The following is a 137,044-nucleotide window of genomic DNA, read 5'->3' as shown; positions in this document are numbered from 1 at the left end:
TTGCAGTAATGTGTATCACAATAGGTCGGTTAATCGGGTCGGATTCGATTAATTAGAGGGTAAAACTTGTATCAGTTCCGCAAAACCTAAAATCGCCCACAAATAATAAGCATAAACAATGTATAATCAATATCGTTATTTTTCACATGAGTAGTCCCCGATTTGCGTGTCATGATATTTTAACAAAACTGAATGATAAAATTCAGCAAAATATGATTTATGACAGCTAACAAACAATAAAGTTTATAAGTTCTAATGAATTTTAAGTCAGCTGCCGGAATTACCTAGATAAGGTCGACTTGCGACCGATTAACCGGTTCGATTTATGTAAGTCATTACCAGGTTTCAAAATTTTGAGAGCGTCCAAACTAAAGTATGAAAAAATCAGCATTTAAATCTCAATTTGAATTTTGTTAAAAGCATAAATACTAATAGAAACGACACAAAATTTTTTTTTTTCAATGTTTCATCTAATAAAAAGTATGTTTTATGCAAAAAGGAAATAAATTAATAGTATATGAACAATACATGTTTTTGTGTATTAACGTCTGCATAAACACAGAGGAACATTTATGGCCGAGACCGAAGGTCGAGGTCACAAACATTTCCCAAGTCCTTCTGTAGACGTTACTGCACAAAACACACTTGTGTTTTCGCTATTCTTGCATAAAAATTATGAGATAAAGACTAATTTTATCATTTTCATATGTGATGACTTTACGATTCCGAAACAATTTTGAATTAATATTCTGTTGTTCTTAGAAACGGACGGTTAACATGTTTTTTTAATACCCATAACCGGGGCCCACAAATCAACAAGACCAACAACACTACCAAACGCATGTAAGGGTTTTTATACGATTTTTTTTTATTTCTCATTATTACAAACATGATATTAGCTGTAATTCTGCATATAACTTAAATATTCGGTAAACAGGAACACAATTTCAAGAATAATTACATTACGTTCGACTTATTATGAGTACGAACACATTTTGAGTACGGATGAGTACTGATTTAGTAGTAATACATGAATTCTACGAAAATTAGATAAAAACATACCAGCTGATACTTTCCAAAATCATTTATATGATTCATAAAAGCAAACAATTACACATGTTACACGCGTTTCAATACACTTTACAAGGGTATCCGTCGCTGAATTAAAAATGGGAGTAAACAGATGGAGAAGCGAGTAAGTACTTTCTCATGACCATTCGATGCTATAAGTCATTGGAACCAGATAGTAATATTAGTGCATAGTATATATAAATTGAGGCTACAAGATGCCAACTCGTAATTACATTATAGTTACTCGCGGTAATATGATAATTAGTTTTCGGGCGGTCACAAAATGCTACATTGCAACAACGAGTTAACAAAGCACGGCAACTAGTAATTATATCGTTCTCTCAGTTTAGTATTTCCTAGCCACGAGTTTATATATTCGTGGGGACAATATGCATTCTCGTGACTAAGTGTAGAATTTTTGTGTAATCACGAGAATAACCACAAGAAATGAAACGCAAACTCGTTCCCTTACAGCTTCACCTTGTGTCAGGATACGAGTTATATGACCCAGGGAAGTACCTACGCCCTTAGTATCTTGAAAAATGAAATTGGTATAATCGCTAAGGTGACTATGTCTAAGACTATCTGACAAACGAAAAGAATGTCCTTTGTTAAAACGTATAGCTGGTGAGACCAAATACCTCGTATATAAATTTTCCTCTGGCTACCTTGCCTAAATGATTCGTGTACCAATGATTCGTAAATGATTTCAATTAGGAGCTAGATGATTTCAGGGGTCAGGCAAATCACTAAATGTTTCAAAGTAACACTTTTCAATTAATAATAAATATCCCAAACTCCTTTATGCTGGAGTCTCTATACTGGACTGGTCTTTTTGTTTCCGTCAATCTTTTTGAATCAACAACATACATTGTACGAGTCCTATCGCATAGATGCTCGGCCTATGTCCTCTTTATTTAAGTTACAACTCTATACGATTGCCCCGACTCTTGGATGCTCAGCGCCTATATGGTATCATATGTAGCATTTAACTACCATACAGGTATATCCCCGATGCCTTGATTGTATTTCACCAATAACGCTGAACCGTCTACAAGCTGGAACTCTCCTACTATCTCAGTAGATTACCAATCTCTGGGTCTGTGTCTCAGCTTTCCGATGCTCAACCTATATTTGTTATCGTCTATAGCATTCAACTACCATGAAGGTAAAACTCCTATGCGTTTTGCCCTATGGATCGAAACCTGCTTGAAATTCTGCAATTCTTCTTTAGTTAATGAACTTTAAACGTCTTCATTTGGGTAATTTATCCGCCCATACAGGGTTATTTGCAACAGCTTCCTTATCAAGGTACTGGGTTGAATTATTAATTGAATCCTCGATGCGTATTTTTCAGTCGCTGGATACAGAATGATCTCCCTGTCATCCATCTGCCTATTTATACCATGCAGACGTGAGCTTTGATTGGTGTATTTATAGAACTTGTTTTTGATTAGTCCAAATTAGTACATACTATTATCATAGGAGGACCTGTTTCATTGACTGACCAGTTTCAGTGAGCTTCTGAAAATCTGCTGCCATTTTCAAGTGCAATAATTAAGGCAACTAATTATAGTAGGTTTGTTAAAAGTTCAGCTTTCGATACGCTCAAAGAAAATGTTGTGCTGACAATGACAGTTTAATGGTATTGTTATTTCCATGGTAACCCCAATTATGAGACATTTTTCTTATTACTTTTTTATGCTCTCAAATTCTGATCTAGCTCTTAAGTAATAAGGAACAGTTTGATTTATTTTCTTTTTTGATGCAAATGTTATCTTATTTTCTTCAGATTTTTATGCAGATCGAACAATCCACCAATTACTTTTAGCAAAATATACAGCTTGGAAATCCATGATTGGCTTATATATCTGAAAAATGACAACTAACTTTTGTTTCTGATACTGTTGACATTAGGTGGCCAGCGTTTCTGTATTTTATCAAATGAGATAACAGCATCTTGTTTAATACAACACAAATGTGCATATAATACCAAGTCTTTGAACCCCACCCCCTTATAATTTATAGAATTTTTATGCCGCAAAACCAGTATAACTGTTTTGCTCTGTACTTTTTTATGAATAAGGTCTAACATTTTTTTTACTTGGTTTGTTGTTCAGTTTGTGTAAGTGAACATTGACGAAAGGCCTAATACTGGCTAACTTGACTAGTTTAGAAATAAGGTAGGGTTCACTGAAACAGGTCCCACAGAAAATCTGTAAGGCAGATCAGGGTTGGTTGTGATAAACAGTACCAAATATTTTTGCTAAAAGATTTTCCGCTCTATTTTGCATACTCTGAAGTGGGGAAAGGCTACACTATAGTAATCCATAAATACAATGTAACACTAGTTCTTCTCCAAGAATTTATCTAATTCTGCCAGTGGTATTCTTAGGGTCACTGAAACTGGTACATCGAGGATAGTATTTTATAATGGGTACTTGTTTTAACAAATAATTGGTTCCGTTTGACTATTGTATATGATATAATGTGTGATGCTATGATTCAACTATCACTGTAATTAAACGTAATCGTCCATAAATGACCCAGATCCTATCATTTGCAACAATTCAAATATTATTATAGCAATGATAGCATGAAAAGGGAGTCGAGCACTATTTGTACTTATATGCGTTACGTTATCAATATATCAAATACATGTATACAAATTATTCTGACACCCTGTACATAAATGATACCTTAAATTTAGTAATTTGCAACTGCTTCTATGACTGCATTAAGTATTAAACAGTTAAAATGTGCATGACTGTTATTTAAATAAATGCTCAACTGTGCATGTAAAAGTGACCGAAAACTGATTTTGTGAATTATAATAATCTGTTCAATAATACACGGACGGGGTATGCAAGTCGTAGAAAACCACGGTCGTCCTAATCACACAAAAATAGATAATATAGTATCTTTAACAAACTTAGTATTTCATTTTACATAATAGATCTATCTTAGAGCAACCCCTTTATAAACACTGTGGTATAACACAGAACAGATAAAACCAGGAAGAAGAGTGTGCAAACAAAATTTATCACTATTATTAAAACTCAGTATGGGGTATACCAAATATAGTTGATGAATTAATAATACATCACATTCGCCTCAAATCTATTACATTATCAGGGATAGATTGATCTGAAGTGTGCAATTTACAAGTTTCTTGCTGGGACAGAAATTTAAGTTTTGTATGATAAACACTGAAATGTAAATTCATCTCGCTGATTTTTAAATAGAAGTACCTTCCTTGACTGGAATACATCAATGTCAGGAGGGGTACCTATATCTTCCTCTTCCATTAAAATCTAGAAAAGTCTAAATTTGATTTCAGTTTAATCGGTGATACTCTAAACCCAACAAAAAGGAAAGAACATATTAAGCAATAGTTATACAATAAAATTAACAAAATATTAACAAAATTCAACATGGATCATTTAAAATAATATTTCAAAATTTGCTACCGATCTCTTCAAATCTTTAAGGATTATTTCTAACAGTTTTCATAACATTATGTAAAAATTTGCACAATCTTATTAATTCAAATTTGTTTCCACTGTTCAAAAGCTGAGACAATTTTATTATATTGGGTTTTTTTTTATAATTATACTGTTTTATCAATTGCTTCCTCTGTTCTGAAAATATCTGAATCTCCTAGTTCAGTTTGTTCACATTCACATAGGTTACATTTTCTCTCTGCCAATGATAATCCTGTCCACCTACCAACATCAACTGGGAGTCTGTGGTTTCTAGTGCGTAAAGCTGTTAAATTTTTACAAAATAGTTTGGTAATAAGAAGAAATATTTATTTATTCTGAAATTGTCCTTAAATAATTTATAATTAAAACTGCTTGTTGATTTTGATATTATATCATTCCATTCTTGTAATTATTGATCATTTATTTTTTGTTTGAAAGCCTTTGGAAACCATTTTCTATTCATTTCTGTCTGTTACTTAAATTCCTGTAAAAACATAAATAGGAAAAAATGTAATAGTACTTAACATACACATATTCCTGTAAAATTAATTACACATTCAACAATGTTGTTGTTTTGTTTTTAATTAAGTCCCTCTGGATTTAGTGTTTTAACTTCTGAATCTAGAATGTTTCCTTAATTTGATTATATACCACATCAATTGGCATAATGTGAATATTTTAATACATACAATAAAATAAAAATAGGAAAGTGTAGCTATCTCGGAAGTACAGGTCACCAACAACACAGCCTAATAATAGTATAATTATTATTATTATTATATATGATAAAAAATATATATATTGTTTTGTTACAACCTTTAGATATTATTTTATATCAATCATGAAGCGATTGTTAGATGTTAAATACAAAACTAAGCTAACAATCTTTGTTACTATAAACAAATCTTTGTACAAGCATATGTACACAATATCCAACCTGCCATTTTCAATGCTATATTTATTTCACAGGATGTCTATGTCCTTTGTGTTCACCAAAATGATTTGGATTTGTTTGAAGTTGTAATCACAACAGTGAGTGTAATTTGCAGGACACGATTACGTAAAATAGTACATAAAATCATTTTGTTAAAATGACATGTCAGTTATGCACTAGGACAGTGATAATGGAATTTTAACATTTTGATTGTAAGTCGTCCATTTTTCGTCTACCATCTTAAACAAATATCATTAAATCTGAAGTGGAATTGTCGTGTACTTTATATAAGGCTAATTATAATAAAAGTCTTCTCCTTTCGTTAACATGGAGTCATTCATTGATGTGTAATCATCATTTCTTTTAAATACTTACCAACAAAATCATTTGTGCCCCTCTAAGAGAAATTTTCAATATTACATGGAAACAGGATTTTTCCAGGAAAGAAGTAATAGTTATCACCATATCGAAAGCCTGGAAAGATAACACAAACAATAATACGACCGCCCATACCACTTTATATAAAACACCTGAACGTATGATTAATTGTAGATAATTTGGTTTCTAGAATCTCGGCGTTTCATTACAAATTCTAAAAGCGTTTTCTTTTGCAACCAGCGTGGAACATCTGATTATCTTGTTCGACTGGAAACAATCTTTATTCGCAAAGCAATTGTTAAACGTCTTTAACGATTTTTAAAAAGCTTATGATACTACTTTGAAATACGGTATTATGAATACCTTGGTAGCTTTGTTTTGAAAGGTTGTGTTCCGGTATTCATATCTCAATTTTTATCCGATATAAATTGGTTGTGCCCTTTCTTGCACTTTTGAGCAGGAACAGGGCGTCCGCTAAGTGCTGGTTTATCTGTTATCATCGTTAGCGTTAAGATATAGTAAAATGTCTGTACAAGGGTGATGTATTATAAGCTGGAGATTTATGATATATTATCGTTATAAATATGCGTACAATCGAACGAAATTACAAGGTTGACTTGAATAAAAATTCAAACTTCAACAACAGAAACAAAACTGAATTTACCAATTCAAAAACTCACTTTTCACTTTTTTCAATTATGAAAACGACATTGCGACACTCAGCTTTAAAATTTTCTAGATGGTAAAAATACTTGTTCTGGACGAAGCAAAGCTTCTTGAAATTATATTTGATAGAAAAAAACTCTAATCTTTTGTACCACATAAAATATCTGAAAGCCAAATGCTTGAAGTCTTTAAATCCATTAAATGTAATTTGAAAAACTGATTGGGAAGGCAATCGCAAAACATTAATTAATATTGAGATTCTACATGCAGTGCTTTGATAATAGTAAAGCTAGAATACGGTTGCATTGTTAATGTTTCATCGAGAAAGTTTTATTAACAATGTTCGATACTATTCATAATCAAGAATGACAATGTTTTGTGTTATCCTATCTGCAATTCAAACATTGCCATATAATCGACGCCCCAGAATAAGAAGGGCGTAAGTGTTAGTTACGCCCTTTTATGAACCATACATTTTGAAACTACACACCAAGGGGCATAATTATGTAAAAGAATTGTCACAAACTACTGTGTTTACCAAATTCACCAATAATAAAAGAGCGTACGTGAAAAGTTTTTTTCAGTATTTCAGTAATAGAAGAGCGTATCTGCACTTAATTGTTGTACCAGAAAATTCCACTTACGCCCTTAGAATTAGAAGGGCGTATCTGTCATTAATTTTTTTTTTCATTTTGCCGAAAACTAGGATTTTCCATTTACGCCCTTCTAATTCCGAGGCGTCGAATTTTGGAAACTTGCATATTCATATGTATATAGAAGCAAATGAACCCTCTCATTACATACTCCTAGAAACACTTTTATATCAATAGTGTTACGTTTAGGAGACAACAAACACTTTTTATCCTGCTCTTAAAATCATTTTCAAACCCTTTTCTTCAGAATACCCAGATTCTTATGGGAAAGATACAAAAACTCAAACTGTTTGGTTTCCGCATTAAAACTTCTTTGAATGAATGCCTTAGTTCGAAAGTATATTAGAAAATTCACATCCGGCGGATACACAGTCATGGATCCTTAGCTGCCTGACAGTTCTTTCTAATATGAACACAATTCATACCTAACATAACAAATATATTAAGAATATATAATGACATCTATTTGAGAGACAAGTGTTAATCTCCAACTTTAGGGTCGATCATTGGTTGGGGGTTGAGGTCTTGATTTGTTTTAATATTCTGGCTTCAAAATATTGGACAAAAAAGATTACTAGTCTCCCACTTCCTGGTTCGCAACTTTGAAAAAAAAAAACTCCTACACCCGGATAAATGTACAAACATATACATAATACTTTGTAGACACTACATTGCCTATAAGGCACCCATCACACTATTGTTCCTGAAACAAATTCGAACATGCATTTTTGAAAGACTAGAATTCAGTACTCAGAGCATTTGTCTCCTCGGTTTGCTCGTAAACCTGGTATCAGTAGTATTACATCAAGCTGAAGTCCAGGAGAAACCAGAAAGCAGACCCACCGTATCTTAGTTATTCACGAGATTTACATCGTCTCCCTTTTTCCACCGATCAGACTGCTTGGTCCTTTCAATATGTCTAGACAGTCATTACCGTTGCTTTACCTAAATGCAATTGTTATTCAAATCATCGGTGAACTTTATCAGACATGTTTGCTTGAATTCACGTCAGATAAGCCAAACGGGTGAGTATAGGGTAAGCACTAGCATAAGGGCTGGGCATTCGTCTGATTTTCACAGGTATGATGTAAAATTTTAAAGTAAAAATCGAAATATGTGTGTGTGTGTGTGCGTATGTGTGTGTGTGGGGGGGGTGTGTGTGTGTGTGTGCATGTGTGTGCATGTGTGTGTGTGTGTGCGTGTGTGTGTGGAAGGGGAGATTTTATCTCCGAATGTACATCAAAATGCTGCGTAGCTGTTCTACAGTTCAAAATTTGTTTTAGGGGGAGCATGCCCCGAACCCCTCTTTTTTGTCCATTTACATCTAGTTTTGGCTTACTCGTTTAATTTTATCGTTTAGATATCAATCCTATATTTAATATGTATACAAATTTTCTGTATTATTTAAATGTGCATTAATAGCAGATGTTTAACCATTTATGCTTGCAGAAGTATACGACTCTGCGTCTTACTTTAGACTTTGATCAAAGAGACTTACATTAAGCTATTTCATGAGTTCTTATTTAACGTATTGGACCCCTAATAGTAATGTTTAAAAAATGGCATTTGCTTGGTATATTCTTAAAGTTGACCATGTTTCGCACTGTATTGCAAATTTTAAACAACTTTTACCGTGCCGTTTTTTGTAAATTTTGTATAATTTATGGTATATCCTCAAGCTCAAGTAGAGACAAATTTCAGTGTGATGGCCAATATCTAAAACGTTTGCAGAGAATTCATTACAGCATTAATTTTGATAAAAGAAACATAAAACTATTGTTAAACAATTATAAAACACAAAATAAAACTGTAAATATCATTTCTTACTAGGGTGCCTCAAGTAAACAGATTTAATGAGACAGAATTCTAACTCCAACATTGAAAAATTAAGGTCGAATCCTGTGGATCTGTTTTGAATTTTGCTCACTTCATTCAAAAATAACCTTGGGGCAGAAGTAAAACCTACCTGCATTTCTTCCACAATATGTAGTCTAAAGAATGAAGGCAAAATAGAGAACTTTTACCGCATGTAACTCAGTATTTTTAAAGATGTCTAACTCTACCCCTCCTGATTCAGAGGTAAATTCACCTAGAACAGCAAGAAAGCGCTTATAAAATGAAAATTTTCCACTTTTGTACAATACATCTATAATAAGTCTTGAAAGAAGTAAAAACTTACTAGAAAAAAAGGAAAATATGGAAAAAAAAATTTGGTCCCAGTGGGGCTTGAACCTACGCACCCCTGAAAATTGCAGTCAAAGTAAGTTTATGGTAGGAATTGAATACTCTTCAAAATGGAGGTGCTCTATTACGGGTCCAGTACCTTAACAAGTGACCGAGTATTGCAGTGGCAATACTGAAGTCCACTACCGGTGGAACACTTTTAAGTGGTCGTCACTGTGGTTGTTGCAATAGTGTTAATCAACTGCTGTAACACTCGAGTCGTATGCTTGGAAACTGGAACATGTGTGGATGGACCTACCGAATCTGCACCAAAGGTGCACGGTTTTAAGAGTCCACCACTCACCACTGAGTCAATCAGGGCTAGGAAATTTTCTGTGTAATAAATAAAAAATTCTCAATGCAATTAAAGCTTTATATTTCACCCCTTCAAAGGTAACTTTGACACATTTATTAAAGCTATGGAGACAATTTTACTTGACTTAATAGTGACATTAACCTATGACCTACAAACATAAGTATCTACGTGCATAATAAACATACTGCCCTTTATTCATATACTACGTTGTATGAACTTGAATCTTTTTGGGGTAATTGCAGGATCCAGATTTGCGGATGAACAGATGAACAGAAGGAGGGCAATCAACCGGTAGAAGACTAATATCCAAATTACTCAATACAGAATGTTTATCTTCATCCTGTATATAAGCTTTTTTTGAATATCAAAATTATACCAAAATTAGTTTTTTAATAACTTATTGTCTGTTTACTGAGAAATAAATACTCTGGCCTTCAAGTTCTAAAAAAATATTCTGACTTCATTAAAAGCTAAAACATTATCTTAGCTCCAAGTAATAGTTCAGCATTCCCACTACCAAAAAGGTTGAAAAAACCAACAAACAATTTAAAGTTAGGCTCTTCTGCCGTCTGCCGCCTTCATTTATCAATGGTACGTTTGCCAAATAATGATATAATATCTGTTTTGCAGACAACCTGGAAATCCTTTCATTCAAAATATTCTATTTACGGTTCTTGCATCTTTAAAAAAAGTCATGTCAAGTAAGTTGGAAACGAGGATGGATGCTAATATTACAGCAAAGAAAACCATCCTTTTAATTGCAAGAGTCTAATTCAAACTTCTACATACTAATATTTATATCAAATGTAAAACATATTCTAAAATTTTACCATGGACATGTTTCGTTCAATAGACTTCGTTATATCCATTTTAGATAAACGGAATCATGAGAATGATCTGATCGCAGAGAGGAAGTTGTTTTTTCGCGTTATCGAATTGGTGTTATCTATGTTCTAAAGATAAAAAGATCAGCCTGAATATGTATGTCAAGAACTAACTACTATCAAACTTACTTTAATTGATTGCATAGATTTCCCTGCATAACACATTTTGATCATTTTAACGCTGATGTTTTTACATTTTCTGTCGACATTATAATATCCTTTGTATAACAGATAGGCGCCCATTATAAAATCTGAACACATATATTTACGTTTACTGCGAAATTGCTATTTTTGCAAACAGAAAATTTGCATAAATGATTTTTAACAAAATCTTTTTTTTACGTTTTCAAATTCAACTTAATATTCTCGTGATTTGTGTAACGGTAAGCCGTGAAATTCACTTACAGGTCTCACTCATTCACTCAGGCACGGAAAACATTATTTATTTCATCGTGTTTGGCAGAAAAGTGTGTGATAAATAACATTTAGATCACCATGCCAACGTGACGGTAACGATTTTGGACATTACGATTGGTAATGAATAGGCTTTCGTAACAAATATCTGAAAAGACACTAGAAATATATGTTCAAAATATTACGTTATGTTCTGAGTGACCGTATTGGACAGAACCATTCTGAACGGCTACTAGTGCTGTTGCCATACATTGATACTTGGAAATGCCGAAATACTGGTTAAAGTATTGAAACGTACACGGGGTCTGCTAGTCCGCACACACTTCAGTATCCAAACGTGGGTTCTTTTCAAACACACGTGGGGGGAAATAGGGAGATAATAGGGAGTAAATTACACGGACACCTGAAATAAACTTAAAACACAATGATTTATTTATATGTCATTTCACAAACAATATAATCGGATATGGTTTATCTGTATAATGGCCCTGGTTCCTCATCTACCTGTGGTCGGGAATGTTTGTCTGTTCGTCTGTGCCAAGTAGAAGTTCCTCATCTAGATGTAGTTCAGAAAATTCTGAAGAGTATACAGGCTTGACAAAAACAGTGTCACGTCTTGCCTTGGTAATATTTGAGGCTTGACAAAAACGGTGTCACGTCTTGCCTTGGTAATATTTGAGGCTTGACAAAAAACAGTGTCACGTCTTGCCTTGGTAATATTTGAGGCTTGACAAAAGTAGTATAAGAATTACAGGAATTAGCGCAGCTTGACCTTATTTAACCTATTATCCTTGGTCAGGACTGACCAATGCCGGACAATTTAAAACCCACAGGTTTTAAACCCAGTAAAAAGTTTTAAACACATATGATATAGATGAGTTTACAGAATAAAATATATTGTTTGAAAGAAAGAAGATTTACTGATAATATAAACCCTCATTATGCTACAGCAAAAAACGGGAGAAAAATGATAATGGCTACCTGTTCATCTTGTGGAAAAATGAAATCAAAGTTTGTTAAAAGTACTATCACAGCAGGTAAATTAGATATTCTTAAAGCAATGTTACCTTTATTACCTAAGAAAGGTTTAACACTCCCAGGATATAACTATTGTGGGCCAGTAAATCCTTTAGATAACGGACCCCCTGTTAACGAACTAGACGCAGTATGTATGGACCATGACTTTTGCTACGACAACGGTGTAAAAAAAAGTACATGTGACAAACAAATGCTTTCCAACTTAAATAACACTAAATCAAAAACATTTGGAGAAAAGATTGCAAAACATTTAGTTGTAAAACCAGCAATTAAAACGAAATACAAACTTGGTCTCGTACAAAAACGAAAGTCAAAAAACGGGAAAAGTGGGTAGAGTATACCCCCGAAATAACTGCACCAAGCTACCGCTGGAGCGATGAATTAGCAGAAGAATTACACAAACCAATTAAAAGAAAATTTAGGAAACGAAGAGTGGTTGTCCATGACATTGATGATACTTGGTCTGCTGATTTAGTTGATATGCAAGTCTTTTCAAAATATAATAAAGGAGTAAAGTACTTGTTACCCGTTATTGATATATTCAGTAAATATGCTTGGGTTATTCTATTAAAGAATAAAACTGGAAAATCTGTTACTGAAGCATTTGAAAAAATAATTTTAAAAGGTAGAACACCAACAAATTTATGGGTAGATGAAGGAAAAGTATTTTATAATAAAACGTTTGAATCATTTTTGAATAAAAATAAGATGAATATGTATCATACATTTAATGAAGGAAAAGCTGTCGTAATCGAAAGAATTAATAAAAGATTAAAAAGAATAATGTGGAAATATTTTACAGCAAATAATACTTATACTTATTTAGATAATTTACAGGAAATGGTTGATAAATAAAACAAAACAAAACACTCTAGTATAAAAATGACATCAACCAAAGCCAGTAAAAACTTAAATAAAGGTACTGTTTACTTTAATTTATATGGTGATTTAAAGATACCAAAGAGTAAACCGAAGTTTAAAATTGGTGATCGAGTTCGCTTAAGCAAACTTAAACGACATTTTGAAAAAGGATACACACCAAACTGGACAGAGGAAATATTTATAATTTATAAAATTAATAATACAAATCCCAGAACATACACTATTTAAGATTTAAATGATCAAATAATTCAGGGTTCAGTTTGTGAACAAGAACTTTTACCTACTACGCAAGAAGTTTTTAGAATAGATAGAGAATATTAGGTTACTGTCTTATAAATTTAAATTTATTAAGTGAGTCGGAGAAAATATAAAAGTCGAGGCTCTGCCGAGACTTTTATTTTTTCGTAGACGAACTTAATAAATTTAAATTTATAAGACAGTAACCTAATGTTCTATTTATCTTACCTTCTGATCTTAAATCATTCTTTAATTAAAATTCAAAATTTACCACCAACTAGATCTGAGTCTGTCTTGCACAGAAATTAATACGCCCCACCATTACACAAACAGGTCTTTAAAATAAAAATATTATAAAATTAGAGCCGAAAAACAAAGGCTAACCTTGTTCTGCTTTGTGTCTGACTTCTCTGTTCTGCTGAACATTAAAGAATAATTTTAATTTGCTGCCAAGTGAAGTTTTGTCCGAAGTTCAGTTGAATGTCGGATTGCCCATCCTCACCAAGCAAACGATTGACGAGACTTATATACACGCCATATCGCCGCTTGACAAAACGAATAGGCAAACCGTTTCCTCGATGATTTTATTCAATAACACTCCATTACAGATGCAATATATTCCTAGATTGACGAGTAGAAAGCTAAAATTCTGAACAAACGCTATACATGAGTCACTTTCCGTTTCTCCGAGCGTTTCCGTAATAAAAACTTTTTGTAGTAATTGCAAGTACGGTATGCATACACTATACATTTGTGATGGTCTCACATACCTAATAAAAGCGCGTTTATGAAAATAATTGCATAAATATGTCTTTTAGCAGTTATTCTCAAAAACAAGATGGCGTCGTTTTAAAAAAAATCCAAAAAGTAGTCCGCCAAGCTTTATTTAGTCACTGACCAGATAAAGCAAAATTTATCTGACCCCTTGATTTTTGCCTTTATTTTGCATGAAGGTAGGATAAAAAAAAGTTATTAGACGAGACTATAAGCAAAAACAAGCTTTAGTAAAATGGAAAGGTTACAATGAAAAATTTAATAGTTGGGTTCCGTTTAGTGAATTGGAAGAAATTTAAATTAAAAATATATTATATAAATGAGTAATAAAAATCTAATTTCTAATAATGGAATAGAAACAATAGATCAATTTATTATTCACTTAACTAAACTAGCTGCTGCTTACAGAAAAAGTTATAAGTTTTGTGGAAGAGTAAATACAGGATTACAGATTACAGCAGGTATTTTTGGTTGCTCGGCTGCATTAGCACTTGTTCCAGCTATTCCTTTATGTGTAGCAGTTGCTGGCGCTGTTCCATCAATAATTATTATATTTATTAATAGACTAAAAGTTGAAAACAAAAGGCTATTTCAAAATTGCACCACCACAAAATAAAACAACTAATAAGAAAAGCACGGATTGGAAAAATAAGCAAAGAAGATCCAAATAAAGTTATTCAGGATATTTTTACAATACTATTAGGAATGCAGGAAGAAAAAAACTATTCAATGCCTCTTGAAATGCACATGAAGGAATTTAAACTTAACGGATATAAAAGTAAAAAAGACGAAGAGCTGTATTAAATTTTACGTGCGTTTTTAGAGATTTTTTTCTATAAGTATATTATACATAAATGGTTAATAGAAAAGTAGATAGAATGATTATGCCAAAATTATCTAGCATTTTAGAAGAAATAATGAATCCAGACAATAATTCATATAAAAAAGTACTCAAAAGAAGAAACGTTATTAAATGAAAACTTGATCAAATAGTTAGCGATGAATATAAAAATCATGTCATTGATAAATTACAAAATGTTATAGATCCTTATTTATTAGAAAAGAATTTATTTGAATGGGACTGTGGTTGTCTATTAACTGAAGAAGAAAATGTCGAAAGATTATGTGATTGTCCCAGACCAAATAATATTCGAAACAATCCTAAAAACGTTATTGCAACCGATATACACCACTGGCTGCTTCAAGTTATTTAGAGTTACCAAAACCGTTACAACATCCAATGAAAGGATTAATAAATGTAAAGAATGATGATAATGAATGTTTTAGATGGTGTCATTTAGCCTACAAATTTCCTACAACAAAATATCCCCAAAGAGTTTCAAAATATAAAAAACATATAGAAAAACTTAATTATAAAGGAATAAAGTTTCCTGTTACATTAAATCAAATACCTAAAATAGAAGTTTTAAATGATATTTCATTTAATATATTCGGTTATGAAGAACCTACGGGCGTTTATCCATTGTAAATATCAAAATATCAATACGAAGAACACTGTGACATGTTGCTAATTAATAATAACGAAATAACACAGCGACAACATTATGTTTGGATAAAAGACTTTAATAGATTAATGTGTAACGTAACCAAAGATCGGCATAAAAAACATTTTTGTAAATGCTGCCTGCACCATTTTTTTCAAGAAAGAATATTAAATGAACACATACCAAATTGTTTAGCTATTAATGCTGTTCAAGCTGTAAAAATGCCAAAAGAGGGAAGTAAAGTACAATTTAAAAGTTATCATAAAGGTTTAGCAGTACCTTTTGTAATTTATGCTGATTTTGAATCAATAACTAAGAAAGTTTTAATTGCTTTACCATCACCTGAATCTTCATTTACTGAACCATATCAAAATCATATAGATTGTGGTTACGGCTATAAAGTTGTTTGTTGTTATGATAACAGTTATACTAAACCAACCCAGATTTATAGAGGCCCTAATGCAATTTATAAATTTATTGAAAAAATGCTTGAGGAAGAGGAATATTGTAAAGAAATATTTAAAGAGCACTTTAACAAAGAATTAAGAATGTCTAAAAAAGACGAAATTGAATTTAAAAAACAAAAGTTTTGTCATATCTGTGAAAAAGAATATATAGAAGATTCAATCAAAGTACGTGATCACTGTCATATAACAGGAGAATTCAGAGGAAGTGGTCACTCAGAATGTAATATTAATTTTAGACTAACACACAAAATTCCTGTTATTTGTCATAATTTAAGAGGTTATGACGGTCATTTTATTATGCAACAAATAGGAAAATTTAAAAAAGAAATTAATGCTATTCCTAACAATATGGAAAGATATATGGCATTTATGATTTCCGACTTGGTCTTTATTGATTCATTCCAATTTATGTCTCAATCATTGGATAACTTAGTAAAAAATATTCCAGAATTTAAATATTTATCTCAAGAATTTGATAAAAATATAGAATCATTAAAAACAAAAGGCGTTTATCCATATGATTACATGGATTCATTAAAAAAATTCAAAGAAACAAAATTACATCCTAAAATAGAGTTTTATTCAATTTTAAATGAAACACTCATATCTAATGAAGACGATGAACATGCTATAAATGTTTGGAATAAATTTAAAATTAAAACAATGGGAGAATATCATGATCTATATTTAAAAACTGACGTATTACTTTTAGCTAATGTATTCGAAAATTTTAGAAAACTATGTTTAGAGTACTACAAATTGGACCCTTGTCATTATTTTAGTAGTCCTGGTTTAGCTTGGGATGCAATGTTAAAAATGACTGGAATTCAGTTAGATTTAATAACTGATATTGATATGTATCTTTTTATTAAAAAGGGACTGAGAGGAGGAATAAGTTATATTTCAAACAGATACAGTAAAGCAAACAATAAATATATGAAAGATTATGATCCTAAATTATAATTTAAATACATTATATACCTCGACGCCAATAATCTTTACGGTTGGGCCATGTGCCGACCTTTACCATCTGGAAACTTTAAATTTATATCCGAAAAAAAAATTCAAGAAATTAATTGCAAAAGATAAAACTAACTTTATAGTTGAATGTGATCTTGAATATCCAAAAGAATTACATACTGTACATAATGATTATCCTTTGGCTCCTGAAAAAATCAAAATACCAGACGAATGGCTTTCAAATTATAGTAAAAATATTAAAACAGAATTTAAAATAGGAAAAAGTAATGTAAAAAAATTAGTTCCAACTTTAATGAAAAAACAAAATTATGTAGTTCATTATAAAAATCTTGAACTATATACACAATTAGGGTTAAAAGTAACAAAAATACATAGAATATTAACTTTTGACGAATGTCCTTGGTTAAAAATGTATATTGATTTTAATACTAAAAAAAGATCTAAAGCAAAAAATTCATTTGAAAAAGACTTTTTTAAGTTAATGAACAACTCTGTATTCGGTAAGACGATGGAGAATTTACGCAAGAGGGTTAATATTAAATTAACTCATGATGAAAACCTTTTATTAAAATATATTGCCAAACCTTCATTTGTTAGTTCAACGATGTTTAACAAGAATTTGTTTGGTATTCATAGAATAAAAGAAAGCTTGTTATTAAACAGACCTTGTTATGTTGGAATGTGCATTCTAGATTTATCAAAATATTTAATGTATGATTTTCATTATAATTACATTAAGGAAAAGTATGGAAGCTCAGCAAAGCTTTTATTCACTGACACTGATTCATTATGTTATGAAATAAAAACCAAAGATGTATATGAGGATTTTTATAAGGACAAATATTTATTTGATAATAGTGATTATGATAGTAATTCAAAAATTTATTTCGACAATAATAAAAAAGTAATTGGAAAATTCAAAGATGAAGCTGCTGGCATTCCCACTGTTGAATTTGTTGGATTAAGAAGTAAAATGTATTCATATTTACTAGAAAACGAAAATAATATTAAAAAATGTAAAGGAATTAAAAAACATGTTGTTAACAAAACAATAGTTCATAAAAATTACAAAGATACTTTGTTTAATTCAACCCAAAGTAATCATACCATTAAAGTTATTCGTTCTGATAAGCATAATCTTTCCAGTTATGCTATAAATAAAACATCTTTATCATGTTATGGCGATAAAAGATATATTCTTGATAATGGTATTGATACATTAGCTTATTCTTAAATTATAGAACCATAAATTGTTAACTGAATATTCATAACGTTTAAGAAATTAATATAAATAACATCATTCATTTTAAATTCATTTGCATAATTAATAGAAATAGATTCATTTTTTCTGTTATTTTTTACATCGTAACTTTGAAGAATTACATTTTCTTTATTTTTTAGTTGTAATTTAGCTTCTCCTTTATCTAATTTAATTGCATCAACAAGAATAATTAAAATGCAATTAAAATTAATTGCTACATTATTACCATTTTGAACTAAACCAGGACTAGCATTTACAGTTTTCCATTGAAATAGTCCACTATCGGTATCTTGAGTATAACATGTTAAAAACAATGGAGGTTTTCTTATTATTTGTTTTTCTATTTTATTTACTTTTTCATTAATATTATTGAATATTCCCATTATATTAATTATTCCAGTTAAATAAAAACACAGTAATTAATTAAAACTTTAAATAAAGTTTTAATTCAAAATTTTACTTTCTTTATAATTTATATATTCCTCCAATATGTAGAATTTGACATAACTACCTGGCAAAAGAAAAAATCCTGTATCGAAGGATGTTGGATCGTCGTTATAAGGATTAATGTGAAACATTGTCTTTTCTGTTAGATAAATTTTGATTTTTTTCTCATACACAGATACTGACGGATTGTTACCGAACATATATACTATATCAGCGTCACTGAGGTCACTGATGTTACTGATGTCACTAACCACGGGTGTTATATTTACACTCCCGGAGGGAAATTCACCAATAAAACCCTCTCGCCACCACCTAAAAACTAAATGTGATATTGGGCATGTTGCTTCCCCCTTTCATTTGGCCTTAAATAAAACCTAGTATCTATTATATAAATTCCGGCTTTTTTGACTGAAAACACATTTTTTAAAGGTACATCCGGTACAACTAGTTTATATTCTTGGTTTATGTTTATAAAATCTTTATAATCTACGATATTTCCAGATTCCAAATAAAATAAATCAAAATAGCCCACATTAACCAGGCCTTTCCCTTCAATATAATCCAAATCCAACAAAGTATATAACGATAATATCCAAACACCATGGCTATCATAATACTTTCTCATTAATATTGATATGCGAAAATATCTTTTAAGACCGTCGCGTGATATTTTATAATCATCTTTACTTTTGTATTCAAAAAGAAACACTTCGCGTCTTACTTTTTCCAGTTCAGATTTATATTCTGCAAATTTATTTTCATGTTCGAGAATTACTTCAGCTAAATCGTCAACTCGTTTTGTTGTAGCAACTTCAGAAGCAGACAAATTGTCAACAACACCCTTTGTTCTGGCTAATTTTTAAGAAAACATTTTTTACTTTTGTAATTTCTTCTGCATTAGTGGTAATTACTTGGGTATTAGCAGTAATTGATTCTCCTTGTTTAGCTGATATTTCAACTACAGAGTCCAGATCATTTATTATTTTTTTAATTTTATCATTAAATTCGTTGATATCTTTTTGTAATATTTCTGTAAGTGTACTTAATTCCGCGTACTTTAAATTGTGACGTGTGTCAACAGTACTAATCAAGATCCGAAGTTTCTTCTTAAAATTTTCTAGCTGATCATTAATTATATTAATTGCTTTAACATTAGCAGTAATTGATTCTCCTTGTTTAACTGATTTTTCAACTACAAAGTCCAGTTCATTTTAATGTTTTTCAACTTTAGCATTAAGCTGCGTCATATCTTTTTGTAGTAAACCTGTAAGTGTATTTAAGTCTGCATACTTTAAATTGTGACGTGTGTCAACAGTACTAATCCAAATTCGAAGTTGTTTCTTAAAATTTTCTATTTTAGAATTAAGCTCTTTTTTAAGGTTATCTAATGCTGTGTCATGGTCATCACCTCTTTGTGAAGCTGCCTTTTCCAGTTCAGATTTATATTCTGCAAATTTATTTGAAAATATATCGAGTAAATCTTGGTGTTTTTTTGTAAAGTCAGTATTTAGTTTATTTATTTCTGTTCTGATTTCTAACTTATACATATTTTGTAACTTTTTCTCAGCTTCAATAATCTTGTCTTTTAGTTCTTCGTGTTTAATCATACTATCTTTATTATTCAATCTTGAATTTGAGTGAATAAAATGTTTAAGTTGACCCGAAATACTTCTTTTATGTTTTCATCTGACAAATCAGATTTCTCTTCAAGTTCTTTAATAGAATCAACCATAGCTTTCATTTCTTCTTCAATTTTATCTTGTAATTCAACTATTAATAATGAATTATTTTTAAAATCTTTTGTTAAATCTTCAATATTCTTTACTTCTGCTTCTAGTGTCTGTTTTATACTTTTAATATCTTCAAGATTATAGTCATCTATTACACTTTAAACTTTTTTAAACACAAATCGTCTTGAAACTGCATCGTTGGGTTTATCTGGATCTCCTAGGTTGATTATTTCATTACCTCCCATATCTAATGCTCTGTTCATTGTGTTATCAAGTTCCTTATTTCTGTGAACATACGATTCCGTTTCCTTTTTAAGTTTTTAAAATTGTTTTTTAGTAGCATAATCACTTAAATCATTATCAAATTTAACTTTACTTATACTGTCAGGTTCACTTATTTGTTTTACATCATTAAAAACTCCCATCTATATAATTCCTGTAAAGTTTTTTCTTAAAAACTTCCTTGGTTTGTCAATATATAAGAAATCATATTTTTGTTTTGTTGCATTAGCAAAAGAGTTAGGGTTATATTTTGTTCATTACAAATCATATCATTTTCCCGTTTACTTGGACTTTCAATAAAATATAATGTGAACAGTTAATCCGAATATCTTTTGGTGCTTTATAGTAAGACTGACTTAAATAAATAACACAACAGTTTTTGTGACGTCCTTGAATAAAGTACTTTGTTATTTCATTCTGAACCTTTTTATCTTCACATACAAAATCATCAAATATTACTACTTTTTGTTTTTCTGATTCAAGATTCTCACAGGGTTCAATTTGGTTGGGATCAGCTGAATATTCAAGTATTTCATTTGGATCTACTTTAATTTTTCTTTTTCTTTTTGCAATTTGACTTAAGTCATTTATTAAATCCTGATATTTAGATTGTTCTAGGTTTTTAGCATATAGGTATAATTTATCATAATATATAAGAGGTTTTCGTATCATATGCATTAATGTATTTGTTTTTCCAGATCCAGAAGATCCACATATTAACATTCTAAAACATGAATCTGGCATAAAAGGATAATGTTGTTTAAAGTTATTGTGCTTGGCATTACTTTTTGTATCATAATTTGGAATTTCCATTATATAATTATATTACATTATCTTACAATATCTTACATTATCTTACATTATATATATAAGCAATCAAAACTTAATGAAATGAGAATAAGAAAAAACTCAGTCGGGCAAAAGATGAGAACTCTTAGAGAAGAAATAATGAGAGAAAAAATTAAAAAAGCTACAAATCGGGATATGTATAATGAAATTTATAGGCCAATTTCTGAAGGAATAGAAAGTCAAAAAGAAAAATTATCAAGTCAGTTAAAAGCATTACCTGGAATTAAGGAGCAATTAGTGTTACTAGGTGATGAAATGAAAGACATACAAACATACCAGGGTTTACCACAGCTATTCCAAGAACCACTACCATTATTACCACCAAAAGATCATATGGGTTTGGATATGGATACGGATGGTGATAAGTTTGAAGATACTAAAGAATTTCCTGAAGAATTTCAGCCAGGGTCAGAATTGGAGGCAATGGTAATGTCAAAAAAAATTCGGGATGAATTAGGAGAAGATTTAAAAGAAATAGTAGAATCATATAAATCAGAAGAAGAATTGGGAGCAAGACCAAAAGAATTTACAGTTGATCTTAATAAAGACATTGATTTAAAATTTTTAGATAGAGAAAAATATAACACACCACAAGAAGTGTTTGAACTTTTTCATAGCAAATCTAAAAATTCTGATGAAAGAATGACTGAGGAAGAATTAGATAATATCATAAAAAGAACATCAAAGGATATAAGAAAATTGGGTAATGACTCTGGTGCAATAACCAGAAAGAAAAATCCCACAGATCTTGATCTAAAGCAAAAGAAAACAATAATAGCTAAGTCGAATAATTTTTAAAAAAATATAGAGAAACAATCTATGGTATTCTTAGCCAAGGAAAATATATGGGAAAAGGAATAAAACATCACAATCCGTAAAGTTTCACCAAATGGACATTATGGTAATTTAATTATTGATCTTAATAAACTTTATGGCCAAAACAAATTAATTTCAAAGGATCAAAGAACTGGAAAAGAAGTAATTAATACTAAAGTAGATAATGATTTGATTGATTTGATTAATAAAAGATATAATAATAAAAAACATTCAATTCATTCTAGAAAAATATTTAAAGAATTAACAGAAAAATCAGGATTACCTATCAATAAAAGATCTATGAAATTTAAAAAAGTAATTAGGGGTGATTCCATCAATGCCTCCGGCAGTCAAGGTTATGACGTTTGTTCATGTAATCCAGAAGAATTGGTTAAAGACTTGGAATTAATTTGTGGTTCAATTGATGCTGGAAATAATAATGAAGAACTAAAAAATGAAGGTATTAGTATAATTGATGAATTATAAAAATGAATGAATTGTTACCAAAAGAACACGAACTTTTTTATAAAAAATATTTTTCTTGAATTTAAATTTTAATGATATATAAAATGGAACAAAAATAGTATTAAGTTCTGAAACAGTTAAAGATAATACAAATACTCCAAGTGATTTTACAATTAGATTTAGTCGTTCTTTAATTTTAGATAAAAATAAAACTTATGCTGTTGGTTTGGATAGTATTAACACTATGACCTACTCTTGGCATAATATTAGTGACGAATATGACAATAAAAGAATTCGTTACAATAATGGTAAAGAATGGAAAGAAATTATATATATTTACAAATGGTTCTTACAGTTACACAGATATTAATAATTATATAAGGGAAACATTAATAAGTAATGATGATTCTGAATTTGATAAATCAGACATTGCTCCAATAAGTTTGGAATTTGATTTAAGTAGTTTTAAGATTTTGATTTCAATTAAAGATAAATTTATGTTGGATTTAAGAATGTCAAATTTTCATACATTGCTTGGATTTGAGAAAAAAGCATTGAGAAATACTGAATGGGGAACTACAACACCAAATATAACTAACTCTGTGGATACAATTTACATTCATTGTGATCTTATTGATAATCCACTTGCTGATGATAATTTTAGTGATATTATCTATGCTTTAAGTACTGCAGATTTAACAAGAGCTTATCCATTTACAAAAGAACCACAAAGAGTTGGATATTCTGAAATTAATAAATTAATAAATATATTATAAATTCAACAAGAATATATATTACAGACATATTTGGTAGATTAATTAATTTTAATGGGGTTGAAACAAGTTTTACACTAATTTTAAAAGAAATATGAAATTATAAATTTTAGTTTTATATAATGTACAAGAAAGTTTATGACTAAAATAAAGGAATATTTATTTAAGTTGATACTCAAACGGGAGAAGAAAATATACATGGCTCAGGTATCTTTGACACTTTAACGAAATTGTTTTCAAGTGGAGTTGCATCTTCAATTAGCAAGGCTGGAAAAAAGGCTCTGGAAACAGCAGGAAAAGCAGCACTTGAAAGTGGAACAAAAAAGATTGGGGTGGAAGTTGGAAATTTAGCTGCTAATAAAATTGTTGAAAAACTTAAAAAGAAACCTTCTCCGGCAGTTGGTAATTTAATTGCTAAGGAATTACAAAAAACAAATTCAAATAATGAGGAAGAGGATATTAATATAAGATTAAATAGATTATTGTCAGGATCGGGAGCGAACTTTGGTTCCCTATCGCCTGCGGCAGCTTCAGCTCGACGTAAACGTATTAACAGATTAATTTATAAAAACGGATATCACTTTACAATTAATGATAGAAGTTCATATTTTGATTGGTTTAATGGTTATTTTGAAGTAAGTTTTATAGTTAATAAACTTGCTAATGGTAATAATTATGCTGACGGAGATCAAATTGCTTTAATTAATAATGCAGCTTCATTATTTGATCAGTTAGTGGTTAAACAAAATGGAAAAATTGTTTATGATTGTAACAATTTATATAAGGTAGTAAATGTAAAGAATCTGGTTGAATTGTCTGAAGATTATGCAGAATCAACTTGAACAAATGAATTTATTTATTTAGATACTACTGCTACTGCTGTTACTGATGATAATAAAGGTTTTGCTTTTAGAAAAGGATTAATCCAGGGTGGTAAAGAGGTAAATGCTAAAATTCCATTAAATAATTATTCATTTTTTCAGGGTTTAGAAACTAATATTATACCTCCAAGTCAAATTCAAATAACATTGCAGCTGACGGATGATGATGAACTAATTTTGAGAGCTAATGCTGCTGATGCTGGTAGAGTAATTGTAACAAAATTAATTCTATGGGTTCCGCGTTTAATTTTCAATGAATTTGGACTTAATCTAATTGCTGAAAGATTTACAAAAGCAAGATGGTCATACCTTCGGGATATGGTGGAACAATCAACTGATATACAACAAAATAATATAACCTTTAGAATAACAGCTGGTATAACAAAACCACAACATGTATTTGTTTATTTACAACGACCTGACAAAAGTTAAATATTCCACCAGCAGCTAATAATCGTGTTTACGCAATTGTATTGTGTGAGGAAACAGTTGAAATAAATACTATTGGAAATGAACTTGATATTGTTTAAATAAAATTAAATTAAAATAAAGTAAAAATTAAAATAAATATAAACTATATAATGGCATCAAATTATATTGAATATAAAGTTAATCTTACAGATGGACAGAAAAAAAAATTTAGCACAAGCTTATAATAATAAAATTCCACATACGTTTAGATTAAAACATGAACAATTACGTGGAAACTTCCCTTTACTTTTAACAAAAACACAAATTAATCAAATTGAAAAGTCTATTAGAAATAATAAGGGATTAGAAATTACAATTTCGAAAAGACAAATGTCCAGTCAAGGTCAAAATGGTGGATTTTTAGGAGCTTTAGCTGGTTTGTTAGGAAAAACACTACTTCCAATGGCAGCAAAAATAGTTCCAAAAATATTAGCTCCTCTAGGCATCGGCGCTTTGTCTGGGCTTGCCAGTACTGGTGTAAGTAAAATACTTGGAAATGGTATGATTTCAGTAGCTAATGATAAGAAAAATATTATATCGCCATATCTTACACCTAATCAAAGAAAGCAACTAGTAGGATCTGGAGTGATTAAATTAACACAAAAACAAAAACAAGACGGCGGGTTATGGAAGTATGCTGGCTGCTAGTCTAGGGATACCTTTGATTACATCTTTGTTAAGTGGAAAAGGACTACAGATTGATTCTCAGAGGAGGCCTTAAAGACGAATTCCTATAGTAAAAAAAAAAAATTATAAACAAACCTATTTCTAACTTTGAAATTGAACAATGGGTTAAACAATTGAAAATTAAAAACTTTAGGGGTGTATTTAGTAGAAATAATTTACCAAAAACAAAAGCAAAGGACGAGTGCGGAATTATAAATTTGGACGACTCTGTTGGACCTGGAACACATTGAGTTTGTTATGTAAATAACATGTACTTTGACCCATTTGGACTTCCTCCACCAAAAGAAGTAATTAAATATATACCCGGAGTCAAGTATAACAACATACAATATCAAGACAAAACAAGTACACTCTGTGGTTACTATTGTTTATTTTTCATAAAAATGTTACAACATGGTATAAACATTTATGATTTATTGTATAAAATGTTAAAAGTTAACAATGTAAAACATAATGAACAAACAATTATAAATTATTTTAATAAAAAGAGTTAAAATGTATCAAGAACATAATATTCTTTACTACTAACAAAAATGTACCATAAACGTTATATTCCATACTACTCCCAAAAGCGTATATTCAATCATGCGTATGCCTATGCCATATTCAAATGGTTGAGTGATTCTCACAACGTGGAAGTATTATAATGTTCAACCATGCGTATGATTATGGCATAAGTATACGGTTGAGTGATTCTTACAACGTGAAAGTATTATAATGTTCAATCATGCGTAGGATTATGGCATAAGTATACGGTTGAGTGATTCTCACAAGATGGAAGTATTATAATGTTCAGTCATACATGTGATTGTTCTACAATCCTACGGTTGAATAACTACTGTAAAATAAAGTTTCATTCCTTCAATTCTACCGTTGTATGGTTTTTATACTAGCAAAGAAAGTCCTAGTGTGTCGTCTGATTCAATATGGCAAAATGTTCTGGGTGTGTATGGTACTAAATCCTTTCTTTTCATTTTTCAATAATATTTTCACATATCCTTTGTTATTAGAGTCTAAAATCATATCCTTTTTATTCGATTTTATTAATTGGTCGATTGTTTTTTCAAGTTTAATATATTTGTAAACAGTTAGCAGTTCGCTGGGTGTAAGTTCCGTTCTTGTAATTTATCCGAATTCCAGCCATGTTGTTTAGTAAGTTCGTAATATTTGTCACAGTATAACGAATTCCAGCCATGTTGTTAAGTAAGTTCGTAATATTTGTCACAGTATAACGAATTCCATTCTTGCATCATACGGTTGTATCCGTCCCCTCTAAATATACAGTTAAAACTAAAGGTATCTTTGTAGAAATCTCGAATAATCATATCTTTGTAGTGTTCTTATAAGTCCTTTCTTTAATTATTTAACTTTATAAGACATATCCTTTGTTATAACTGTTTAAAATAGCATTCCTAAGTTGATAAATATTCGATGTATAATACAACGCCATATTGAAAAGAATAATCTAGCAATGCGGAAGTTCTCTCGACTGGATAAATTTGTATGGGGATTCAGGAACTGTCTTATTTACTACCTGATTAAGCGTGGTAGTCTACCTGCGTTAACCTGCTGTGGGTTATAAAATAGGCTGATTGTTTTTTTCAGTATGGGTTTTAAAGTTTCTTATGGCTTTTTAATGAAATATATTTTATATAAAATATATGTTTTTTTGGTTTGTTAATACCTGTGGAAGTTAAATCAGAGGTTTTTACAAAGTTTAGTAAAAACCTGTGGTTTTTGAATTGTCCGGCATTGGTCAGTCCCTACCAAGGACTATAGGTTAAATAAGGTCAAGCTGCGCTAATTCCTGTAATTCTTATACTACTGACAAAAACACTGTCACGTCTTGCCTTGGTAATATTTGAGGCTTGACAAAAACGGTGTCACGTCTTGCCTAAAGGTCTTGTCAGGATATCCAGTTGATGATTCTGGCTCTCAAAGGATGGATAGAGTAAAGCTATGTAGTTGAAAGAAATCTGTGTTAAGTCTAAATAATGGTAGTCCTGTATTGGTATTATAGTAAATCAGTTTAATTCAGGGTCCCAGGTGTATTGGGAAATAAGAAATAGTATTTTATTCTTGGCTTGTAAATGTCATGTTATATCTGGTCAGGAGATACGTAATTTATTAAAGGAATTATTATAGTTTCATAGCTGGGAAGGTATCCGTTTCAGCCAAACTCTGCCAATTATATGTGGCTTTATTGTACTATCTAGGTAGCTGGAAAACATTCATAAGGCATTTTGGCATACTTGGATGTGTGATGTAACCAAGTGGTCACTGTGAATTCTTACCAGGTACTGACAAAACTGCCAAGGTCTGCCAAGTATTTATAGTCTTGGATTGGCAAACTGTGCCTAGCTTGGCGGGGTTGTCATGGAATCACCATATGGTAGATGACATCATCATCAAGTCTGGCTATATTGGCATACGGTGCCTAGCATGGCATGGTTGTCTTAGCAGAGTTGCCATCTTGTAAATGGCGTCATTGCCAAGTTCGTAAATGAAAAGTGTAGCCCTTGCTAGAAATGGCATTGATGGCAGGGCAACAGATAGTATGTGTATTTCAATGACTCTAGCATGGTGTATGTATTATAGATATCATAAGCATAAAAATACGCGGAAGAAAGTCTAAATTTCCATGCAAACCGGTATCGGACTAGGAATATATTATGCGTGAATTTATAGCTTACTACATTCTGCATGTATTTATATCTGGAGTTAAAATGATAAGGCTAGATCGTTACAGTATATAGGGCGACCAAATAAGCACTTACGTTTAGGTTGCTCGATTAATAATAAATGCAACAATAAATACAGAAAGCATTGTATCAACATAAAAAGTATCCATCAGCCAATGGCATCACTATCCCGCCTGAGGAGTAATTCACACACGGTAATGATACAACCACATATTTGAAAGTTTCTTTGTAAAGACATTTTATTTTCGATATGAAGCTTGGTATATCTCCTAATGGATATTTTCATTACTTGAACGTAGTTTGAATAGTTGATTTCACGAAATGACATGTAGTGCGATCATATTTTTATTTAATATATAAACTACACGATCATTGTTTGCATTGTTCGCCACCATACTGAGGAGCTGGACATGTGCAGGTTGAGCGTATATGAGCAGAACCATCAAGTAGAAAGTATCGATCGAAGCCAAGAAAGGTAGCGCATGTCGTTCCGCTTTCAAAACACCAACCACCATTGACTACAATGAAAATAAACAGAATTATGAGATGTTAAATTGAAATCAATAGAAAAAATGCACAAACTTATATTTCAGCGGTCATAGTAAGAAAAATGAACTCTTTTCTGTTTAAAAAAGGAAAATACACCGGGTATATAATAATACACATCTGAATTCGAAACAATGATTTTATTGGAGAGCAAATCACTGTTTAGATATTTTATTTCGATTGTAACAACCTCCGCAAACGAATATTGTCAAACAATCACCCAGCCTCCAAGCAAATCACGGGACGATAATAAAACCATGTGATTCTAAAATGGCGATACGCTTGACAACGCTTGGTAAATCAAATGCTTGTCATAATATACAGGCAAATTGACATTTATGTCACAAGTTTTGAGAACATCATGAAAGCATTTTGAGAATATCATGAAAGTATTCAATGTATTTACATTTTGCATTATGTAAGTTGTCAAATTCTTTGACTGTTGTCAAAATAATGTCAAATAATATCATTCTTTTACAGTTTAGCAGGTGCACGTTACAGTAAAAAAAACAACACTTTTTTGACGTTCTGTGATATGCAGACTCCATAATCTCAGATCCCCTCTAGATCTAGTTGTTCTCGTTTAGGTTATTATGTTAACTGTAGATTCATGTACACCGCCACATGAACACATCTGCAGATGTCTCAAAATTGTATTTTGCTACATGTAGCATGAGCAAATGCCGCGTTCTGCTTAGAGGATAAAGGGCTTTGACGAATGCAAGCATTTCAATTACCGTCCACGAGCAGGCTCTATTAAAACTAGGCTGTGAATTTACATATTAAAAGAGTTTTGCGGCCTATTGGTGCCCACGCTTCTTACCAATGGGGCGATATTTACAGTCGTAAGATTTGTAGTCATTGAAAGTTTCTTTTTTTTAATAATAGCATCATATTATAAGATTTTGATATCCGACGTTTTTGATGCTGCGACTCCATGAGAAATTCATTTAATTCTAAATTAAAGAGTAAATCGTCTTTCTCACTATGACCTACAGACCAATTGTACAGTTCAGATCTTTAAATTTTCATTTTTACCTTGGACTGCTGTCCACTTGATTTTAACTCACAGCCACTTTGAAAACAACAGTATGTAGGTTGAACATGTGCACCCCCCCACCTACGAAACATGTTGTCTTTTTTAACACATTTAGATGCAAATTCTTTTTTCTATGTCCTCGCGAGAGGTATGACTAAATGGTGATAAAGACTAAGATAAATCATATTTGAGAGTATCAGACCGAAAATGTACAGTAGACTTGTTTTAATTACGAATTTGTAAAAGTCAACTAGAACTGGATTTAAAATGTATCCTACTATAAAATAGTATATCGGTTACTTGGACAAGGTTGTTTTGAACATTCCTCAATTTCCAAGCTATCACCCGTGCAATTCATACCACCGAATTTGGGCTAAGGATTGTCACAGCTTCTGTGACGTGTTTTTGTTCCGATTTCACAAGACTCTGAGCAGTCACTCCATTTTCCCCAATCAGACCACTGACCATGGACTGAAAAAAAATTCAGATATTAAATAACAAATAACTCAACAAAAAGAAATGTGTCATGAACCGCTGAAATTTACACAGTCTCATCTATCGTTAAAAGATAACATATAAAAATAATTGACTACATTCATTACTACATCTTAACAAATTTACGGTTGCAACTTACGGAGGCTTTTCACACGCCCGCGCGGGACTCAACATTTTTATAGAAGAACAATTTACTAACTATCTCTCTAGATATACACGTTCTAAATAAATGTACATTCCTATTGAATTTATTGATTTAAATATTAAAGGACATTAAGCGGGATGTTTTTCTAAATCTTGAAGAAAAATGAAAACAGCATCGCCTTAAGTATTCCTCCTTTGGGAAAATTAAATATTGAATATTTCAGATATTGTTTTCTGGAATTTTATCTCACTTGAAATAAGTCTTATAAAGATAGTACATATAATTTAGTTTGTTTCTATATACACTCGAAAGATAGGCAAATTTGTCTATTGAAAACGTTCAAAAGTTTTGAGAATTATCAGTATGACTGCCAACATAACCCTTTATTATAGTAACTGTATAAATTTGAAAGAAGATAATAAGTCCGTAACGTTTAGCATTTATTGATTGATCATTTTTATTATTGCTACTTTTCTTATTTCTGTTATTGTAATCATTGCAAAACAAGGTCAAGATCGTAATTATTAGTTAAATTTACCACTTAAATGTCTTTTTAATACTATTATCATTTTTTCAAATCATTGTTATTTGTTACAGTCTGTTGATGCTGTTGTCTTTTCTCTAAGGTTCTTTTTTATAATTAGTATATCAAAACCACTGCGATTTAATATTAATACTAAGTTATTATTTGAGGTACATGATAGGACTACCAACCAATGCAAATTAATGGTTTTGAGGGAGAAAAGTTACCTGAGCAAGGCTCAGCATTACAAGTTTTTGTAGCATTCGCAGGTCCGGTACATGTCTTGTTTATTGCAACATCGATTTGATGTTCACAAAGTCTGTTTCTGGTTGATATACCAGAACCGCACGACAGGGAGCACGTAGACCATTCTTCCCAATGCGTCCAGCCATAATGTCCTGTGTGAGTATGTGGACAACACACCTTTTATTTTCCCTGTGCTTTTTAAATTCGATGCGTATGAATAAATAATTTAATTCTTAGCTGAACTGCTTAAATGTTAAATCGAGAATGCCAAATGGTATCATAGCTTCATTGAAATATGTAAATTCTACGTTATTCTAAAACAGACGAGGAGCTAGGCGCGGCTTTAAACTACGCTTTATCCTGGTTACACTACGTATAGTAGGCCACGCCTTAAAGGAACAGAAGAAATGTTCCAATACTGTTACCAATTTTATTTGAAATACGCTTTATCAGACAGAAATAATAAAGTACTAAATTCCACTGAATTCACAAGTATTTGGAGACTTTTATTGATTTTGATCAGTTTTTATTATTTTATTAATAGTATGAAACTACCAGCAGAACTTTTTTCTGTTTTTTTTTATTAGAGTTACGGCCCGTATTTTAGCTATTGCACAACAGTGTTTTTCTACTATTACCTTCTTTTCTAGATCTTTTACCGAATAGAAAACAGACAACGTTTCACAATAATTAGCACTGCAGTTAAAGACGACAGGGCACGAAACTTTGAGTTTAAAATTGGCAGAATCTATACCTGTAAACTTATAGAATAATGGTATATCACATAAACCCATAACACTAATAAACTAGAAAGGTGTCCATCGGACACGGATGCCCACACATACTGTACCATCTGTAAATAGCAAAACATCTTCACATGAAGGATGTTCAACTATAAGTTTGAAGCAAATTGTGTTTAGATACGGTTGTGCAACTTTGAATTCATTCCTTCACACGTCAAATTTCTTCACTGAGGCATATATTTTGAAATTACGACAGTTACATTCTAGAAAGTGTAGCCACAGAAAAAAACTCTATTATTTGAGGTCATCTTTCGATGAAGGTCCTTCATCTGTAAACCTATCAAGCGGATCCTTTCAATAGTTTTAGAGCTAGGAGTTAGACACACAAGACTTTTCTCTATATTCTATCAAGCAAAACTATCAAAGGGACAAAAGCTGCTGTTTAAATAAACACAGGAAAAGGTCTTTCCTTTATGGCCATTTGGACATCAAGCTTGTTTATCTGTGAGAGTTTGAAGCAAATCAGACTAATGGTGTAGGAGGAGTTGGCAAAACAAGATTTCCCCCTATATTCTATATAGCAAAACAAACATAGGGCCATAACTGCAGTAAAAATAGTCACAGAAAAAATCCTTCGTTTATGGTCATCTGCATATGTCCATTCCTTTCAATTTGTAAACAAGATTTATATTATAAATTGCAAATATTTTGTTGAATTTAACATTAAAATCAGCTTCCCGGAGTCGTAACAACTGCGACGTCGTCGAAGGCCAAGGAACTTTCTCCCTGACTATACCCGGACATCGTGACGATGTGTGAAATTTATAATATAATCTTGTTTACAAATTGAAAGAAAATATAATGTAAATATAAGATTTTTACTGAAATAAAACTTTCTTTTCGATATTCATGCGAACTGAACGACAGAATAGGACTGGCAAATTAAACATGAATTGCTATCGCGATTCATGGATTTGCCGATTCTTTTCTGTCGTTTATTTCGCATCAACACCGAAAAAATGTTTCATTTCTTAATTAAACTGTGTCAAAAACTTAAAAGAGCTAATGATAAATGAATGAATGTAAAACTAATAACAAATCTTGGGATTAAATATAAAAATGTTGACATTAATAACCTTTAACAATATACACCATCTCATTAGCTTAAAGGCATTGACCTCCAGATTTGGCTAACAAAATCATCTTTCTTTCAAATTGAAGTTTGGTCATATTATGAACATTAGAAGATGAACTTTTGTTTTTAAAATATTTAAAAAATCTCAAATCAAGGAAATAAGATGGCCGCGTCGGGAATCGAATCCCGGACCGCCGCGGCAATAAAGATATTTTCCCGTCGTCGTAACCGATAGCGCTATAGCTGAAGTAGTGAATTATGACTTCAAAATATAGATATTTATAATCGAGACAGTTTACCTGGAGTAAAAGCTTTACAAACGCTTTTTTCTATTTTCATCGTAAAATGTAGTAAAAACAGCAAATTCTCATGTGCTTCTGTAACATATAGTTTGTCAGTAATTAAGTTTTAAAGCCTCCTTATAAAGAAATATAGCATTTATTTCCAGATATCTAAAACAAATGTTGTTGAACGATCTGGAGGCCAGTCCCTTTAAAACATCAAAATAATAAAAATTTTGACTTCTTTAACAGCAACTCATACATCCACTGCTTCAAAAATACCATTGGTATGGTGTATACTAGTATTAAAGGTCTTCTTCAAATATATATATAAGACCAAGCAATATGGTATTTCCCAAATAATGGGACGCGGATTATTCAAATAATAATCGGATACACTGGGTACCCTGATACTATTTAGAAAAATGGAAGAGGCTGACCCGAATAATTAGAGTACTCTCTTCCGCCCATAGTCTTTTTATTACTTACCGCACATTCCGCACGATTCAGGACAAAGACTGTCCACATTAGCCATTACTTTACAGGCTTCGGGATCAAGGTTGCCAAAGGTAGCACAGGCCGTCGGATTGAAATCGAAACATATTTGGTGATCACCAAGGAGTTGTAGATTGTATGTTCGATCATCTGACATAGATACTGTTAAAAGAAGATATTTCGAAAGCATGAAGTACTACGCAATAATCTCACAACTTGAATTTATAAAATAGATTTAATTTAATGGTTCCGGCCACATAATTATTATTATATTCTAAAGTAAAGTGGCAATGCTTTTGCTGCTAAAACAACAATTCCAGGAACATTAACATCCTAGTCATTGGGCATACAGACACTTAATAGGAGAATGGCACGAAAACAATAAATTGTAGTCGCATAATGGCGGATACAAATAGTCCTCAGTTTCTTTTTGCTCTGTAGAGCTATTTTCCTTGCATTTTTTGTTTTGTTAAATTCACATGACAGATCTATAATTGACATGTACGTAGCATTTTCATAATGAAATAAAAACATGACAGAATTTTTCATGGAAACTTAGATCATACACCACCACCTTTAGGTCTAATATTTAGCTGATTTTGCAGTTTGTGTGTTTGACTGAAAATCTTTTTCTTGCATCAAACATGACCCCCACTTTTCATTTTGATTTTTTATTCAGCACTGACAATACTCTTCAAGAAAATGTAAGTTACAGACATTTAAAATGGGCGCTGATGTGTGCTGCGGCCATTGGAAATATGTCAATTTATATAGAATATAGCCCGCCCGCATAGCTTAATAGGAAGAGCGCAGATCTACGGATATCGGGGTCGTGAGTCCGAGCCCTGGGCGAGACGTATGTTCTCCTTGATGATTTGATAAAAGACATTGTGTCTGAAATCATTCGTCCCCGACCTCTGATTCATGTTGGGAAGTTGGCAGTTATTTGCGGAGAACAGATCTGTACTGGTACAAAATCCAGGACAACTGCCCCCGTTACACAACTGAAATACTGTTGAAAAACGGCGTTAAACCCAAAACAAACAAACAAACAAATATATAGAATAAAGAAGAACAGCTATTTAGTGTGTTGTAACCTGTAAGGTGACATTGGTAAAACTTGAAATCTGGCCAGATGAGGATGGAAATGGGCTACTTTGCTTAAAATTAGATAGAAAATTACATTTTTTTTGCATTTTCGTTGTAAATGAGGATAAAACCCAACAGTATTACATTTTCACTGTTTTGTGTGTATTTTTCAAAAACTCAGATTTATAGCCTAAAGATTTCTCATTTCTGGCAATCAAAGGTAAAAATGAACATATGTGTAATTTGTATGCAGATCAAAGTAGAAAATGACAAAACAGGGCAAAACAAGGCTACAGTTAGGGTAACTGCTTGAAAATTATGTCGCGACAGCTATTTTTTGGCAAAATCTGAGGCGTTGTCTTATGTTACTGAAAATATCATAATACCTTAGAAACTGTTGATATCAAGCTAAAAGCTTGTTTTTTTTTCCCATGCATTTAGGTTGCTTGTACATTTCAAATATGAAACTGGCATAATGTCAGAGAAAAGGGTTTTTCTTATATGCATACAGACACTAAATAGGAAAATGACGCGAAAATAAATGGTAGATACAAATAATCCTCAGTGTTTTTGTTCTGCAGAGCTATTTTCCTTATTTTCTTTGCATTTTTTTTTTGCTAAAATCACATCACATATCTATGATTGACATGTATGTAGCATTTTCATAATGAAATAACAACATGACAGAAGTCTTCATGAAAACTTAGATCATACACCACCATTACAAGTTGTGGTGTATTTTTTAGCTGATTTTGCAGTTTGTGTGTTTGACTGAAAATATTTTCTTGCATCAAACATGACCCCTACTTTTCTTTTGATTTTTATTCAGCACTGACAATATTCTTCAAGAAAATGTAAGTTACATACATTTAAAATGGGTCCTGATGTGTGCTGCGGCCATTGGGTATTTGTCAATTTTACATAGAAGAAGAACAGCTGTTTAGTGTGTTGTAACCATAAAAGAGTTCTGCATTCTTTCAGTATTGCCGAATCGGTAGTACAAACACATATAAAGTAAATCGAATTGAAAGTAATGATTAAATGAAAACTTTTATCTATACAGTAATTAACTAATTTTCCATGCGGATTTTAAAATCGAAAGATCATAACTTGATACAAATTATTAGCATTTGTTTGCAGTGTTTCGAAGGGAAAAACAAATGAAACCATTCCAAGCATTTGTTTTCATACATCAAATATCAACAGACAAAAATGACACTATATTACTCCGTCTAGGAAGGTTTTTATGATATTGACACTATATTAATATATCTAGGAAGATCTTTATTCATAATAACACTTACATGAAGTTTGCTGTTGGCCGCAAACTTTCGCATTACAATGATCCTTTGAACAACACAAGGAACATGAATCTGGTGGATCAGAACGCTTTCCAACAATTGCTGACGATACATGGTGGTCGGTCGATACCCCCAAACAGTGCTTTTTTATAGAAAAATGTAAGACAATTTCTGGGTAAAATCAGTCACTGTGAATCTGGAAGGGATTTGAATTATTCCTCTAACCGACGTTTTAGTGTTACGTTTGTAAAACAAATGCATACTTAAAAATGAAACAGTATCAAAACCGTAGCGGACAGACTCTTGGTCATATGGCGAAAGTTATGATGTTAGATGAAGACCACATATGCCCCTCCAGGCAATGGTCGAGTGAAACTCGATAGAGAGGAGGCGTTTGAACCACGTGACAGTAAGATTTAGTTCCATACTTAATAAGATATATTCTAAATTGTGCGTTGCAACAATTTTTGAGCGGGTTATTATGTTAGCTAAATGACAGAAGTCATCGACAGCATGAAATTGTAAATGAAAGCTTGACGCAGTTGTTTCTATATGCGAGTTTTGTCACCTGAACCATAGACGGAATCATTTCAGTCTATTACTTCTTTTTCATTACAGGGAATGTTGAGCATATGAAACGAAACGATTAATAAACATATTCCTGAAAATAATACGCGATATATTTGGACACGAACACATTCTAGAAACGAAACCACATTCCTTCAGATAAGACGAACGGATACATGGCTGCTTTATACAGAATACTGTTAAATTACAAAATAGTCACAGATACCTTATTATTCATACATCCCAAGCGGTATCGTGCATTTCCATAGGTGGTAACTTTTCGCACGAAACACATCTGTAAAACAAGATTATTTTATTAATTTACAGCCTAATTCCTTCCTGGAGTAGTGCTTACCCTAAGATTTAGATTTTATGAAACTTTTCAGCGGAAACTTTTAACAAACAATACTGCAAGGAAACATTTTTTTATAATGACGACCGTCTATCTCGGTAACGTGAGCTTGCTAAACTGTTCGCGCTGATTTAAAATCCAACTCCGGAAAATAAAAAATATTATTTGCTAGTTAACTAAAAACAACACATTGTTCAATGATATACCTCGTCTTTTTTGCATTGTATAAGATTGCTGCATTGACCTGGGTCACTTATCAAATCACAGGATAAGCATCTCGGTGGTTTTGTTATATTGCATCTCGGAGATACTGAAATGCACGCCCATTATTTGTGAATTTCTGAAGGCAGATTTTGTATTTCTCTGACATAGCATTTACTTTTTATCAGGTTAAATTCTATGATGCAATAATCTGTCACGGTGTAAAGGTTATTTACGTAGCAAATACCTGATTTTTTTCAGGTCATGCGTTGTTCAAATATGTTTACACCAAAAAACTGATATCAAGCGTATTTCGTTTCTTTCTTTCAATTAGTTTTTTAAGGATAACATGGTATAATAGCCATATGTCATATCTTGTAAGTGGATGGTAATATTTAAATGAAATTTGGTCACTTTAAAGACATTCAAAATTAAAAACTTTTCACCGAGTGATTTTTCAAATTTTATCATTTTTTGGGGGGAGATAATCGGTATTGAAGTTAACATTGATGCCTATGGGAAATATATAATTTCTGTGATTATGAGAATCTGAACTTGAGTTTCGGGAAAATTTTGCGGTAGAAAGCTGCATTATATGATTCTCATACAAATATCAAAAGGAAATCTAAAATTCCCCGTAGGGAAAAGGAAAAACTCATGTTTTTCTAGTTTTCAGGGGAGATAACTCGTGAAAAACTAAAATTATCAGGGGAGGTAATCTAAAGGCAATTTTTGAGAACTTGTCACTATATAACTTGTCAATATGCACCTTATTTCTATCGTTTGACATTTTTAAAGCTTACATTATCAAGTTGTATGTACACTTTTGGTGAAATTGAGGCCTATTACACCATGTTATCCTTAATATGAAATAAGGCACTGCCTCAATCGGGAATCGATCCGACTTCAATTCATCCCATAACATTTGAAAAGAACTGACTAATAACACATTACGGATGGACACATTTTTAATTCGAAAGTAAATATCTAATTCAGAATATGCAAACTACGTGTATATATATTTGTACTGATGTGCAAGACGTTGCGGTTCAGACAAGTTATGTGGACGCTTGTTAGGCACAAGGAAAAGGCGTATTCTTCCAAAAAATCCGAAGTCAAGCGCTCAGTGCACGTGCCGAAAGTATACATTTTTCAATTCGATAGTATAGATCTCAATCGGTATATTGCATGTTTTACAGTAGAGGGATCGGTAAGTTCGTTTCCTTATTATTTTTCATAGTTTAACAAACACAAGATGACTTCCTATGTCTTGAATTACTATGAATGACACAATAATCAGTATATAAATACGTTATTTTATCAGCGAAGGTCTGCATACCTTCGAAGAGAACATTTTAGAATTTACCTCCCTTGTTGATAAAAAAGTTTAATCCAAAGTTATCTGAATAAAAATGAAAAACAGAAATATGTAAACAAACCTATTGTTCATCTTATAAATTTTTATATTCTAGCCATGTTGGCGTCCGTGGAATGGAAGTTCTCGCTTGGATTGTAGAATTTTCCATATGGATTTACGGAAAGTAGGTGTATTAGGTTCTAGTCCGTGTCCGAAAAACTACCCGAAGGGGCACCTGTGGTCTTCCTCTACCATCTAAAGCTGGAGAAGTCGCTATATTCGGGCGTGACCCGACAAAAAGGAGCACGCCAGTTCCGGATAAGTGTTACAGAAAAAGGGAAATATTTGTCTTACATGTTTCATTGTTAACAGTAATATTGATACCTTTTGTAATAGAATTTAAAATATTTCCGGTCAGTATACCTAGCGCCAAATTAAACGTTTTCCATACTTTTTTAGAGACACCATGCGCACTAATGTTTTATTTGGCTTAAAAAATCAAGTACGAACAGATACAATAGATACCTGGAAGCTGACATTTGTCTAGATTACACAAGTTTTCACCACACACTTGGGAACAAAACGTTCCGTTTGCAACAGTCGGCACCTGTAAGACAAATGCATTACTATATACATTTTAAATTTATACGTTTAATAATATGCCATTATCAAACAGCGTAAAGTGTGTACTCATTACAAGCGAGTTACTATCATGTATATTGGTCTGTTGTGCGTCTTCACGTCTGTTAAGCAGTAAATTCTATAAAATTCACATGAACGTGTCTGTGGAAAGCCAATGTTAAGAAATACACTCTTGAGTGACTGTCGGAAATGTTGCGAAGCGGGTCAGAAATTATCAAACTTACCATGTCGTATGTACATCCTACAGTATACTGGACACTACCATTTGTAAATGCATCTGCCCTCGTGAAACACTTCTGAATTAGAAATTCTAAAGCATTTTTTTTCTATTGTAACTATGGCAGTTTTACACATTATATAATAAAATTATAGGACAAACACGATCCTATTTTTCACGATTTGAACATGTGAGCAATATGAGTGGTCAAGTTATGGGCCTCTGGTTTTCTACCCACATTCCCGCGCTTTCCTAACGCAATGTCTGGATGGGCACCAAGATTTCCATACACCATCAAAAGCTAGAAAAGTCGTTACGATCTTAACAGGCCGTGTCACAATTACTCCAAAACTGAAAAAAAGAAACATTTCCTGCCTTGAGAATCATATCTTCTCGGCTCACTGTGGGCTATGATGGAAATAATTTGTACTTTTTGCAGTTCAGTGGAGCTTGAATCAAGATCAAGAAACAGTATTAAGATCCAGCAAGATGATCTTAACTTGTTCGGAAGCTGTGTAAATGTTCATCCTATAGGTGATATCGGACAGTGGCAGGAAGCTACACATCAAGCTCCTTGACAGCATTAGCACAAACCCGGCAACATTATCTACCGGCTTTATCTAAGTTATACAAAGCGTTAATCTCAGTGCTAATTTCAGGACTGACAAAGACAATAAATGTGAAACGTACTCGCGGACTGCATATGTTTTATTGTCGAAATGTAAAAAGTAAAATTTCCGTTAACAGAGAACTTTTGTAAATGGCGAACAGACATAAACAACCGTGAGTTGCCATAGTGAAAATAAAAGTCAACCCGCACTAGAAAACCAGACAAATGCTAAAAAAGTCCTTGAAACTCGCGAGGGTGCTTTTTGTGGTTCGCAAAAATATATTTAATGTTATTTCAACCCATTTCCTTACTTTATATAGTTCAAACTGAAATTGGGGTCCAAAGTGAAAAGAGACAAACTCTACAAATTAGTAGACCTTTCAAAGTCTGAAACTTAGACTTACATATTCAAATGGCCATAAAACTGTACATGTATAACATATAATATAATTATACTGTGTAGCAGCATGAAATATTTTCATGCAAAGTTTAGTTTCAGTTTTAGTTTGCTCATCTACAAATGAGAGAATAAAAAGAAAGTTTACCTTATCGAAGACGGGTCAAAGTAAAACACAAACAAACCTCTCTTCCAGTACATTCAATTACGTTCATGCAATCCTCTCTTGAGTTTATGTTACTACACGAATAACATAGCAGTCAGCTAGCACCTGTGATAAACATATTATTAGCTAAAAAGTTATTCCACCGCACACACACAAAAAAAAAAATCTTTCGCATTTCTCAGAAAATGTATTGTCTAATAAAAAAACACAAGATGCTTTATCTCCATTTCAACTGGCCAACACACAAAGTAGAGCATTTTATATTGATATTGCAGTAAAACTATTGTATTTGTGTATTAATGCATTGACACGGTGTGATTTATATCGTTGCGACAAAGAAAGAGCGCTACTATATTTTTACTATTGTTTTAGAGGAAGGACATATTAGAATCGAAATAACGTATAGAAAATCGTGTTTTACTTAAATTGATACATTTAAAATCGTTATACGTCGGCAGAATAATTCACTCGGGCTACGCCCTCGTGAAAGCCATCACGAAATTATTCCACGGACGTAAAACCTCTTTTCATGTATTAATAACGTTAAAACACTGTTTTTCTATATATTATATTTTAATTAAAGTTATACTTTATCTTAAATGGCAATGCGCAGTGTCAGTTTGGAATAGGCCTGTGCCGTGTTACTGCTTTGTAGCGAATCGTTTCTGCAGAACTTTAGCATAACAAATACACATCAGCTGTAAACAAACCTTGACTAATCCCAAAATATAGCACTATGATTTGTATAACTGTCCCTAGAAAAGAAACAAAAATGTATATATATACGTACAAAGAGTTGAAACAATAAGGTTGATCGTTAAGAAATATTGTAAGGTAATTGTATTTTCTTAATCATGCAACTACATGTATAAAGTGTTGTTCACTTACTATTTCCGCTTTTATAATAGTTAATATATATAATTGCCTTTGAACAAAAGCACTAGGTAAACAGAAACATAAAACATATAAACTACGCAATTGTCTTTAATGAACTTTTACATGACCACGTTTTATTAGAAACGAAAGAATGTAGTGTCTAATTTGACAATATAAACGTCAATCTGGACAAAGTAACTTATTGGTATGTAGACGCATCTCAAGAAAATGTCTCAAGAATTAGTTCAATGATGAAATATGGTAACTTTGCTTCACAAAGGAACTCCAGTCCCGGTCAGCAAACAATGATATGCGCACTAAATTACATATCTAGTCTGCTACAAAGAGATAAGAGCTGATAGGCACAATGCCTAAAGTTTATCTGCCAATTTTACATGTAGGTGTCACTTGCTAAAGTATTCCAAAAGTCGTTATCTTTCTCAATAAATTTTGCATACACTAATGTTTAACACGTTAACTGCTTTATCAAAGAAAAAATACAAAATAAATAAGGCGTGTTTTTATGCAAATGTGACTTTGGTTCAAGCTTCAGATACTACACAACGTTAGTTTGAAAGTTATGGTCATTTTAGCAATCATGGACTCCATTAAAATAATTATTATAATTAATTAATTAATTATTATTAGTTCCGCTTTAGACGGTGTTAGAATGCATGGGAAAGTTAGTATTTCCTGAGTTCCCACTAACATAATGATATACAGTCTAACCGAATCTGCTGTAATTATATGTACTAAACTTGGTTGCGCTCTGTGCTTCCAGAGAATCATATATTACCTTCAAAATATCATTTATTAAGTATGGCGAGGTTGCTTTTTAAAAAGTCGTCCTGTGCTAGAACTTAGAGCGGTAATCATTGCCTGTCCTCTTGGACCATGCTACCTTGTAAATAAGTATTGCTTGGGCCAACTTTGTTCTTTCAGACTTCAAAAGTTTTTTTTTTTTTTTTCACAAATATGATCGACGCAACATGCTTCTGATATCCATCAACTAGTCGAAAATGACATTTGTGGTATCGGACAGGTAAATAGATCTAACTTTTGCGTGAAACAAATAAAGATGCTATGTATATCTCAGATTAAAGAGAAGTTCAGTGTTTAAATATGTCGTGTCCAGATTTTACGCCAAGTTTCAGGTGGCCTTTAACTCTTAATGAAGTTTCATTCACTAAAATCTTCGGACTGCTAGAGTTGTGGCCAAAAATCATAAAAGTTGATTAATCAAGGGCCATAGCTCTGCTGAAAATCATCAAACCGAAAAATGCAGATAATACGCACCACGAGGATTGGCACTGATTACTCTTGTAAGGTTTGGTGGAAATCTGCTTAATGATAATAGGAGAAGTGGCCAAAATATGAATCAAGCGCCGTAAGTCTGCTGAAATCATTAAACTTGAAAATGCTGACGATAATATTATGCGCTACTAGGATTGGCAATGTTAGGTGTAAATCCGTCCTGTGGTGATGGAGGAGTTACATGGACAAACTTTGTGACAGACAGACAGGCAAACAGACAACACTAAATCAATATGTCTCCGCCACAACATTGAGAGACATAATGATTTGTAGTTACGTCTTTTAGCCTAGTGGCATCCTCACGGATTAAAGTTCTCTATGCAGTGGTAAATATTTTCCTTTTAATAACATAATCTCTCGATAAACATTGTGTGTTTGAAAAAAAAAGAGACTGCCAACAGCGAGGAGCAAACCCCCGGCCCTGAGGAAAATATTGCAGCATTCTAAACCACCGCCTTTGACCTCTCCGCCATCAGTGAAGTTGACTTGAATGTGGGTATTTCTATTATGACCATAGACGACATCGTATGTGTCCCGACCCTGTTGGTATATTTGACTGCGCAACACCAACCAACTTCGGATCAATTCTTGCATTTCTTGAATAATAAATTGTGTTGAAACGTTCGTAGTAATTACGTTTACGTTTCATGGCATTAAAGCCGCTATAAAGGTCCGGAATAAGATTTATATTCTCCCCCAATACACGCCATATGTTGTCAAATACATGTGTCGATAATTTTAATAATTATTGCGCGTAAGTGTACTGAATTAAATCATTTTAAATAGGGATATACTAATGTCAAATTATTCAGTCTGATGTTTACTTCAAAACTGACCTTCCCACTGCATGTCAGATCACCACAGTGAACAAGTGTGTGAAGTTTCAATCCATTCTCATAAGTGGGTTCTGAGGTACCAGTTTGCTTACAAAAACCAAAAGGCACTGACCTCCAGATTTTGGCTGAAATGATCTTTCTTTAGAATTGACCATATTATGAACATTAGTCTTAGAATATGAGTTTTTACTTCTAAACTATCTTAAAAATGCTAAATCGAGAAGAAAAGAAAAGATGCCCGAGTCAAAAATAGAACCGGGCCGCAACGGCAGCTGTCTTTACTAATACACAACAGAGGAATATGTATCTAACGTCGTTAGATATAATATGGTTATTATAATAGTAGCTCGATCTGGGATGCTGTATTCGACTCGAGTGGATTTTTGCCAGGCACGCAAGCTACTGTTATAATGACCCTTTTATTATATACCTCCAACTTTTTGTTTGTTGTTTTGTTATTGAACGAAATCTTCAATGTTTATCGATGTTAAAATTAACTTTAGTCCAGTTTTTATGTGTTCTATTTATTGAACTGTGTGCAGCATACAATACAAAAGGTACAATACGGAATTTTTTCTGTCTGTTCATATTTACTTGTCAAATACAAGCCGATTTTTTTATAGAATTTATATAGGTATATAATAAAGATGCAGTTTACTTAGAGTAAAAGCTTACAAACCCTTTTTTAATTTTCAATATTTCAATATTTCTACTAATAACTAATTTTCATGTGTCTCCATAACATATTTATATATATATAAAGAATGAAATATATATCTAATTTTCAAAGGTTTTTTTTTAAGAAATATAGCATTAATTTCCTGATACTTAAGATATTTTTTCTCTCCTTTTTGTTGTCGAACGATCTGGAGGCCAGTGTCTTTAAAACAAAATTGCTACGTCGAAAAACGGGCATAATTTTGATTAAAGGCAAAATAAAGTTATGGAACCTGTGTAAGATAGTTTATAAATAATTTGAAAGTGAATCAGTGTGTGAAGTTTCAATCCATTCAGAATGAGTCCACCTTATTTGTCGAGTTTTTGTGTCTTCGTTTTTATGTGTTGGCGGGACGAAAGCAAGAAAACACGACACATTCTACGAGAAAACTTGGCGTTTGTAAGGCGTCGGCACGTCACATTTATCTGTCGAGTTTTCGTGTTGGCGCCCTTTATTTGTTGTGTTGTCATGACTTTGCCCTGCCTTATTTGTCGATTTTTTTAATTATGCTTTTATTCTTGCCCGACGACACGAAAACAAGAAAATATCTTATTTGTCTAGTTTTGTTTTTTTTCGTGTTTGCGTTTTGTGTCTGCCGATTGACATACGCAGAAATCAGCCACCAAAGGTGACCACGTGTGCATAGTAGCAGTTGAAATCATAACACTCAACGGGAAAGACAATGTTGTTGTAATATTATTCTGATAGGATTTCTAAAATCATTTAAAGAAGTGAAAATATTTACAAAATCGATTTAAACATGATAAACCCAGACCCCGCGCATTAACCCCCTCACTCTATCGCTCCCCATACTCCAAAAAATTACTTGTTTACTATTTGTAGGATTTGTGTCTTAGATATATTTGTCAATATTCACCCCCTTTCCCAGCCTTACACTCCTTCCCCAACCCACACCCACAAACACACAATGTCATTACCAACCTGTATTTGAAACTGACCCGCACGCTTAGCTCAATAGGGAGAGATCGCGGGGTCGCGAGTTCGATTCTCGGGTGGGCCGTATGTTCTCCGTGACGTTTTGATAAAAGGCATTGTGTCTGAAATCATTTGTCCTTCACCTCTAATTCATGTGGGGAAGTTGGTAGTTACTTGCAGAGAACAGGTTTGTACTGGTAAAGAATCCAGGAACACTGGTTAGGTTAACTGCCCGCCGTTACGTAACTGAAATACTGTTAAAAACGGCGTTAAACTCAACACAGATAACCAAAAAGAATGTATTTGAAACTTTAAAATCTTCCTGTCAGAAAACACTGGCCCTATTTCAAAGTAATTTGTAATCTTTGTCAAAACTGTCCAAGCAAGCTGTAAAAGTAAGATGAGCGATCTAGGGTCATCAAGGCCAGCTTGTTTCTACATACTCCAGCAATTAGTATAAAGATGATTGTTCGTACAACGTTAACATGTTGACAACCCTTAAGAAAGTATACAACATTGTATGAGTTTGATTTCTGTCGGGCTTAAAGCTAACACCATTTTACTACTTTATTATAAATTGCTGATATGTTTTAGTTTTAGACAGGCAGTGTATTGCGGCTTATAATGGTGTACAATTTCCTGCGACATTTAGCGTTAAATGTGCAGCATATAGCGGCAGATGATTTTGCGACAGTTAGCGGTGGTTGCGACATTTAACGTCAACCTTGCGACATTAAAGGGCGGTTGTGACATTTAGTGGTGGTGCGACATTTAACCGTGCCACGTCCAGTACCTTGATAATTCCTCTTTGTTCCTATAGTATATTTCTCGATTTTAAAAATCCGTAAGTTTATAAAAATTACATAACGTCACGCTGCAAATGATAAAACAAACCCGAAACTAAACATTGTTATTTGTCTTTGAAACGACATGACGTCTTTCCTGTTTACGGTGTGTTTAAATACGCTGCTGTAACAAAATAGTTCTAAAAAGAAAATCGTTCGTTTGATTTTATTTTTACTATTGTTTCTCCAACATAGTATGCAAGAAAAAGATTCTATCACAGGATGTACTAGTATGCGCAGATGGAAATATCCGTCTCTCGGGTAACTGTTTATGCGGTAACTCCGTTACAGCCTTAAACACCTACCCCCGAGGCCGAATATTCCCATCTGCATCTACAACCAGTGAAAGAATGTTAAAATCCACCATATTCAAGAAGTCTGGAGGGACGGGGATACCTATCGGATTCCAGAGCATATCTGTCAGGTGTAAAACTTTCCTATACAGAACTCTCATTCAAATGTTGGTAGTTTTAGATGGAGAAGCTGGCTCTCGAGCGCAGGATCGCTTTACGTTCGTGGACCTACGTCAACAATTGAAGGACTTGTGTAACGCGTGTATTTTGGACGCAACTTTGGAAATATATATTATAAATTGATTGACGTGGGCTTGATAAAGTTTTAAAAGTGTTGTATTTTTTATATTGTTCGTCATTCAAAATGTAATGATTAGTTTCGCATGTTTCATTTCGTTTCATATTTCTTGTTTCGTAAAGAAAAAGCAAGGAAAATGTTGTACATTGTCTGGAAATATTCAAAGAATAACATATTTCAGTACTTACCTCACCTTGATACAGGAAGACGCAATGATTGTTGTTTTGTTATCACCATGTTTTTTCCTTTGTGAAGAACTTCTGATGATTAAAACAGGAATATATCACTGACACTTACATTTGGAAATTTGTAAATTTCAGTACAATGGCACATTTTTACATACCTTACGAAATGTGGTCAGTAGCATATCGAGTTTTCACTTGATCTCAGTAAGATCGTTTCTCATTATTTTGAAACTATGATATATATCGGACCTTGCATATACCTACCGATCTTATACCAAAGTATTGTGTTACCGTATTTTTGTCGTATTTAAAAAAAAAAGAAATCAATGTGTTAAAGTAAATAATAATTTTTGAACGCATTGTAAGATTTTAACAAACGCATCGTGCTACACTTATAACCTTATAACTCCTTTTAAAGGTAATGTAAATATCAGTTGTAACAATGGATTCATTCGAAGAGCAGTATAACAGTTCAGTCGTATGTGGTATGTTTATATAATAGGATTATAAGTACCGCACAGTATTATGACGTTTTTATTTTTAGCAACAGGTAAATAAACAATAAAAAAATTAGCAATCTCTTTTAAAATAAAAGATATAAGAATGAATTCAAAAGTTGGCTTGATGGCGCAGTAGGCTGAGTGGATATATAGACATATTATCATTTTGTAGTGATAGTTTTGATGGTTCGAACCTTGCATCCGTCCATTTTTTTTTTTTTTTTTTTTTTCATTTTACATTTTAATTTACATTCTTTGTGTAAGTTTGTTTTCCTCTGGTTTCGAATTCATTCACAAAATCTTCAATTGTTAAATCATATAAAAGATGAAGCGTATTTAAACATAATTACGTGTTAACCGTGACGTTTATATAAGTAAGTGAATAAGTTACTACTAGATTAACCAACTCGTGTTGTTTTAGTTGAATCGCATTAAAAATAATAGAAATTAAATACGATTTAAAAAAAAAATACGGGTCGGTCTGGGAATCAAACCGTTACCGCTCGGCCAACGAGGAATTACTGTTTGCATCGTAAACGTAGTGTATTGACTTAAATTTAAGCTATCGTTTTGTTTGTTTACATTTCAAAGCGCCTTATTACTGTGCGATACCTATAGTGGCTATTGTTACGGTGTTTTGACACACCTGAACTGTGTAGATATAATAACCTGTTCTGTATTCACATACTTTTATCTGCTACGCGAATTACAGTATGATCCGTATGTCTGCACTCAATGTAAATAATTACTGTTTAAACGCATTTATAAATCCACATTACCCTGTCTCTCTTTACGTAATACGTAAAGACTATGTATTATTTCTGCTGTTATATATTTCCTAGTACATGCATTTTTTATCATATATATAGTCCGTTCAATCCGGTCTGTTCTCTTATCATATTTTGGGCCATATTCATAGTCGTCCCTCAAACTCACACTTGACTCAAACTTGGGTAAGTATCACTCAAGTGGGCATTGAGTAGACCTTGCAGGAGTGTGAGTGAAATTCTAATGTCATATTCATAAATCTCACTCAATCTTAACTTTCGGAAGGGCAATTCAAGTATTGATTTCATTGAACACAACGGATTTAGCGGATTATAACGGTATATATGACAATAACATTGAAGGTATGCAAAAGGGTTGATCATTATTTTGTACATAATGTTATATTTGCAAAGTCGGAAGTTGTCATCTTATTGCCTGTCTGTATGTTTTTCCGTCTGTCCATTTGTTTTATAATACGTTCATCCGTCTGTCTATTCATCTGTATTAGTAGACCGAGTAATTTGCCTGTATATCTGTTTTGAAGTAGTTTGCATCAATTTACTGTCCTTTAACTTTTTTGCCTTTTCGTCGTCTTCTACCAAATACATTAAAAAAAAACAACATTCCGTTGCCCCCACCCCCCACCCCCCTCCATCCCCGAAAAAAATACTTTTACAAATCTGTACTTTTGCCTGAAATACATATATATACACACGACACGGTTATCATACCTTCAAATGAATTAAAGATCGTAAATTTATCATCTAAACATGCATTTTGATATTTGAGAAACACCCAAGTGTCTCAAGGACCTCCCTTAACAATCACTCACACTCGGGAGTTGACTCGACTGTCACTCACCTTTATGAATACAAATTGAATCTTTCTTGAGTAAAGGCGTGACCGTTAGGCAGTTTATTTGAGTGTACTCAATGAGTGAAGTTGGAGAATGGTCTATGAATATAGCCCTACGTCTGTTTCTTCATGATATCTCGTCTGTTCTGTCATTGCAGCTCGTCTGTTCTATCATTATATCGCGCCTGTTTTTATCATTATATCCCGTTTGTTCCACACATCCTGTCTGTTTTATCATTACGTCGCCTCTGTTTCTCCATTACATCCCGTCTGTTTAATCATTATATCCTATCTGCTCTTTCCGCCACGTGCTTCTTTATCGTAACTATATATAGACTATCCTTCTGTTTCTTATTAAATCATTGAATATGTTGGTATTTCTGACTTCTTATAATGACGTACAAGGCAAGGCCGGATATGTTGTGTGTTTCTGTGTTTGTACATGGTTTAGAGTCGTTTTCCACAGTATTTAAGTTAGGAAATGACGGGCAGTTGACCTTACAAGTGTTCCTGGATTCTATACCGGTACTAATCTGTTTTCCACAAGTAAAAAACAACTTCTCCACATCAATCAAACGTAGAGGACGAGTGATCGAAGAAACAATTGTTTTTTTATCAAATCGTCACAGAGTACATCGAAGTCTCGAACAGCACATATCTACGAATCGAGAGGTCGTGAGTTCTATTATGTTTTCTGTGCCGCTTTGATAAAACACATTATGTCTGGGAATCATTCTTCTTCCACACCTATTACTTAATTATAACCAGTTTGTTCAATAATTCATTGAGTTAGTTCTTCCCGCAATAATCCAGGTATAATTGGGGGTTGAATATTGACCTAGGACTATCTGCAAGAGGGGATACATGGAAATGAAATAATAAGTTTAAGAGAATCTGAAACAACATGCTTCAACATGATCAAATCAAGACTTATATATCATACTCCGTCTTAAGGTGGTATCACGTTTTGAATTTCCGGTGAATAATAAATATTAACGAATAAGTTTCCTTTGTCCACCACAAAGGAACAATTCTTATATCTTAATATTGAGGTTTGGTACCTTTATTACAGACAATAAACTAAATCAATAGAAATTCTTACGTGACTTCAGTGTGCTCAACAAACCAATTTCAAGCACAAATATTAATATGGAATGTAAAGTAAGTTACACACTACAATCAAAACAATGCCCTACCAAGATACTTACAAAACAATGCATATGCAGAATGGAGAGATAAAAATAATTTTGACATTTCGTGAAAATTAATGATAATTTTTGACAGGTGTATGATGACTCATGACCTAATTAAATTTTTTGTGTTATTTCTACCTTCCAGTTTGATTTTCTTAAAATGGATCTTCTATATTGCAGTTTACAACTCATAAATTAAAACAATAAATCACGTAAGAATTCCTATTGTTTCAGACATTTGTCACTAATTAGAGCAAATCACAGTGTTGCAGTCATACAAAACACATCCCTTATTTTCACATAGATATTGAGGATTTACCTAATGAACACATGTATTGGAAGATGAATTTTAATATCGATTGTGTATTGCAATACTCAGCCGTGACGTGACCTTAATTGTTATATTTACAACAATAAAAGTTATTTTTTTAATTGCTTTTCATAATTTAAAAATTTAGGTACTATCTCTAAATAGTCATAATTGCAATGAAGTACCTAACATATTAGTATGATCAGTTGAGTCATTGCAGATGTATACAGCTTTTGACTTTGAAAAAAAATGTGTGTATACAGCATAATGAGTGAATAAATGTTTTTGTGCGAGAATTACTTTTACTGTAAAGTGTGGGTTCAAATGTAACTGCATAGACATTATCTCACAAAAAAGTAAAATAAGAATACAGGGTATATTGTTTTAAGTTATGTCTTAATTGATATCTTAATACCTGACAAAGCCTCATTGCAGTGGTATTAATCTAATTTAGTGATAGCCCTTGTATTTTCAAATAGTTAAAACAAAACAATAGTCCCGATGAATCAGCGGAATACTGGTATGTAAGTAGTAAGCTGTTTTATTAGTCTAAATATGTTCAATCATTTTGGGCTATATTCATAGTCGTTACTCAAACTCACACTTGACTCAAACTTGGGTATGTATCACTCAAGTGGACCTCGAGTAGACCTTGCGGGAGTGTGAGTGGAGTTCGAAAGTCATATTCATAAATTCCACTCAATCTTAACTTTCGGAAGGACAGCTCGAGTAATGGTTTCATTGTACACAATGGATTTAGAGAATTATAACGGTTTATATGACAATAACATCAAAGATAGCAAAAGTGCTGATCATTATTTTTGTATTGAAAGTTGTCATCTTATTGCTCGTCTGTATGTTTATCCGTCCGTTCGTTCGTCAATTTGTTTTGTTTTACGTCCTTCCGTCCGTTCGTCCGTCCATCAGCCAGTCTACTCATCTGCATTAATAGAATTAGTAGAATTTAATTTATATTTAGAAATATAGAGTTAAATTTTCTCTGAAATTGAAATTTATTTGAACAACTGAATTTTGAACTCTGCCATTAATTGTTGGTGTTTCCCGAATGCCAGCCCGCGTATTTATTTTTTTTTTAATTTCAATTACTAAAAACATAATTGAGCCGCACCATGAGAAAACCAACATAGTGCGTTTGCGACCAGCATGGATCCAGACCAACCTGCGCATCGGCGCAGTCAGGTCATGATCCATACGGTTCGCTAATAGTTTCTCTATTCTCAGCATGGATCCTGACCAGACAGCAGACGTACTATGTTGGTTTTCTCATGGCGCGGCTCATATCTTTTATAAAATAAATGTTTCCGTAATGATAGGTTCTTCATGACATTTAATTTGACGGATTGTTTATATTTTTTCAGTATGAATTATTGAAGAAAAAAAATTAACCGATATCTAGGTTGTGAAATGTAAATATTATTTACTACGACGTGTGTTTCTGGGAGTGACTGATGAGCCCCGTCAGATTAGGTTTCGTAGATGTATATTTGATTTCCTGTATCTATCTTTAACCGTTTTTATTAATTCAACCGTCTTTTAATTTGTTGGGTATTTTTACGTTTTCGTCGTCCTCAACAACATGTATTAAAAAAAAAGAACTAAATATATTTTTTCCAAAATACCTTGCACAAATATGAACTTTCGCTTTTACATGACACTGTTATCTTACCTTCGAATTAATTAAATATTGTAAATTTATCATCTAAACGTACATTATAAGACCTTGAGAAACACTCAAGGGTCCCCAGGACCTCCCTTAACATTCACTCACTCTTGGGAGTTGACTCGACTGTCACTAACCTTTATGAATACCAATGGAATCTTTCCTGAGTAAAGACGTGACCGTTAGGCAATTTATTTGAGTGTACTCAATGAGTGGTGTTGGAGTTTTGTCTATGAATATAGCCCTTTGATTAGGTTAAAAGAAGTTTTTCCTGGGGGAAGTTTAGCTAATCAGGTATTAAGCAGTAATGGCAGTGAAACACGCATTGGTCGGAATGACAGTATAGAACAGAGCACAAGCAGCAAGGTGGACAACGGCGAGGCCCTTCACATCATAACAGAGGAACTTTAGTGGAAGATCTTAAAATTCCACATAAAGGTCGTGCTAAAACGAGGAAAAATAACTTTTATTTCTTCTTGTACAAGTGATATGCGTTGCACAGTCTGAGATATCGCTATTATAAGTTTTCATTTAGGTATAAACAAAATCAGGTGTTTTTGATTATGCGCGTGTGTGTGCGTGCGTGCGTGCGTGTGTTTTATATTCTGTAGTGTGTTTTGTATTCTGTATATTGGGTTTCTTTTTATTTTAAACTTAGATATTTCTCTAGATGAATTATGTGCATTAGTTTTAGAACATGTATCTTTTGCTACATATATTTTCATTTTCTAAATGTTACAGTTTTGACCATTATATATGGATAACGCACGCCCGTCTATATTTTCTTTAAACGACAACTCTGCACAATCATTTGGAAATTGATAAAACTAGCCTAGACGTTCCTTGGTGGTCATCTTCCAGATGTGTGCGAAAAGTTCCGCATTGCTGCATAGCTAATGCTTACTGTAGAAAAATCCTAAAACAACATCTCCTCCAAAATAATTAGTCTCATTTTGAAAAAAAATCACAGAAAAGTTCCATGGGTGATCCTCTACCAATAATTAATTATAGTTTGCTACAAAAAATGGCTGCCTGGAGGAGTATTCATTTTACCTACATGTAAGTTCTTTCAACTTTAAAACTCTTCTCGTCAGAAACTGCTGCTCCAATTTCAATATAAATTTACAGAAAATCTTTTTGGATGACGCTTTATCGTCAGATTTTCAAATCAAAAACAAGGCTACAGTTACCTTATATGCATATAGTGGAAACTTTATATTTCTTCTTGTCAAATCATGTGGGTCCGATCTTGAAATAACTTTCACAGAAATGTGCATTTTGTGACCACATACGATAAGTCAAAATCATAATATTCCGATTTTCAGGAAAATGGCCACCAGAGTTTAATGTACAAATATCTTTAAACCCGGTTTTCTCCTAAACTATTTGCGTGATTTTGAAATACGTTCACAGAAATGTTTCATTTATGATCCTCTAAAATATGTCTGGGTTGGGTCTTGCTTCTCTGTACTGCTACTGTTGAAATATTCTGCGCTGAATTTGCCTGTCACCTCAAAACATTATTTAGCAAATACGTTTCTTGCTAACCTATTAGAGCTGTAAAACTGTTTCTCATGGTTTCTTGTTTTCTGTTGTTATCTACAGAATCCAAATTAATTGACTGGACCACCTAACGCGTAAAACTAGAGATTATTCAGATGTTATAGCAGAGAGCATATATTTACGATATTGTAGAATAAATGTCAAAAATGCCTTTAAAATAGATAGATGTGTAGAGAAACTGGACTTAATAGAATACATACTTTTGAATTTCTTTGTTCAAACATGTCAACTTTTTAAATAGTATGTTGACAGTGAGCAAGCCGCTGCAAAAGACGGCGTTTTCTCTCCCCAGAAGGTTTTGTTTTATTTCTTGTAGACAAGCATATGAAAATATTATACAATGTCAATGTACAACATTAAATTGAAAGACTCAAGGTAGTCTTCTAAATGTAAATGTCGGTTTAATGTACATGATGCATCACAAAATATTCTAGTTGGACTGTTAGAAATAAAGAGATGGCACTTGTGAAGTTTACCGAGTTTTATTAAATTAAATGTTTATTCATTTAAGTCAGTTTTTACTTTTTCTTCTCAAAATTAGGCGTTTCTCAAGAAACGCTATAAAGTGAAAATACCAAACACCATCCATTTATTTCAGAATTGGAGAGTCCCCGTAATTATACTGGACAGGTTGCGGCTCTAGGGCTCCACATTTGTCATCACAAAGCGAACTTCGTTTTTCACCGACGTCTGTGACGTTCTGCAAGTTAAACTACTTGCCTTTCGTCATTGCTCTATCTATATATGTAACGATTTAAACCTAAATTTAATTTTTTTTGGACCTAATCTCTTATATTCACCCGAATAAAACCAGTCCGAATGAGCGGTAGACACGCCTTGTTTAAAACAGATGCCTTATATAATATGCATTACGAAACCTTCTTTGATCAAATTTGCCAAATGTATGGATGGGGCATATTTAAATTCCTTGAGTTATATAAAAGGTGGTCATTCTACTAAACTTGGGTTCCAGTTCTGCATCATTTAAGGTTTTTATTTACACGTAATTCTGACCAAGTTTGGTGACCAGTTTATTAAAATAAAAGGGGTTTAATTTCCTATATTTTTCTGTGACAGCCGAACAATGTGTAAACATTAGAGCAAACTTGATGATAATCTTACGACCTTTGCGCGTAACAGAAATTAAAGAGGATAGAATTATATGACGAAAATCCCAAGTACCTGTGGCGGAATTCGAATCACTCAGCCAAAGAGGGGACTTCCTGTCAGAGATTGGTTTTAAACGTACGGGCTATTCGTAAGCGACCGTAACACAACACCTCTTCAAAGAAGTCATCATTTATAATGCCGTGTAAAAAAACAAGGATAAATATCAAACAGTGTAAGCCATTTTTGCATAGAAAGTGCCAACTTCGGCACGAGATAAAGTCCGTATCCCGGACGAGCCCCAATCTTGCGACCTTTGAAAATTAAAGAGGATAGAATTATATGACAAAATATCACAAGTGTCTGCGGCGGGATTCGAACCCGGGTCGCACGGGTGGAAGTTTCATGCTTTACCCACTGAACCAAAGAGTCGACTCCCTGACGTAGTTGCCAGAGATTGGCTTTAAACTTGCGGACTATGCGTAAGCGACCGTAACACTTCCCCTCTTTATAGAAGTCATCATTTATTATGCCGAGTAAGCCATTTTGGAATGGAAAGTGCCATTTTTGGCACGAGATAAAGTCCGTATCCCGAACGAACCCCCATTTTACGACCTTTGCGCGTGACAGAAATTAAAGAGGATAGAATCATTTGACGAAATATCCCAAGTACCTGTGGCAGGATTCGAACCCGGATCGCGTGGGTGGAAGTCCAATGCTCTAAACATTGAGCCAAAGAGTCGACCCCCTGAGATTGGCTTTAAACTTACGAGCTATGCGTAAGCGACCGTAACAATAAGTAGTTGTTTAGATGATATTCTATTCCTAGCTCTGGTGTCCCCTAAAAGGGACAAAGTTACAAAAGTTAAATACATTTCAATGGCATAAGAGCCTATAGTGATGCTACCGACAAAATTTTATGAAGATCCATCTAGCACTTCACGAAGAGAAGTCGTTTAAAGGTATTTATATCTTTAGCTCTAGTGGCCCTTAGAAGGGGCCCAGTGTCTCTATTTGAATGAATCTGGAGAGGATCTTAAATTGGTTCAGCGATCAAGTTTGATGAAGATCCATCCATTGGTTTATGAGAAGAAATCGCTTCAAGTTATTCTGTATTTCAAGCTCTAGAGACCCCTAAAATCGGCCAAGTGCCTCCGTTTGAACAAATTTCGGAAAGAACCTAATGGTGATCCTACAGACCAAGTATGCTGAAGATCCATCAAGCGGCTCATGAGAAGAAATCGTTTAAATGTATTTCTTTTATTACCTCTAGTGCACCCTTAAAGAGGCCAAGTGCTTCAATTTGAAACAGAAATAGGAGAGGACCTTAAAATGATGCTACAGATATCAATCAAGCGGCTCATGAGAAGAAATGGTTTACTGTTTAAAAATATTTTCATGCTTAGCCCTTGTGGCCACTTAAAGGGGCAAAGTGTCTCTATATGAACAAAACTGGGAGATTACCTTATAACAATGCTACAGACCAAGTTTGATGAAGATCCATCAAGCAATTCGTGGGAAGAAGTCGTTAAGAAGTATTTCTATTTCTAGCTCTAGTGGTCCCTAAAAGGGGTCAGTTGTCCCATTTCGAACAAAAATTGGAAAGTACCGTACAAAGATGTTACTTGCCAATGTTGATGAAGATCCACCAACTTGTTCATGAAACGAAGTCGTTAAAATGTATTTCTATTTTCAACTCTTGTGGCCTTTTAAAAGGGGCAAAGTGCCTCCATTTGAACACAATTGTTAAGGACCTTATAATAAAGCTTCAGACCACGTTTAATGAAAATCCATCAATCGGTTCATGAGTAGAAATTGTTTAAAGGTATTTTCATGTTAAGCCCTTTTTGCCCCTAAAAGAGCCAAGTGTCCCCATTTAAACAAAATTGGGAGAAAACCTTATAACAATCCTACAGACCAAGTTTGATGAAGCTTCATCAATGATGCTACTGACCATCTGTTTTGATGAACATTCATTCACTGGTTCATGAGGAGAACTCGTTTAAAGGTATTTCTATGTTTAGCTCTACCAGCACCTAAAAAGGGCCAAGTGCCTCCATTAAACACATGTTTGACAGGACCTGATAATTTTGCTACAGACCAAGTTTGTTGAAGGTCCATGGAGCGATTGGTGAAAAGACGTCGTTTAAGTGTTTTTTTCTACTTTAAGCTCTAGCAGCCCCTAAAATGGGCCCAGGTTAATCATTTGAACAAACTGAATCTGCCTTGATGATACTGACAAAATTTGTGTACCTCCGATTAGTGGTTTCAGAGAAGAAGATGTTTAAGTTAAACTGTTGACGCAGGACGAAGGGTGCATTTTAGCCTTTTGATTTTTCAATCAAATTATTGAAAAAACTATATGATATTCAGCTGAGATAGTAATACGTATAAAAAATATAAAAACAAAATGCTAGTCAGTAACCAGATTGAATCTTAAAATACATTCCAAAAATAGTTTTAAAGTTCCTGAAACCAGCATACTGGGAATTGTTTTCATCTCCTATATTTTTTCGGTTTATTTTGATTGAACTTCAAGTTTAATTATAATATAATATGTAGCAACCTTGTTAAATGTTTCTTATATGAAATTTTGGTTCCTTCTGCCATTAAATGACAAGAGTTAGCAAGATATAAGTTGTGAATACAATACGAGTCAGAATTAGCAGCTTTTGATATGAAATAGATTTGGATTTCAAAATATGCTCTGATATGTGCAGAAATATTTTTCAAAAGTCATTTTGATATGATCGAATATCCAATTAATACCTAAGTATGGAATGCTGAATTATTTATACCTTCATCCATGACTTCGGGTGTCTCTAAAGTATATTCTGTTACTTTTAACATGTGTAAATGTTGAGTTCTGCTCATACCGGGGCTAGGGGCGTGGACAGTAGCTTGCATTTCCACTACCGTTCATGAACTGGCTCCATCAAACCGAGCCTGCAACATTTTCGTTTATGTCGTGTTAGGCGACCTGTGGTTTTCCACTTTTTCTATTTTCAGACACACAAAAATATATCAGCTTCCTGTCTTTGACACTTTTAAATACTGATGTTTTTGTTTATCCCAAACGATCCGCACATACCTTCATGTTACTAGCATGTTATTCATGTATGACATTAGGAGTTGATTTACATATGTTACATGTCTGTAAAACCTTGTATTTTAAAAATTACGTGTGTAAAAGGCCTGTCAGTAAAATTTGACACGAAGTACAGTTGAAAGTTACAAGTGCTAAACTATACAGACTAAGGTTACAGCTGCAAAACCTTTGAAAATTAGAGAAAAGGGTAAGAGATGACTATTTCGAAGCATTATGTGGGGGACACACAGTCAGAACCACACATCGCAAAGTAGGCAAACCAGCGATAGAAACTACAGTAGACGCGTTGCATCCAATAGCAATCAATAAGTACATTTTAATTATATGAAATATATTAAAATGTACTTGGGGTAAAATTGGTCGGGAGGGGGGAAGGAGAAGTAAAAAGTAGGGGGGCATAAAAGATGGTGGGTAGGGGCATACAAGGGGAGGTAAAGGGTCGAAACACCGCCAACATGCATGACAATATCATATATATATATAATGGATAAAAGAAAGTTGAAAATAGGGGCACGGAATGGTCAGTAGCATATACAAAGATTTATTTTTACAACTTTTTCAAGTTTACAGCTGTAACGTTTTCAATTTCACAACCGTACCTTTTTACTGTTTTTAAATTATCTAATTTGCATAATTCGAACTGTTTTACAGTCATTTTACAGCTGTAAAGTGAAATCTATGGATTATTTTTTCTTAAATAGTTACATACGTCATTTTTCAAAGTTCATATAATGAACTATTTTTCTAAAAAATACTATTTCTACCATTATACGCTACAAATGATAGAGTCATCTGTGTTTTACAAACATCTTTTGTTACGCGAAATTCACTAAATTTGATTTAATGGAAACAAGCTACCATGAAATTTCATAAAAACAGCAATAAATTCAAACATTCGTGAACAGAGGGCAATATCTATAGTCATATGCATTTTCATTTAGTTTGTTAATTATTTGTATTTTACTAACAAAATGTCCCTTACAGTTCGTACATAGGCTAAAATCTTATTATAATAAGCTCATTTTTATTTAATTTCCGAGATTCTTCCCTCTCACATCGCTAATCTTTGTAAATGTTCATTCCAAGTTTAATTTGTCATTTTTTTCATGAGAATAAAATGCATTCAATAACATCAATTTTCCTTTGAATATACCTTCGGGGACGGACCTAAATACTGATGTTTAGATAAACTTGTGGTCCAACCCTTTTGCCTTTCTCTTACCGGTGCTCCTGGATTCTGTACCAGTACAAATCTGTTCTCCTGTAACTGCCAACTTCCCCACATGAATCAGAAGGACGAAAGATGTCAGACACGATGTCTTTTATCAAATCGTCACGGAGAACATACGCCCCGCCCGGGTATCGAACTCGCGACCCCGTGGTCCGTAGATCTGTGCTCTCCCTAGTGAGCAAAGCGGGCGGGACGTTGTCAAAAAGATAAAGGAATAAAATAAGTTTAAAACTAAAACGAACATCTTGAGATTGCTACATCTTTCCATTCTTCAAATTGCGCATAATATGGTTTGTAAAAATAGTTCTTGTTTTTAATTAAAGAAACATAAACAATAAATTGATAACATGTTACGTTCGGTTTTCACGTAGATGCAAAATTATTGTGGTTTCCGCCAGGTTCAACACCCTACACAAACTTTGCGCGAGATGCAAATCATGTGCTTGTGAACACCGCTTTAGTTTCTAGGCAGACAAAATAATTTCACAAAATGAAGTAAGTCTTTAAACCTACAAGTTCAGAAATTAATTACTTACTTTGGAAGGCATTATATATGAACAAAATCGGTTCATCTGTATTCTGGTATACAGATTATAGGGCGGACAGCGATGCTGCCGTGATATATATAAATTAAAAAAATTAATTAAAAAAATCATTGTACCAACATTTAGAAGTGTCGTCTCTTTTCAGCTTGTTGAGAATTTGTCTACTGTAATTACACAACCTAATGTTCTGCCACTTTCTCTGCAAAGATATTGCATATATCTTAACTTGATGTGGAACTAGGGAAATATCTGAGATGTTTTTATCACTTAAACATATTTTGTATGGTTGATTTCACGAAATGACAATGAAGGTCATGCCTATATTTATTACATACACTTAGCTAATCGAATGCACGTTGAGGAATATATCATAAAATGACAAATTCATTGTTTGCACTGTTCGCCGCCGTACTGAGGAGTTGGACATGCACAGGTTGAACGTATTCGAGTAGATCTACTCTCTAGATTGTACCGACCATTGTAGCTGCATGTCATTCCGGTTGTGGAACACCAACCACCGTTAACTATAAGTATTATAGTAACGAGAAAACTTTATATATACTTGTAACTGACTTAAACCAATAACCACCCAGTAGGTCGTCGCGTTAAACAGAAATATAGGGTGTTTCATTTCTTGTTGTTTTTTTTAAAGGAAAACGTTCAAGAAAAGTTTGTTGGTTTTTTTTTTAATGTAATGTCAACAGGAAATGGGACAATTTATTAGGAAATGATATATCTTTACAAAATCATGAATCCGCAAAGTGGTCATGCTAAAGTGTTGGGTAAGCAGTGCTTTATAATCTAACTGCATTGTTTTCCACCATATTCAGGGGCTGGGCAGCTACATGATGTTTGTTTGTATGTACTCCCTGCAGACGAGTAACGATATTCTCGATAATAGCTGCTATAGGTCTCAGTACATTTCGTTGTTGATGACCAGCACCAACCGCCATCGACTGTAATATGTATGCTACTTTAATATTTTATTTAGACAACTATCCTTTGAAGTTATAAAATAGCGTTATAATGAATGTCTCTTCTGTTGAAGAAAAATGTTTACAAGGCTGACCAATACAAACACTTGGACAGTTTAAAGTTACATATCATGCTTAATTGCATGTCTGGTATTGATCACCATTCACTTGTTTTTCTTCTTCTCACTTGTTTTGAACACAATTCATGCCTCAGCCGTCATAGTAAATCATCATTTATTATTCATTCCAAGTAACATAACTAATAGTAATACCTGCTTGTCGAGAACTTTATTCCCGTAAAGGATGCATTGGTTATTTTGTCAATAAACGACTGAAGGCTTTCTCTCAGTTATAACTCGTGGTGTGTTTGCAAAACAGAACTCCATTTCAAGAATTGTTATGGTTATCTGTGAAGGATATTTATACTACTTCGTTAAGATTACGTAAAGCAAAGCTGATACCTGGACAAGGTTGTTCTGAACATTCCTCAATGTCTAAGCTATCACCCGTGCAATTCATACCACCAAACTGGGGCAAAGGATTGTCACAGTCTCTCTGACGTGATTTTGTTCCGTTTTCACAAGTAACTGTGCAGTTACTCCATTCCCCCCAATCAGACCACTGACCATGGACTGAAATTCAAACAGTGGATAACAAATAACTCAACAAAAAGAAATGTGCTATGAATTTGTTAACACAGACATATTTTAAACAATCTCATTTATCGCCATATTAAACGTTGATTATTGACTACCTGCACTACTACATCTTAATACATTAACGGTTGCAATTAAACTGAGGCTTTTCACATACTTGCGCGAAACTAAACATTTTTATCGAGTATCAATTAACTCATTATCTATGTCTCTCCTTTTATGTTTAAGATAAAAATACATTTCTATTGAACTTATTGACCTAAGTATGATAAAGGATCTCAAACCGGATGATTTTTCCATATTTGAAGAAAAAATAAAACAACATCTCCTTAAGTATTCCTCTTTGAGGGAGACTGAAACTGGAATATTTCAGGTATTGTTTACCATGTTTATTGGAATTTATCCCATTTCAAATAATTCGTTTGAAAATTTGAAAAAAAAAAACAAACAAATGAAGTAAATTAGTTTGTTTCTCTGTACACTCAAAATAACCCAATCTGAAAACATTTAAAAGTTTTGAGAATTGTCAGTAAAACTGTCAGCATTCCCCTGAAGCTTAATTTTAGTATCTATCTGTAAGAAGGAACTAAGCTTAAAATGTTTATCCCTTATCTGTTTATCATTTTTGTTATTGCAGCTTTTGTTATTTTTATTATTGCCATTATTGCAATATAAGGTTAAGGTCACAATTATTATGAATTATTTATTCAATATATTTTTCCATTTTTATTAATTAATTGTTGTTTGTTACTATCGTGATGTTGTCACTTTCTCAAAAATCTTTTTTTTTAACGACAAATGTATGAAAACAACTTGTGTTAATATTAAATTTTCATTTGTGGTACAAAATCAGACTGTCAACCAAAGATTATTCGTGGTTTTGTAGAAAAAATCTACCTGCGCAAGGCTCAACATTACAAGTTTTAGTTTCGTTCGTAGGTCCGGGACATGTCTTGTTTATTGTAACATCGATCTGATGTACACAAACTCTGTTTCTGGCTGATATTCCAGAACCGCACGTCAGGGAGCACGTAGACCATTCTTCCCACTGTGCCCATCCATAATGTCCTGTGAAAGTAAATAGACAAGACATACAAAATGTTCCTATGACTTTTTAATTCGCTTTGTAAGAATTAGATTATTTAAAATGCTGACGTTGATTTTAAGGTTAACTGCATACATGTTATACAGAGAATGACAAATTGTATCGTGGCTTCACTGAAATAGTTAATTTTTTTCTTATTCTACACCAGACAAACTGTATTTTATCCTGGTTAAAGCCCCGCCTTCACATAGAAAATAAAAGGGAACAGCAGATTTTTCCAAATACTGTTACCTTGTCAGTTAGAGTTCACATTTAATTTAGCAGTCGGAAATGATAAAGTACTGAATGACACTGAATGCACATGTACATCATTACCTTTATTAATTTTATCAGTTTTTTTTTATTATTCTAATTTATTACAAGCAAGTAAATGCTAGCAGAGGTGTTTTTTTTCTGTTTGCGTCTTATTTGAGTTACAGACCAAATACCTATTATTCATAATGAAATGCACAACAGTGTTTTTGAATGTCGTATGTCGTTTGTTTAGCCAACTTCACACAGCTGTTTTTTTTACTATTCTCTTCAGGGTGGAACCCATGCCTGTTCGTCAGCTGTAGAATATTTTGTCAAAAACACGAAAATGCATAGCTTTTTACAATAACTAATTATATAAACTAAGTCTTGCAGATAAGGACGGCGGGGCACTAAACTTTGTCTTTAAAATGGACATCTATCCCAGTACACTTTATAGAATAATGCTACATCGCATTAATCATGAATCATAACATTAACATAATACGATAAACAAACAACTAATTAAACTGTTAAATACGTAATGTCAGAAAACTAAAACCAAATCAAACGATAAATGAATAAATTTAGTAATCCAGTGTTATAATAAAACTTTTTTTATCAAGATTATAAAACTGTTGAAAAAATCCTGGGATTAAATATAAAGATGTTGACATTTCGTTCACCTTTAACTATATAATCCATCTCATGGGCCTAAAAATCAAAATAATTTAATTAAGCAACTTCTTTACGAGACACTCATTCATCATCTGCTTCAAAAATTACCTGCAATTTGATTAAATCAATTAAAGTTCTTCCAATATATATTGTACCAAACACCATGGTATTTCCAAAGTACTAGGAGGCGGGATTATCTAAATAAGAATCAGTTACGCTCGGCGCCCTGATACAAATTAGAAAGAGAAGGGGTCGACTCCGATAAAAAGGTTATTCTCTTTGAACAACAAAACGTCAACTCTTTATTACTTACCACACATTCCGCACGACTCAGGACAAAGACTGTCAATATCAGCCATGACTTTACAGGCTTCAGGATCAAGGTTGCCAAAGGCAGCACATGCCGTCGGATTGAAATCGAAGCATGTTTGGTGATCATCAAGGAGTTGTAGATTGTATGTGCGATCATCTGACATAGATACTGCAATGTAATACATGATGTAATACACAAAAATCTTACAACTTGTAATGATAAAACAAGGTTAATGGTTTTGACCACACAGCCATTATCATTTCCTAAAGTAAAGTGGCAATATTTTTGCCGCTAAAACAACAATTCCGGGAACATTAAAATCCTTGTCATAACAAAATTCTACATTCTTTCAGTATCAGCGAATCGGTAGTATAAACACTTATATGTAAATTGAATTGAAAGTGATAATTAAATGGAAACTTATATCCATAGAGTAATTTGCTAATTTGTTCATGTGATTTTTAAAATCGATAGAATACAACTATAATTGTTAGCATTTGTTTGCAATGTTTTGAAGGTAAAAATAAAAGAAACTATTCCAAGCATAATTTTTTTTTCGTACATCAAATATTTATAGCAGATATTGATACTATATTCATCCGTCTAGGAAGGTTTTTATTCGTATAACACTTACATGAAATTTGCTGTTGGCCGCAAACTTTCGTGTTACAATGATCTTTTGAACAACACAAGGAACATGCATCTGGCGGATCAGAACGCTTTCCAACAATTGCTGACGATACATGATGGTCGGTCGATACTCCCAAACAGTGCTTTATTGGATAGAAAAATGTAAGACCATAAAAATCAACAAATTTTAGGTAGTCAGTGTATCTGGAAAGAGATTTGAATTCAAACTTGTAGCTTATTCCACTATCCTGTGTTACCAGTGGTACGTTTGTAAAATAAATGCATATTTAGACAGAGAACAGTATTGAAACCGAAACCGACAGACTCTTGGTCATATAGCGACAGGTTTGGCGGTAGATGAAGACCACATAATAATGCCTCTCCAGGCAGTGTTTTGGTCGAATGTAACTCGATAGATAGGGAGCGTTTGAACCATGTGACAGTAATATATATATTTCCATATTGAATAAGATATATTCTAAATGGTGCATTGCAACAATATTTGAGAGAGTTGTTATGTAAACTAAATGATAGAAGCCTTCGACCGATAAAAGTATCAGCATGAAATTGTAAATGAAAGCTTGATGCAATTCTTTCTATATGCAAGTTCAGATACCTAGACTATAGACAGAATCGTTGAGCATATGAAATGAAACGATTAATAAACATATTAGTGAAAAAATACGTGGTATTTTTGTTAAATTATCAAATTGTCACAGATACCTTATTATTCATACATCCCAAGCGGTATCGTGCATTTCCATAGATGGTAACTTTTCGCACGAAGCACATCTGTAAAACAAGATTATTTTTATTAATTTACAGCCCAGTTTCTTCCTGAAGTAGTACTGTACCCTGAGGTTTGAAATTTATGAAACGTTTCAGCTGAAAACTTTAACACACAATACTGCAAGGAGACAATTTTTATAATGACGAACGTCTATCTTGGTGACATGAGCTTGCTAAACTGTTCGCGTCGACTTAAAATCCAAGAAAATAAAAAGTATTACTTGCTAGTTAAACTTAACTAAACACAACACATTGTTCAATACGATACCTCGTCTTCTTTGCATTGTTTAAGATTCCTGCATTGACTTGGGTCACTTATCAAATCACAGGATAGGCATCTCGGTGGTCGCGTTATATTGCATCTCGGAGATACTGAAATGTAAGCCCACTATACGTAAATTATCCACAGAAAAACTGCCTGGTTCATTTTCACTTTCTTGAAGGCAGATTTTGTATTTCTTTGGCATAGCCTTATATTATTTTCTTTTTAAAAAGTTCAGTTCCATGATGTATTTATCTGCCGCGGTGTAAAGAGATTTTATAAAGCAAATGCCTGAATTAATTTCATTTTTTTCAAGTCATGCGTTGTTTAAATATGTTTACACCCAAAAACTGATAAAGCGCTGCAGTATGGTTTTCGTTTCTTTCTTTCAATTAATTTTTATTTTATTTTTCATAGTTCAACGAACATAAGAAAACTTCATATGCCTTGACTTACTATGAATGGCATAATAATCAGTATATAGTTACGTATCAGTGAATGTATCAGTGCATACCGTCGAAGGAAACATTTTAAAATTTACATTCCTTGATGATAAAAAATTAATCCAAAGTCATTATCTGAATAAAAATGAAAACTAGATATTTGTAAACAAACCTATTGTTTATTTAATAAATATTCATATTCTACTCATTTTGACATCCGTGGAATGGAAGTTATGGTTGCTAACTACGAATCACTTGCCCCTAACTTCACGGGTTTGAAATCTCGCTTGGATTGTAGAATTTTCCTTGTGAGGAAGCTGGTTGGTTTACGGAAAGTAGGTGGTTCTACTTAGGTTCCCGTCCGTGCCCGAAGGGGCACCTTGTGGTCTTCCTCTACCGTCTAAAGCTGGAGAAGTCGCTATATGACGTAAACTGTGTGGGCGTGATCCAACAAAAAGGAACATGCCAGTTCCGAACAAGTATTATAGAAACAAAGGCAAATATTTTACTTACATACTTAAACGTTAACAGTAATATTGATACATTTTGTTATTAGAATTTAAAATGTTGCTGTTCAGTATCTCTAGTGTCAAATTCAAAGTTCTTCATACTTGTTTAGAGACATCCTGCGCACTAATGTATTTTTTGGCTTACAGAAATCAAGTAAGAACAGATACCATAGATACCTGGAAGCTGACATTTGTCTAGATTACACAAGTTTTCACCACACACTTGGGAACAAAATGTCTTTCCTTTTACCACAGTCGGCACCTGTAAGTCAAATGCAGTGCTATATACATGTACATTGTTAATAATACGTTTAACAACATGCCGTTATTAAACACCGTAGTGTACTCCTCTTAATACAAGCGTATTACTATAATGCATGTTGGTCTTTTAAATGCTTGTGTTATACGTCTTCATGTCTGTTTAGCCGTAAATTCTAGAAACTCACACAAACGTGTCTGTGGTAAGCCGATTTTAAGAAAAAGCTCCGAGTCAGAAATGTTGCAAAGCGGGTCAGAAATGTTCAACTATATCAGCAAAACTTACCATGTCGTATGTACATCCTACAGTATACTGGACACTGCCATTTATAAATGCATCTGCCCTCGTGAAACACTCCTGAATTAGAAATTCTAAAGCATGTTCTTCTGGTAATTGTGAAAGTTTTACACAAATATAATATAATTATAGGACCAACACGATCTTATTCTTTACGTTTTGAACATGTGAGCAATATGAGGGGTCAAGATATGGCCCTCTGTTTATCTACTCACAAACCCGCCATATCCTAAAACAATGCGTGGATGTGCACCTAGGGTTTCAATCCACCACCAAAAGCTTGAACAGATGTAAGAGGGCATATATTTTCTCTACGGCAACGCACAGTTGTTCTGGCGACCAGAAATAAACAACTGTGAGTTGCCATAGAGAAAATAAAAATCTACCGCACTAGAAAACCAGACGAATGCTGAAAAATCCTTGAAACTCGCGAGAGTGCCTTTTGTGGTTCGCCGAAATATATTTAATGTTATTTCATCCCATTTCCTCACTTGTAGTTCAAACCGAAATTGGGGTCCAAAGTGAAAAGAAACAAACTCTGTAACTAAGCTTTCGACGTCTGAAAATTAGAAGTTAAATACTCAAGTTGCCATAACATTGTACATGTATAAAATATATAATTATACTGATTACATCTTATAGAGACGTCTGTAGTTGCATGATATATTTTCATGCAAAGTTAAGCATCAGTTTTAGTTTGCTTATTTACCAATGAGAGAATAAAAAGAAAGTTTACCTCATCGAAGACGGGCAAAATAAAAAAAACACAAACAAACCTCTCTTCCAGTACATTCAATGACATTCATGCAATCCTCACTCGAGTTTATGTTACTACACGAATAGCATAGCAGTCCGCTAGCACCTGTAATAAACATATTATTAGCTAAAAGATAACTTCGTATTCCACCACACACAAAGACAAAAACAATCTTTCGCATTTCTCAGAAAATGTATTGTTTAATAAAAAGCACAAGGTGCTTTACCTCCATTTCAACTGGACAACACACAAAGTAGAGCAATTTATATCTATATTACAGTAAAACTATGGTATTTGTGTATTAATGCATTGGAACAGTGTGATTTATATCTTCTCTAATATGCTTGTTTCTGTTAAAACACGCTACACTTAAATGACGTCACGTTAACGTGCAATGACGTCAATGTCTTTGTTGCGACCAAGAAAGAGCGCTACTATATTTTTACTACTCTTTTAAAAGGGCATATTAGAATCAAATCAACGTATAGAAAAATCGTGAAATTATTCCGCGGACGTATACCCTCTTTTTGTGTATTAATAACGTTAAAACACTTTATCTAAAACGCCAATGCGCAATGTCAGTTTGGAATAGGCCTGTGTGTTACTGCTTTGTAGCGAATTGTTTCTGCACAACTATAGCATAACAAGTTGTAAACAAACCTTGACTTATTCCACAGCATAACACTATGATTTGTATAACTATCCCTGGAAAAGAAACAAAAATGTATAAATGTACGTACAAAAGAATAGAAACAATGAAGTGATTGTTAAGCAAAATTGTAAGGTAGTTGTGTTTTCTTCATCAAAACAACTATAAAGTGTTTTTCATTAAACATTTCCGCTTTTATAATAGTTAACACATATAACAGCCTTTGGAAAAAGCTAGATAACGACTGAAACGTCAACAATAACAGAAAACATACAAAACATATAAACTACTCGATTGTCTTTAATGAACATTTACATGAATACGTTTTATTCGAAACGAAATAACACAGTGTCTGATTTGAAAACATACATGTAAATCTGGATAAAGTAACTTACTGGTACGTAGACGCATCTCAAGAAAATGTCTCAAGAATTAGTTCAATGATGAAATATGGTAACTTTGCTTCGCACTGGTCAGCAAACAATGATATGCGCATTAAATTTCTTATCTAGTTTGCCACAAAGAGATAAGAGCGCTTAGACAATATGATAGGCACAATGCCTGAAGTTTACCTGTCAACTACATGTACGTATGACTTAAAGTCGTTATCTTTCTCCATTTGCATACACGAATGTTTAACAGAAAACACGTTAACTTCATTATCAAAGGAAAAAAATACAAAATAAATCAGGCGTGTTTTTATGCAAATGTGACTTTGGTTCAAGCTTCAGATACTACACAACATTAGTGTGAAAGTTATTGTCATTTTAGCAATCATGGACTCCATTGAAATAATTATTATAAGTAACTAATTAATTATTATTAGTTCCGCTTCAGACGGTGTTAGGGTACATGGGAAAGTTAGTGTTTCCTGAGTTCCCACTAACATAATAATATACAATCTAACCGAATCTGCTATAATTATATGTACTAAACTTGGTTGCGCTCTGTGCTTCCAGAGAATCATATATTACCTTCAAAACATCATTTATTAAGTATGGTGAGGTTGCTTTTTAAAAAGTCGCCCTGTGCTAGAACTTAGTGCTGTAATCATTGCCTGTCCACTTGGACCATGCTACCTTGTAAATAAGTATTGCTTGGGCCAGTACAAGGGGGTGGAGGAGGGGTGAGGATTGTTGCATATTTCTTTACCTTTGCTAAAAAAGATTCCACCGAACCGATTCTGCAACTTTGTTCTTTCAGACTTCAAAAGTTTTTTTTTTTTCACAAATATGATCGACGCAACATGCTTCTGATATCCATCAGCTAGTCGAAAATGACATTTGTGGTATCGGACAGGTAAATAGATCTAACTTTTGCGTGAAACAAATAAAGATGCTATGTATATCTCAGATTAAAGAGAAGTTCAGTGTTTAAATATGTCGTGTCCAGATTTTATGCCAAGTTTCAGGTGGTTTTAACTTTTAATGAAGTTTAATTCACTAAAATTTTCGGACTGCTAGAGTTGTGGCCAAAAATCATCAAAGTTGATTAATCAAGGGCCATAACTCTGCTGAAAATCATAAAACCGAAACATGCAGACAATACGCATCATGAGGCTTGGCACTGATTACTCTTGTAAGGTTTGGTGGAAATCTGCCAAATGATAATAAGAGAAGTGGCCAAAATCATGAATCAAGGGCCGTAAGTCTGCTGAAATCATTAAACTTGAAAATGCTGACAATATGCGCTACTAGGCTTGGCAATGTTAGGTGTAAATCCGTCCAGTGGTGATGGAGGAGTTACATGGACAAACTTTGTGACAGACAGACAGGCAAACAGACAACACTAAATCAATATGTCTCCGCCACAACATTTGAGAGACGTAATGATTTGTAGTTACGTCTTTTAGCCTTGTGGCATCCTCACGGATTAAAGTTCTCTATGCAGTGATAAATACTTTCCTTTTAATAACATAATCTCTCGATAAACATTGTGTGTTTGGAAAAAAAAGAGACTGCCAACAGCGAGGAACAAACCCGCGGCCCTGAGGAAAATATTGCAGCATTCTAAACCACCGCCTTTGACCTCTCCGCCATCAGTATGTTGACTTGAATGTGGGTATTTCTATTATGACCATAGACGATATCGTATGTGTCCCGACCCTGTTGGTATATTTGACTGCGCAACACCAACCAACTTCGGATCAATTCTTGCATTTCTTGAATAATAAGTTGTGTTGAAACGTTCGTCGTAATTACGTTTACGTTTCATGGCATTAAAGCCACTATAAAGGTCCGAAATAAGATTTATATTCTCCCCCAATACACGCCAAATGTTGTCAAATACATTTGTCGATAGTTTTAATAATTATTGCGCGTAAGTGTACTGAATTAAATCATTTTAAATAGGGATATACTAATGTCAAAATATTCAGTCTGGTGTTTACTTCTAAACTGACCTTCCCACTGCATGTCAGATCACCACAGTGAACAAGCGTGTGAAGCTTCGATCCATTCTCATATTAAGTGGGTTCTGAGGTACCAGTTTACTTACAAAAAAACCAAAAGGCACTGACCTCCAGATTTGGCTGAAATGATCTTTCTTTTTTACGTCTAAACTATCTTAAAAATGCTAAATCGAGATAAAAAAAAAAGATGCCCGAGTCGAAAATAGGACCCGGGCCGCAGCGGCAGCTGTCTTTACTAATACACAACAGAGGAATATGCATCTAACGTCGTTAGATATAGAATGGTTATTATAATAGTAGCTCGATATGGGATGCTGTATTCGGCTCGAGTGGATTTTTGCCGGGCGCGCAAGCTACTGTTATAATGACCCTTTTTATATATTTCCACTTTATTGTTTGTTGTTTTGTTATTGAACGAAAACTTCAATGTTTATCGATGTTAAAATTGAACTTTAGTGCAGTTTTTATGTGTGCTATTTATTGAACTGTGTGCAACATACAATACAAAAGGTACAATACGAAATTTTTTCTGTCTGTTCATAGTTACTTGTCAAATACAAGCCGATTTTTTATAGAATTTATATATGTATATAATAAAGATGCAGTTCACCTAGAGTAAAAGCGTTACAAACCCTTTTTTAATTTTCAATATTTCAATATTTCTTCTAATAACTAATTCTCATGTGTCTCTATAACATATTTATATATATATATTAAGACTGAAATCTATATCTAATTAAGTTTCAATGTTTTTTTTTAAGAAATATAGCATTAATTTCCTGATACTTAAGAAATTTTTTCTCTCTTTTTCGTTGTCGAACGATCTGGAGGCCAGTGTCTTTAAAACAAAATTGCTACGTCGAAAAACGGGCATAATTTTGTTTAAAAGCAAAATAAAGTTATGGAACCTGTGTAAGTTAGTTTATAAATCAATTTGAAAGTGAATCAGTGTGTGAAGTTTCAATCCATTCGGAATAATTCCCACCTTATTTGTCGAGTTTTTGTGTCTTAGTTTTTATGTGTTGGCGGGACGAAAGCACGAAAACACGACACATTCTACGAGAAAACTTGGCGTTTATAGGCGTCGGCACGACACATTTATCTGTCGAGTTTTCGTGTTGGCACCCTTTATTTGTTGTGTTGTCGTGACTTCGCCCTGCCTTATTTGTCGAGGTTCTTTTTTTTTGCCCTTCGACACGAAAACACGAAAATATCTTATTTGTCTAGTTTTTCTGTTTGCGTTTTGGCGTCTTCCGATTGAATTACGCAGAAATCAGCCACCAAACGGGAAAGACAATGTTGCTGTAATATTATTCGGTCTGATAGGATTTCTAAAATCATTTAAAGAAGTGAAAATATTTACAAAATTGATTTAAACATGAGTATTTGAATATTTGATCGAAATGGTGGCCATTTTTTGTCAATGGCAACAGAAAAAAATATTGCGAATTTATCGAATTTCTACATACATATTTGAACTGTATTTACTTATTTCTGTGAAATAATCTCTCAACATTTTCCAGCTATATTGAAAGAAATTACCACTTGAAATGTCAAATTTCCTCCTGTTAAGGACAAGTTTTGCGCACAAAATTAGAATACGTTGCATCTTACGCGCCTCACCGTTGGCTACACCATACAGTATGACATTGCAGTAATCCAGATGTGAAATACTAGTAACTTAAGACAAAACTAAAATTTCATTGGCTGCTTTTGTTTAATATTTTCGGATGTTCTTAATCCGTAGATAATTCAACATAGCTGTAAGACAATTTTAAAGTACTGTAGCAAATCATATCTTCACACACATTTCATTAAAACCTGTATTAAATCAACAAATATGATTTTACGCGGCAATACTTAGTAAAATTCTTAAGTTTTAAATTTTCAAATGTAGATAAACACGGGTCCTAAACAATCGCAGAAAGTCAAACTCTTTCCATAAGTTATAAATGCGCTACTACATGTCCTTTTATATGCTGGTGTGTTTAGGTCACACACATTCTTTTAGATTAAATTATTTCGCGCGCTCGACATAATATGTCGTGCGCTCGAGATAAGAGGTCGTGCACCGAGATAAGATGTCGTGTTCTCGAAATACAATGTCTTTCACTCGAGATAAGATGTCATGCGCTCGAGATATTTTTTCTAAAACCAGAAGGGTCTTGATGATTCTAGATCGATCACCTGGACAGATATTTGTACACATGTTAAAGCAAGCCACAGACACCATCGGCCAACTCTTTTCACAAATCATATAGTATCAACAGTTTATGCAAAATGTTTCCATGAAGAATAATTTGCGATCAATTGTTAAAATTTGACAAACCGTCTAATTTCAAACAAAGTAATTTGGCAGAATGTGTTTTCCCCAAAAAATTGTTTTAGTCGGCTACACGACGGATGGGCTTATTATTTTTATATGAATAAAGTAGATCTTCTGGTCTAAATAGCTTGTTCGATTTCAGATTACGCTAGTAAACGGGACTTGTTTCATATCTATGTAAGCTGTAAAATAAAGTTGAACAATCTAGGACTGTTATAACGCTCTTGTCACAAGATAAAATTATCTCGACCGTATGACGTCTTATCTCAAAAACAAGACATCTTAGAACTATTAGTTGGTCATGGGTTCTATTTCTTTCTTGGAATGTTACGGTTAATGCCACAAGGCGACTGTCCAGTTTCAAGTGCGTTGGAAGATCTTATGTGCCCCTCCGTGCATTATTTCATGCACGAGCGGTCACCTTGTTTGCTTTAAGTTTCTTAAAATTGTCTCTTAATATCACCTTATCATTCTACCTGTCCATATTATCCCTGACACTCCTCAACCCCGACCCCACACATTAACCCCCTCACACCACCGCTCCCCTACTCTAAATGAAATTATTTGTTTACAATTTGTAGGATTTGTGTCTTAGATGTATGTGTCAATATTCACCCCATTTCCCACCCTTACACTCCTTCCCCAACCCACACCCACAAACACACAATGGCATTACCAACCTGTATTTGAAACTGACCCGCCCGCTCAGCTCAATAGGGAGAAATCGCGGGGTGGGCCGTATGTTCTCCGTGACGATTTGATAAAAGGCATTGTGTCTGAAATCATTTGTCCTTCACCTCTGATTCATGTGGGGAAGTTGATAGTTACTTGCAGAGAACAGGTTTGTACTGGTAAAGAATCCAGGAACACTGGTTAGGTTAACTGCCCGCCGTTACATTAACTGAACGGCGTTAAACTCAACACAGGTAAACAAACAGAATGTATTTGAAACTTTAAAATCTTCCTGTCAGAAAACACTGGCCCTATTTCAAAGTAATTTGTGATCTTTGTCAAAACTGTCCTAGCAAGCTGTAAAACTAAGGTGAGCGATCTAGGCTTGTTTCTACATACACCAGCAAAGTGTGTTACCGTATTTTTGTCGTACTTTCTTAAAACAAAACAAAACAAAAAAGATCAATGTGGTAAAGTAAATAATAATTTTTGAACGCATTGTTAGATTTTAACAAACGCATCGTGCTAGACTTATAACCTTATAACTCCTTTTTAAAGGTAATGTAAATATCAGTTGTAACAATGAACTCATTCGAAGAGCAGTATACCAGTTCAGTCGTATGTGGTATGTTTATATAATAGGATTAGTGGCTATTGTTACGGTGTTTTGATACACCTGAACTGTGTAGATATAATAACCTGTTCTGTATTCACATACTTTTATCTGCTACGCGAATTACAGTATGATCCGTTTGACTGCACTCAATGTGAATAATTACTGTTTAAACGAATTTATAAATCCACATTACTCTATCTCTCTTTACGTAATACGTAAAGACTATGTACTATTTTTGCTATTATATATGGCTTAGTACTAGCATTTGTTATCATATATATAGTCCGCTCAATCCCGTCTGTTCTCTTATCATATTTTGGGCCATATTCATAGTCGTCACTCAAACTCACACTTGACTCAAACTTGGGTAAGTATCACTCAAGTGGGCCTTGAGTAGACCTTGCAGGAGTGTGAGTGGAGTTCTAATGTCATATTCATAAATCTCACTCAATCTTAACTTTCGGAAGGGCAATTCAAATATTGGTTTCATTGTACACAATGGATTTAGCGGATTATAACGGTATATATTACAATAACATTGAAGGTATGCAAAAGGGTTGATCATTAATTTAGTACATAATGTTATATTTGCAAAGTCGGAAGTTGTCATCTTATTGACTGTCTGTATGTTTTTCCGTCTGTCCATTTGTTTTATAATACGTTCATCCGTCTGTCTATTCATCTGTTAAATAACGGTTTTCTTAATGACATGTTTAATTGGAGGGAATGTTTATATTTTTTCAGTATTAATTTTCCGATACCTAGGTTTGATAAACATAAATATTTACTAGGATGTATGTTTCTTAGAGTGACTGATGAGCCCTGTTAGGCTATGTTTCGTACATCTGTATTTAATTTGCCTCTATATCAGTTTTGAAGTAGTTTGCATCAATTTACTGTCCTTAACTTTTTTGCCTTTTCGTCGTCTTCTACCAAATACATTGAAAAAAACATCCCCCTCCCCACCCCCCACAAAAAAAAAAAATACTTTTACAAATCTGTACTTTTGCCTGAAATACATGACCGTTAAGCAGTTTATTTGAGTGCACTCAATGAGTGAAGTTGGAGAATGGTCTATGAATATAGCCCTACGTCTGTTTCTTCATGATATCTCCTCTGTTCTGTCATTGCAGTTCGTCTGTTCTATCATTATATCGCGCCTGTTTTTATCATTATATCCCGTTTGTTCCACACATCTCGTCTGTATTATCATTACGTCGCCCCTGTTTCTCCATTACATCCCATCTGTTTAATCATTATATCCTATCTGTTCTTTCCGCCACGTGCTTCTTTATCGTAACTATATATAGACTATCCTTCTGTTTCTTATTAAATAATTGAATATGGTTATTTCTGACTTCTTGTAATGACGTACAAGGCAAGGCCGGAAATGATGTGTGTTTCTGTGTTTGTGCATGGTTTACAGTCGTTTTCCACAGTATTAAAGTTATGAGATGACGAGCAGTTGACCTTACCAGTGTTCCTGGATTCTATACCAGTACTAATCTGTTTTCCACAAGTAAAAGACAACTTCTCCACATCCTTCAGACGTGGAGGACGAGTGGTCTAAAAACAATTGCTTTTTTTTACCAAATCGTCACAGAGTACATCGAAGTCTAGAACAGCACATATCTACGGATCGCGGGGTCGTGAGTTCTATTATGTTCTCTGTGCCGCTTTGATAAAATACATTATGTCTGGGAATCATTCTTCTTCCACACATATTCCTTAATTATAACCAGTTTGTTCAATAATTAATGTCCCGTAGGTTTATTTATTATAAGCGTCTGTTCCATCATTATATCTCCCATTATATTTCCATTATTTCGCTCATATTTATATGAGAGAAACAATTCTACAGCGTTCTTTTCACCCGGCAAACGTTGCTCTTCGCGAATGAAATAAAATGTAGTTGCTGCCAAGACCTGTGATCGAAAAAATGATCGGTAATCGGGGGCAGACCGTAGAATATCAGAATTCAAAATCCAGTTGTTAGCTAGGTTTCATTCCTTAGCACTTGTCGAGATTTTTTTCTCCATTTTCTTAAAGGTTCTGCATCTAAACAAAGGAGGTAAAGGAAGTTACCTGGGATCGACGTCTGTTTTTAGCCACGTTGGTAGTAAATACACGGAATTCCATACCGGACAACATAGTTACACTCGTAACAAAACAATCTGAGTTGTGGGCCAGAAAAATTAAACAATGTTCAATAAAATATATCGCATTCAACATGACATGTCACTACATAACACTACATAGCACCGCAAGTTTGGTTGAATAGTTTTCCTTGTGTAGCAGGTAACTTAGGTAACGGCTAGTGAATGTGTGTATGTTATGCTGACCGAAGTGCGAATCACGTGACAATTCACAAGTGATTCAGTAGGCAGTCAACGAAAACAAAGCGAGGAAGAAATTTAGGTAAATAAAAGTAATGTTTAACTAAAGTTTCGCTTTTTAGACTTTTATTTCATGTTTCTTTTTAATATCAACATGCAACACTTTTCCAGATTTTCGTCAGATGTATTTGTTTTCTGATAAAGCAGTGGTTATGGTGTGTAAGGCTTGAAACCGGTTTCCTGTAAAATCCATGGTTATTTGCTAGGTCTGAACCAGATAGTATCCCATAACTTAAAGGATCATTGTCTGCTTTGAGAATAATATTGGGTCTTATTTCTAAATATTCTCTGATATTATTTTGTTAGATGATTGGGAATATATGATTGGGTCGGAACCAGCATCCTCTGAAGATCCATTTACATACCCTAAAATTGAGTTATGGTTCAAGACCTTCGCCTTTCATCTCATTGCCTAAACCACCTAACAAAGGGGGAGATAAGAGATTTGTGTGGTTTTGATGATTTAACATCTTAATTTGTAAGTAATGATATGTGGCTATATGCTTTGAAGACTGCAAACAATTTAATACACAAACAGCTATTGATGGCGATACATTTGGATGTGGTAACCAAGAAAAGGGCCATAACTCATTTATTTTGCATAGTGTACTACATGTAATGTATATCCTGATTATATGCTCAAGTTTGCCAATAAGTAGAGTATTTTTGTTTTGTTTTTAGGCTAATTCCTCTGAAAACGCTTTAATGGGTTATCTTGGATGCAAAATGCATCATTAATTTTGATTTGCCAGAGAAATGAACCAGTATCGTCTTAATAAATTAATTGGAAAAAAAAAACATTTTCATTGCCTGCTCTAAACCAAAATGCTTTCAATAGTCGTTGTCTTGATTTGCAATAGATCAGAACCAGTATCATCTAAAATATTAATTTGGAAAAAAAAAACATTTAAATCTTGTGAAACAATATCTTGTCAATATACATAGTTTTGATTTTAAGTAGATCTAAACCAGTACCCTCTAAAAGTTAATTGGGAAAACCATATCAGGTCTTAATCAATATCCTCTCAATTAAATCAACTTGGTTTACAACAGATCTGAACCAGTATCCTCTAAATGTTAATTGGAAAGAAGATGTTACTATAGGCTCTGAACCAAATTCAACCAATATCCTCTCAATAGTCAACTTGGTTTACAACAGATCTGAACCAGTATCCTCTTAAAGTTAATTGGGAAAAAGATGTCAGGCTCTGACCAAATTCAACCAATATCCTCTCAGTTAAGTCAACTTGGTTTACAATAGATCTGAACCAGTATCCTCTAAAAGTTAATTGGGAAAAAGATGTCAGGCTCTGAACCAAATTCAACCAATATCCTCTCAACAGTCAAATTGGTTGACAATAGATCTGAACCAGTATTCTTTAAAAGTTAATTGGTAAAAATATGTCAGGCTCTGAACCAATATCCTCTCAATAGTCAACTTGGTTCACAATAGATCTGAACCAGTATCCATTAAAAGTTAATTGGGAAAATATGTCAGGCTCTTAGCAACTAATATAATCCCAATAGTCATCTTACATGGAAACATAGGGTCGTACTCTGAACATTTACAGGTTAGTTTCCATATAAAAAAACATTGTCTAATAATTTGGGTTCTGAATCTAAAAAGCCCTTGTCTTAATTTGATTGTTATGTATACACGATATATATATACGATATATATAGATATATATATTCGACAGACAAAGCCATTAAACTGTATGCCCTTGTTCTGTCAAATTTAGCTCAGTATTTCATAGAAAGTTCAAATCTAATTCAACTTTGTAAAATAAAGGGCAGGCTTTTTGCATAATATACATCTGCTGTTACATTATCTTTTTATGGTTTCAGAATCTTCTAAGTTCCTTATACTACACTTTTGATATGGGACTTTATGTTCATTCTTCCTTTGCATTTCCCCCTTGCACTGTTCTCCTACATTGTTCAGTATCCCAGCAAACACCCTGCACTATGCTTGCCTACTTCTCATAAAGTTCCCAAGTCAAATTAAGTATAATGTACCATTAACTTTCAATCATTTTCATGTGCTCATATTATCACACTGTTGGTATATAGTTAGTCTCTCCTAAACATTTTGTTTAATTCAAATGAAATGTTCAGCATGATGTTATGTTGTGTACACTAGTCAGGTAAGTAAATCAAATATCAAGGTCACAGACAAGGGCACTAGTCTTACACATTGATTTAAAAGAGTACGTACTTATTTTGTGTCAGCAACAATGTTTAAACAATTCAGTGAATTCCAATGAAATTTTGAGCAAATGTTAAGCGTAATGAGAAGGTATGTTGAAAGTTAGGTCGGTTCCTCAAAGGTTAGGTCACAGACAACAGCAATTTATTCATCCAGATTTATCATAAAACAAAACATATTTTGTGTCTCAGAGATAACTTTTAAGATTCGAGGGGTTTCAACGAATCATTTGGTGTGTAGCAAATTTAAGTTTAGTCTAGCTGACTTTGGGATTGTATTAAGGCAGCTTGGATCAGTCACTGCTCCTAAAGTAGAAAAACAAGTTTTCTGCCAATAATTGGCTTTTATGAACGAAAATCATGGTAATTGAATTTGGTTAAAGCAGTGGGGCTAACATCATCAAATAGTGTTTGCGGTCAATAGTCTTAGTTCACACTGACCTATTGTCACCAAACATGGTGTGTAGTGATTTAATTAAAATTTGTAAATGAGATGTCGCAATGAGGGAAAGTTGAAAGTCAGAAGTTTTGAAGTTGGAAGCCGGATGTCAGGAAGTTAAAAGTCAGAAGTGCAGAAGTTTGAAGTCAGAAGTGTGAAAATCGAAAGTCAGAAATTGGAAGTCAGAAATCATGAAGTTAGAACTTAGAAGTTTGAAGTTGGAAATTAAAGGAGTGTAATTTAGAGGTCAGAAGTGAGGAAGTTGGAAGTAAGAAGTGTGAAAGTTGGAATCAGAAGTCAAAAGTCAATAAGATAGAAGTAAGAAGTTTGGACACTGTAAGTAAGAAATGAGAAGTTCGCAAATCGTAAGTTTGAAGTGAAGAAATTGGAAGTCAGTAGTCGAAAACTTAGAAGTGAGGAAGCTGGAAGTAAGAAGTTGGAAAGGTGCAAGTCGGAAGTCAGAAGTCAGGAAGTTTGAAGTCAGAAGTTCGAAAGTTAGCAGTTGGAAGTAAAAAGTGAAAAACTCGCACGTGAGAAGTGCAGAAGTCAGAAAAAATTAAAAGTAGGAAGTATGGAGGTCAAATGTTCCTCCAGGGCTTCCATAAATTATTCAATACAGAATGTATACCTTTATCGTGCGTGTACGTTCTTGAATATCAAAAGTATAACAAAAAATGTTTTGAAAAAAAAATCTTTGGTTTACTACAAAACAAATATTCTGGTCTTCAAGTTCTGAAGAAATATTCTGACTTTATAGAAAGTAAAAATAATTTCTCGGCTCTAATTAAAATCTCAGCCTCCCCTCCACCAAGAAATTCAAATGTTCGGCATCTTATACTAAAGGTTCAAACAAACGATTTAAAGGTAGGGTGTTTTGCCGTCGTAAAAAATACGTTTGCCAAATAATAATATAATATTTCTTCAGCTGAGGCAAAACCTTTTGGCTTAGCACTTGATTATGAATGAAAAAAAGAAGAAGACATGTTTATTATCTTTTCTGACGCATTATGTGTTTTGCAGTCGATTCATAATCAAAATCTGGAAATCCTTTCATTCAAAATATACTACTCACTATCTTTTACAAAACAGTCATAATTTGTTTGATTTCAAGTCATGTTGGTATTAATAGAAACGAGGATGCTGATATTGCAGCAAAGAAATCCACCCCTTTCATTGCTACAGTCTAATTTGAAATTCTATATACTGATTTTTAAAGCAAATGTAAAAACATATACTCTATCAAAATTATCGTCAGGGACCTATGCTTTGTAAAATAAACTTCGTTATATTTAAATCACTTTAGGTGAATGGAATCAAGGGAACGTATCTGATCGCAGAGAGGAAGTTGTTCTTTCTCGCTGCCGAATTGGTGTTACCTATGTTCTGAAGATAAAAAGATCAGCCTAAATGTGTATGTCAAGAACTACCTACTATCAAACTTACTTTAATTGATAGCGTAGACTTCGCTGCATAGCATATTTTGATCATTTTAATGGTTTTTACAGTTTCTTTCGACATTATTTTAACCTTTGTAAAACAGACAGACACCCATTATAAAATCTGAACATGAAATACTTTTATTTACGTTTACTGCGATATTGCTATGTTTTGCAAACTGAAATTTTAACACTATGCTTTTACATAAATGATTTGTAACAAAATGTTTTTAATGTACGTTTTCAAATTTAACATATTCTCGATTTTTGGTGTGTAATTGAGCCGTGAAATCCACTTAGAGACTCACTCACTCACTCATGCACTCATTATTGACATCAGATACATATTCTGAAAAGATGATTTATTGCATCGTGTTTGGCAGAAACGTGTGTGCTAAATAACATTTAGATCACCATGCCAACGTGACGATAACAATTTTGGACATTACCGTTGGTAATGAATAAAGTTTCGTACCAAATATCTGAAAAGACACTGGAAATATATCTTCAAAATATTACTTGATGTTTCTCTTAGTGACCATATTGGACAAAACAGTATTACGGCTACAAAGCTTGTTGTCATACAGTGATACTTGGAAATGCTAAAATACTTGTTAAAATATATAAGGTGGACAAATGGACACTTACGTTTATGCGGCTCGATTACTATTATATACAACAGTATATACAGAAACCATTGTATCAACATAAAAAGTATCCACCAGCTAATGGTATCTCTATTCGGCCTGATGAGCAATTCACGTAATACTATGGTAATGACACAAGCTCATATTTGATAGCTTCTTTGTAAGGATATTTATCTTTTGATGTGTAGCTTACATTTCATTGGTATATCTCATAATGGATATTTTCATTCCTTGAACATATTTTGAATAGTTGAGTTCATGAAATGACAAGTAATGCGATCATGCCTTTATCTAATATATAAACTACACTTAGTCCAGCCGTTTAATTGTTGTGGATCATTGTTTGCATTGTTCGCCACCGTACTGAGGAGCTGGACATGTGCAGGTTGTACGTATATGAGCATATCTGTCATCTGCATAGTATCGACCGTTGAGATAAGTGCATGTCATTCCGCTTTTGAAACACCAGCCACCATTGACTACAATGAAAACAAACATATGAGATGTTGAATTAAAATCAGTAGAAAGTGCCCAAACTTATATCGCAGTAAGAAAAATGAACTTTGACAAACGTTTCAACTTAAGAAAAGGAAAATACACTTGAACGTGCCTTAGCGATAACATGTATTAAGCAGTTCATTGCCTTAAGCAGCCATTCTAAATAGACTGTTTGTTCTAATTGATGAAGAAACCAGACTGCGCCGCTCCCTTGACTGACTACCTTTTACAGGTTTGACTGTACATTCTTGGAAAAATTCTGTTTATTTAAATGTAAAATAAAGTTGTTAATGATTGTGAATGCTCTATCTTAAAACTGAAATTGGTTTAAACACATTAACGATTTGAGAGATTATGCTGATTTTAGAATTGCCAATTTCCCTAATCCAGATGGGGATGTTGTACTTGTACAGCGCGAAACATCTTATATGTACAAATGTTTTTATTAATCTGAAGTGCGACACATCATGTTAAAAGAGTGACTGATACCCCATTATCTGTCACATGAATTTCACAGTTCTAACTTGTATATATATCTAAGTAATACAATGTATCAAGACTAGGTTTCATCAAATCCCAACGGATTTACAGAAAATGTCGTTTAAAACAGAAAGCTTAACCGACGAACGGACGATGGACGCCAGTGAAAAGACGAACGGTGATTGTTCACGACTACTCATCCCAAGCACCTTGTGCTCGGATGACCTAAAACAAGTGTTACATAAGAAATTATTTATTTCATCTAGAGATCTGTAGTTGAATAAAATCATTATTTGGACTTCAGATGCGAAGGAATTATATCACGTTGGCGCAGCCCGAGTGATATAATAATTCGCATCTGAACTCCAAACAATGATTTTTTATTCGAGAGCAAATCACTGTTTTAGATATGTCACTTCGATTTTAACAACCTCCGCGCAGGAATATTGTCCCAAGCAAATCACGTGACGAGGGTAAAACCATGTGATCCTAAAATGGCGACACGCTTGATAACGCTTTGAAAATCTACAGGCAAATTGACATTTATGTCACAAGCTTTGAGAACAAAGTCATCATGAAAGTCTTCAATGTATCAATATTTTACAGTATGCAACTCGTCAGATTCGTTGACTGTACTCAAAATACTGTCAAATAATTTCATTTTTAGCAGGTGTGGGTCACAACACCAGAATACTAATTTTACGTAGTACTGCTGCATTATTCTTTAGTTTATTGCTCGTTTTACTAGCAAAATCTGTAATTCTAACTATTGAGATACAGACTTTGCACAACAAACTTTTAAAAAATGAGAAATAGAACTGGGCTGAATTTCAGCTAGCCCAATTTATACTTGATGCCAGTTCTACTATACCGATAAGGGGAAGTAACACTGTGTTGGATTTTGCGGTTTTAACACGTTATCAAGGGTTATTATCTACATCTTTGAAGATATTCACCAAATAAAATAAACCATTCTTTGGATTTAGTGCCTGCTTTTTGAACTTGACTATTGACGTTCTGCGATATGCAGACTCCATAATCTCAGATCCCCTCTCTAGATCTAGTTTATTTAGTTCTAGTCATTGTTCATTCGTTTAAGGCTATTATTTAACTGTGCACCATAAGCAGCTCTTCACGGAATAGTGTTTCATTGAATGTTCATGTACACCGCCACATAAATTCATCTGTGAATGTTTCTAAAGTGTATTTCGCTACATATAACATGTGCAAATGTCAAGATCTGCTCAGAGGATAGAGGGCGATTTTGTACTACCGTACATGAACAGGTTCTGTAAATTTCCATATTTACCGTGTTTGTTGCCGGCTGGGGTCCACCTTTTCTATCCCATGGGGACGTTATTTACAGGCTTCGTAAGATTCTTTGTCATGGAAGTTTTTTTTTTCAATAATACCGTTATATAACAAGATTTTAATATCCGGCTTTTTTATGTTGCGACTCCATGAAAACATGATTTAATTCTAAATGAAAGGGCAAGTCGACTTTAAAACGTTATGTCCTACTGACAAATAGAAAAGTTCAGAGCTTTAAATTTTCATTTTTCCTCGGACTACACTCCAATGGATTTGAACTCACTACCAGATGGTAAAAAAGCAGTCTGGTAGATTGAACATGTGCCCCCATCCATTGAAACCTGTTCTTTTTTAACACATATAAATACAGCCTATATGTACACATTTTTTGTTATTATTATTTTCTATTTTTATTAGGTGACGCACGTCAAAGTCTGTATCCTCGCCAGGAGTTTGACTAAATGAACGATAGAGACTAATATATATTCTATTGGAGTGTATCTAACCGAACATGTATAGTAGACTTGTTTTCATTACGAATTGGTAAAAAGTCAATTGAAACTTAATTGGTATTTATGGTTTGGTATTCTAAACCCATTGTGTAAATTAACAATTTGCTTGTAGTTAATGCTATTTCGGCATTCTCTGGATGTAAATGTATTTCATGAAAACAACAAGCTGAAAAATATGTAATCACACAGACATTGCCGACTGTCACTATGGCTCTATTACCTGAAAGTACCGTACATTTATGTACTATTTATTAGATTTGTTCTTTTAGGTCTTTATTTTAACAACAGAATGTTTGTGTTCATACTGTGCCTTTTGTTACCATTACGTGTGAAACTCGCATGACGGGACAACTCTAATTCACACTGATCTGTAGTGTTGACACTTGAGTGTGATTGAAACATAAAACGACAACAATGGAAAATAATGATTAAAAGACATGAAATGGAGTAGCGGTGTTTGCGCACTTCAGTGCTGTTTAATCATACAAAATGTGTTTTCTCACTGACCGTTCGATGGCGATGTCCCGATGTGTCTGGCCTTGGTTGTCTTTTTCACGTACCTTGTCTGTATTTTGTATAAATTACCACCACCAGTACATTGTCACATACAATACTGCGAGGTTTCGTTTATAAAATTGACGGATACAGCATTTTCGGAACGCGACCTTACTGACGCTTTTGCAAACCAGTCCAGTTTACGTTGGGTCCATATCAATGGCCGCAGAGCTCTTATAAGATTGACAGAACATCTTGCTATTTAAATCAGGACGATAAGGAAGGGAAATGTATCCTACTATAAAATTAGTATATCAGTTACCAGGACACGGTTGTTCTGAACATTCCTCAATGTCCAAGTCATTACCCGTGCAATTCATACCACCGAATTGGGGCAAAGGATTGTCACAGTCTCTCTGACGTGATTTTGTTCCGTTTTCACAAGTCACCGAACAGTTACTCCATTCCCCCCAATCAGACCACTGACCATGGACTGAAATTAAAATATTGAAAGTAACAAATAACTCGACAAAAAGAAATGTGCCATGAATTAGTCAAGTTAGCATCGCTGTAATTTACACAGTCACATCTAACGTTATATTAATAGTTGAAGGATAACATAAATATAGTTGACTATACCTGCATTACTATATCGGTTGCAAAACACCCACTCGGGACTCTACCTGCCCTGCATTACTATATCGGTTGCAAAACACCCACTCGGGACTCTATACCTGTCCTGCATTACTATATCGGTTACAAAACACCCACTCGGGACTCTATACCTGCCCAGCATTACTATATCGGTTACAAAACACCCACTTGGGACTCAGCATATTTTACAGATGAATAGTTTAGTCACTATCTCTATACACATGAATTGCATTTCTAATGAACTTAATGACTTAAATATCAAAAGACATAAAGCGGGATGTTTTTCTCAATCTTGAAGAAAGATTAAAAACAACATCGCCTTAAGTAATCCTCCTTTGGGAAAATTAAAAAAGGAATATTTCAGATATTATTTATTACAATTTTATATCATTATTACGTTATAGCTTTAAGGAGGTAGGTTACCTTGACATGTTACTAGGGTAAATTCAAATTAGTAAAAACCGTAGCAATTTATTGTATTTCGTGTAAGTTAATGTTTTAGCTGTTACAATCTCAAGTTTGTTTATCTCTGTCTCTTTTAGTACCGGTTTTATCCACGTTTGAAGTACATGACCCTCAAAAGGTATTTTATATTTAAAGAAGAAGGAAATACAGATATCTAACACTTTTCTGTGTCTTTCGGTTTCACTTTTATCCGTAGAAGTCTGCGTAGTTAATAATCTTAATAGTATGCGCGATAGCTTTGTAAAATAAGCTTAAAATGTATATGTCGCGGGGCTCATGTTTCCATGGTAACGCATTTTCTCAAATTTCTAAACAACTATGTATGATAATGAGTTTTTCGACGGCTTCAGTGTCATTCTGTTAATAATAAACATGGAATATTAGGGTAATATTACTAGCAGAATACTCAATACTTTACATGGTACCCTATTTATCTTAACGTTTATAGTAACCATGCCAGCAGAGATGTTCAAAATGTCGTATATCTTGCTTTTTATCGTAATTTCTTTGAAAAATATTAAATAAAACTACCTTTTTCGTTTAAAGTAGCTTTAAAATAGTTCATATCTGAACTAAGTAATATGTACGGTGCCCGTAAAGTGATATGTGAAACTTTTTTTTATTTCGTTTCTACGAAATAACATTTCGTTTTTACGAAATAATAATTCGTTTTTACGAAATATTAATTCGTTTTTACTCAATTTCGTAACATTTTGATTTTACGTCATTGACGTCGATGACATCATTTTAAGGCAACAATGTTTTGTAGCGTTTCTATTGTAATTTATTCATTATTTCCGCATTATTAAACCATTTAACACCAGATCATCCATTTTCTTTCATTCCTCATAACGTAAAAGATTTATTTTCAGAAAAATATTATAAAAACACATAAGTTTGTCGTAAACGTTGTCGCAAATCCTCACGTTAGCTTCCGGTTCGGCATGCGCACATACCATTATTATGTTAACCTACCTCCTTAAATGATATAGCGGCGCGCTGGAAAATAAACCAACAGAACCAGGCAAATATTTGCCGTCAAGGATGTACTTAAAAATAACAGGTAAAGTGTTAGAATCGAAATAGACCTAATATATCTCATTTAGTGATTTGCTCTCGAAAAAAATCATTGTCGTTCAAAGGCGTACTATTATATCACTCGCGCTGCGCCTTCTTAATATAGTTACTTCCCATCAGAAATCAAAACAAAAACTTTATTCAACGACAAATCACAAAATGAGATATAGATCTATTATTTCTTAAACATATCAAAGCCACTATGATTGAATATTGATACTAGGTTACTATTATTGGTACAAGATAGGTCTGTCAACCAATGTTTATTCGTGGTTTTGAGGAGTAAAAGTTACCTGCACATGGCTCAACGTTACACGTTTTAGTATCGTTAGCAGGCCCGGAACATGTCTTGTTTATTACAACATCTATTTGATGTACACAAATTCTATTTCTGGCTGATATACCAGAACCGCACGTCAGGGAGCACGCGGACCATTCTTCCCACTGAGCCCAGCCATAATGTCCTGTGAAAATATATGAACAAGACATACAGAATATTCCTATGACTTTTAAATTCGCCTCGTAAGAAAACGATTATTTAAAAAGCTGACTGTTACACAGAAAATGCCAAATTGTATCACTGCTCCACTGAAATAGTCAGTTTATCTTATTCTACGCGACTTGAAACTGCACTCTATCCTTGGTTTAGTACAGTTTGTACGCCCGCATTCCCAACAATTTTCCAATACAGTTACCTATTACGTAAGTTAGAATACACTTTAGCAGCACTGAATGTCACCGAATTCACAAGCAACACATTACCTCATGACCTTTATTTACTTAATCAGCTTTTTTATCATTCTAATTTTATTACTATTAAGTTTCTGTTTGCGTCTTTCTTTATTTGAGTTACAGCCACAATAACTGTTATTTACAATAAAATGCACAACGATTTTTACTATTCACTACTGGGTGAGGCTAATGCCTATTTGTCAACTGTGGAATAATATTTTTTTCAAAAACACTCAAATGTAGAGCTTCTACTAAATAAAAATAAAGCTTTTTAACTACTGGACAGCGGGGCACCAAACTTTCATTTTAAAATCAGCCAAAACTATCCCAGTACACTTTATAGAACAATGCTACATCACGGTAATCATGAATCATAACATTAACATAATACAATAAACAAACAATTAATTAAACTGTTAAATACCTAATGTCAGAAAACTAAAAAAACCTCAATCGACAAATGAATAAATTATTAATAAGTAATCCACAATGCTATAATAAAACTTATTTTATCAAGATTATAAATCTGTTGATAAATCCTGGAATTAAATATAAAAAAGGTTGACATTTCGTTTACCTTTAACTGTATAATCCATCTCATGGGCCTCAAAATCTAAATTATCTATTTAAGCTACTTCTTTATGAGACACTCATTTATCAACTGCATCAAAAATTACCTGCAATTTGATTAAATCAATTAATGTTCTTCAAATATATATTGTACCAAACATCATGGTATTTCCGAAGAACTAGGAGGCGGGATTATTTAAATGAAAATCTGTTGCACTTGGTGCCCTGAAACAGATAAGAAAAAGAAGGGTCGACTCCAATAAAAAGGTTATTCTCTTTGAACAACAAAACGTCAACTCTTTTTATTACTTACCGCACATTCCGCACGATTCAGGACAAAGACTGTCAATATCAGCCATGACTTTACAGGCTTCAGGATCAAGGTTGCCAAAGGCAGCACATGCCGTCGGATTAAAATCGAAGCATGTTTGGTGATCACCAAGGAGTTGTAAATTGTATGTGCGATCATCTGAAACAGATACAGTTACCAGAAGGTCTTTAGAAAGCATGGTAAGATACACAATCGTTATGATAAAAAAACTTTAAGGTGTTCAGGTAACAGGTACAAAATTCTACATTATTTTAGTATCAGCGAATCGGTAGTACAAACTGTTCTATGTAAACTGATGTGAAAGAAATGACTTTCATAGAGTAATGCATTAGCGATGATAAATTTAACAATTTGTTGGCGATGTGATTTTAAAAATCGATAGATCATGACTAATTGCTGGCATTTGTTTGAAATATTTGGAAAGGAAAAATTAAAAAAGAAATCATTCTAAGCATGAATCTTTTTCGTATATAAAATATTTTATAGAAGCAATTGATATTTTTATTCATCAGTCCAAAAAAGGTTTTTATTGACATAACACTTACATGAAGTTTGCTGTTGGCCGCAAACTTTTGCGTTACAATGATCTTTTGAACAACATAAGGAACATGAATCTGGTGGACCAGACCGCCTTCCGACAATTGTTGACGATACATGGTTTTCGGTTGATACTCCCGAACAGTGCTTGTATTTGATGAAAAATAATAGACCATAAAAAGCAACACATTAAAGATAAAATCACTGCATCTGGAAAGAGGTTTTAATATAAGCTAAGCCTTGTAAGTTATTTCTCTATCCTGTGTTATAAGTTTAAGTTTATAAAATAAATGCATATGTAGAATGAAAACAGTATTGAAACCGAAACCAACAGAATCTTGGTCATATGGCGACATGTTTGGCAGAAGAAGAAGACCACATATGTCCTGACAGTGTCTTGGCCTATTGTAACCCGATAGACAGAAAGCGTTTGAAACACGTGACTGTAAGATATATTTCTAATTGAATACGACATTCCTTTTCATTACCTAGAAATTTGAACATAAAAAACGAAACGATTATTCACCATTTTTCTGGAAAATATGTGATATACATGTATTCGAACAAGGAAAAATTCGAGAAAAGAACACACATTCAGCCATGCCGACGAATAAGTAACTTTTCGACATCACATAGAATACTAATAAATATCCAAATAAGCATGGGTACCTTATTATTCATACATCCCAAGCGGTATCGTGCATTTCCATAGGTGGTAATTTTTCGCACGAAGCACATCTGTGGAAAAAAGTTTTATTAATATATTAGCCCATTTTAGGTTCATCCTTAAGTAGTATCATACACTGGCATTTCAAAATAATTAAACTCTCAGCGGAACATTCGAACATACAGTACTGCACGAAGACATCTTTTATAATTATGACTGAACGACTCGGTATTGTTTATTTCAATCAATCTCTGTGACAAGGGTTTGGTAAACAATTCACGCCGAAAACATACAAGAAAATCAAAGGTATTACTTACTAGTTAAACTTAACTAGACACTGTCAGAGCAAATATAATGCAGTAACATACCTCATCTTGTTTGCATTGTACTAGATTCCTACATTGACCCGGATCACTTATTAAATCGCAGGATAAGCATCTCGGTAGTCGTGTTATGTACCTCGAAGATACTAAAATAAATTCCCATTTTTTGGTAAACTATCAACAAACAAACTACATAGATCACTCAACACCTTTGAAGGTAGATATTGTATCATCCATTTCTTGTCAGGCTCCATAATATGATACATTTATCTGTTGCTGTATAAAGAGGCTTGAGAGACTTTACGTGTCATGCGTTTTTCAAAGATATCTTTACTCCTAAACGTAATGATATGGTCTTTCTTTTCTTTCTTTCAATTTGTGCTTTATTATTTTTGATGATATCACGAAAGGCATAATAATTAGTATTTAAGTACATCGTTTTAGGAGTAATGATCTGCAATACGTTGAAGGCAACATTTTGGTAAAAACGTCCAATTCAAATTCATTATCTGAATAAAAATTGCATGAATCTATTGTTCACCTAATAAATATCTATATCCTAGCCAGAGTGGTATTCGTGACCAAAAGGGTAGGGTCTCTGACTACGAATAACTTGATACGGGTTTAAAATCTCGCTTACGGTTTTATTAGAATTTTTCATGTGTGCAAGGCTTTTGGCTGGTTTTCATACAGCCGATGGTTCTACCTACGTTATAGACCGTGCAGTGTCAGCTGGGTCTTTCTGTACTAAATAATCTGTAAAATTGCTATATGACCAAAATTGTGTTAGTGTGACTCTAGATCCGACAAAAAGAGTAGCAAGCAAGATCCGGACATGAAAGCTATGCGTAATTATTAACAGTGATTTTGATACATTTTGTAACTAATACTTAAATATTGATGTTAGTTAAGTATCTCTAGTGTTAAATTAAAAATTATTCATGTTTGTTTTGACACTTCCTGACTACTGATGTATAATCTTGATTAAGATAAATCAAGTAAGAACTGATACCTGAAAGTTGACATTTGTCTAGATTACACAAGTTCTCACTGCACACTTGGGAACAAAACGTCTTTCCCTTTAACACAATTGGCACCTGTAAGTCAAGCGAATTAACATTATAAATATCATATTTAATAACATGTAAATATTACAAGAGCATTTTATCAAATATAGTTTTGCACTTTATATACAAGTAAGTTACTACGTTTGTTAGTCTGTTGAATGGCTGTGTTGTACGTCTTTACGTCTGTTTAGCTGTAAATGTTAGAAACTGACATAAATAGGACTGTGAAAGCTGACTTTAAGATAGCAAAAAAATCAGATACTTTGCGAAGTGTTGAGAAATGATAAGCTATCTCAAAACTAACCATGTCGTATGTACATCCTACTGTATACTGGACGCTGCCATTTATGAATGCATCTGCCCTCGTGAAACATTCCTGAATTAGAAATTCTAATGTATGATTTTTGGCAAGTTTAACACTTACATGGCATAGATTATGTTTACGAAAAGAAACAGTATAACATCAAGGGACCACCACGATCGTATTCTCTACGTTTTGAATATGTGCAAAAATGTGAGTGGTCAGGTTATTGGCCTCTGTGGTTCTGCCAAGATGTGACAAAAACACGTCACTTATCGGCAAAGAAAATATGCTTTAATTAACAAAACTGTCACCATCAAGAATTTCATCGATGTTTTCATGATTAATTTAAATTTTGTGAAATATCCAGATAAAGGGCACATAGATATTTCCAACGGTAGTCCCCAAATGTAATTGTTATCGCCATTTGAGTATGCTATCAAAATGAGAAAATTAACGGGAGAATTCACTTGTCAAGTGAACTTTATCTAGAGCGACTAAAACCTTATTTTGTTTACAAGTCTAGTGATATGTGTAATTTTTGAATTCACAGCAATACACAGGTTGTTTGACTATCCTTTAACCTACTAAAGTTGCAATCCTTATTTATTATTCTTTTCTTTTTCAGTGGGCTATATCAATAAACTTTCAATAAATGAGTAAACAAGCTTTTGTCATTGAAAATCATTTTCAAACTTTGCTTACCACAGCTTTTAATAAAATATTCTCCATATCGCTTTTCGGTTGTGGATGCAAGAAAAGTCAAATTCCTTTCTTCGAAAACAACTGACAATCGATACGAATAATGTACGAATACCCTTGCCTGGCCGATAAGGCTTTATGAAAATATACTCAAGGCGCACAAGGTTTAAGTACTGTGTGGCCACTGGCACCAGAACAGAAAGAAAATACCTCTGTACATATTTTACCTTACCCCTAGGTATTCTATCAGAACCATGGTCATGAAGAGGGAAATATAATAACCCGTTTCAATCGTACATTTCTCAACTTAACGCGCAGTTCGGTGAATGGGTACCTAGTATATTGAACAAGCGATAATTTATCTTCCAACGTGCACCAGTTTCATTGTCTCAATATTCCATATTGCTGAGATTATCAACATATTTTATGCTTTCGTCAACGTTACAGACAAAAACTTGCGTGACCTTCCCTAATGAACATCCGGTCTAGAGGTCACGGCAGTGTGCACATGTTAGGCGAAATGTTACTTACAGGAAAGATTCTTAAGGTGCAAGATAAATGTGTGATAAAAAGTTATACTGACAACCACACGAAACTAGAAACCTAGCAGCATAACAATCCAGACACAGCCGCTTAAAGACGGTACTAGTCAAACTTAAAGGCAAAAAAACGTGTCAGTTCTCCAGTGTAAACTAAGTCTAAAGGTTGTCTCCAAGGGCTATCAAGAACTACAGAATAACAAATGCTGCAACGTGAATCCCAATTAACACATCAGGTAGACTGGCATTCTGGCATTCGAAAAATGAAACAGCAAGATGAGTACAAATTGATTCAACAAGAGCACTACAGTGAAGAGCAGCCTGCAAGAAACCTAAGAAACAAATTCCTGCGTTGCAACCAATAAACGACAAAATAGAAATTAAGGATCGGGTCATTGACGATTTACGTAAAAAGAAAAGAAGAAATTTCTCGTCCTGATATTGTAATGTTCATTGTTTATTTGCATACCTGCAGGAATCACAGAGTTACTGCAAAACCAAGTGTTAAGACTAATAGGGTCTTAACACTTGATTTTGCAGTAACTCTGTGATTCCAGCAGGTATGCAAATTTTGATTCCATACTTCATGTTTTTATTTCGGTGTAAATGAGATGTGGAACCAAAATTTGTAGTCCTGTTTGGCGCCATATAACCTATACTGTGTTGGTGCGCCGTAAAACCCAAATAAATAAATAAATAAATAATGACAAACTGTCTGCGGACATATGATTTAAGATATATCGGTCTAACATCTGAAGTGATATGTCCTAAATAAAGTCCCTTGTTCTGAAATTTAGTTGACACATAAACATACATTATCAAAGACAAATACTTGAAGAAAAAATAGCAAATGATGCGTAAAAAAAACGAATTACGGCAGCCTCATTTAGAATTTCAAAATTTATGGTTGCTGTTAACTCGATGTTCACAACAAAAATGCATTACATGACAGGGGTCAAAGAGTGAAATATAAAGAAGAGGAAGAATTCCTTCCTGGAACTTCCCATGGGACATGAAAAGTAAGTTATGAGGAGAGCTATATCACATGAAATGCGAGCTAAACATAAAATGGAGTTACATGTACTAAGCAATTACATAGCAGCAGGCAAGCTGGATTTTGCATTTAAATGAAGCCTTTAAGAAAAGTGTCTGACTGGATCACTGGATTCTGCACTTTGCAGAAGTCTCTTTAAAAAAAGATTACATACAGACTGCTTTCTACATTTTGCAAATACCTCAATGAAAATAGTACGGAACACATGGTAGATTCTATACTTGGAAGATGCTTTCATCAACAAAATGATGAAGAGCAATCTCATACAGGGAGAAATCGAATTTTGGTAGAGACATTTTTTGTCTACCATGTAGCGTTTTATTCTGTTTTATGGCCGAACAGCGGCCCGACTCCCTTTTGTAAAAATACGTTTTTTTTTCTCACCAATTTAATATTGATTCTCTCATTTTTACATATTGACTGAAACTCAGATCTACATACTCACACCATACAATTTAAAACACAAGACAGTGGGCGTCAAAGACTACTTTTTTGAGTTTTCCATATTTATGAACAACGAAGATTTTATGCATCGTTATTTCCCCCCTTTTGAGTTATAACGGCGCGATTCTATCATCATGTGATCAGTCATGTAGCTTATTCTTATGCAGGTACGTGACTCCATTGATTATACTGTGTACAATATATCAATGGGGTAGGCAGGACTTGGTTAACATTGTATGTCCAGAACTTACTTCTTGAAGCATTTATATTGATCTACCAAGAATGTTGTAGCTTGTTTATGCGGCTTATAAAGATAGAGGTGGCCACCATAAGCACAATGTTACAATACAGTCTATCATAAATAAGCTGCTTTTGAAATCTAGCACTCCAGCATGTACCAAATGATACAGATATAATCCATACATCAGTTTCCCTTCGTCTTCAAATTTCCCGTAAAAAAGAACTTTTGTCAGCTGCACGAGAAAACCAGACGGTTGCTGAAAAGAATCTTCATATATTATAATTATTAAATAAGTTTTTTTTTGTCTTCGATTCCGTTACATTTCTTTTTAGTTCAAACCGAAGTTGGAGTTCAAAATGAGAAGACGGACTTTAAGAACATGAAATACTAGATCCGTATGTATCAACATTTCATGTTTGAAACTTGAAACTTATGAATGGCAAATAATCATGTAGTCAAGTTGCCATAAACTTTGATAGCATATTTATATTTATGAAATCTTACAGAGATGTCTATAGTCATATAATGTATTTTCATGCAAAGTAAACTTTCTGTCTTTGCTAATTTAACAATGGAAGAGAAAACAGAAAGCAGCATATTAACATTTAGTTTAATGCGTATGGGCCAGATTAAAACACAAGCAAAGTTACCTCTCTTCCAGTACATTCAATTACGTTCATGCAATCCTCACTTGTTTTTATGTTGCTGCACGAATAGCATATCAGTCCCCTAGCACCTGTAATAAACATATTATTACGTCATAAATCATTTCTCACAAAAAATCTTAATTCTTTCAGATTTCTAAGAAAAGTATTGACTAATATAAAATCAAGATGACATATGCCTATTTCAATCGGGCGATATGCGAAGGAGACCATTTGATATCAATATTTCAGTAATTTATGATTGTGTATTAATATACGATTATTAGATTGCGTGACTTATGTCAACGATTTTTGCAAACCAAGATGAATGTATTAACGCAATTCATTATCTTAAATTACAATGCGCAATGTCAGTTTGGAATAGACCTGTGTGTTACTGCTTTTAAGCAAATTGTCTCATCAAAAGTCAGACATAACAAATACACATCAGCTGTAAACAAACCTTGACTAATTCCATAAAGTACAATGATTTGTATTACTGCCCCTGGAAAAGAAACAAAAATGTATACATGTAAGTACAAATAGTGAACAACAATGAAGAAACCGTTTAGTAAACCTGTAAGGTAATTATATCGATACTGTTGTATTTTTTAACATCAAACAACTGTAAACTGTTGTTCATTTAAACATTTCCGCTTTTTAACAGTCAATATATATATATATATATATCCGTCTTTACAGAAAACTAGATGATGACTGAAACGTCAAGTAAGTAACACAAGAAATAAAAAATATATTCCAACAGGAAAAGTCGCATTCCAGTCCACACTTTCCTTAAGCAGTGCAAACATGGACGCGTACGTAACCAACATACGTACACACGCACAAATGTACACAAATACATAGACAAAACAAAACATGCAGACAAGAAGGGGGAAATGAACAGTTAAAGGGAAAAACACCAATGGGGAAATTAAACCGGCTTATTGCACGCATCCAGTCTCACTCCTAACACCCACTATGTTCCAAAGTTACAGGACAGTGTAAATAAAGATTATCCCTGCCAGCATCCCAAACATTCGCAATGGCAACAGAAGGCATTGCAAGTAAGACACAAAAATGCTCTATAAATTCATATAAAGAGCAACCATAAGAACCAAAAACGTATGTATTCGGCGCCTTTGCACAATACTGAATTCGATTTGACGAGTACACAGCAGTGATAACCTATATATGGACGAGGCCAAACAATGATTATTCCTGCTGTGTACGAGTCCAATCTAATTCAGTATTTTACTCAAACAATTAAAGGCACAAAACGCTTTTGTTTAAAATGTAGCTGCCACATTTTCCGTTATGAACATAAAATACATTAATTTCTTGTTAAATCCTATTTCTGATAATTGCTTTCTTTGTCTTCTTGTCAAAGTTTTGAATATTGATATATACTAGAATGTTTTATTGAATCAATTGCTTTTTATTTCCTCCCTTTATGGCTCTAACTATAAAAGTTCACTAGCAACATTAAAAGTAGCGCTTTTCTAACCATGTAAACACGTATAACATCGATTTGTAAAGCTGTTTCTTCTGTTTTAAGATAAAAAATTAAAGCATTATGGGCCTTTAAATAACAGTTTCATTTGATACATGAAACATCTAGAAAATATAGATCTCACAACTCTAATAAACACTTTTCAGACACGATTGTTCAACATTTAGAATGTTACAGTGCCAAACAATTCAACGTTTTATCAAATTTAAACAGAAATAATCATCATCGGAAGGAAATGTTCTAACCACTGGCACCAGACCAGAAAGATAAAGCCACTGTACATGCTATATCCTTCCCCTAGGTATACAATAAGAACCGTATTTCTAGGGGTAGAATATAACAATTAGGTACAATGGCATTTTCTTTCTGATCTGGTGCCAGTTGTTCTAACTAAGAAACGGAGTGCTCACACATATGTTTCGTTCTGAAATATGAAAGTTATCGCAGTTATTTTCCAAATTCTACTGCTGTCTGCAGACAAAACGCTATAAATGGACTTAATTCTAAATGGCCACATCAAGGAATCGGGCGAGTAGTCTCGTCAAATACGAAAATAATATGGCGTTTTGGACTCTAGACGATCGTGAATGCATGTTACATCACACAGTAAAATGCTGGTTTCTATTTATCGTCACGTGATAGAAATAACGGTATCAATTGGTTAAATTTATACAAGATTCTATATTTGTCTATTCATCAAGCAAATTGATTATTTATTTCATAACGATTACCAGATTTGGACCTACTTTGTTCATTATAGTTTATCTGGTTAATATTCTCCGCTTAATTAAATGTTCTTTATCCAGATATTTTATCTAAACTTCTATGCGAAAGACTTCTATAACGATTATACAAATTAACATTTTATTAATATTATGAAAACTTTCATTCCCTGTGGTACTTCAGTAGCGAAAAAAAGAGAACCTTTCTTCACATTTAACAAACTACGCAATTGTTTTTGCTTAGCTATTACAACCCTGAAATATTACTGAATATGTTTTATTAGAAACGACAGGATATAGTTAAAATGATACAAACAAACGTGAATCAGGACAAGATAACTTACTGGTATGTAAACGCATGTCCAGAAAATGACTCAAGAATTTAATAAGTTGCAAAATTTCCACTAAAGAACTTCCGTCTTTATCAGCAAGCATTAATATCCGCACTAAATTAGTTTGCTGCAAAGAGATAAGAGCTTTTAGACAATATGATGGCCGTTTATCTGTCAACTACATGTACATATCACTTGCTAAAGCATTCCAAAAGTCGTTATCTTTCTCCATTTGCATACACGAATGTTTAACAGAAAACACATTATTTATCAAAGTGAAATAAAAGAAAATAATAACACGTGTTTTCATGCATATGTGACTTTGGTTCATTTATTTATTTATTTATTTTGTTGCGTTTAACGTAGCACCGAAACAATTATAGGTCATATGGCGAGTTTCCAGCTTTTGGTGGTGGAGGAAGACCCCAGGTGCCCCTCCGTGCATTATTTCATCACGAGCAGGCACCTGGGTAGAACCACCGACCTTCCGTAAGCCAGCTGGATGGCTTCCTCACATGAAGGTTCAAGCTTCAGATTCTATACAACAGCAATTTGAAAGTTAAGGTCATTTTAGGAACCATCATGATCATTGAGTCCGTTAAAAGTAATTATCATTAGTAATTATTTAATTATTATTAGTCTCGCTTAAGACGGTGTAAGTGTGCATGGGAAAGTTAGTGTTTCATGAGCTCTCACTAATATGTACAGTCTAACCGAATTGCTGTTACTAGACTTGGTTGCGTTCTGTGCTTCCAGAGGATATTATAGATTTTATTATCTTCAAAACATCTTTCATTTAGTATGATGTGGTTGTTTTTTTAAAACGTCGCCCTGTACTGGAACTTAGTTCTGTTATTAATTCCGGTCCTCTTGGATCATGCTTCCTTATAAATGAGTTTGAAAGTGGGCGTTTGGATTTTGCATATTTCTGTACCTTTGCTATAAAGATTCCACCGAATCGATTCTGCAACTTTTTTTTCTTTCAGACTTCAAAAGGTTATTTGTCACAGATATGATGGACACAACATGCTTCCAGATATCCATCGACTAGTCAAAAATGATATTTTTGGTATCGGATCGGGCGGCTGAATAGATCTTACGTTTGCGTGGAACAAACCTAGATGCTATGTATATCTCAGATTAAGGAGAAGTTTAGAGTTAAAATAAGTTGTGCCAAGATTTTACAACAAGTTTCAGGTGGCCTTTAACTCTTAATGAAGTTTAATGCACTAAAATTATCGGGCTGATAGTGTTGTGGACAAAAGATTATAAAAGTTGATTAATCAAGGGCCATAACTCTGCAGAAAATCATCGAACCGAACAATGCAAATAATACGCACTATAAGGCTTGGCCCTGATTACTTCTGTAAGGTTTGGTGGAAATCTGCCAAATAAAAATAAGAGAAATAAAGTGGCCAAAATCATGAATCAAGGGATGTAAGTCTGTTGAAATCATTAAACTAGAAAATGCTGACGATATGCGCTACTAGGCTCGGCAATGATCACTCTTGCGAAGTTTGGTGTAAATTTGTCCAGTGGTGATGGAAGAGTTGCATGGACAAACTTTGTGACAGACGGACAGACAAACAGACATCACTAAATCAATATATCTTTTCAACTAGATGTGAGAGACATAATGATTTGCAGTTACGTCTTTTAGCAGTCAACTGCGAAAACCATAGTGGCACCCTTATGGGTTAAAATTCGTTTTGTAGTGCTATAATATTTTCCTTTTCTGTTTAATAACATAATCTCTAGATAAAATAGTGTGTTTAAAAAAAGATTGCCCACAGCGGCCAGCAAACCTGCGCCCCTGAGGATAAAATTGCAGAATTATAAATCAGGCTACCACGCCTTTGACCTCTCCGCCATCAGCTGAAGGTGGATATTTCTATTATAACCATAGACGATATCGTATGTGTTTCGGCCCTTTTGGTAAATTTGACTGCGCAACACCAACCAAGCTCGCATCAATTCTTGCATTTCTTGGAGAGTAAATTGTTTTGAAACGTTCGTAGTAATTATGTTTACTTTTCATTGCATTAAAACCACTATAAAGGTCCGGAATAAGATTTATATTCTCCCCCAATACACGCCATATGTTGTCAAATACATATGTTGATAGTTTTAATAATTATTGCGCGTAAGTGTTATGAATTAAATCATTTTAAATAAGGAAATACTAATGTCAAATTATTCAGTCTGATGTTTACTTCAAAACTGACCTTCCCACTGCATGTCAGATCACCACAGTGAACAAGTGTGGGAAGTTTCGATCCATTCTCATAAATGGGTTCTGAGGTACCAGTTTGCTTACAAAAACCAAAAGGCACTGACCTCCTGATTTTGGCTGAAATGATCTTTCTTTAGAATTGCCCATATTATGAACATTAGTCTTAGAATATGAGTTTTTACTTCTAAACTATCTTAAAAATGCTAAATCGAGAAGAAAAAAAGATGCCCAAGTCAAAAATAGAACCCTGGCCGCAGCGGCAGCTGTCTTTATTAATACACAACAGAGGAATATGTATCTAACGTCGTTAGATATAATATGGTTATTATAACAGTAGCTCGATCTGGGATGCTGTATTCGGCTCGAATGGATGTTTGCCAGGCGCGCAGGCTACTGTTATAATGACCCTTTTATTATATACCTCCAACTTTTTGTTTGTTGTTTTGTTATTGAACGAAATCTTCAATGTTTCTCGATGTTAAAATTGAACTTTAGTGCAGTTTTTATGTGTGTTATTTATTGAACTGTGTGCAACATACAATACAAAAGGTACAATACGGAAATTTTCTGTCTGTTCATATTTACTTGTCAAAAACAAGCCGATTTTTTTTATAGAATTTATGTAGGTATATACTAAAGATGCAGTTTACCTAGAGTAAAAGCGTTACAAACCTTTTTTTCTACTAATAACTAATTCTCATGTGTCTCCATAACATATTTATATATAGACTGAAATCTATATCTAATTAAGTTTCAAAGTTTTTTTTAAGAAATATAGCATTAATTTCCTGATACTTAAGATATTTTCTCTCTTTTTTGTTGTCGAACGATCTGGAGGCCAGTGTCTTTAAAACAAAATTGCTACGTCGGTAAACGGGCATAATTTTGTTTAAAAGCAAAATAAAGTTATGGAACCTGTGTAAGTTAGTTTATAAATCAATTTGAAAGTGAATCAGTGTGTGAAGTTTCGATCCATTCGGAATGATTCCCACCTTATTTGTCGAGTTTTTGTGTCTTCGTTTTTATGTGTTGGCGGGACGAAAGCACGAAAACACGACACATTCTACGAGAAAACTTGGCGTTTATAGGGCGTCGGCACGACACATTTATCTGTCTAATTTTCATGTTGGCGCCCTTTATTTGTTGCGTTGTCATGACTTCGCCCTGCCTAATCTGTCGAGATTTTTTTTGTTTGTTTGTTTTGCCCGACGACACGAAAACACAAAAATATCTTATTTGTCTAGTTTTCGTGTTTGCGTTTTGGCGTCTTCCGATTGACATACGCAGAAATCAGCCACCAAAGGTGACCACGTGCGCATAGTTGCAGTTAAGAACATAACACTTAACGGGAAAGACAATGTTGTTGTAATATTATTCCGTCTGGTAGGATTTCTAAAATCATTTAAAGAAGTAAAAATATTTACAAAATCGATTTAAACATGAGAAATTTATGAGTATTTGAATATTTGATCGAAATGGTGGCCATTTTTTCTCAATAAAGATTCGTGCAATACATTAGACGTGAAGTACACCAAAACGTAATAGTTTAAGCACTTAACAAACAGTCGTAGTTAAACTTACAGTTATTTTAACGTTACAGGTAAGACTGAAATTTGAGCAAATGACTGGCCACTTATCCTTTTCTTTGTGATCGTTAGCGAACGACAATACAAAGCTGGCAATCACAAACCACTGCTGCTACATGAAAGCAGCCGAATATGTCTCTACAGAAGTTTGTTGCGCCAACGAAAAAGCATGAAAGTACGAGTAGTGTAAATGAGGACCCTATTTACATTATAGTGACGCTTATAGTTAATCTTTTATGTTGAAACAGTGTTAAAATGAAAAGGGAATCACATTACAACCGTGAAGTTGCTAACTTAAATACCGCGAAGCCATTTCTAGGTTTACAGTAATCTCTTTTACACAGATAAATAGACAGTACAAACGTTAGATGTAACAATATACTGGTAGAATATTTTTGTTGTTGTAATTAATTCATTCGTTCTGATGCCAAGCTGTCCAGATGCTAATTTTACCCACTGTTTAAGTGCGGCGGACATAACTAACATTTGTGTGAAAGACGAGGAAAGTGTGAAGTAGCCGATGTTTGGGCTCTGTTATATAGTAAAAATGCCAAGTATGTTTTCTTTTCAGTATTTTCTATTTAATTAATACAGTAAAACGTGACAAATGAGGGAAGAACAAACATGGTGGCTTAACACAGATGGTATCTTAATGTCAGGAATTTGTACTTTAACAGAAAAGGGACATGAAAAAGGCAGTTACTTAATGTAAGTGGTCTGATAATGGACATGGGTTCCCGAATTGCACAAATAAATCCGAAATCTCCGGTAAGAAAGATTCAATCATATCTATATTCCGCACCTTCTGTCACACAATATTTTGTAAAATTCAGTAGTAGAACAGTGTCGTAATTCAAACACAATTTCAATTTTTCCAGTAACTTATGCTTGTTACGGCAACTGTTTAGCTATGATCGCAGAAGCAGTAAAATTAAAACTATCATTCAAATATAATAATTTAAATTATTTATATTCCAAAACAGGATAAACGTTTACTTACGCATCGTCACTTTCGCAGCAGTCATTAACCTCTGGAACAATAAAACCAACATAAATATAAACGAAACAAATGTACACGTCAAATGTTTTTCAAATTATATAAATGGAAATTCGTGAACTGATGCGGTATTGACAAACCCGACATATGTATCTAGATACAAAACATCGATACCAGTATACTCTCACGTATATCACTGCACCCCTGATTTTTTTTTCTTTTACAGAACACAGCTTTATCAAAGTTTGTATTCCAGATAATTTTGGTTTATATTGCTCATTATGGTGGATCATACAGCAACTTATATAACAGATATCGTGGAAAACTACGAACATTATAGAGTTAACAACTTTCAAATAACAGCTAGTTCACTTATAACTATTTAGTATTTCCGCTTCAAACGTTGAATTAAAAACTTCCTTAAGATAAAAGAAATACAGTTACCAATTATAATATTTGTCCTGCAAGTTACATTTGTGGAATATTTAATATGTGCTGCTTTTGTCTTTAAGATTATGTTCAATGTCACTTACCACTCTCAGGAGTCATAGCAATATCGTGGTCTAGAAATTGACCAAACGCAAATAAAAGAAGTGTGTTTGTCCTGCTTAGAGACTCTGCTTTACTCGGGTTAGCATGAACAGCATTGCTGATATGTCTGGGATTCGGAAGTGATTTACCATCAATACCTGTTGTTCGGGTATCCCCAAATAAACTATCTGCAATATACAATATCTGTTTAAACAAGGCATTTAAGTTATACATTGTACAAGGAATACGAACTCCTGATGTATATTAGCATTATGTAAAACATTGTTAAATCTTTCATAGTACTGTTCTAAAACTAATCGGAGTCTCACACAGTTATTCTGTGACGTATTTATACTTTGATCAATCAGTTTATGTAACGGCTGTGATTTATTTTATCTCAGTATGTTAAAAAGCGATGTGCAGCACTGTAACATAATTTGTCATACCCATTAACGTGGGACGTAACTTTTGTTTTGGTATTTTTTTTAAGAAATTAGAGTTTTTATATCTGATAAAATTTTTAGATTATTTATGATACAATTTTAATAAATTTTTCATAAATTAAGCCGGGAACGGCAACGTGATATTAATGTACAACTTACTATAGTAATAAACCTCTCTAAGACTTATTAATTGCGTTTAATTTAGAGACTAAAACGCTAATATTTGATTTAAGGTTGTTGTCTCACATATGCATCAATTATTCAGTATGCAGTCTTTACATTTGAATACAGCTGACCTACTATGTTTTGTATTTTGCACATTTAAAAAACATGATTGCAATTAATTCAATACGCAATGGTTGGTTTTGTCCAAAACATATTATGGACTAAGGGCCAGTTTGATATAAATGCTAAGGTCTTCTTACTGTATTCACTTGTCAGAATTCTTTCTTGAATCATTCCTGCCATCCCCCACCGTGGATTGTCTTTGTTGTTACAAGACCCATTCATGGTTCTATATTTGCTGTAGAAGTCACAAGTTCCCGGATCAGGTAGTCTGCATTTTAAATCGTCAACATTACTAAAAGTACTCCTAACTGTTCTTGTCTGGAGATCTTCTGGGCTAAATCCATGCCTATTGCAGAAAGTTACGCCATGTTCAATGATACATTGCTATGAAAATGACTCAACGATGTTTAAGTGTGGATTAGTATTCAATCATTCTGAGATTTAATTAAGTACAAACGTATCATAAACAAAGTATGATTATTACTAGCTTGACTGATTTTTGGATCTGTGATTTTAAAATTATGGTTCATTGAATATCTAAAACTTTTCCAGCATTAATTTGGAATGTTTTTTTGTTGGTTGTCACACTTTCTAAATAATAGAAATCAACTGAAATCGGTGTGAGGAGTGTTGCACAGTTCAACAGGCTCAGTGAAATCGAGTCTGTCATAAATATGCCTGATTGGGATCAATAAGTAAAAAAAAATCGTTCATATAGATTTTTTGTCAAAATTGTGGGACGCATATTTGTGAGCTCAACAGGTGTCTGGTGTTTTTTTTTTTTTTGTACGAAGAAGTTAAGTCATGCAGATAATTTTGATCAGGGTGAAACGTACGTACCTTTGTTTTCTCAACTCTGTGTTCTGTACTTCAAATAAACCTTCTAACATGTGTGTAAAAAGTTATTTAAGAATTCGCAGCACCATTACTTCTTCATTAAGCTTCATTCATTCTGTCATTAGAATTCTCTATGCGTCATTAAAACGTTCACTCTTTCATCAGAGTCCAAAGTACCATTAGAGCATCAATAGAATTTACTAATTTTTTTATCATCAAAATTAGCATAGCCAATACAATATGATTAAAATTTACTCATTTTCTAAGCGGTTATAGCGTCATTAAATATCACTCACTCATTCATTAGAATCCGCAGAGCCAAAAGTGCGTCATTCGTTTTGCTGTATTCTTCCGAATTACTAGAAACACGTTTCCCATGATGCAGTGACAGCGGACAGCGGTAAGAATTTTCGCCGTTCACTGAAGACGTATTGTAAAAATATTTAAAAATATCATTGTTCGCTAAAATAAAATTACAAACGTTTTATTGTTACTGAAAATATGTCTTAAAATTATGTTAAGCATGTTAACTAAAATGAAAAGAGAAAATGTTTACTGTTTGAAACTATTATGAAAGTATGCATTGTCCTTTTTACTTTGATTTAAGATCCGTCATCATCACTAGTTAAATGACGTTCTTGATGCATGTCCCTTCGTCCCTCTCATATGCCTAATAAAGTTAGCTTCGCATGGACGAAATACAAGTGTGTTCTTTATCACTCCCGAAAACCGAACCTTTAAATTGATTGCGAAGATAACGGAATTTACGTAAACTGTATTTATAGTAGGTGATACTCTAACTATATTATATTCAATTTGGCATAACAATATAGAAGCAAGACTTACACTCTCTTTCCACTTTATTTTTCGCCCTTTTCAAAAGATTGAACTCTTTCGCATTGCTGAGTGCGTCTTCTACTCTCTGCAGTAAGGGATAAGGCTTGTTGATTATCATCATTTCCTTCGGATCGCTAAAAGTCACGTGGCCAGCACATGTGGCCTGAAGTACAGCCAATGCGTAGAGCAGAAATATCTGTTCATTGACAATAAAAGATTAATAGTTTCAAACTGAAATATTATCAAGAAGTCATTTGTAATGTAATTCAGTGACAACTCAGTGATAATTAGTTTTCGATTAGTGTGTTTGGGGCGTTTCTTAAATGTGCATATTTTGAAACAGGATTTGATGAAAAGTATCTCATTTGTTGTGTTTAAACATCCTCAGGGGCTTCTGTTTGAACTTCAATGGTCGCCCAACACGACAAAAATGAAAATGCTGCATACTCGGTTTGATTGTTTTTGTTGTTGTTGATGTTTTGTTTAACGTCGCACCAACCCAGCTATATACAGATGGATATCAGCCTCACTGAAAGTTAAAAGTAGAAGGGCGTAAAAGTGGGCGTAGTGGGCTTAAGGTAAGATACTTTGTGTGCGTAAAGTCTATTACAAACCAATCGATCTTGTTAGAAATTGGCAAACATACGCTTTTGTTTGTATGTGCATAAAAATACTTTTAACAAAGTCCTTCTGATTTAATATTGATGATGGTAATTACATTTCGAACTCGGTTATAAGGTTATTTTGTGTCCATTTCTGGAGTGTATAATTTTAACTGTATCCCGTAGATGTAATACTGACAGGACTGAGCAGAACAGTTTGAAACAATTAAACAACATTGTAGTTCTTCTACAAGCTCCACAATATAACAAAGTTATAATGACAAGAGAGATGCGGAGGAAGAATCCACAGTTACTATAACTCAGCACCAAGGTTGGCCCTTGTCCACGCCTATGCCTCTGAGAGCTCCACTAGATAACTAGCGTGTCGCATGTCAGATAGATGGACAGTAAACACAATATTATTATTATTATTATTATTATTATACCAGATTTATACAGCGCCTTTTTCATGATCAATTTCACGTTCAAAGTCGCTTTACATAGTGCAAATGCAGCCACACAGGGAGCATAATTCATCCTCTACTAGTACAGACACAGAGCGATCTGACCAGAGGGACAGAGTGAGACAAAGCCCCCACGACAGAGAGATCAGAAATCAGATACAGGCGTGTCCGGCTAACTTAGCCTAGCTCGTTGCGGATAGACAGCCTGGTTCTTTAACGTGCCCAATGTATAGCACCGATCGATACACGGAAGGATTGCCTGGGTTCCTGACCAGTACACCTCTAGTTGGGTGGGAAACACTGAAAAGCGTTTCTGAAAATTCCCGAGTAGCTGCCATAAAAACAAGGCTGGAATGAAAATTCGCAAATTAGAAGAACACTTTAAGTGGGTGAAATTACTTTTAAATGAATTTTAACAAACAATTAACTTATCCATTTCAACTAAAACAAAGCAAAGAATTTACTTTAATAAATACCATTAACAAAGTATCTGCCAGAATAACGATTAATGAATGAAGGAATACAAATAAACTTACTCTTAATCTTATAAAACTAATTTCGATCAAAAAATATATCTCTCAAAAATTATCCAAACACTGTACATAAACTGACGAATGCTGACTTAAATCCATGTTTTCATCGAAATTCTTACTAAAATTCTAATAAATATGTATATTCACACTAAAGCGAAATCTTATTGAAAACCCTTAAACATTCTCCAAAACTCCGGCCATCACACACGACAAATGATGAGAAACCCGACTTGATAATAATCCACCAGATTCCCGCATGCTGAGGGCACCGGACTCCTGCATGCCGAAGGCACCGGATGCATACTGAGGGCACCGGACTCCCGCATGCTGAGGGAAACGGTCACAAAATTATGCGGGTTTGACGGAATCCACCATAAGTATATGCCGGGCACCGAATAAAGTATCAAGTTCAATGAATGTTACGGAAAAATTTACTTTGAAAGAATACAGGCTAAACCACATGACCTTTACACTCTTTTCTCCGACAGACAATGCAGAAAACTAATTACTGGAATTCTGACATAAAACTGTGTGCCCAAATATGACGTCACTTACAATAATGCAAAGCATCAAAGGCTGACGTCAAAAATATCAATTTATTTGTATAAAACAAACACAATTTGCCGCAATTTTGTGTATGCTATTTTTATTCGCGTGACGTCACAATGGCGTCTCTCTATCCGGTTCGCGCGTTTTGTATTTATACTTGAAATGGAATAGAAATAAAAAAAGAGAGAAAAAAATAAGGTTTAGAAAGAAACCTCCAGTATTGTCACTAACGAAACTTAAGAGTTTCAGTTAGAGGAGTACGTCTCCAAAGCGCAGCAAGTCCCGGTTGCGCAGCAAGTCCAATTCGGAAGAGTAAGTCTTCCAAGTGCAGCAAGTCCAGGTTGCGCAGCAAGTCCAGTAAAAGGTGTAAGTCCAATTCGGAAGAGTAAGTCTTCCAAGTGCAGCAAGTCCAGGTTGCGCAGCAAGTCCAGTAAGAGGAGCAAGTCCAATTCGGAAGAGTAAGTCTTCCAGTGCAGCAAGTCCAGGTTGCGCAGCAAGTCCAGTAAAAGGAGCAAGTCCAATTTGGAAGAGTAAGTCTTCCAAGTGCAGCAAGTCCAGGTTGCGCAGCAGTCCAGTAAAAGGAGCAAGTCCAATTTGGAAGAGTAAGTCTTCCAAGTGCAGCAAGTCCAGGTTGCGCAGCAAGTCCAGTAAAAGGAGCAAGTCCAATTCGGAAGAGTAAGTCTTCCAAGTGCAGCAAGTCCAGGTTGCGCAGCAAGTCCAGTAAAAGGAGCAAGTCCAATTCAGAAGAGTAAGTCTTCCAAGTGCAGCAAGTCCAGGTTGCGCAGCAAGTCCAGTAAGAGGAGCAAGTCCAATTTGGAAAGGTAAGTCTTCCAAGTGCAGCAAGTCCAGGTTGCGCAGCAAGTCCAGTAAGAGGAGCAAGTCCAATTTGGAAGAGTAAGTCTTCCAAGTGCAGCAAGTCCAGGTTGCGCAGCAAGTCCAGTAAGAGGAGCAAGTCCAATTCGGAGGAGTAAGTCTTCCAAGTGCAGCAAGTCCAGGTTGCGCAGCAAGTTCAGTGAGAGGAGCAATTTAAATTAGAGGAGCAAGTCTAAGAAGCGAAGCAAGTCTAAGAAGCGAAGCAAGTCTAGGGTACAGCAAGTCAAGTATATCTAGAAACCTTCATCGTGTATACTGCTTGGAAGATACCTCAGATATTGTCACCATTATAGTTTAACCCGAAACTTGACAAATTGGGGGCTCGTCCGGGATTAACTATAATAATATTGCAGCAAACATAACAAGCATGATGTATTTACGATGAATGGTTGAGACTTGGCGAGAGACTTGGATTGTCCGGTGAAGACTTGATCCTTTTCATCAAAGATAAGGAAGAGGAATGTATAGCAAGGGAAGAGAGAGCTCAACGACGTGATGAAGAAAGGAGACAGATGGAGATGAACTTTGAACTGCAAATGAAGGAGAGAGACTTAGAGATTGAGCGTTTGAGGGTCAACAGAGTAGACAGTACTGCTACTTGTAAGGCGTACAGACCTAAGATTCCAAATTTTTATGAAAGAGCACGATTAACATTGACGCATATCTGGAAAGGTTTGAGAGATATGCTCAAAGTCAAAAGTGGAAGAGGAGAGCTGGGCCATAAGTCTTAGCTCACTTTTAACAGGAATGGGACTGGAGGTGTACACAAGCATGCCACAGAAAGGCCTGTAATTACGAATTCTCTCAAGAAAGCGATCCTAAGGAGGTATCAGTTGACTGAAGAGGGATTCAGATCTAAATTTCGACAAAGTAAACCAGACCAAGGAGAGTCGGTCTTCCAATTTGTGTCAAGAATAAAGAGATACTTCAGTCGTGGACTGAACTGGCTGGAATAGAAAAGACGTATGAATCCTTATGTGATTTAATGATAAGAGAGCAGTTTATTGAAGGTTGTTCGTGCCGAATTAGCGGTGTTTCTGAAAGAGAGAACACCAAAGTCGATGGACGAGATAACACGTCTTGCAGAGCAGTACATCGAAGCACATAAGGGGACACCTTCAATATTGTCGAAGAGTGTTGCGCCACAAAGGAAGCACAACTCCACCAGTCATGAGCAGTCCAGTCGAAAGACAGAAGGAAGAATGGGTTGCGGAAAACCTGCTTTATATGTAATAAAGCAAGTCATTTAGCGCGTGACTGTAGACAAAACAGCAGGAGTAACACTCAAAAGAGTTGCTTTATCTGTAATAAAGCAGGACACTTAGCCAGAGATTGTAAGCAGATGAGATCAGCTCCAGCAAAGAATGACCAGAAGTTAGCAGCAGTGTGTGTTCAAACGGATGTAAAAAACAGTCCATTGAAAAACAATACTGAAGACGGAAAATGAAGTTGGCAAGTGGGAGTCAGTCCCAATACTTGCAGGAGTTTGTACCATTGATAGCTTAAAGGGGAGAGGAACTTGGAGGTACAGAGAGATCGTAGAACGAAGAAGTGAAAGTGTTAAGGGACACTGGATGCGAATCCGCTGCTGATAAGAAGAGACTTAGTCAAAGAAGAGCAATTTCTAGGCAAAGAAATAGTGATGAACACAATAGATGGGGACGCCAAAGTTGTACCTATGGCGAAGATATGGTTGATACTCCGTATTACATTGGAGAAATTGAGGCAATGGTACCAAAGTCGTTGATTTGTGACTTAGTCATTGGGAATGTTCCTGGTGTACTTGATAGACCTGATCCTGAATGGAAAAAGATTGCTGATACATCCGTAGCTGCGGTTATGACAAGACACAGAGTAGAAAAGCAGAGCTACCAACGAAAGCACTGAAATGCGAAGCCCTCCTGTGAAACAGAAGCTAATGTGGAGACATTAAAGGCATTACAGAAGGAAGATAAAGCATTGCAAAAGCATATGGGATTTTAGCAAAGACAGAAGACATGCTCGAAACCAAGAGTGGTGCAAAATACAAATTTGCAATAAGAAATGGAGTGCTGTATAGAGTTTATCTTCAGACGAAAGGGGCGTATGACTACGAGATCAAACAGATTGTCGTACCAGCAAGCAAACGCAAAAGAGTGATGGAACTTGCTCACGAATCGATCGTTGGAGACATCTTTCAGCAAGAAAACTGAGGACAGGATCACGTCAAGTTTTTATTGGCCTGGGATTTCAAGTGAAGTTGGACGATTTTGCCGATCTTGTGACAAATGCCAAAAGACCATTCCGAAAGGCCGAGTTAAGAAGGTTCCTTTAGGAGACATGCCAGTGATTGAAAACCCTTCCACAGAATAGCCATAGATTTAATAGGACCTATTGCACCAGTGTCAGACAGTGGAAACAGATATATATTAACAGTGGTTGATTATGCCACGCGATACCCAGAAGCGGTAGCATTAACCACGAATTGACACAGAAAGAGTAGCAGAAGCACTTCTGACATCTTTTCGAGAGTAGGTCTCCCAAGTGAAGTTTTAAGTGACAGAGGCAGCCAATTTACATCTGACCTGATGAAAGAAGTAAGTCGTCCTTATATCAGTGAAGCAACCTTCACCACACATACAACCCGAAGTGCAATGGATTTTGTGAGCGTATGAATGGAGTCCTGAAAAGCATGTTAAAGAAGAATGTGCCAAGAAAGACCCAAAGATTGGGATAGATACCTTTCGGCAGTATTATTTGCCTATAGAGAAGTACCACAATCAAGTACAGGATTCTCACCTTTGAACTTTTATATGGAAGAACAGTGCGGGGACCAATGCAAGTGTTGAAAGAAATATGGACAGCGAAAGAAAATCCTGAGACACAGAACACATATCAAATGTATTTGATTTAAAGCAGCGGTTGGAAGAAACGTGCAAGATAGCAAGAGAAAGTCTAAATAGAGCTCAGAAGATATACAAACATCATTACAATAAGAAAGCTCGCAAACGAGTAATAAAACTTGGCGACAAAGTACTACTCCTGCTTCCGACAGATAAGAATAAGATGATGCTACAATGGAAAGGACCATATGAAGTTGTTGAGGCTATCAACGGAGTTGACTATAGAATAAATGTTGGTGATAGAACGAGACATATCACATCAATTTGCTAAAGAAGTATGAAGAACGCAAAGACAACGATGCAGCAAGTGTGGCAATTATAGAAGATGACAACCATATTCAAGGTGGAGCGGTAGATGATTGAAAGTCTTCTAGAGTTTCCAGGATACACAAGTGGTGAAACATTTTGTGATGTCAAGATCTGTGAAAGACTTACTCAGGAACAGAGAAAGCAAGTCTTAGATCTTCTTCAAGAATTTAGTGAGGTGTTCTCCGAACAACCAGGAACAACTCCTCTCATACAGCACCACGTCGAACTGATTGACCAGAAACCTATCCGAGTGAAGCAGTACCCAATACCATACGCTAAGCGTCAAGATGTGGAAGATGAAATAAGAAGATGCTGGAAGCTGATGTTATAGAACAATCTGTATCCGAGTACAATGCACCTATCGTAATTGTAAAGAAGAAAGAACGGAAGCAATAGATTCTGCATTGACTTTCGACGCCTTAATTCTGTGACCAAGTTTGATACCGAGCCTATGGCTAGTGTGGATGAATATTCTGGCAAGACTGAAAGATGATAAGTTTTTTACAAAGATCGACTTATGTAAAGGTTACTGGCAGATTCCAGTTGCTGAAAGTTGCCGAAGAATGACAGCATTTTCTACAGACAGAGGGAGTTACCAGTTTAAGAAAATGCCATTTGGAATGGTCAACTCTGGGGCGACTTTCAATCGTATGATGAGGAAGCTGCTAGCAGGATGTAACAACGTTGATAATTATATCGACGATATGATAGGACATACTCCAACTTGGAATGATCATCTTGTTATGCTACGAGACCTCCTCCAAAGACTTAAAGAAGCATGTCTTACAGTTAAACCATCAAAATGTTTATTGGGTTTGGCATATTGGATTTACAGGACATATGGTTGGAAATGGAATAGTTCAGATGGAAGAGGAGAAACTTAATCGCATAAGGCCAAGCAGCAGTTCCAAAACCAAAGACAAGTTAGGGCATTTTTAGGATTAGCGGGCTATATAGAAAATTCATACCTTCATTTGCCGAAATAGCAGCACCTCTAACAGACTTGACGAAAAAGGGACAGCCGAATTATGTCAAATGGGAAGCAAGTCAAGATAGTGCTTTTAATACCTTGAAGGATCAACTCACCAGATCGCCTATTCTTCGACTACCAGATTTTTCTAAAGAATTCATTTTACAGTGTGATGGTTCAAGTACCGGGATCGGAGCAGCGTTATTGCAGCAGTATGAAGAGGGTTTATTTCCAGTTGCCTTTGCCAGCAAGAAGCTGTTCGATCGTGAGAAGACTACTCAGTTGGAGAAAGAGAGTGCCTTGCCATAGTATTCGGAATAAAAAAATTCCAGAAGTATCTTTATGGAAGGAATATCGTCATACAAACAGACCACAATTCTTTAGCATATATCCAGAAATCCACACCAGATAATGGAAGATTAGTGAGATGGGCATTATTTTTGCAGTCATATAAATTCCGATTGAGGCAATAAAAGGATCAGACAACATCTTGCAGATTATCTGAGCAGACAAGATGAAGATGATGAAGACAGTCCCCACATTACAATATCAACAGAGGATATGCAGACAGAATAAATCAGATATTTTTGCCATGATTTTGAAATATGGAATATTCTTTAGAAGGGGGCTGTTGTCAAAATATCAATTTATTTGTATAAAACAAACACAATTTTGCCGCAATTTTGTGTATGCTATTTTTATTCGCGTGACGTCACAATGGCGTCTCTCTATCCGGTTCGCGCGTTTTGTATTTATACTTGAAATGGAATAGAAATAAAAAAAGAGAGAAAAAAATAAGGTTTAGAAAGAAACCTCCAGTATTGTCACTAACGAAACTTAAGATTTCAGTTAGAGGAGTACGTCTCCAAAGCGCAGCAAGTCCCGGTTGCGCAGCAAGTCCAATTCGGAAGAGTAAGTCTTCCAAGTGCAGCAAGTCCAGGTTGCGCAGCAAGTCCAGTAAAAAGTGTGTAAATCCAATTCGGAAGATAAGTCTTCCAAGTGCAGCAAGTCCAGGTTGCGCAGCAAGTCCAGTAAGAGGAGCAAGTCCAATTCGGAAGAGTAAGTCTTCCAAGTGCAGCAAGTCCAGGTTGCGCAGCAAGTCCAGTAAAAGGAGCAAGTCCAATTTGGAAAGAGTAAGTCTTCCAAGTGCAGCAAGTCCAGGTTTGCGCAGCAAGTCCAGTAAAAGGAGCAAGTCCAATTTGGAAGAGTAAGTCTTCCAAGTGCAGCAATCCAGGTTGCGCAGCAAGTCCAGTAAAAGGAGTCAAGTCCATTCGGAAGAGTAAGTCTTCCAAGTGCAGCAAGTCCAGGTTGCCAGCAAGTCCAGTAAAAGGAGCAAGTCCAATTCAGAAGAGTAAGTCTCCAAGTGCAGCAAGTCCAGGTTGCGCAGCAAGTCCAGTAAGAGGAGCAAGTCCAATTTGGAAGAGTAAGTCTTCCAAGTGCAGCAAGTCCAGGTTGCGCAGCAAGTCCAGTAAGAGGAGCAAGTCCAATTTGGAAGAGTAAGTCTTCCAAGTGCAGCAAGTCCAGGTTGCGCAGCAAGTCCAGTAAGAGAGCAAGTCCAATTCGGAGGAGTAAGTCTTCCAAGTGCAGCAAGTCCAGTTTGCGCAGCAAGTTCAGTGAGAGGAGCAATTTAAATTAGAGGAGCAAGTCTAAGAAGCGAAGCAAGTCTAAGAAGCGAAGCAAGGTCTAAGGGGTACAGCAAGTCAAGTATATCAAGGAAAATCCTTCATCGTGTATACTGCTTGGGGAAGATACCTCAGATATTAGTCACCATTATGTTTTAACCCGAAACTTGACAGCGACACTATCAAAATCAATATCATATGGTTAAAACAAACAGGATTTACCTCGATAAAGAGATGCAGGAATTAGGTATTGATTTGTATCAGTACTCTAACATTGAAATATAAAGGTTGGGACTGCTACATTAAATAGTGGCAATATCGTAAACAATTGATAAAATCCACTTCATTATAGAGTAAAAGTCATGTATCATATATGTACATACACTGGCATTAAAGCCTTATAACCCTTTTTTCATCATATGGCTGCCACATTTTTGTTATGTCTTGTTCTTGTCAAATCCTATTTTAGATATCCATGTATTATTTTCTCAGATATTTGCCAAATATTGTATAAAATAGATGAAAATATCATAGAATGCAATGGCTATGATTACTTCCCTTTATGGCTCTAATCATATCAGGTCATGTGAAATAATGAGATTATTCATTTTATTACCATGTAATTATGCATAATATCTCTTGGGATAACTCCTTTATTTGTTTTAACATATAATTCAAAGCCCTATGGAACTTTAAATGTAAACATAAGTGGAAAAAATCAAAGTGAGTCCATTTATAGGGCACTACAATATTTTGTCCATAAAACATTGGGCCTTAACTTCAAATACCCCTTAAAGTTGGCATTACCAGACTAATACATTGAAATATAAGCACAGTGTCACGTAGTCTAGAAACAGGATAGAACATAAAGATCCTATGTCGATGTTAATCTGATACTGAGACAGACAAAGGAATTCGCAGTCATCATTTTATTTTAAAAGGGGAGGTGTTTAGCACTAACTACGCGAAAGTTTACTGAGGTTAGTGGCGTCCTAACCCGGATTTAAACCCGGAATTAAATGGCCTTTGGATAGGAATCAACGTTAAGAACAAAAATTTGTTACGTGTATCAAAATGAACGGTGTGTTGTAATAATAAGTGCATTCTTGCAGTCTGATGTAAAACAATAAAAGTAAGTTCAAACATCTTCAATTGATATTTTGGGTAATTTTAACGTTCAACTGAAATCATATGTAGTTCAAATATAAAACGATTTCCTATTCAACGTGATCGCGCAAATGCCCATAATTTCTTCATTTGTTGTTCCTACTTCTTTCACATTTCTATCTAACAATCGAAATTGTATACAGAGATCGCCCAAGGGACTGCTAAAATGGTTTCTTAATGATTTTCAGTCAGGTGAAGAGAAACTATTACGTAATTGTAACTGTATTTATTATGAACATAAATATATGTATATATATTTCAAAATGTATACTTGTTCATTTTGTACTGTATCAGTTCTGTTCTATACTTGTCAATCAAATCATCACCATTATCATCATCATCAGCAGCAGTATCAGCATCATCGTCATTGTTCTTTAAATGGTCTTCAGTTTTAGTTAGTTTCTATTTGTAAGTAGAACTGTTACTAAAGGTTTGATTACTTTCATAGTCCGAAATTACATGTATCGCTATTTTTCTCTTTTATTATATTTTGTATTTGGTCTTCCCCAACCCCTATGGGCGATTTCCTGACACTATGATATTCAATGACATATATTCTTTCGTTCTAGGTTTTAATGCTTGTCTTGGTTTGCCGATGTGGAACGCCATTGCGGTAAAAAAAACATGCAATGATTTCGAAAATCTGTTTTAGTTCTTAAAACATTATTTAGTCCAAAAAACATGAATTATAGAATATTGTTCGTCAATTCGACTGTTCCCGTTACAAAAAGATACTCGCTAATTACACAGGGCGGGAATTTGGTACCTGGTTACTTTATAGATACTTTTGTCGAATATCTTACCTGTCGGGATTACATTCATGTGGTCGCTAGTTGTTTAATAAAAAAGCCGTTAAATGGAATGAATTTATGTACTGAAAACTTTCGGTAGGGATTTTTACCGGTCGTTGAATAAAAAATAATCGCTTAATAGAGGTGGTCGCAAGTACAATGTCGATTGTATTCAAATATGTAAGCAGTGGGTTATCGATAGAGTGATCATTAAAGAATATTACTAAATCCCGCAATCAATGATCTGTGCCAAATTATCTCAATGTTGAAACACTTGCGACTGAACAAGTCTACAGTAACTTTAAATAGCAAAATTTCATCCGACATTTTTGCGCCGAATTAGCAACTAATGTGTTTACAATTTTGTTATAACCATTCAAGTGATAAGCTATTTTACAAGACATAAGAATAATAAAATAGCCTTAAACTTATAGTTAACGATAACAACAATTTTCACGATGTATGAGACATAGTGCCAAATGTCTTTGTTTCATAAATCCTGGTGGTGAAGACAGACCATTCAAGATGAGCCAATCAAAATAAAATGATCGACAATATATTAGTCATGTCTATAAAATACCGGGTGATATAGTGACAGTTATTTTTACTTTACTATGTTGGCCTTCTTGTAGCTTGTAGACTTTCTTTTTTGTCATTAACCATGCTTGCTGGTCGACCATTTACCAGGTTCAGAGATAAGCCTTGACCTAAATATAGTTCTGGTCGAATCAATCAGATTACATTCACTTTACCTTTACCCGGTGTTTCCCTTAAATAGGTGAAGGTCATGACATGTATAATGTATAAAATGCCTTCATACGTTTGAGGTAATTGAGTTTGCATAGTTCATACATTCTATGGATATTACATATATTCATTTATATGATTGTGTTTATCTCTTTCATGACAGAATGAAGAATATTATATACAGTCTGATCAGGAATTCCAAATTGGTCTAAAATGTTGACCACTTTAAACGTTTTATAGCTTATGACAAATATTACTAAGAGTTATTTTTCTGAACTCTGAACTTTAACTATAAGTGGACATTCAATAACCGGAAGTTATAATATAAAAAAAAAGAAATAAAGAAAAACTGTTTAAGAAAGTCGTGTATTGACACTTATGATGACGTTGGAATATAGATCTGCTCTGCTTAAGAGATGATTCGGCAATGTATGCAAATAAATAATGCCTTGGCATGCTTTTCTTTACATATCTGTCATACTTTATCACACTTGTCATATAGTATTGTATATATGACCTAAACATTTCAAAACGCTAACTATATTTTGATATGCTTATATGCTTAGATTCATTACCTTTTTCATTTACTAGATAAATAGATTCAGTTAAGAAGTTGTTTGATACAAAGACCTTCCTGTCAAGACGGGGATTGTCCTAGTCGAGATAATTTCAACTTAATTTTAAAAGAACATGAACGCAACAGTCAGAATATATAAAAACGACAAGTTATGCTGACAGCCGGGAGCTATTGAAGATTGACCGAAACTGTATTGATCAAACTTATTTTTGATGCTACAAACCAAGAAATCATCTTTGCAAATATATATATATATATATATATATTACTTCATTATTATATCTGTCTCGACTGTCAAAGCTTTTTATCTCAATCTGGACCACTTTGTCATATTGTTTCCCAGACATGTTTGAGATGTTTGCTTGTTTAACTATTATGCTATAATTTATATTTAACATACCCACATGATAGCTGAAATTCAATTTGGTACCACATGTCAAAGGAACGGGGATGCATGGTATACGTTGCTGGCCACTCACCTAAAATACATGGTTTACCTCTGTATTCAGATAGTATGCGAGTAACTACTTTAACTAACTGAAAATTTATAAAAATCAATGTCCTAACTACTAGGAACTGTCTATATACTAGTACAGCACCAATATCATACTGAACAGTAGTGGAAATGCAAGCTTCACTAATTATAACCATGCTTATACAACATAAATGTCGTGCTAATAATCTGTAGAGACTGATATAAAACAGCTCTGATTTAAAGCGACTAACCCACACATTGTGGTGTCAGATTAAGAAACAATTAAACTGTTGCTCTATTCACCTATATGCTGCACATTCGATGCTCTTACAATGTATTTTTCATGAAATTCTGTTGTAAATAGTTGTTTTCCTAATAAATCAAGATAATTTGAAAAAACATTCGTCTACAATTTCTGATTGGGGTTTCCCGGCTTATAAAAAACCGGAATTCCAGTCAGCAAACATCACATGATTATCAATAGAGCGCACACGTATAGGTATCGCACACTATTGTGACGTTTTGAAATAAAAACAAAGAAAACAACATAAAATGAAGTCAGTACACTTATAGGTTTCGCACAGTAATAAGGCGCTTTGAAATGTAAAGAAACAAAACAATAATATAAATTTAAGTCAATACACTACGTTTACAATGCAGACAGTAATTCCTCGTTGGCCAAAGCGGTTGACGGTATTCGTGTTATAACTTTTTCGTCTGGAGTTCGATTCTCAGACCCGTACAAAATATTTTTAAAACTGATTATATTTTTTCAATAAGATTCAACGAAAGCAACACTACTTGGTTGATCTAGTACTAACTTGTTCATTAACTTATATATGTCACAGCTGTTAACACCTAATTATGTTTAAAAACGCTCCGTCTTTAGTATGATCTAATGTGTTTGCAGCTTTCGTGAATGAATAAAAAAACAGAAAAAAAACTTATACAAAGTATATAAATTAAATGCAAAATTATTGGACGAGTGCGAGGTTCGAACCATCAAAACTATCACTACAAAATTATTACTAGTACATTTGTATACACTCAACCTACTGCGCCATCAAGGGGACTATTGAACTTATATCTTTTGTTTTGAAACAGAGTGCTAGGTACTGACTGTTTATTTACATGTTGCTAAAAATAGAAACGCCATAATACTGTGGGGTATTGTCCGTAAGTGCGGTATTGACCTGGCACTCATGAATATTCCGTATTTTTCCGTCAATTAATTTTCGGTATCAGAACATAAATAGCGATATACCTATGACATATATAATTCTTTATTGATATAATGTCACATGTGCAGGTAGCTGTGCGGACAAAGCGTTTAAATTAGCTGCCAATCTCAGGGTTGTGGGTTCGAGTCCTACGTCTGACCGTATCTACTATTTTTTCCAAATTTTATATGCAAGCTTACCTCTTTATCTGATTCAAACGTTTATCCGAGATTTTTATGGTTCATTTATTGAAAGTTATCTTATTAACCGTTGATGAATTAGTGGAATAAAAAATGTTTTAAAACTATCTTAGATAAAAAGACAAAGTACCTGGTCACCAGCGTTTCCAGAAAATAAATACTACAAGAGAAAGCAATTTAAATTCATGAAATATGATACAAAAAATAATGTAAAAATAAAACAGGTGGTGCCGATAACAATACATTAAAAATGATCTTAGGTGTTTTCGAACCCGTGGTAAACGTGCATGGAAGTCAGACACATACCACTACGCCCCGTGTCATTGGTTAACATCGGTATATGTTACTTTAGTAATATAGATATTTTCAGGATACAAATATTGTGTAAATTAACGAAAACGTCCGAAAATATTGGCGAAGATTAATGAGTGCCAGGTCAATACTTACGGACAATACTTATAGTACGTTAACGATGCAGTCAGTGATTTCTCGTTGGCCTGGTGCGGTTACGGTATTGGTATTACACTTTTTCGTCGTGAGATCGATTCCTAGACCTTTAAAAATTGCTCTTCACTACAGTTCAATGAAGACATAACGAGTTGGTAAATCTAGTTCTAACATGTTCACTGAAATTATATGTCACAATTGATATGTCAAAATACACTACACCTTTAATATGACCTAATGTGTTTTTAGCTTTCCTGCGATATTTTTAAAGTGTTATAAGTTTTATAACAACTTACACCTCGCTTATTAATAAAATCATTGCCCGACCATAATTTTAGGATTGATTGATTTATAGATACTACCAAGTTAATACGAAAATAAGAAACATAACGGTAAATCAGAAACCAGAGAAAAACAATCTTACACAAAGTATGTAATGCATACTGAAAAAAATGGGGATCGAACTCCCGACGAAAAGGTATAATACAAATACCGTAACCGCTCGGCCAACGAGGAATCACTGACTAAATCGTAAACGTACTGTATTGACTTATCTTTTATTATTTCTCAAAAGTGGGTTACAGCATTTAGCATATTATATATGAAATAGTCTTTAAGTAGGTGATTACAAAATGAGTTATTTTGTACAATTAGCATAATACAAACTTGTGTAAAGCCTTAATCATTACCATGCTAAATTTCCGTAATGAATTTTTCTTTCAATTCGGACAGCACCACCGAGTGATTAAAGGATATTTTCCAAAACGATTCTGACTGAACTGTGATGTGCAGGCCGATCAAGACCTACACTGGTCGCAAAGGTAGAATTAATTGTGTTCAAGCAATACTATAGTGTAGTACTATTGTTGTGCTAAATAAAGGAAATTAACTCCTTCAAGCATAATACGCTAATCATAACACCGTTGTTCATCTTTCTTTCTTTTCTTTTAATACCCACATCTTATAACCTTAATAAAAACAAAAATAAAGATACCAGATTGGCACGATAGACTATGCCAGAAAGCTAGAAAAAATAAAAGGGCCAATACAAAGTGGGGTTTGGTGGTGCAGCACTGGGGACATTCAGAAACAAACTGTACAGAAAAGAGATTAGTTGTCTAGTGAAAACAGAGATAAACAATCACTCCATTCGCACTGTCAGTTGTTTGGCAGTTATCTTTTTAGCCATTAAAAATATTCAAGTTTCAATTGCATTCCATTGCGTTTTGAACAATGAAAAAGGCTTGGAAATATTCTTCCCAGTTCGACTTTGATTAATATAAAAATTTCGCATTTAGATATATATTCGTTAAGGCGTGTAAATTTTTCGTTACTGGGAATAGTAGCTGTCCTTTGACATTCAGTGGAAAATATCAGACAAGTTTCGTTTATCCATCTTTTGACCTCAGTCCAGTATAAGTTACTGTAATGGCAATCATAAAATAAGTGTTTTAAAGTTTCAGTTTCTGTATTACAGAAAGAACACCACGGATCATTTCTTAAACCCATTTCAGCAGGGAGTAATTTGTTGCGATGATTCTATCATTCAGTCTAAATTGAAACCATTGCAACTTAGTATCTTTAGTTACAATGAAAAGAATATACATATATGTTTCCAGTTAAAAAGCGCATTAAGATTTAATTCCTCCTTGAAGAGGGGATTCTTTTTTGCCTAGCAAGTATGGAAGCATAAATTTTTCTACATCCTTTTATTTGACTATTAATTATTTTAACCGCGAATGGTTGTAAAGTTGATGCTTCCCTTTTTGCATAATGTGGAAAATTAACCTTGTCAATGAAATCTCTTATTGATGCAATAATACTTTGGTATTGTAAAATAAAATTGTTCTAACTTCATATTCATCAATAAAATCATTATATAACAGAAAATTTCCATTTCTACCTAAAGTCGTTGACTAATAAAACTCATCTCCCATTTCCTTATAAACATGGGATAGTGAAAACTAGAACCACCAATTTTAAAATTACTGCTGTGACATACTGGCAGTGCACAGAAATCATAAATCACTCCAGCTTTTTGGATATTGGTCATTTATTCGTATGATTCCTTTAAAGATATCGTTCCAAAAGTAATTACTAATAGTGTTCATTCTATTAATCGTAAAATTATTTCCATATTTACTGTAAGTTCGAAGAATAGGGTAGTATCTGTGATAAGTAAAAATATCTAGCAGTATATCTCCTTATATCTGCGTAGCCAGTTAAGTTTTAAGCGGCGAAGGTAAGTACCTAAACTCTGTCATTTTTATACAATACAATACAGTTTTCATAGGACTGAATAATAGTATTTCTTTTCACCATATCTTGGCCATTCCATAAAAAAGAACATAGAAAGAATTTTGCAATGTTTTTATGATATCATTACTTGGATTTGGCAAACTCATAATAAGGGGATTGATTTTTGGTAAAGCTAGTGTTTTAATGACTATATTTCTACCTATAAGACTAATGACCCTTTTATTCCAGTTAGCGAAAAGCCTTTTAATTTCTTCAAATTTTGTTAGATAGTTAGTATCATAGTTTTAGGTCATTTGTGAAAGTCACTCCTAGTAATTTAAAACTTTGAGACTCCCACTGAAGTCCTAGTTCTGGACAAGGTTTAAAACCGGTATTTTTAAAAAGAACCATCAGGAACAGCTGTAGTTGTTTTTTTATGTTTATTGCAGTCCTGATATTCTTGTTGGTTTGTATGGTGTTTTTAAACAACCGCGTAGGACCTAAACCAATCTGACAGATGACATTTATATTGACAACACAAATTGTGTATCTTTATAAACCAATTTAAACCCGTTTAAAAGTTGTTTCACAAATTACTATACTGTAAACTTTTACATAAAGGACCATAAAAACCGTTGCAAAAGCCACTAACAGTAACATTCTAGAAATTTGCTGTTCTTCGTGTGGAAACATTTAAATCATACACTTGTCTTAAACTAGCTGCTATAAATCTCCCAGGAAGAAAGAAAACTTTTTGGTTGGACTAATCAAATTTGGTAAGACATTCAATTCCTTTTGCAATGCTAGATGAAGCAATTTTGTATGAAACGTTCAAAAGAGAAATGGGACGCCAATTTTTAATGTAACGTTTATCCTTATTTCCCATTGGGATACAAGTTATAACTCCTTGTTTAAAGGTAACTGACAGATCCCCGAATCAAAGGCAAAGCTAATTGATCTTAGAAAATGGCCAATATCCGACCAGAACCTTGTTTCTCATTTTCACTTAATTTTGGGATACTACCATTTTGTAAACTGTGGTCTAGTTCTACTGTTTCAGTCTGTCTTAGTGTGTATAAGTTTTTTATAATGGTTAACAACCTCATTCATAATTTCCGCTTGCTTTTGTAGAAGGGCTCCTGATGTGGAGTACAGAGAGTGTATTAACTTAGAAACAAAATTTCTTTTTTCTAGGCCGCAAAAATATTTTGTGTTTTTTTTCGCCCTCAGCAACCCACTTTGCTCTAGATCTTATATAGTCACCATGCAATTGTTTTTATCTCAGATCTACCATTTCTGTTTTGTTTTTCTCTGTAACAGATCAAAATTTATATTATTTTGTTTTTGAAGGGAACTAATCTCATTTATGAGTTTCTCTTGTTTTTTTGTTTTTGTTTTTTTTTTTGTTGTTTTTCTTGAAGAGAAAGCTATACTTTTCCCCTAATCTTCATTAAAAGAACCTCAAAGAATAGTATATCATTTATGGTCAATCTTAATTCTTCATTGTTTATGTTTTCTACTGCTTCTTGTGAAGACTGTTCTTCCGAAGCATATTGTCTTTTAAACTGCATTATAAGTTGCTTAGTTTGTTGAATATCTCTTAACAAAGAATTGTTGAATTTCCAGTATGAGGTTACCGTACCTTTTTTAACATATCCGAATTCAAAACTTAATAAAACCATTGAATGGTCTATTCTATAACCTGGTAAAATTAACGCATTATTAAAGTCTGTGTATAAGTTACTGGAAAGTAGGAAAAAATCTAGTCTTGCTCTTTTAATAGGATTTCTTTTGAACCATGTGTATTGTTTGTCTTCGATATTTTGTTCTCTCCATGCATCAATTAAGTTACACTCGATCATCATTAATAAATTTTTAAGAATTGTGTCTCTTGCTTTAGGATTATTCACATTAATTTTATATAGTTAAAAGAATCAATTTCTGGGTTTGACACTATGATTAAGCAATGATTTTCAGTTTCTACCACTTTTCTTTCAATATATGTATAAAATTCAGGGTCATCTTTATTTGGGCCATAAATACAAAACAGAGAGAGATTAACATTTGCTATGCATGCATGAAGATTAAAAAGGTCATTTTGGTCATTTTCCTGTCTAGAGAATTTATAGCTAAAGTTATCATTTATAAATATTGCTACCGCCCTAGACTGACTATTAAAGTTGCTAAAATAACAGTCATAGCCCCATTGTGTGCGAATATATATTTTATTTCTCTGTCTGTAAAATGTGTATCTTGGAGAAAATAGATATTATATTTTTTCTCTTTCAGGTAATTAATAACATCTTTCCGTATTCCTTTGTCACCTAGAACTTGCACATTCATTGAGACAAAAGTTATATTCTCAGCCATAGAAAACAACTGCATTGTATAAATCAATTCATGAATGAAAGAAAACTGGTATATAAAATACTCTGCTTCATTTGTAACAGAAAAAAAAGCTCAGTGCTGCACCTTCCCAGAATAATTTATTAAATTTATTTAAAAAAAAGAACATACAATGTAGTTCTGGTCTTGAAGTGAAACTGGTATTGACTTAATTTTATGTAATTGATTTTTTGTCACTTCTAAACGCTATAATACTGTGTGCTACCTATAGTTCGGTTTTGCGGTGAGCGATGTTCGTGTACTTTTAATAATTGGGGTACGGTCCGTTCTTTAGGTTGTGTTATTTGGTTAATACATAGTGGTTCTTACTTAAATAAGGCCAAGTAAATCAAGCTGACTTCCTAATCGGTAGACGAGGTATATAAATTGACCCATCAAACTACATGCGCACTTTTGGTTTGTTGCCCACGTGTGATAGCGTTCCAAAACTACCGTCGGTTCTCCGTTCATATCAATGTTTACCAAAAATAAATCGTTTGTAACGGGTTATAAAAGTTCATGAGAAATTTCGAATGGTCGTGCCACGTAATTCTAGAAACTATAGACTGATCAACCATTATGTATCATGTAAATATATAAAACAGTGACGGCATTTTGCATTTCGGTATGCTATGATGATAAAAAATAAGAAACGCACTATGTACAGCCGATGGACGTGTTATCAAGTTAATGGCATGTTGACAATTAAATAACCTAACTACTTTTCTCGTTTACGTCGCATCTGATCCTTATTTAGAAGTTGTAAAGTTATATTGTGGAAGAAAAGTGACTATTGCACCAGTGTCTAGAAATGTTCGGTAGGCTGCTTTTTGCGTGATCCCTTTCATTGACATTTTACATAAGTCAAAATCAAAAAGGAACTTTTAATAACAGTTTACCGTTTTCTAGAAAGCTATATGTAGCTTAATTAGAGAAACAGTCTTACCTCTATATCCATGGAAACAATACTATCCTGCTTTAATATGAAATATGTGTAAACCTGCGCAGGCTATCCCGGAATACGTGTTAACCTGCGAAGACTGAAGTCTTGCCACTATGATATACTCCTGTACTAAAATTAGTATGTTCAAAATGCATTTATTTCATAATAAACTAATAAACGCCCGAACGAACACTCCTTATTAGCCGATGCGTTTCATGCAGCTAAAAGGGTAAAGAATGAGGAGTATTATAGATAATGTACCATAATTAACAGTTTATACCAAATATAAATATGGATAAGATATTAAATATTAATATTAAAAGTCTGTAACTCGAATTGTTCTGCTTTGCTGGCAGACTAATGTGATCATTTGTCTAATTTGTTTTATTTATTGACCATTTATTATTATCATTATTATTATTTACCACATTTTATAGCAACACGCCCTTGCACCTATACCTGTTCAAATATGCCCTATGAAACATTAACGATGATTCATTAAAAGGGAAAAAATCTGCTTTTTTGTAAACAAACATAAAAATGTAGAGAGACGCGCAGGCTGGTCTGGATCCATGCTGGTCGCAAACGCACTATGTTGGCACGGCACATATGCTTTTCAGGAATAAATACTATCCTGCGGTTTCATATGTGTCGGTCAGTTTGTAAAAAGCTATACAAATTTGGTTTAAGCAGACTTTTAAAATCCAACATAACAGGTCCCAGAATATTGCCGCGGAGAAGAGAGTTCCAAAGCTTGTACGTTAGCGACTTCTTATCGGAAGATCGTGTGATATACTTTAAAATGGCAGGAGGCATTGCTTGAATTTCGACGTTAGATTCGCGTAATTTTTTCAATCAAATTAGGTGATTTAGACAGCGGGGGTGGAAGGAGTCTAATAAGGGTAATATAAAGCAGAAAAAGAACTATTTAGTGACTTTACTCTTGTTACGCATGTAACTCAGTATGTTTAAAAATGTCAAACTCTGCCCCCTTCTGTTTCAGAGGTATATTCACTTTGAACAGTAATAAATCACTTTTAAAACGAAAAAATCACTCATGTAATGTGTAACAATAAATCAATATTAAGTCTTACAAGAAGGAAATAAGATTGGTACCAGTGGGTCTTGAACATATGCCCGCCCCCTCCCGAAAAATTTAAATCAAATAGGTTTATTGTATGAACTGAAAGTATTATTAGAATTACCGATTTTTGCTCAAATTCGGACCCCCCTGACCCCTTGACCCTTTCTATAAGCGGACTTTAATCTTACCCTAACTTAAAATACTACTTGGTACCCTTAATACCTGTGTAGGAAGTGATTATTGTTCATAGTTAAATTTATCAGTTTTTGTTGAAACAACTGAATGAGAATTTACGCTGTAATCCATTTGCATTAATGACTTAGTATAGAACGTTTCGAAGAACGACAATATGTGTCAGTTTTTGTTTGAAACAGTTTATTGAGAATTACGCTGTATCATTAACAAATTTAAAACCATTTTAAACGTTATAGATTTAGCTTTGTAATTTGGTGACACACGGTTGTGATTTACAATCAATATTTTAAGTTAAACGATGATTTATTGCATTCCTTTTAGATAAACATATATCGAGGCGTTGTTTATACAAACATATTTGATCTTATTTTGAATTAGTAATACATTATTAGTTCTTTAAATAATTTTAAATACATTTGATATAGTGAGTTTACAAACTAAAATATATTGTTTGAAAAGAAAGAAGATTTACTGATAATATAAATCCTCATTATGTTCCCCCCCCCCCCCACCAAACGGTAGAGAAAGAATGATAAGGCTACTTGTTTCATCTGTGAGAAAAAATGAAATCAAACGGTTTGTTTAAAGTACAGGGGGTATTAGATATTCACAAAGCAATGTTACCTTTATTACCTAAGAAGTTTTAACACTTCCAGGATATATTATTTGTGGGCAGGAAATCCCCTAGATAATGGACCCCCTGCAATGAAACTGGATGTCCGTTGTATGGCCCGTGATTTTTGCTATGACTCAAGATAAGTAAAAGTGAATGTGATAGCAAATGCTTTCCAATTAAATAAAAGACCTAAATCAAAAAACATTTGCGAGAAAAGATTTTGCAAAACATTAGTTGTAAAAACTATAATCAAAACGAAATACAAACTGGGTTGGGACAAAAATCAAATACGGAAAAGGGGGTAGAGTATAACCCCGATATAATTTGGAGCGTTGAATTAGCAGAAGAATTACACAACCAATTAAAAGAAAATTTAGGAAACGAAGAGGCTGATAGTTAATGATATTGCTGATACGTGCTTAGTCAGCTGTTTTAGTTGACATGCAAGCTTTTTCAAAATATAATAAAGGAGTAAAGTACTTGTTAAACCGTTATTGATTATATTTTTAGTAATATGCTTGGGTTATTCCATTAAAGAATAAAACTGGGGATCTGTTACTGAAGCATTTGGAAAAATTAATTTTGAAGGGACGAATTACAGTAAATTTTATGGTAGAGGAAGGAAAGGAAAAGATTTATAATAAAAAGTTTGATTCAGTTTTGGAATAAAGTAAGATTAATATGTACCTACATTTAATGAGGAAAGCTGTAGTAATAGAAAGATTTTATTAGAAGTTTAAAAGAATAATGTGGAATTATTTTACAGCAAATAACTACTTATATATAAGCTATTTGAGATAATTTGCTGGGATATGGTTGTCAATTTTATCAAAAACAAAAATTCTAGTATTAAATGACACCAACCGAAGCTAGTAAAAACTTAAATAAAGTACTGTTTACTTTATTTTTATGGTGATTTAAAGATACCAAAGAGTAAAGCAAAAATTTAATTTTGGTGGATTCGAGTTCGCTTAAAGTAAACTTAAAAAAGACATTTTGAAAAAGATCTTACACCAAACTGGACAGAGGAAATATTTATAATTTATTAAAATTAATAATACAAATCCCAGAACATAACACTTTTAAGATTTAAATAATGAATAGTTCAAGGATCATTTTATGAACAAGAACTTTTACCTATACAAGAAGTTTTTGATAGAAAAAGTTATTAGACGAGCACTATAAGAAAAAACAAGCTTAGTTAAATGGAAAGGTTATAGTGAAAAATTTAATAGTTGGGTACCATTTTGGGTTCTTGAACAATTTAATTTAGGAAATTTAAAAGTTTAATTATATAATGAGCAATAAAAATCTAATTTCTAATAATGAATGGAAAAGGAAAACAATAGATCAATTTATTATTCACTTAACTAACTAGCTGCTGCTTACAGAAAAAGGTATAAATTTTGTGGGAGATAAGTACTGGTTATATATTACAGCAGGTGTTTTGGTTGTTCAGCTGCATTAGCACTTGTTCAACTATTCCTATATTTGTAGCAGTTGCTGGCGCTGTTCCATCAGTATTACCATATTTACTAACTGACTAAAAACTTCGACGACAGAAATTTATTTTAATATCACATCATCATAAAATAAAACACCGTATAACAAAAGCACGGATGGAAAGTAAATAAGAAGATCCAAATAAAGTTATTCAGGATTTTTTTTCAATACTATTAGTTATGCAGAAAGAAAAAATTATTCAACACCTCTTGAAATGCACATGAAGGAATTTAAACGTAACGATATAAAAAGTAAAAAAGAAGAAGAGTTGTATTACTTTAACGTAATTAAAGATTTTTTTCTATAAGTATTTTTATAAATATGAGAAAAATTATATCAGTTGAAGGTATTATTGCATCAGGAAAAAGTTACGTTTTTAGATTTTATTAAAGAATATAATCCTAATTTTAATATAATTCCAGAAACCAATTCACGAATGGCAAAATGTTATGGATCCACATGCAACCGAAGGTACACCAGCTTCGCAAATTATAATTCATATAACCTTTTGAACTTGCTGTCAAGAACCTTCCAAATATTATTAACCTTTTCAGCTAACAAACTTTAACAGTCATATAAAAATGGTTATCTTTGCTAAAACAGTTGATGGTGTTTCTGGCCTTGAACGTTGTTATTTAACGACATAACGTTTTTACAAAACAACATCACGACAATGGTGTTATAAATGACCCCGAGTGGGCAGTATTACCAATCTTTTCTTACCTGATCATAATTATATAACCATATGGAAAAACCCCATTGATGCGATTGGTTTATGTTAAAACCGGACCATGAAATATGTTTTAAAATACTTCAAAAAAAGAAACAGAACGGAAGAGAAAACAAAGTTGGTTTAGATTATTTAGAAAAACTACACAATTACACGAAGAATGGTTAAACAGAATGTTTCAAGATGGTATTAAAATTTTAACAGTTGATAAACAAATTTTAGAAAAAATGACTTTAAAATCTTATTCCAGAGAGATATAGTTAATTATAAACAAATTTCTCAAATCAATATAATGTCATTAGGTGCTGTTTTTAAAGATTTTGTTCAATAAGTATATTATATATAGATGGTTAATAGAAGGTAGATAAAATGATTATACCAAAATTATCTAGCAATTTAGGAGGAAATAATGAATCCAGATTGAAAATTCAGATAAGCAAGTTCTTAAAAGAAGAAATGTATTAAAAATCAAACTTGATAAATAGTTAGCGATGAATATAAAAACCACGTCATTGATAAATTACAGAAATGTTATAGATCCCTTATCTTTTAAAAACTATTTTGATTGGGACTGTGGTGGTCTAATAACTGAAGAGAAGAAAAATGCTGAAAGATTATGTGATTGTCCCAGACCAAATATTATTCGAAAACACTCCTAACAAAAGTTATTGCATTACCCAATTATGATTATAATGAAGAAAAAACAATATAAAAGCCACTTATGCAGCATCAAAGACTTAATATTAATTCAGGGTTAATAACAATGAGCTGCCAAAGAAAAACCAGTTAAAAGTGGAATATCAAAAACCAGCGAAAAAAGATATAAATTTAAATATTTTAGTTCTTCTTAATGATAATTTTATAACTTTATTTATTTTATTATTTTATAATTATATTTCTTTTTTAATCCTTTTTTCCTTAGTGTTTTTTTTTATAAATATAATATATAGATGGAACTTGAGAGATCTACCAAACAATATTATAAGAAAATTTGAAATTAAAATGACCATATAGACAAGATCAAAGAATCAATTATATTTAATATAAACGACTCTTATGAAATACTAATCTGAATTAAAACTTTAAAGGTATAAAAAATAACGTGTTTTAAAAATAACTTTCGCAAAAAATGGAAAATAAAACTGATACAATATATAAATCAGCTTATTTTAAATCAAAGGCTCTTTAGAAATTATTAACCAAAACGAAATAAAAAAAAACTTTACATCAGCTTTTGATGAAATAATAAATGATTTGGTAATAGGATTTCTGAAGGAGTGGCTGGAGAAATTAGAGTCAGATGTTGCTCATTATTAAATAAGATATAAGTTTAGTCCATTGGCTGCTTCAAGTTAGTTAGGAATTACCAAAACATACAACATCCAATGAAAGGGTTAATAAATATAAAGATTGATGATAATCAATGTTTTAGATGGTGTCATTTCGCTTTATAAATTTTCCTGTCACAAAAATGCTGAAAGAGTTTCAAATTATAAAAAAACATATAAACGATTTGATATTACTGGAATTAAATTGTCTGTTACATTAAGAACAAATACCTAAAATAGAGTTTTAAATGAAATATCTTTTAATATATTTGGTTATGAAAGAAAATAGTATTTATCATTGTACTATATCAAAATACTCAATACGAAGAACACGTGACATGTGCTTAATTACAAATATAAAATTCAATTGATAAAATAAAATAATAAAATAATGACGATGACGTAAGCCCTCAGAACTGTAGTCAAACATTATGTTGGATAAAAGACTTTCATAGATAATGATACAAAAACCAAAGGCCAACATAGAAAATATTTTTGTAAAATCATGTCTACAGAATTTTACTTAAGAAAAAAAAATATTAAATGAACAGCATATCCAAATTGTTAGCTATTAATGGTTTCCAAGGGGTAAAAAATGCCAAAAGAGGGAAGTAAAGTACAATTTAAAAATTATACATAAAAGGTTTAGCAGTACTTTTGTAATTTATGCTGATTTGAATCAATAACTAAGAAAGTTTTAAACTGCTTTACCATCAACTGAATCTTCATTTACTGAACGTATCAAATCATATAGATTTGGTTACGGTTATTAGAGTGTTTGTTGTTATGACGTAAATATACTAAACCAAAACCCAGATTTTATAGAGGCTACTAATGCAGTTTATAAGTTATATTGAAAAAATGCTTGAGGAAGAGGAATATTGTAAAGGAAATATATTTAAAGGCACATTAACAAAGAACTAAGAATGTCTAAACAAAGATGGAAGTGATTTAAAAAACAAAAGTTTGGTCATATCTGCGAAAAAGTATATATGGAAAATGAAAATCCAGTCCGGGATCATTTCATATAACAGGAAAATTTAGAGGAAGGCTCCACTCAGGAATGTTATATTATTTAATACTAACACAATAAAATTCCTGTTATTTGTTCTTAATTTAAGAGGTTTTGACGGTCATTTTATTATGCAACAAAATGGGAAATTAAAAAAGAAATTAATGTTATTTCTAACACTATGGAAAGATTATGGCATTTATGATTTCTGACTTGGTCTTTATTGATTATTCCAATTTATGTCTCTATTCAGTGGATAACCTAGTAAAAATTATTCAGACGTTTAAAGACTTATCTCAAGGAAATTTGATTACATAGAAATATTAAAAAACAAAAGGTGTTTATCCCATTTGATTACTTGGATCATTTAAAAATAAAACATTTTTTTTTCCCAAACAAAAGAAACCAAAATTACCTTCCAAAGAGATTTTTATTCAATTTTAAATGAAAACCCATATATCTGACAACGAATATGAACATGCTTAAATTATCTGGAAAATTTTAAAATTAAAACAATGGAAAGAATATCATGATCTTATATTTAAAAACGATGTATTACTTTTAGTGATTGTACTTGTAAATTTTAGGAAAAATATCGTTTAGAGTACTACAAAATTGATCCTTGTCTTTTTTTAGTAAGCCTGGGTTAGTTGGGATGCCATGTTTAAAAAATTGGACTGGATATATTTAGTTAGATTTAATAATGATATTGATATGTATCTTTTTTTGAAAAGGGGACTGAGAGGAGGGAATATAAGTTATTTTTTCAAACTGATACGTAAAGCAAACAATAAATATATGAAGAAGAGTAATTTCAAAAGAAGAAAGCAAATACATTATGTACCTCGGACGCCAATAACCCTTACGGGTAGGGCTATGTGTTCACCCTTTACCTCTGGAAACTTTAAATTTATATCCGAAGACAATTATGAAAATTAATTGCAAAAGGTAAAAAACTAACTTTTAGTTGATGTGATCTTGAATATCCAAAAAAAAATTCATAAAACCACAACGTTATCCTTTAGCTCCTGAAAAAAAAAAAATACCAGATCAAGCTTTCTGTTATAGAAAAAAAATTTTAAACAGAATTTGAAATAGGAAAAAGTAATGAAAAAAGGTTGGTTCCAATTTAATGAAAAAAAAAAATTATGTATTATTATAAAAATCAAAAACTATATACACAATTGGGGTTTAAAAAGTTACAAAAATCTAATATTAACTTTTGACGAAGCCGGGGTTTAAAAATTATATTGTTTTAATACTAAAAAAAAGATCTAAAAAAATTCTTTGAAAAGGACTTTTTTAATTTTTGAACAATTTGGTTTTGGAAAGACGATGGGAATTTACGCAAAAGGGTTTAAATAAAAATTTAACTCGATGAAAAAATTTTATTAAAAAATACAACAAACCCTTATTTGTTATTTTAACGATGTTTAACTCAATTTTTTGGTATTCTGTAAAAAAAAAGTTTTTTTTTAAAAAACAGCCTTTTGTTATGGGAATGTGCATTCTAGATTTACAAAATATTTAATGTATGTTTTCATTAAATTATTTTAAAGGGAAAAAGTCGGGGGTAATTGTAAATTATTTTTTACTGACACTGATCTTATTTATGAAAAAAAAACCCAAAAATGTTTAAAAAGACTTTTTTGGGACAAGATTTTTTGAAAAAGTGATTCGTTTAACAACCAAAAATTTTTTATTTCGTAATAAAAAAAAAGAAATTTTGGAAAATTTAAAGATGAAGGCTGCTGGCTTCCCCTTTTTTGAATTTGTCGATAAGAAGTAAAAGTTTTTATTTTTAGAAATGAAGAAACATTAAAAAATGAAAAGGGGAATTTAAAAAAACTTGTTGTTAAGAAAAAAATGTTCAAAAAAATTAAAAAAAAGAAACTTTGTTTAATTAAACCCCCAAAGTAACACACTTTAAAGTTATTCGTTTGTAAGCATAATCTTTCCAGTTATGTTAAAAATAAAACTTTTTATCATTTATGACAAAAAAAAGAAAAATTCTCGAAAATGGTTTTGAAAAATTCTTTTCTTAAATTAATTAAAGTTTTTAAATTAAAGTTTTTATTAAAGTTTTTTTTAAAAATAAAAAACCAAAAAATTTTTAAACTGTTATTTTTAACTTTAAAAAGAATTAATATAAATACTCATTTATTTTAAATTTATTGCAAAAAATTGAAATAGTTCATTTTTTTGTTATTTTTTACAAAAACTTGAAATTTACATTTTTTTTTTTTTTTTTATTTGAAATTTTTCTTTCCTTTTTTTCTAATTTAATTGCTCAAAAAGATTTTTAAAAATGCAATTAAAATAATTCTTACATTTTTACCATTTTGAACTAAACCAGGATTTCTTTTTCGTTCTCCTTTTAAATAATCCACCTCGGACTGGGTATAAAGTTAAAAACAATGGAGGTTTTCTTTATTAATTTTTTTCATTTTTTTTTTCTTTTTTTTTACTTTTTCATTTTTTTTATTTTAAATATTCCCATTATTTTAATTTTTCCAGTTAAATAAATGTCCTTATTAGTTAAAATAATTTAAATGTTTGTTCTTTTACTCTTTGATTATGGATTTTAGTGTTTTATACATTAAATATACAAGGGTTTTTATTTGAACATTTTAAGAAAATAAAAAATAATATCCCAAAGCTTTACTTGTTTTGTTTTAAAATTTGAACATTGTTGTATTTTAATTTGGTTTTTAAATTTAAATTATTCTTTGGTGGGGAAGCCCAAAGGGGTCAAAGTTTTTTTACCAAATAAAAAAACCCAATGTTTCCGGACCAACAGAGTCGTCAAATTTTTAATTCCACATTCACCTTTTCTTTTAATTTTGGAAAATTTTTTTCTATAAATACACCCTAAATTTTTTAATTTTTAATTTTTTCCCCATTGTTCTATTTCAAAGTTAGATATTGGTTTGTTTAAAAATTTTTATTTTTTTTCTATAGGAATTCTCTTAAGGTCTCCTTTGTGAATCTCTGAAACCCCTTCCCATTAACAAAATGTTATAAAAGGATTCCTAGACTAGCAGCCAACAACCTAAAAAACCCCCCGTCTTTTTTTTGTTTTTGTTTTTAATTTAACCCCAGATCCTAAAATTTGCTTTTTTTGTTAGGGAAGAAGGCGATAAAATATTTTTCTTATCTTTTGCTACTGAAATCATACCATTTCCAAGTTTTTTTACAAACCCCAGTGGGGTTTCCCAGAAAAAGCCCCAATGCCAAAGGGGGAAAAAATTTTTGGGCTATTTTTGCTGCCATTGGAAGAATTGTTTTACCTAAAAAACCAGCCAAAGCTCCTAAAAATCTACCATTTTGCCCTTTGACTGGACTTTTGTTTTTTGAAATTGTAATTTCTAATCCTTTTATTTGAACGTTTTTTTTAATTTGATTAATTTGTGTTTTTTTTAAAAAGTAAGGGAGTTTCCATGTAATTTTCATGTTTTAACTAAAATAGGGGAAATTTTTATTTTTATAAGCTGTGCTATTTTTTCTTTTGCCCATCTGAAAGGGTTAATTTATATAAATTTAATTTGATGTCATTTTAATAAATTTATTTATTTTTTTTAAAAAAAAACAAGTTCATTTCCGTGTATTTATTTCAATGTTTTTATACAAACAATTGCGAAAAACCAAATTTTTAGCTGTGGGGGAAATATTTAATTTAGTGTTAATTAATTTGCTTGGATCTTCGAGTTACTTCCTTTTTTTTTTCCAAGTTAAAATGAACAAATCCAAAAAAAATTAAAAAATTTGATTTTTAAAAGATTCCCCAGTTCTTTTATTTTGTTTTTATAATTTTTTAATTAATCACTATATTTTTTTTAAACGTGTATTCTGTTTCGGATAAAAAACCCATTACCAACTTCAAGCGGGAGCTAAAATGAAAATTTTCTTTGCGCATTTTTTTTAAATGTATTATAAATGTGTTTAGTTTTGTAAATTATTTTGCGGGGGTTTTGTAAAAAAAAAAATCTGTTTGGTTTTTTCCCCACTGTTATTCTAAAGGTTATATTATTTTGTTGTGTATCATTTGTTTGCGTCATCTTTTCCCCAAAGGTATGACCATCTTGCTTTTTTAATTTTTCGAGAATAGACAAACCCAAATTCTTTGAAAATTAAAACGTGGAACCCCATAGAATTTTTTTTTGTTACAATTACTCTACGCATCAACAGATTAGCTCTAAAAAAAAATTTCATCACTGCAGCTGTATTTTTATTTAATTTGCTTGGGGGAAAAAATATTGTTTCAAAAACCCTAAAAAAAATGAAAAATTTTTTAAAGGGAAATTTTTTGTTTTACTCATTTACCACCTTCGATTAATGTTTTTCTTGATGAAACCCCCCAATTATATTTAGCTGATCCTTCCTGTTCCACAGTATCATTTATATTAAAAATAAATTCATTTGTTCCAGTTGTTCTTACAATCTTAGATGTTAAACCAAACCTTACTTTTTTTATTTTTATAAATTAACAATAAAAAACAATTTTTCCATTTGTTTAACCACAAAACGATCAATTAAATGAAGCTGTTTTAATTAAAAAGCAATTTGATTATCATCTCACCACCCTAATTTTACCTTAGCAGTTTTTTTACTTTAAAAAATTACTTAAAAATAAGCAAAAAACCAATCAAAATTGAACTTTATCATTAATTGTAAAGGAATCCTTTTTTTTGTTTTTTAAATTTAAATTCCCCCAAGAAAATTTTTTTAATGCTGTATCTAATTGAATAGGATTAATTTCTATCTTTCCCAAAATTCTTTTGTTCTAAAATGTTATATTTATATTATTTTATTTTTTTATTTGTTTTTATTTTAGTTTTTTTTTTTTTTATTAAAGTTAAAATTTTAGTTTTTAAAAATTTTATCTGTTAAACGTTTTTGTTGAGCTGAATTCCACACGGCAAAAGTCCCAGTCCT

General features: G+C 33.3%; 4 protein-coding genes across 5 annotated transcripts; all 4 read right to left on the bottom strand.

Annotated features, from left to right (window-relative positions):
* Positions 1–30,211: 30,211 nt before the first annotated feature.
* On the bottom strand, positions 30,212–39,762 carry LOC128550486 (uncharacterized). Its single transcript, XM_053529673.1, has 8 exons — positions 39,654–39,762; positions 39,313–39,394; positions 37,436–37,539; positions 37,104–37,172; positions 36,314–36,452; positions 33,915–34,082; positions 32,112–32,119; positions 30,212–30,328 (listed from the first exon to the last, which is right to left on the bottom strand). The coding sequence occupies exons 1-8, from the start codon at positions 39,654–39,656 to the stop codon at positions 30,212–30,214; spliced, it is 690 nt and encodes a 229-aa protein (XP_053385648.1). The 5' UTR covers positions 39,657–39,762.
* Positions 39,763–60,301: 20,539 nt separating this feature from the next.
* On the bottom strand, positions 60,302–69,080 carry LOC123539196 (SCO-spondin-like). Of its 2 annotated transcripts, none has more exons than XM_045323712.2 (12): positions 68,930–69,080; positions 68,546–68,590; positions 67,905–67,990; positions 67,117–67,188; positions 66,750–66,834; positions 65,627–65,730; positions 65,293–65,361; positions 64,574–64,712; positions 63,940–64,107; positions 62,510–62,680; positions 61,418–61,588; positions 60,302–60,506 (listed from the first exon to the last, which is right to left on the bottom strand). In XM_045323712.2, the coding sequence occupies exons 1-12, from the start codon at positions 68,943–68,945 to the stop codon at positions 60,367–60,369; spliced, it is 1,266 nt and encodes a 421-aa protein (XP_045179647.1). In that variant the 5' UTR covers positions 68,946–69,080; the 3' UTR covers positions 60,302–60,366. The 2 variants fall into 2 exon arrangements, with proteins under 2 accessions (XP_045179647.1, XP_045179646.1); XM_045323711.2 differs by lacking the exon at positions 60,302–60,506 and adding an exon at positions 60,659–60,938.
* A 12,878-nt stretch (positions 69,081–81,958) lies between these two features.
* LOC123539197 (thrombospondin-2-like) lies at positions 81,959–98,019 on the bottom strand. Its single transcript, XM_053530072.1, has 12 exons — positions 97,908–98,019; positions 95,792–95,833; positions 95,335–95,420; positions 91,708–91,779; positions 91,349–91,433; positions 90,382–90,482; positions 90,016–90,084; positions 89,355–89,493; positions 88,792–88,947; positions 87,470–87,640; positions 85,303–85,473; positions 81,959–82,163 (listed from the first exon to the last, which is right to left on the bottom strand). Exons 1-12 carry the CDS (start codon positions 97,996–97,998, stop codon positions 82,021–82,023), a joined length of 1,326 nt encoding a protein of 441 aa, XP_053386047.1. The 5' UTR covers positions 97,999–98,019; the 3' UTR covers positions 81,959–82,020.
* A 4,691-nt stretch (positions 98,020–102,710) lies between these two features.
* On the bottom strand, positions 102,711–125,768 carry LOC123537967 (lactoperoxidase-like). The gene is made up of 6 exons (XM_053529672.1): positions 125,645–125,768; positions 105,657–105,843; positions 105,107–105,230; positions 104,111–104,319; positions 103,245–103,430; positions 102,711–102,745 (listed from the first exon to the last, which is right to left on the bottom strand). The coding sequence occupies exons 1-6, from the start codon at positions 125,654–125,656 to the stop codon at positions 102,711–102,713; spliced, it is 753 nt and encodes a 250-aa protein (XP_053385647.1). The 5' UTR covers positions 125,657–125,768.
* Positions 125,769–137,044: the final 11,276 nt, after the last annotated feature.

The sequence above is a fragment of the Mercenaria mercenaria genome, chromosome 18 (assembly GCF_021730395.1).
Source record: "Mercenaria mercenaria strain notata chromosome 18, MADL_Memer_1, whole genome shotgun sequence".
Lineage (NCBI taxonomy): Eukaryota > Metazoa > Mollusca > Bivalvia > Venerida > Veneridae > Mercenaria > Mercenaria mercenaria.
Note: the sequence above shows the minus strand (reverse complement) of the source record. Positions and strands in the feature narration are given on the sequence as shown.

Excerpts from the sequence above, each read along its gene's own strand:
- LOC128550486 (XM_053529673.1), bottom strand. Across the intron at positions 37,173-37,435 it reads TACAATGCAAAAAAGACGAG|ATGTGTTTCGTGCGAAAAGT; the intron begins GTATATCATTGA and ends CTTGTTTTACAG. Across the intron at positions 36,453-37,103 it reads TGGGATGTATGAATAATAAG|CACTGTTTGGGGGTATCGAC; the intron begins GTATCTGTGACT and ends TCTATAAAAAAG.
- LOC123537967 (XM_053529672.1), bottom strand. Across the intron at positions 104,320-105,106 it reads CTGCGGATTCTAATGAATGA|GCATGGATTTAGCCCAGAAG; the intron begins GTGAGTGATATT and ends TTTCTGCAATAG. Across the intron at positions 103,431-104,110 it reads AATTCTGACAAGTGAATACA|ATAGTTTATTTGGGGATACC; the intron begins GTAAGAAGACCT and ends TGTATATTGCAG.
- LOC123539197 (XM_053530072.1), bottom strand. The coding sequence starts at position 97,998 with ATGCTTGCTGATAAAGACGGAAGTTCTTTAGTGGAAATTTTGCAACTT. Across the intron at positions 87,641-88,791 it reads TGAATCGTGCGGAATGTGCG|GACATTATGGCTGGGCTCAG; the intron begins GTAAGTAATAAA and ends ATATTTTCACAG. Across the intron at positions 82,164-85,302 it reads TTCAGAACAACCGTGTCCTG|TCAATGGTGGCTGGTGTTTC; the intron begins GTAACTGATATA and ends TTTTCATTGTAG.
- LOC123539196 (XM_045323711.2), bottom strand. Across the intron at positions 64,713-65,292 it reads TGGGATGTATGAATAATAAG|CACTGTTTGGGAGTATCGAC; the intron begins GTATCTGTGACA and ends TATCCAATAAAG. Across the intron at positions 61,589-62,509 it reads TAATGTTGAGCCTTGCGCAG|TCCATGGTCAGTGGTCTGAT; the intron begins GTAGATTTTTTC and ends TTTGAATTTCAG.